This window comes from Camelus dromedarius, chromosome 11, assembly GCF_036321535.1.
Source record: "Camelus dromedarius isolate mCamDro1 chromosome 11, mCamDro1.pat, whole genome shotgun sequence".
Lineage (NCBI taxonomy): Eukaryota > Metazoa > Chordata > Mammalia > Artiodactyla > Camelidae > Camelus > Camelus dromedarius.
In genome coordinates this window covers 51,055,305-51,199,483 of record NC_087446.1, presented here as the reverse complement: position 1 = coordinate 51,199,483, position 144,179 = coordinate 51,055,305, and the positions used below count along the sequence as shown (strand labels likewise).

At 38.0% G+C, this 144,179-nt stretch overlaps 1 protein-coding gene and 1 long non-coding RNA gene across 7 annotated transcripts; one reads left to right on the top strand and one right to left on the bottom strand.

Moving 5' to 3' along the window:
* Positions 1 to 46,061: 46,061 nt before the first annotated feature.
* Positions 46,062 to 81,886, bottom strand: LOC135322386 (uncharacterized). The gene is made up of 3 exons (XR_010382896.1): positions 81,435 to 81,886; positions 56,863 to 57,020; positions 46,062 to 47,158 (listed from the first exon to the last, which is right to left on the bottom strand). It is a non-coding gene; the product is annotated as an uncharacterized LOC135322386 (long non-coding RNA).
* On the top strand, positions 80,878 to 138,351 carry SCAF11 (SR-related CTD associated factor 11). 6 transcript variants are annotated; one of them, XM_031462710.2, is made up of 16 exons: positions 80,878 to 81,130; positions 97,871 to 97,924; positions 104,397 to 104,478; positions 106,670 to 106,827; positions 115,884 to 115,961; positions 118,548 to 118,648; positions 121,103 to 121,164; positions 125,901 to 125,959; positions 126,097 to 126,206; positions 127,148 to 127,249; positions 129,010 to 129,116; positions 129,748 to 132,450; positions 133,194 to 133,543; positions 134,568 to 134,786; positions 135,145 to 135,264; positions 135,529 to 138,351. In XM_031462710.2, exons 3-16 carry the CDS (start codon positions 104,418 to 104,420, stop codon positions 135,673 to 135,675), a joined length of 4,377 nt encoding a protein of 1,458 aa, XP_031318570.2. In that variant the 5' UTR covers positions 80,878 to 81,130; positions 97,871 to 97,924; positions 104,397 to 104,417; the 3' UTR covers positions 135,676 to 138,351. The 6 variants fall into 6 exon arrangements, with proteins under 6 accessions (XP_031318570.2, XP_031318571.2, XP_031318569.2 ...); XM_031462711.2 differs by lacking the exon at positions 97,871 to 97,924 and having other exon boundaries at positions 134,568 to 134,738; XM_031462709.2 differs by lacking the exon at positions 97,871 to 97,924.
* The last annotated feature ends 5,828 nt before the right edge of the window (positions 138,352 to 144,179 follow it).

Here is a 144,179-nt window from a genome sequence, read left to right as displayed (position 1 = left end):
AGTTACTTCAATGTTTTTATCTCTAAAAAGGAGATAATAATAGTACCTAACTCATGGGGTGGTTGTGAGGATTAAATGACTGAGGCAGGTAAAGAGTTCAGAGTTGTGCCTTCCATAAGGTGAGTGGTCAGTAAGTGTTGGCTCTGATTTCTATAACAATTGGTAGGGCGTGTCATTGACAGGGTTCAGGACACACAACCCCAAAATGGGACACCTCCTTGGCATACTGAGTATTTCAAACTGAAGAAGTTTGAGAAAACAGCAGAAGCAAGACGGTCACTCTAAACTCCCGTACCCCGTCCTTCTCCCCCCAAATAAGTCATAAACCCCTCATGTGAGAGGTGCCCTCGCTGTACCTGGAGGAAAGGAGCGTCCTTACCTCTGAAAGCAAAGGGACTCTAAGGAAAAGAACCCTAACAAACAGGTCTTGCCAAGTCTCCCCAGTTCACTATACTTAACCCCTACTCTTTGACCTATCACATTTCTCCATGACTGTCCACTCTTCATCAAAGCCAGTACTTTTGTTTGTTTGGGGGGGGGGGGGTAATTAGGTTTACTTATTTATTTATTCTTAGAGGAGGTACTGGGGATTGAACCCAGAACCCTGTGTATGCTAAGCATGTGCTCTACCCCTTGAGCTATTCCCTCCCATCTTGAGCCCAGTATTAAAATACTTAGGTCTGATTGTTTGGGTTTTTTTTCTTCCTGGTCTTCATTTCCTTTTGAAGGCTCCTACATCATGTGAAACTTGTATTAAATAATCTGTATGCTCTTCTCTTGTTAATCTGTCTTTGTCAGTTTAATTTTCGGCCAAGGAGCCCTAAGAGGGTTGAGGAAAACTTTTTCCTCCCCTACTTCATCTTTCACTACTCTTATACATCGTTTTATGGCTTCTCTGGTTTTTCATTTATTTCAAATGAACCAGAAATAATTCTGTCCACAAAATCTTTAGGATCTCTATTCATATATGCATAGAATGTCTATCTGGAAGAAATCACAACATGCTTGTAACCATGGTTTCCTCTCTAGGAGGAAGTAACTTGGAACTTCACACAACCGATTTTTAACATGTGCATATATTACTTTAAAAAAATTTTTTTAAATCTCTCCTGAGTTGTTTTTAAACATCTTAGTAATCTATAAAAAAAAAAAATCTTAGTATTCTAATTTGAATGGCATTCATATATATTCTAGACGGGTTTTGTGTCCTTAAATAAGAATCTGGGTGCTACTGGGCTAGTGGGCTAGTGTGGCTGAGGAGTGGAAAGCTTCATGAGGGAAGACTTTGAAGGATGAATGCGTGTTCTTCTGATGAAGGAGAGTGGCGAGGACATTCCAGAGGTTGGGAATGGCCTTGCCTGAAGACAAAGCTATATGAGGAAGCACTGCATGTGAGCGGCAGAGCCCCGGGTGTGGGGAATGGCAGGAGAAGGGGGAAGGACTGACTATGGGCAGAGAAGCTGGAGGTGAGTCCTGCGATGTAAGACAGAATGTGATACAGTGAAAAAATACGCTTTTTTTTTCCTCACTCAGGGAATTCCAAGATGGACAGAGGGAAAGGCAGGATCAGGCAGCCAAAACAAGACACAACTGTAATCACTGTGAAGACAAGGACCACATTTGTCACACTCACCACTGTACTCCCAGTTCCTAGGACCTTGCACACAGGGCTCCCCACAAGTATTTGCTGAATAAATGAGCGAATGAATAGAAAGCACATCCAAAACAACAGTAAATATTTTGAGTGGGAAATGAAAGCAAATGATAACTTCAAATGTATTAAGAAGAAATTAATAATATGTGGCAAATAGAAAAAAAATCACAGAATCTGTTGCAATACTCATGATAAATATGTGATGAATAGCTATCGAATCAAAGAATGCACTTAGTGTGGGTCTGAGAGCATCAGGAAAACTACTTTTTTTGAGGGAGACAGACCCCCCCCATCAAGTTTACTTGAAACTAGTGCTTGAAAATGAGTTATTAAAATGACGTCACCACAGTAAGTGAGGTGGGGTGGGAAAGCAAAACTGCAGGGCTTTCAACAAAAGTCAAAGATGCAGAACTGGCCTGAGAGAGATCTGTGGGGCAGCTCATGGTATTCTGTCGCCACTGCCAGGATGGAGATAACGGGTAAATCCGTGAAACGAAGAGGCTGTTGAGTTTGGTGGAAGCAGCTCTGGCGTGGAGTCAGGACACCTGGGCTCCAGTCCCAGCTCTCACACTCACTCGGCAGCCCCTGTTCCCAGCTCCTCCATCTGTAAGTGATCCCTAAGTTCCCTGCCAGCTCTGATAGTCTGTGATTCTAAATCACCAAGAGAAAGGACAGAAGTTCCGCAGGCTGGCAATTTAAGGCTAGAACATCATCCCTTGGCGGTTGCAGTCATTTTAGGAAAGAATCATCCATTTAGTCAACAAGTATTTATCTGTCTCATAAGGCAGCACGCACCATCCAGTGATAGAAAATGAAGGCAGCATAACCTCCACTCACAAGACGCTTACAATTTAGTAGAATAGAGGGAAATGAATATGGAGAAGTAAAAATTCAAGGCAGAGCACCATGGAAAAAATACAAACAAAATGTCACTGAGCATCAGAGAGCAGTTGGGTGAGGCTGCCAGTCAATACAGAGCACAGTATGGAGGCGAGCACGCTGCAGGAAAAAGGATGGCCCTGCCATCCTTTCCATCACCATACCTACCCAGTTTGCAGCAGCATGACCTGTGGAGTTGAGTTTATTCCCAGAGATACAGTCGCTGTCAATGTAGACAGTTCCCAATCGACAGATAGTTGAACTCCAGAAATTCATGCATTAGTTAAGTGCTGGGTATTCAGAATCCACACATCACGGCTTATTGGTGATGAGGCCCTCAGACCGGTCAAGACAGGCCCATTAAAGCCACAAGGTAACTGAGATACAGGATTGGGACTATTTTAACATCATTTAACCCCTTACATTCAACATTGCACAAAATGCAGTTCTGAATTTCAAAAATAGGAACATGTAATTTCAGAACACAATGGGCTTCCCCAAAAGCAGCTCTTAAGGGGATTGTTCCATTTATCTATTTCTGTGGAATATATTGGGGCATGTTGGAATATATATTGGGGTAACAAACTACTCGGAAACATGGTGGCTCAAAACAATGGCCATTTGGTTATATCATAATTTTTCAGTTTTGAACAGATTTGAAAGAGAAACTTTCTCTACTTACAGAGTGCCTCCTTGAAAACTTTTCATTGACAAATGAGATTTTTTTAACTTACATGAGCCATCATAATTGAGATGAGAAGGAAAAAACTATTTTTGAGGGCATTTGGGTGATTCATCTGTTTCTTGTGGTGTTAATGGAGGTTGCCCAGTGGTTAGCTGGCAGATAGTGGATTTGGAGGATCCAAGATGGCTCATTCACACGTCTGGCGCCGAGGCAGGGATGTCTGGAAGGCTGGACCCAGCTGGGACTGTCCACCAGAGCTCCTGCGTGTTGCCACTCCAGCATGGGTCACGGGTGCTGGGACTGCTTACAGGCCTTAGCCTAAGAGGTCGCACACACCGTCTAGACACGGTCACACCCTGTTCTGTTGGTTGAGGAGTCACAAATCTCCCCAGATTCAGGGGAGGGAACACAGATGCTGCCTCTTAATGGAAGGTGGGTCAAATAATTGAGGGCTTGTTTTAAAACTTCCAAAGCAGGGGGGTGGCTATAGCTCCGTGGAAGAGCGCATGCTTAGCACACAACGAGGTCTTGGGTTCCATCCCCAGTACCTCCTCTAAAAAAACAAAACAAAAAAACTTCCAAAGGGATGGAATTGATCAGAGGATAGAGGTATATAAACCAAAGCACAAGGGCAAACTCCTAAGTAAAAGGGTCCCTACAGAGATTTGACTGTAGGAAAAAGAGAAGTTAACCTGACTGAACATTCCTAGCACAAATTTACTCCTATGTGCCAGTCGTTGGTAAAATGTGTTAAAGGAAAACTTAGCCTCAGATCTCTTTTCCATTTTAAAAGATGTACACAATAGCATATTCCTCCAAGTATCCATGACAATTTGAAAATAATTTTACCTAATTTTCAAATAAGGAGTGATCAGGTTAATAACACGACTGAATTAATGTTTCATGGGTCACATTTTCTTTCCACTTGGCAAAACACCAGCTGGGGTTTTTTGTTCACATATTTATGTTTTCTTTCCCTTGAGTACCTCTTTATGACCCTGAAAATAAAGATACATACCATACAATTGTGGGGAAAAAAAACCTTTAAATTGTGCAATCTTAGTCCTTTCCTCTTTACTCTTTTGATCCCATAGATTTATTTCTTACGTTTATCACTGGCCTGAATGCTGAAGTACTCGTCCTGGACAGTGGAACTGTTTTCATGATTAACAATGTCAGCTGCTGTGCAAGTTAATCTACAAAAGGGCAATGCCTTATTTTATACACCAAAGAGGAACAGTGTCTTCATGTTAGAGGTGGGACTAAGGATGGCCCTGTTTAAGAACGTTACTGACATCACGCCCCCTTGGTTTCCATGGGCAATGGCGTGTGCAGTGCATCCTGAATTTATCTATTCAGGACTCAGGTTTTAAAAAGAATTGAGACAAATAAGCGACTGATGGATCCAGTATGAAGGAATCATTGCCGATCTGGAATGGACCTGGGAAAGAAAGGTAGTGAAAACAAGGAGTTGATGCAGGGTTGAGAGTCCTTCCCAGTTTGGGATAGCACAGGGAGCTACTATATTCAATTTCTTGTAATAAGCTATCATGGAAAAGAATCTGAAAATTTGCGTATGTATGTGTGTAACTGAGTTGCTTTGCTGTACACCTGAAATTGACATTGCAAATCAACTACGCTTCAATAAAAAACAAAATTAAAGAAAACAAGAGTCCTTCCCGATTTGGGAATAGACGTTTCATTAGTTGGGAACAGAAGTTTTATTAATATGCATGCCAAATCTTGACTGTGCCAAGCCCCCACTGAGTTCATAAATGAACTCCCTTGTGAGGTCACTTGGGGCCCACAGGAGCTCCCAGGGAAAGTCTTACACACACTTAAGACTCAGTCTGGGTCACCATTTGCACTAGTCTCTATGATGCCATTTCATGCAGTATTTTTGAGGGACCTTAGAAAATGTTCAAAGGTGTAGAACTACATAGACAGGTACCACGGAGAAAGTACATTATGGTTTATTGCTAAATCTGGTGGCTTCTGACAATCCAAGCCACGGAGCCACGGGCCTCAGTCACTCCAAGCTCTGCCTGGTCCCTACCGAGATGCAGATTACTGCTCATTATATTGGCTACTGATGCTAGCCATCTTCACTACGCTCTGACATCGCTGCGATGTCTATCAAAGTGAGGATGATGCACTTTACTCTCTGTTGGCAATAATTTAGACTCCCATTGTAGAGGGTTGCTTGAACTTCAGAACAAGAGGAATTTTAATTCGCAAGCAGAGATCCAGGATGTTGCCAAATACAGCAAGAGTTCAGAGGCCAAGGCCACAGCAGACACGAAGCAACAGCTTCCCTCCATCCCTCAGTCAGTCCTTTTGCTAAGTTCAGCTCATCATACCAGAGCCCACCTTCTTGCAATATGATTTCTATCCTGTCCCCTGACGCACTTCAAACGTGGCCCACATTCCCACACCAAATATGCTAGAATATGTTTGCATTTAATTTTAAGCACACATTCTTCTCCACTCTTTTGTGTGGAGAGAGTAGTTTCTTAGGGAAAGAAATGTTGCTTTGTTTCCCGTTAATGTATCCAAGCTCAATTTCAGCCCAGCTAAGATGACTACTCTGTCCCTAGAATTACCCTTACAGTTCAGTGTCATAACTCCTCCTCCACTTGTCTGTCTCCATGTCTAGACTGTGAGCTGCAATAAGGGAGAAGACTGACCCAAGTCTCTTGGTCACCAGCACCACCTTCTAGCCCAGTACTCAGCATGGTCCTGGGCACATGGCGGGTGTCCATAAAACGTATGTTGAAGAACTGACAAAGCAGAATTCAAAATGATGTCGTGGATCGATAAAATAACAGAAGAGTCTCAATTATTTAAATAACTGTCAACAACCTGCCTTCAATAATAATAACCATTTAAGATTTTCTTCGTAAAGAGACAATGCATCTTATTTAATAAGCTTGCAATAAAAGATGACAATATTAGCTGGAACTCCAAGCACAAGCTCATCAAAATGTTAAGTTTCAATTTGTTCATCTTTGTATCGTCTGTGAAATGTCATTGTTTTATACCTATAATCAGAGCCCTTTCTACAGATGCCTTTTTAAATTTGAAGTGAAGAAGACAGGGAGCCTAAGGAAGATTAAGTTTAAAAAAAGAGGCGTTCAAGGTCTCTGAAGGGGAAGGAACATTAGGGCGTGAAGAGGTATCTAAGATTTTTTTCCTGTAAATGAATGATATGCAAATTTAATGCAAGGACATGCAAACCAGAGTCAATTATTCCTAGTAAACAGCCTATTTTCCCAGCAAGCAGTAATTCCTTTCTTTAATAGGACTATTGTAGCAAAACAACAACAATAGTAATATTAATCTCTGCCAAAAATATAATCAATAATAACACTTTTTTAAAGGGACTAGGGGAATGAGATATTTCCTAAAACAAAATGCATCAAACAAACAGAAGACAAAAATGCATTGATTTTCCTAAGTGATGTGCGGGCTTGAGTTTGTGAACAGGAGAGGCAGTTCACGCCAGAGCTGAGGTGCCCTGGTACTGTTCATTTGGGGCCACATGCACAGGACAACAAGCCTCCTCACAATGGTGTGCCAGTGTTTCCTCACCCGGGCGCAGAGATAGAGCGTAGTGATGACTACGCTCTTCCTGGCCTTCTGCTGGGCCTCCCAACAATGGTACCACTTGGTACCAACACTGAGGCCCTGTGGCACTGAGAAGGGACCACCTCACTTCCTGTGGATGAGAAAATAGTCTGCAGATGTCCACAGGCAAGTCACTCCCAACCTAGACTGGACTTTGACAGGGATTTTAAAGATCCCTGAAGTTAGTCTTTCAAAGAGTACCTTCTGCTTAGACAACAGCCATGCTTCGAAGGACATGGCATTTGGCATTTGACCTGATTGGACCTTTAAGGAAAAGCCAGGAGACACAAAAAACCCTAAAATTATCTTAGGTCCCCCCAAAGAAAACCCAGCACCCAGCACAAGGGATAATGTACCATACTTACAATTATTAAAAAAGATTTGGATTGTGCATTCTGCATTCTTTTAAACATTTCCACATGAAACTGGAAATGTAGACAAAATTTTATGATGCTGTGATTCGACAGAGAAAGAGAGGCTGTCTCCTCCGCAAGGCAGCTGGAGTAACAATCCGGATAGAACTGAGGTCAATTCTTTTAAGCAGCTAGTCAATTCAGAGAAACAATAAGTCATTTCAATAAATGCTTGGACTGTTTATCTCTTTTTCAATGAATTAACTGGTTGCTTGTTGAAAATGCTCAAACGGGTTTGATATTTTAACACTGGTAGATATAAGTCAGACTCTAAACTTTTTGAAAAGGAGAAGGGGACATCAAAACTGTTTGGCATATACATAGGGAGGGGAACAGCTCAGCAGTAGAGCTCATGCTTGTGTGCACAAGGTCCTGGGTTCTATCCCCAGTACATCCATTAAAAAAAAGTTTAAAAAAAGTGTCTAGCATATATTTTACACGCTTCTGTGGCACTTCCCAAAAAAGGGTTTGAAAATTTCCCTACCCTTTCATTTCAACTGTTCAAATCAACTGCATGACAGAGCAAAATGTCTGGTGCTGGGTGATCAGTGTCCCATCTTAGTTAAGTGGTAAGAAAGGGGATTCAAATAAAATATACCGCAGGGCAATCCATTCTCTTCCACAACTCATGCTTCTACCTTGGCCCATTAAGAGCTGCCTCCTTCATTCCCTTTCCTGTCATCACCCCTGCCCAAGGGGAGAGAAGTGGCTTTCCCAGTCCGAGTGATCGGGACCCCTAGGAAGCAGGAACTGAGTGTGCCAGGCACAGCCTCTGTCTGTCTCTTCCTCTCCTCCTCTCAGTCTCTCCGTCGCTCAGAATGGCCTGACCTCAGGACAAACACGTTCTCTGCCCCAACATGCAGGGAGTGATCCGCCCCTGGGAGAGAGACTCACAGCCTGTGATGGTCCAGTCTTGCCGGCAACTGGGTGGGTGACCTCTGCTCAGGAGCAAGGGGTCAGGTCACCCGCTTGGCCACAGAGCTCTGAGGTGCCCTCTAACCAGGTTTGTTAGTAATAACGTCGAGATACCGATCTTCTGTCTTTCCCTTGATTCCAAACTCAGGAGGGGAAAAAGGGGGTGTTATTAACTGCCCCTCCCAGAAAATTCAATACATTTACATTCTAAGGGTCTACTCTAGTAAATATTTTGATTCCTCATTTGACTTTCTAGTTCTGGCACCAGATTAATGGTGAATACAGGAGTGGGAAAGCCTTGAATACCTATCCATAAGTATAGACGTGCTGGTTAACATCCAGCAACCAGCTTTCTGGGAAGAAAGAGCCCTGGTTCATAGTACTTGATCATTTCTGTGTTGTGAATACCACTACCACGGCCGACTTCGAACTGCCAACGTAGGTGATGTCGCAAGGCTCACCATGGGTTCTTTCAAGCGGGGACTAACCGGCTACAGCCCACTGCTCTCTGTAAAGCATGCTGAACTTCCATTGTTTCCTGAAAATTAAATTCCAAGGATTACTGTGCCATTTTTATAAACAAACTATCACTTTATCATCTACTGAAACTAGTAAGTGACTGCATTACGTATCATCCAGCTATCTGTTAAAGAATCACCCATTTTGACACGCAGATCAAATAAAGTCATTAGTTGGATCACCCTTCTTGTCTTTCCCCTATCTTTTCATTTTGCCTTCTCGCTTCTTTCCTCCACAGACCAGACTGCCTTGCTGTCAGCAGTAGCAGCAGAAACAACCCTGTGAAGGACTCTGCACAGCAGCTTGAGAGATGTTGATGACAGTGTTCACAAAAATGAAAAGTCAAGACACATTAAGGGGCATTAATACTTGTGAAATCCCCTAGCCAGGCCTCCTGACGTTTGGAGAGCGTACAGTGTTCTGGAGAGAATGGACTTGCAGGTGAGACAGAGTTGGATGCGATGCTAGCACTCATGGGCACTGGCCCTGCTGCCCTGGAAAGGCGAGTGGCAGCAGGCCTACAACACATTCTCTCTCTTTATTGAGGAAACGCCCCTGGGAAGGAAAGAAAGGAAGATAATCTGGTCAATTTCCTTGCAAGGATGTAATGACAGACCTCCAGGCAAACACACTGCTGCTGTCTGGAATGGGAAAATCCTTATCTATGGAATGCTTTGGGCAGGATAAACCTGATCTGTGTAGGATTGATTATTATGGTAATCAAAGCTGCAATTTACGGATTTATGGAATTTTGTTCCCTAAAGTCATGTAATCTGTGTAGTTATTGGAGTATAAAATGGAGATATTTCATGAAAGAAACAGCTCTCTTCTGCATCAGCGATGTGACTGCACATATCCCTTAGAGACCCTTTTCGTTAGTCAGGGCCAGAACTAGTCCCAAAGCAGCAAGAAATGACCTGGGATCTGTGTTGGTGGGTCCCAGACTTTTCCCCGCTTCGTCTGTGCCCTGATGTTACTTGTATCTGGTGACCTAAAACAGACCACCAGTTATTTCTCCAGCAAAGATGGATTTATTCAGGATTGGCAGAGAACTGTAATTTGAAATCTGCACCCATGGCAAGCCACAGGCAAGTGCCTGCATGGAAGGGGAAAGAGACTGCGTTTCTAGAGGGGAAAAGAAGTTGGGATGGCTGTAGTAAACAAAGAGTCCATGGCTCGTCACTGGCTGAATCTTTGCCAGGAAAGAAAAGGAGTCTTTCTTCTCTTTGGGCTCTGCCATTATTGCAGGGCAGGAGAGCTCCCCCTTCTGGTCTTCCAACTCTATTTAATTGAGGTTTCTGTTCATTAATTATTTTACATTTCCCTCTTTTGATCAAGATCTTGTTTGAAAGCACCACTGATTAAGAGCCAGGTTTCCCAGTTTCAGTGGCTTTTTGTCCCTTGATGCCAGGGAGGACCTTTCCAGGGTGTAATGTCTCATGTTGGGGAGGGACAATGCAGACTGGAAACCTATTGAGATCACATGTGAGTAACAAGAAGGGGTAGGAGGGAGCACTCTCAGGCACTTTTTATCTAAAGTTCACATGTTGCCCAGATCACAGACACTGCAGACCATCTGAAGAATTATGGCATCATCAAAGGTTTGTCAACAAACTCCCAACAGGCCTAGTCTGGACATCTTGGGAAGGCTGTCTCATCAGATGCCGTTGCCTCAATTCTGGGACATCTTTACTTTCACATCACCAGATGATGTGCAAGGTTCAGTCAGGGTTTGGTGCTTTTTTAGGTATGTCACGTGAACCCAAGAGTCTATTTCCTGAAGGTCAGTGGCACTAGGATTGGTTAGAAGTAGCTGAAAAGGACCTTTCCAGCAAGCTTCAGGATAATCTTTCTGGAGGTGTTTTCTGTTGAAACTCCAAAGTATAGGAAGACAGTGTGTGTGTGTGTGTGTGTGTGTGTGTGTGTGTGTGTGTGTGTGTGTGTGTGAGTAGGGAGTTGAGGGGGTATTGGGGCAATCATTTTTGCCTTCATTTTTTAATTAAAATTTTTATTAAGAAAATTGTCACTTCACATGCAGTTGTAAGAAATAATACAGAGAGCTCCTTTGTTGAACCAATTCCACCAATGGTAATATTTTGCAAAACTACAGAATAATATCCCAACCAGTATGATGACACTGATACCACCCACCTATCTTATTCAGATTGGATTTCCCCCAGTTTTATTCGTATTCATGTGTATGTGTGTATTAAGTTCTACACAATCACCTGTATGGGTTTGCATATCCATCATTGCAGTCAGGACAGTGCATAGTTCCAACACCACAAGGATCTCTCACGTCCTTTTATAATCACATCTGTCTCCCTCCCCTGGACCCCAATTTCTACGACCTAGCAATCACTAATCTGTTCTCCATTTGTTAATGTTTCCTTTCATAAATGTTATATAAGTGGATGGCATAGCATGTGACCCTTGGGATTGACTTTTTTGGCTTAGCAGAATTCCCTAGAGATTTATCCAACTTGTTGCATGTATCAAAAGTTCAATCAACAATTCCATGATTCCATTCTGTGCTGCAATTTGTTTAACCAGACACCTGTTAAAGGACATCTGGTTGATTCCAATTTTTAGCTATCACAAAAAAAGTTGCTATGAACATTTGTGTACAGGTTTTTGTGTGAACGTAAGTTTTCATTTTTCTGGGGTAAATGCCCAAGAGTGAGATTGCTAGGTTGAATGGTAATTGCATGTCCAGATTTTTTAGGGAACTTCCCAACTGCTTTCCAGAGTGACTGTATATTTGCATTCCCACCATCAGTGTATGTGTGATCCATATTCTTACTTTTTGATTTCCTTTCAAACTTTGTTTAGCCAAAATGTGCTATCAAAGAATATGAAAATGAATACACACACACACACACACATACACACACACACACATGACTGGGGCATTATGCTGTACATCAGAAATTGACACATTGTAGGTGGGGAGAATATAACTCAAGTGGTAGACGGCATGCTTGGCGTGCACAGGGTCCTGGGTTCAATCCCCAGTACCTTCTTCCAAAAATAAATAAATAAATAAACCAACCTAATTACCTCCCCCCAACAACAACAAAATTTTTAAGAAATTGACACGTTGTAACTGACTATACTTCAATTTAAAAAATAAATTAAATTAAAAAGAAAAAAGATGTGCTATCAGAAGGTAGATGTCTCTTTAATGCCCTTAATTCATGAAGGTTCCTGATCAAATTCTAAAAGCAAGAAGATGAACCAAAGGAAACTGCTACTCTTCTGGATAATAATAATAGTAGCTAGTATTTATTGAGTATGTATACCTGTATGCCAGCTTACTGTATGCCAGGCACTGTGCTAAAGACTTCCTATGTACAAATCCATTTATTACTCACTACAGCTCTATGAGTAGGTCCTATTATCATCCCCATTGGAAGCTGAGGTTTAGAAATAGAAGTGCTTGGTTCATGGTTACACAGCCAGTTAAGTGGCAGAGCTAGGATTTGAACCTAGGGGGGTGTGCCCTCAACCACCAGATTACACTCCCTTCAATATAATAATGAAAGAACCATCTCTGTGTTCCCAGAAGCAGCTGTGCAGGTTACACAGTAGTTAAGAAAATGGTTTTCTTTTTAAATATAATTGTAGATTTTACCATCTCTGGGAATGAAAGCATATTCTTGGGTGTGTGTGTGTGATTCAATAGGTGTGCACTGATTTTTCCTCAAAGGCTGCACACAGCCCAGCTGATGTCCAGTCCCATCCTTTCTCCTCTTCAGAGAGGGAGTCAGAATTAATAAATACAGCAACCCATCCTCATCTGCAACTTAGAGGGGACAACTTTGGTCATATGGGAAAGGAATCAAGAAGAATTCACTCATGATATCTCAAAGAAAGTAGAAAATCTTGGCAAATGTTTTCCATGTTAAGCATGAGCAAGAGGGAAACAAGCAGTACATCGATCACACAAATACACTAGCACAAAAAAAAAATTAAAAGAAGAGAGGATAAGAATAAGGATATAAAAGACAGGTAAAGACCTAGTGTAAAACAATGTATGACAAAAATCGGAACGAATTCCCTGCCAGTGTTTACACTAAAGGAAAACTTAATAAGATCTTAAAGACAAAATGATAAAACAACAGAGATGAAAAGGGAAACAGCTGAGACTACAACTTGAAGACAAAAATGCCACCATGAGAAAACTAATAAATGAGAAAGATCAGAGATCAAATAGGCTGAAAATGGACTTGCAATACTGACAGGGAGGGAAGGCTTGGTCTGGTCACTGCACATTCAGAAAAAGGGATAAAGGATTTGACGACTGGAGAGGAAGGAACAGATGTGAAAGAGAGCAATGATCTTGTACAAGGATAACTGGTGTCTCTGGAGTAGAGAACCCAAAAAATGAAACAGAAAAAGTATTTTTTAAAAGAATATTTCCCTAATATTAACAAAGAAGTCATTTTGGATATGAAACAGGCAGTTGTGCTCCAGGAAAAACTGATACAGAATCACTAAAGCAGATACACAGCCTGGCTACGTGAATTACCTGCGGCGATTAAAAGAGAAGAATCGAGGTAGGAAAAAAAGCAAGTCAGCTACAGGGGAGAGCAAAGCTGGACTGGCTGAGATTCTTTCACAGCAATCCACCCCAGGAGAGAATGGAGTTTTGCCTACAGACGTCTGAGAGGGGGAAGAAGTGTGACTTAAGAATAGCCAGACAGTTTTTGCTATTTGAGAATAAAGGCAAATGAACACATTCTCAAACATGAAAGGCCTTAGGAAATGTAGCCCTTCTTGGAAAAACTACCAGAGACAAAATCCAGCTCTACAAGAGACGAGTGGACACGCTGCGGGGAAAGCATTGGTATTATATCCAGGGTTAAGAGGAGGCAGTGCGTGCAGTGGGTAGTTCAGCTATCAGACCCCTTGAATTTGCATCTAGGCTCTGTTACATCTCATTTTTGTCCTCAGACAGATTATTTAACCTGCCCCAGTAAGATGAAGATGATAATGTTGTCCTGGATATCACCTGAAATAATCTATGTAAAGTTCTTAGCATAGGACCCAGCATCAGATTCTATTATTTAAAAAAATTATAGCTTATCATTATAAAAACATAATCCCTTCAGAATTTTAAGGCTTTTTATAATCTTTTTGTTTCTTAATCTTAGGAACTAATATCTTTATGATAAAGACACTTTTTAAATCCTGAACTCTCTGGAAAGTTAAACAAGAAACTGCTAACACGGTTACCTCTGGGGAAGGACACTGGGTACAGAAGATGGGGGGGAAGGGGGAAGGGTGGAAGGTGGGTTTTCACTGGTTTTTCACCAACATGTAGCTTTTGAAATTTGGACCAGGTGAATATATCACCTATTTTTTTTTTAAAGCAACTAAAATTAAAGAAACATTTACCTAAGATTCCATAATTCTTTCATCTTTTACTCACAATTTCTTTTTCTTCTCTTTAAGTTCAAGTTGAACTAAATTTAATACTTCCATGTAAAATTAGCATGCACAGGATGGTCCCATTTTTGCAAAGTTATTCTGAGCCAGCCATACCTCCATCTGTATACGTGCAAAGAAAGAGGTCTGAAGTGATACTGAATGTTAACAATGATTATTTCCTAGGGGATGAAATTTGGGATATCATTTTCCTTATTTGTATTTTTTTCCAAATTGCTTAATTTTTTAACTAAATATATATCATTTTTAAAAAGTCATTATTCTAAATACATAAAAATTGTTACCAGTTGTGACCTTGGTTGACAAGGAAGAACAAGGGGTTTGTCCACACCTCCCAAGGGACTGGGCACTAAATGTCAAAGGCCACCCTGGAGGGTCCCGCTAATGGCCTGGTTATGTGAGTCTGTGCTCTAACCCTATTTAGCAAATGCGAGGCCAGGGGTTGTGATGCCCCACTGTGCACCTCGCTGGTTGTTTAAGTGGACGGTCGACGCCTGAACTACCCTCCAGCCAAACCGGACGACCTGTCCTCTCCCAGTGTGCCTTTGCTCCTGGCGCTCCAGTCACCTAGAGAGCCGCCTCCCTGACCTTCAACCACATCTTTCCTCCAAAGCCACAGCACAAACCGTGCCTCTCATGTACCTCTCCCTAACCTGTAGACCCGACTTCCCCCAAAGCACATTTTAACAACTATTTATGACAACTCATTCATTCAAAAAATGCTTAATGTACACACTCAGGTGCCTTATGGTATATTTTTGTATAAGTCCTATCCTCTGCCTCAGAACAATTACCTGAGGGCAAGAAGTGTGTCATACTCATTTGGTATTTCTATGGCACCCAGAATAACACCTTTAAAAGAAAAAAGGTCAAAGACTGTTGGATAATTAAATAAAGGGGCACTGTGAGATAATAGGAAGTGTATATATTGGTCTCTGCCCCAGGTGCCTGGCACAGAGCCCCCAAAACCCTTGTTAATTCCTAAGCGAGTGACAAGAACATTAGGAGCATCTTCTGTTCTAAGGCAGTGACTTGGGGTGATGGAGGGGGGACCTCCTGGATGGATGGCTCCTGGATGGGGGCTTGTCACCAGAAAGACCAAGCCGTGATCAGACGCCTGGAATTTTTAGCCCCAAGCCCCTTCCCCTAGAGAGGGAAGAGGGGCTAGAAATTAAATTAATAATTGGTCATGCCTGCATTAAGAAGCCTCCATAATATCCCAATAGTAGGGGGGTTGGAGAGCTTCCAGGTTGGCAAATATATCCACACTGGGAGGGCGAAGCACCCCAACTCCCAGGGGACAGAGCTCAGGGCTCTCCCGGACCTCACACCATGTGTCTCTTCATCTGGAACTGGTAAACGTGTTCCCCTGAGTTCTGTGCACTGCTCTAGCAAACCAACTGAACCTGAGAGTAGGGGATCTGCAGTCAGGTCAGACAGAAGTTACGGGTAACCTGGGGATCTACTGCTCACAACCGGCATCTGAAGTAAGGTGGGAGCAGTCTTGTTGGACTGAGCCCTTAACCTGTGAGATCTGACACCATCTCCAGGCAGATACATGTTAGAATTGAGTTAAACTGTAGGACACCCAGCTGGTGTCACAGAGAATTGCTTGGTGTGGGGAAACCATACCCCACTCCTCCCCATTCAGTGAACAGAAGTCAAGTGTGTTCTGTGTAAGCAGTGAAGGAGACAAAGCTGAGTCCTAACACAAGGGCTCAGTAAGTGCTTGTTGAATTGAGCTGAATACTTTGTCCTTACATATGTTTTGAAGCTTTAAGACAGGCTTTAAAACTCAAGTGATTTACGTGCCTTCAGAATCGAGTTTTTCTAAAGAGCAAATATGCCCCTTTCCCCTAAAAATACTGGTGTGGATCAAAATCCTCACAAAGGGATAAGGTCCATACAGCTAAGTAATAGACTAGTGATCTTTATTCCCATCTGTTTCACTTGAGGAGATACAACAGCAGTCTTAAAAACTGGCAACAGGGAAGACAATTTCACCCTAGTGCCTCCATCCCTAATGCCCAACATCGCTCAGAGAAGACTTTCCAGAACAAGTTCACACTACTCAGGGTTTTCATCTCCTAACTAGACTCTTTAGTCACAAAAAGCTACATTTTTCAAAACCTAAATAAAGCTAATTTGGTACATCCAATGGTGTTATCAGTGATAATGTGAATACAATTTAAAATACAGGAATTACAAATATGAAATAATATATAGAATTAAGGGAATACCTTTATGAAATAATGAAGATTATATATAGAAACTATTTGCCTTTGTTCTAGTCAGGGCTATCTTTCCAAAATAGGGTTTATCGAAAACCCAATTACCCATCTTTTTTTCCCTTAACGGTGAGCAAAAACTAGTGTGCTGCCACCTACTGACAACTGAATGAAAGTGTAGCTCAGAATACATTCAAGGTGTTTTAATTTTTTTAACTGGTAAATCAAAACTTACATTATCTATTTTAAACATAGTCATGGGCACCTACAAGATTCTTAGCGTTAGGGAGATAATTATCTGCAAATTGGTGTAACTGAAAAAGAATATCAGTGGATGAATGCGAATGACACACAGATTAGAAAGCTTAGCTGCGTGCTTCAGTAGGGGGTTGGAGTGATAGATGAATCCTTCCATTAACAAGAAAAAGGGACAAGAAAACATAGGCAGTTCTATACAAGATACACTGGTGGTCCAGTCAGCCCAATGTTACGTCACCGAGGAGTTTGGTGCAGGAGGGAGATGGTCACTTGTGAGGTCAGAGTGTGCTACCCATCCAGCGGAAAGGGCTCTGTCCTCAGACAGCCCTGTTCTCCCCTCAGCGGTTCTCTACATATCATTTACAGGGTGAATGTAAACCCTCCTTGAAGGCATGTTTGCAGCTGGTCTGCTCCTTGGGTGAGCAAATCTTCCCAATCAGCACACAATGAATACGACAAACAGAGGAGAGTTATCTCTCCCCCCTCCCACCCCCACCAAAATAAAATAATTAAATAATACAATAATAAATCAATTAATTTTTAAAAAGAATGAGCTTAGATAATAAGTGGGACCAGGTAATAAAAGACAGTAAAAGGCAGAGGAATTGTCAGTGGGTCAAGTGCCAAAGTTTGGCTTTTAGTTTCTTGTTTAGAATTCAGAGTGATTTTTTTCACATGAACAAGGGCTACAAATTGTGACCTAAACTCATGAATAGCCCTAATATGCACATTCCTCTGTTTATGAGATGACTGGATAGATAGATCCACAATTAATTTTCAAGCATGTCTGTTCTTTCTTGGGGAATTTTAGTTTTTATCAATCTCTCAGCAGAATATTGGAGTAAGTTCAGCTAAGCCCCCAGAACAACTCAGCAATCCTTTATATCAACCTTTGGTCAGTTCCCTTTCCTTCAGTCTTCAGTGACCATTTCAAGTCTCCATCAGTCTCCTTAAAATCCTTGCCACTGTCCCTGGTAGCAAAGGACTTGAACCGTCACTTCCTGATCAAATAAAAACCATCCGTGAATTCCATCAATGTGTCAGCAAGCCCCCCAAAATGTATACATCACCCCTCTTTTAAATTTCTTTTCCTCCCCTTACCTTCTATCCTTGACTCTTTCCCTCCCTGACCCTCCCCTAACTTCCTTTCCTTTCCCTTTTCTTCTCAGTCTGTTCACCCCTACATCATGAGCACCCCCACGTCTATGACTTCAATGACAAGTACACTGATACCTCTTTAAATCTGTATCACCAGGTAAAATTTCTTCACTGAGCTCCAGATTCTTCTCTAAAGCATCAGAAATTTACAGAAATTTCCCTCGGATATACCCTAGAGACATGGCCAAAATGAAACCTGCCGTGTATGGTAGGCAAAATAATGGCCCCTCAAAGATACCTACATCCTAACCCCCAGAAGCTGTGAACATATTAGGTTTTATGAGAAAGGGGAATTAAGGTGGCAGATGGAATTAAGGTTGCTAATCTCCTGACCTTAAACCAGAGAGACTACACGGGATTATCTAGGTGGGCCCAATGTAATCACAAGGGTCCTTAAAGGCAGGAAAAGGGAGGCAGAAGGGAATAGTTAGGAGACAGTGACTAAGGGAAAATGATCAGAAAGATGCAATGCTATTCACTTCGAGGTTGGAAAAAGGGGGGCATATGAACCAAGGAATGTGGGCGGCCCCTAAAAAAACAAACAAACAAAAAGTTTTAATCATTCCAGTAAGGAAGCAGCCAGAGCTCCAACCAACATTAATTTCTTTCACAAGTTTCTTTCCAAACTACCACTGCTATTCCTCCACCATCTATCCAGACCAGATACTTAAGAACTATCTTAGATTCTTCCCTCTCCTTTACCCTTTAAAATATAGTTGATGCTAATTATTTGCAGACTCTGTACTTGCAAATTCGCTTACTTGCTAAAATTTATATATAACCCCAATATTAATACTCATGGCACTTTTGTGTTCATTTGCGAACACGTGCTGAAAAAGGAAAAATTTGAGCCACCCCACGTGCATGGTCCCAGCTGAGGTCAAGCAAGGTGAGGCTCTGTCTTCTTGTTTCGGCTCTCATGATGTAAACAAGTGTCCTTTTTGCTGTCTATTTAGTGCTATATTTTTCTCACTATTTTGCTTTCTGTTGGTGATTTCACTGTTTAAAATGGTCCCCAAGCATAGCCGGAAGTGCTGTCTCATCCTCTGAGTAAAAAATAACTATTATGTGCCCCACAGAAAAAAAAAAATGTCAGATAACTTTTGTTCAGGCATGAGCTATAGTGCTATTGGGCATGAATTCAATGTTCAGGAATCAACAATATATATTCAATAAGGTATCTTAAACAGAAACACACATAAAACAAAGTTATATACTGATCAGTGGATGAAGAGGTTATGACCTGAGGCTTGCAGGAACTCAGTCCTGCATTTCCCCCAGGAACGATGGTTCGGTTTTCACTAATTCAGTAATCACTGTTCCTGGTGATTTAAGTGCTGTAAATAATGAGAAGCGACTGGAATTTATTATCAAGTCTCAAAGGACTATTTGGCAGGGTGACTATAAAAGATTGAGCTTTCTGGAGATTTGGCGCTATTAAGATTTGAAGATTGGGGGAACGGTACAGCTCAGTGGCAGAATGTGTACTTAGAATGCATGAGGTCCTGGGTTCCATCCCCAGTACCTCCATTAAAAAAATAAACAAATCTAATTACATACCCCCCTAAAAAAAATAAACAAAAGGAAAACATCATACTAAGCAAAAAATTATTGTTTTAAAGCTCTGAATATTAATACTAACAGGAATACATCTGACACTGCACTCATGAGATGGTGTGGCTGGCATCACTGTTCTTACCCACCGGACGTCACCTTGGCATCAAGAAGACAGGGAACAAATCTGCTGTATTTACAGTTATGTTCCCAGAATCTATCGTAGAATCTGACACAATAAATATCTGACTGAGTTGTTCACTTATTCATTCAGTAAACATTTATTGAGCCTCTACTGCATGGCAGACTTTACGTTGGACAATGGATCTATACAGTAGTAATAAAGCAGGCACCTTCCCTGTCTTACTTTCTGGTGGGAGAAGACAGACAATAAACAACAACTGAGAAACATAATATGTTAGGTAATCATCTGAAACATAAAAAAAAAAAAACCAGCAGAATAGAAAACACAGGGTTTGGGAAAGGTTGCTAGTTTATATAACTTCGTCAGAAGGCCTCTCTGAGAAGGAACACTTTGAAAAGAAGCCCAGAGGAAGTAAGAGGTGGTCCACATGGATGTCTGAGGAAGGGCTTGAGGCAGGACAGAAGCTGGCACGGCTGTGGGACTGCGAGGAGGTGAGAGTTCCATCGTTCCTCTCTTAAAAGAAAGAAAAATAAAGCTCCTCTTCAAAGAAGAAGGGAAAGTGTATGCCTGGTTCTGTAGCAACACCAAACATCCCCACTTATATTCTTTTGGTGAGAAAGTCCAAGAGTAATATTAAATAAACGTAGCATTTATCATCAAGTAGAATTACCCTGCACCTGAGAGGAGGCATTCCTCCTGGGAGTGAAAGGGAGCAATACCATTGCAGTGATATGAAAAGAAGGTAAAAAGCAGTCTCCTTTTTCTCGTCTTAAGGCCTATGTATCACACAAAATATAACCCCTGGAGGATGTCAACTATTGACGAAAGCCAAGGGTGTGCCTTTAACGTACAACGCTTGAGTTCTGAGCAAGAAGCTGCAACTGCTGTTATCAATAGAACCTTGTTTTCCAGGAAAGCAAAAGTCACAAAGAAAGAATACAAAGAAAAACAGGAAGCAGGTACAAGGTAACCTTCTGGAATGTTTCAGCTTTATTAAACATACATTTCTTTTAAAAAGAAGAGAGAGGTGTACTTCTGGAGTTTCCCATAGCCAATATGATGCATTGTGTTACCATTTCTTATAGTGATCAACCAAATATGCAGCTGAGGAATTACAAACCTGGCCGTTAGAGACTAAGAGATCATATGTCAAAGTATTCATCATTATAATAAACACATAAGTAAGATTTCATTTATTTTTACAGCTCACACTATCATCAAAATTTAAAAGTTAGATCCAAACTGTTAAAAACAAAATCCTGGTGGAAATACAAAACAGTGAGGCTGGAGTATAATCATGTGCCTATAATCTGAATACTGATAAAGCAGTCAGCACTTAACGGTGCTCCTTGGGCCTTCATACATCTCAAAAGAGTAACCCACCAGAGGCCTTCACGTCTGGCACAGAAGGGAAGGAAAACAGTAGCCAACGGACACTGCATTTTTGGAGAGAATGTCATCAGTGCATCTGGCAAGAGCGGTCTATTACAGCCCATTACTCCTGCCTGTGAACAGACGGGTAGGGTCACACACACCGAATTACAGCATCATAGAAATTGTGCATCATAATTAGTAAATGAAATTGAATTTCAAGCCTAGAGCTAGTAGTTGAAAGAATTCAGGTCCAGGTACCATAAAAGTCTCCCCAGGAATTCCACCCAAAGCTTTCGGGTAGAACCACATGGACCAGGCTGATTGCATATCAGCCAATAGCCAAAGGAAATCCATTGCCACACCAAAATATTGCCACCCTGGTACCACTCTGAAAACACTGCTTACTTGAAAGAACTTTAAAAGACCCAGAGACATGCCATTTTATGGAAATAATACTGAGCTGAGACAGACACCAATTCTGGCTCCACATGCAAGTTTTATGGGGAAGAGAGTTGGGCCATTTCTGTTTTGTGTTGGTCTCTTCCTCCCTCTCGCTCTGCCAGAACCCTCTCACATTAACGTTTGCCTCCAGGGTTCACGGCAGCAGCATCTCTGTGGTCTGGCCTATGCACATGAGTAAAAGTCAGTTTGCCATTTGCTAAATTATTTATGAGCTCAGCTGCTGCTTGGATTTTTTTTTATTGAATAATTTTTTAAAATAAATATTTTATAAGTAGCCAGAAGCTATTGGTATTTGATGCGTTTCAGAAAATTAAAGAATAAAATTTAAACCACAGCGTAAAAAGACAAAAGGATCACCGTCTCTTTGTTGATAGAACACTCACACTACACACACAGTGGATGGATTTAGACGTGGTTTAAACAAGCAGCTTATCAAACCATGTTTTCGAATTTAGATAAATTATCCTTTAATAGAGGAATAAAAAATTATAGCACTTCAATCTCCTCTTTGATATTCAGCACTAAGTTGGATTTTTATCTTCTTGGTGCTTTCAGAGTTAGATGCAGATTCTAGGCTTTATTCTGCACCTCAAATTTGCCAGTTTGCATTGCTTTAAAGCCATTGCTCTAGTAGTGATTTTTATCCGTAATAAATTGCCTACTATTTTCCAAATCTCCTGTATTTCACCTAAAATGGAAAGTTTGGATTCCTTTTAAATATGAATTTTGTGCTTATGAGCTGCAACGTGAAAAACACAAAGGCTGAAAACCCAGAGGTTAAATGCCTTTAGAAACCCACTGAAAAACAACAAGAGAGAAGTCAAATAAAACATGGAGATCCCAAGCCTGTATGTCTGGGAGAACAATTGTAGCAGAAATTGAGACAGGAGAAGATTTCACTTAGTGGGAGAGATGAGTTTACTGTCAGGCATGTTGAAAATTATTTGAGATGCTGACAGAGCACTTACATCATGTCCAACAAGTATCTGATCATGTGGGACCACAGCCTTGAACTGTGGAACAAACGAATGAATGAACACAGCAGTCAGATCAAGCCAATATTATATTATCAACAAATAGTGTTACCATTAATACTGCCTTCTTCTATGTCCACTGTTAATACTAGGATCACTTTGTATATCACAAATACTTTCTCTTACCTTGAAAATTAGCCAATAAACCTGCATTCATTTTTACTCTGCGGAGCTGAGCATGTAAAAATCTTTCGGTACAAAATATGATAACAAATCCAAGATATGATTAAGCAAATGCCTTGGATTGCATAACACATCTCTCGTGATGTAAAGTACGTTCAGCTTATGTGAAACTTTAAGCAAAATAGCCAGTATTTAACCTTTAAGCTGACTGTTAACCAAAAAGGCTATTTTCTTCATGTAGATTTCTTCCTGTCAATATTAGTCAGTGTTCCAACCAAAAGTGTTATATGTGTTTATCCAAAATATGGATCCATAATATGTATTTAGATGACCTTTTCAATCAAGAAACAAAAATATCCTATAAATGTTTACTGTTTCCCTGGCCACATTGCATATTAAGAATTGAGTTCCAGGACTGAAGACCCTGATAGAAATTGATTTTGTTCAGCTTTTCCCTGTAAATTGCCTTGCTTCTCCAGGCTGTCACCTTTTTGCTATGCTCTCTTATCTCTAAATCCCCAGCCTGGACCTATTCTTAGATCCCAATTCAACACGGGCCAGAGACAAAGATCAGGGTTGTTAGTGCAAACAACAGAGTCCCTTCTGGTTAGTTTAAACAGAAAAGGAATTTCGTAGAGGAGGAGTCAAAGGGCTGAAGAAATAGATTTGAGGCTGCACTTCCAGGAACAGGGCCCATAACCATGCGGCTGCCACCAGGCACTAAAAGCCAGGAGCTCAACTTCCCTGAAACCGCTTCACTTCAACTGTTGCTACTTTGGTATCAAAAACTCACGTCTGCAACCGCTGCTGCTGCCACACTGGCAAAGTGGGAGGGCCACGCACAAGCCCTCCCTATCACTGCTCATTTCCAAGCCGGTTTCTGTTGGAGTCATCTAACTAATGGAGAACAGGTCATACACGTGCATCCCAGCAATTTATGTCCTTTTTTTTTTTTCATATCTCACTTTTCTTAATTGAAGTATAGTCGGTTGACAATACTGTGTTAATTTCTGGTGTACAGCATAGAGATAGAGATTTAGTTATACATATGTGTATGTGTGTGTGTGTATATATATATATATTCTTTTTCATACTCTTGTTCATTATAGGCTATTACAGGTATTGAATACAGTTCCCTGTGACATACAGAGGACCTTGTCGTTTATGTATTTTATGTATAGTAGTTAGTATCTCCAAATCCTGAACTCCCACTTTATCCCTCCATCCTACTTTATGTTCTGATAGCTGTGTTTACTGAGTCTCCTTTGTTGCTTATGAAAACCCAGTATTCAGGGTCCTAGGATCCCATGAGTCACAGCTGCCCCTGACCCAAGGGCCCAAGTTCCCAGCAATGAGCTTCTGCTTGGGTGTCCTGTTTTCATTCTCTTGTTTCCCTAAATATTGGAGTCCTGACCTTTCCATAAGCCTAGTGCCTGGGGTTCCGCTAACCCACCTTGCCCTGGCCAGTTTTCTTCCTATAGCCCTGAGATGCCTCTGAACCCCGAGGCACGTAGTAAATGTGCAATACATGTTGAATAAAGAAAACATTTCTACCAACAGAAATACCTCCTAGATGACAACTACATATCGTCCCAATTCCTTTCTACTGGGTTTTGTTCAGATATCAGAATCCTGATGCGTCTCACTTTAGAACCACCAATCTGCCGTGTCGCCCACCCAATGCACGTCTCCACCTGTTACCTGCCTGCATTCAACTTTCCTGTCCCCTCAACCAATAGAGATCTGGCTGCAGCAACACCATGTGACATGCCTTTAGACAAATCATTTAATCACAGACCTCGTGTTTCCTCTCTGCAGGGCCAGAGTTGTCCAGACTCTGTGCATGCTTCTTCTAACTTTTATAATTGTACACAGTATTTATATGGGATATTACTAGAAAACAGGATATGCCTTCTTACTTTCCACTTTAATATAGTGTGAGGATCTGTAACAGTCAAACAATATCATATTTTTTAACCGACATACTGAACTTCCTCCAACAAAGGAATGAAGCCAACTACAAAGACCCCTGAGTCACAGCCAGATCTTCATATAAGCCCTAACATCTCTACTTACTGTGTGTCACTGAGCAAGTCATTTAAAATTTCAGAGTTAACTTCCATGTGAAATAAGGATACTAATCCTGTGATATTGTGAGTCATAATAAAATATACTTTGGTCTTTGTCAGTGGTTCCTGGCTCACAGTTTCCAAAAACCCTTGGAATTTCCTGAGCAATGAGAGCAATGGGGGCCTCTTTTGTTATACTATTTGGAATCAATTACCAATGGCCAGTGATTGAATCAATTGTGCCTATGGAATGAAGCCTCTATAAAAACCCAGAAAGGAAAGGGTTTGGAGAGCTTCCAGACTGGTGAACCAGAACATTTCCACATGCCACGGTGCTAAGCCCCAAACTTCAGAGGGAGAGAAGCACCTTTGTCCAGGACCCCGCCCTATGTAATGCCCTGCATAGTAAACCAGTAATCTAATGAGTAAACTGGTTTCCTGGGTTCTGTGAGCCACTCTAACAAATTGATTGAACCCAGGGAAGGGGCTGTAGCAACCTCTGATTGATAGCCAGTCAGTCAGAAGCACAGGTAACAATCCAGACTTGTGATTGGCATCTAAAGTGGAGGGCAGTCTTGTGGCACTGAGCCCCTAACCTGGGAAATCTGATAGATAATGTCAGAATTGACTTGGATTGGAGGACATGCAGACGACGTCTGAGAACTACTCAGAGGTGTCAGGAAAAGAACCCACCACGATGGAATTGGGTGCAGAATTGTCAAGCTCTACCTATCCTGTGCGGCTCAGACAAGACCATTGATGTAAAAATGCTCTACAAACATGAAAAGCATAAAACAAATATAAGCTGATATTATTTATGTTGATATCAAGAGTTTGTAGTCATCCATATTTCTAAAAGTGCTCCCAAATAGGAAATCAGAGAGAAACTAACTTAAAGTTTCTCCTCCTTTTCAGTTCATACACACAATCTTTGTAAAAGGAACTTGCACCATCTACATCGTGAACCTCTTCATGGAAGCTGGGTTACAGAATTGTCACAAAAGAGCAAGGGGGTAGATATGAATCATGCCATGATGGCTATGCACCTGTAGATACGTGTCCGAGACGGAAGCAGAATAACTAAGTTGGTAACAGAATTTTCATTGAATTCTCTTAATTAGCTCACACCAGGGGAGTGAATATAATCCACTCTCCCCATTTCCAGAGGGTTCCAAAGTGTCGGGAGTCTATTTTTATTACATGAACTGCTTTACCATAAACACAGTGTGAAGCATCAATGTTTTATAAAATCTGCATTAATGCACCAACTTATTTAGAAGCCAAGATGAGAATAAGAGCACAGCCTAGAGAGAATTTAATGGGCCCAGCCTGAATGTTTTCGCAGCCAACAGCATTGAACACCTGTTAACAATCATGAAGAAGTTGCAGAGAATGTTGAGCATCTAAGCACTTTGCACCAAATTATCATACTCCAACAGTGTTGATTTATTTTTCTCCTGAGGTTCCCATGGCTAAACTTTCTCAGCAAAGGGTTATCCTTGAAAAACCCATATCTGTCCCTACAAGACTTTCAGAGACATTTAGGATGGGCTAACACTGAAAAGTAACCAGGCTTAATAAATCTAGTTATGAGCTGAGGAAAATTTAATTACATATTTTTTTTAAAAAAAAGCTTTTTCTTGGAAAGAGACACTATAAACAAAGTAAACATAAAATCACAAATTGAGGGGAGACGTCATTTCAACATATATCACTAAAAAAGATGTAATAGTCCTATTATGCAAAGAAATTTTAAATATGGAGAACAAGAGATACATTAACCCTAGAGAAAAATAGGCTGGAACCTAGAAAAAAAATGCAAATGGCTCTTAACCATAGGAAAAATGCAAAGGAAACTTGAGATATAATTTCTTAAATATCCAAAAGTATAACAAGGCAGTCTGTTGGAGACGCTTAAGGAAATAATACACATGACAAAATCTAGAAAATTATACATGAATTTATCCTTTATCCAAGAATCCCACATGTAGGAATCTATCTCAAAGATAACACTAGCAACATTTGAGCAGCTATATGTACAAGAAATTCATTATGAAGTTGCTTGAAATAGAAAAATAGCAGGGAGGGTGTAGCTCAAATGGTAGAGCACATGCTTAGCATGCACGAGGTCCTGGGTTCAATCCCCAGTACCTCCATTGAAAAAGTAAATAAATAAACCTAATTACCCCCCCTGCAAAAAAAAAATTTTTTTAATTTAAAAATAAAAGAAAAATACTGAAAACAACCCTATTGTCCATCAAGAGAGGGCTGATTGAATGTGACTCTTAAAAAACTGTGGTTGAGTGAGTCTCAGGTGCATCAGCGTCACCTGGAGATCTTATTAACACACAAATTGCTGGACCCCAACTCCAGAGTTTCTGATTCAGTAGGTCAGAGGTGGGGCCTGAGAATTTTGCATTTTTACCAAGACTCCAGGTGATGGTGGGTGACGCTACTGGCCCGGGTGCCACACTTTGAGAACCACTGCTTAGTATGCCCACACAATGGGAAACTTTGCAGCTGCAGAAAGGAAGAAAGAGAATCTCTGCATATCACTATGGGGCAATCTTCGGGGTATAGCTTTTAGTGAAAATAAACAAAACAGAAAAATGTGTGCATTGTTTGCAACTCCTTACCTAAGAAAAGAAGCATACAGATATATATGTATTTGCTTGTATTAAGAAAATAGACCATAAAGAATTTTAAATAGTTACATCTACGGGAGAAGAAAACAAGGTGGAGTTAGACGTCTTGGTATAAATCTTGTTTTATAGATTTGACTTTGGAAGAATGTAAATATTTTAATTATAAAGCAAAATGACTTTTCAATAACATCCCTAAAAATAAAAACTAATATGAAACAAATGGACCTTAATGCACATCCAGGTGGTGGCAGAACAATAATTCCAAATGACCTTACAACACAGTTATTTGCACAGCCCTAGCAGGATACGCCTGATGAAAAGATGTGTGAAAAATAAAATACAACAAAATTTCAAACTCTTTTCAGGAGTCATATTATTGGCAAGACTGTAGGAATTGTTATTTAGAGACTATTGTGTATAACACAGAAAATTAATAATTATAGGATATTTTAAATATTTTTAATTCTATCAATCTCAGTGCCATTGATAAACAGGAACCTCGGCGTGGGAAAGGAGACACAGATAAGATAGAATAGTGTATGTGCAAACATAATCTTGAATTTGAACTGCAAATATCAGTATCGACTCATAGTTTATCTTTAAAATAAACACAAATTAAAACACTTCTTAGCTCTTTTTCTAAAAAGGTTACCCAGATTATGATCTCTAAATACCATTTTCCACTAAAAGGAAAAATGGCTGATTTCAGGTCAAAGTCAGGAAATGTACAAGATCTCAGGAAAACCCTCAAAAGCAACTGGGGTCAAGTCCAAAGGATTCAGAGTCAACTTAAAGAGACTCCCATGAGCCAAAGATAAGAGACCTTGAAGCTCAAGAGAATAATAACTGCAATGGATTGAATGACATCAGATATATCTGAATCCATGAGTTCATAATAGTACTGAAAAAGAAGTAAAGAAAAAAAGAAAAAGAGGGCCGTACTGGTCACTAGTAAGTCATGCTAGCAAACCAACTCATTTTTAAAAGCATATAAAGGAGGATTCAAACACTTATCTCACCTTTTCTGTACAAACTGTACTACTGGGTTACCAAGTAGAAGATGAAGGAAGCTCTCTATTTACAGAAGTATTCTGTAATGAAATACAGTCAGAACATCGCCAATCTGCACGCCCTAATGAAACATGGGGTTTGGTAGTAATCAGCAGCAGCTGACACCATCACCAGAACTAGAGATAACCAAGTATTATGCGGCTCCTAACAAAATAACATACTGTAACCCTATAAAGTAGTCTGGCCAAAAAAATTGAACCTGAGCCTAATTAAAACTCTGGCTCCAACAACCAATTTACAGGAAATTCAAAGGAAAAGGGAAAATGTGTAACTACACTCTGGGCATACAATCAGCAAAGCCTACACTGTAGGGAAAGAGAAACAAACTGGGTTCTTCAACACATTGCAAAGTAAAAGAGAAGGCAGAGGTGGAATCTATGCACTAAAAGAGACGCATCTCTTACGACATGTGTCTCAATTACAACGAGAGAAGCTTATTTGAATCCTAATTCAAACAAACTTAAAAAAAGAGAGAGAATTGGAACTCTGATCCCTGATTGGCAATTTGATATTAAAGAATTATTATTAATTTTATGTAGTATTATATTTATGTTTAAATAAAAAGCATCCTTTTCTTTGAGGGCTGAAATATTTATAAATGAAATAACATCGACTGAATGTGTTTCAAAATAATTTGGGAGGGAAAAGTGAGAAGGGTGGCAGTGTGCTAGTAAATGGTCAACAACCAGCTTGGGGGTGGAGTTGAGGGAGAGCTGACTTAGAGCATTTGCATCATCTGCTGATTACCACGGTGTAAATACTCACACCGTGACTGATTTTAGGCTCTCAAGCTCCGTGCAGAGCTTGGATGTGAAGAGATGCTCACGGTCCACCCTCTCCGAGGTCTGAGCTGGAACCAGCGCCCCATCAGGGAAGGTGTACAGGTCACAAGGCTGATCAGAGTTGATAGGTCCTTCATCTCAGTGGGAGGATACGAGCAATTTCATAACCTTATCCTACATGTTTGAAGTTCTCCCATAATAAAACATTTTACGTGAAATGATTAGCTTTCCCTTCCTCAGAAAATATGCAAAATAGATCACATTAGATGCCAAAGTTGATAAGAAATAGGAAATTTTTCAGTTGTTAAGGGCTGTTTTATCCTTAAGTCTGTTCTCAATCATCATCCAAGTTAAGTAAAGGGTTCTTGCTCACTCTTGCTTTTCCTAAATTACAGGGGTGAGAGTGATATGATATTTTTAAAAATATGTGTAGGTATGTATGTATCTGTGCGTTTGTGCGTGTATATAAATATATCTCCAATCCTCCATGTGGCTTGGGAGACCTGACTTTAGAATGTACCTGATTTAGGCAATGATGATTACAGACTACCTTCACAAGTATTTCACTACAAACTACAAAGAAACAAAGCTTCCCAGATAAAAATAACTTTGGGGCTATCTCCTTACGATATTCTTCCCAACTGAAATAATGAAGAAAAGATATCAAAGTAGAGGCTCCTGCTATACTGGGGACATACTGAATGACACATAGCGTTATTGACACATAACGGTTCCTTTTTTCATCTCAAAAAAAAAGTCTCAAAAAACCCTATGATGTTTTATATTAAATTTCGCAATTTGAAATCTAGACTTTTAATCACAAATATAATAATGATGACATTTACTTAACATGTACCATACGCCAGAAAACGGGGCTAGGCACTTTAACGAGCTCACTAACAATCCCTTCAACCACACGAAGCGGCAGGTACCATCATTATCCCCATTTTACAGATTAGGAAACAGAGACAGAGAGGTTAAAGTTATACTACTAGTAAAGGGAAGAGCCAGGATTTGAACCCACATAGCTTGGCTCCCAAAGCTCTGGACCCAGCATTCAGCCAGAGAGATGAGCCTCACTTAAGTCATCAATTCACCATGAGGCCGCTTGGAGCAGAGTGGAAAACACATCTGAGCAGAGGATGGACTCTGCCTCAAAATGGCTGTGTCGTTCTGAGCAAGTTACTAAATCACTCTGAGTTTCAACTTCCCATCTATGAAATGCAGATCTCTAAGGTATTCATGATCATTTTGATGAGTGATTTTATTAGCACACGTTTAGTCAGTTTCCAAGAGTCTCACACACTTTCCCAACTTTGTCTATAATGAAATACGTCTGAAGTTTATAGAACCAGATACCTCAGAGGCCTCTCCTGCAGTCTAGACCCTGCATTTGCTGGACTTTATTTTCCTACTATTTCCCCTCAAGTTGTTCCTATACTCAATTTCAATCCAGTATCTCTAACGCTTATTTTTTAAACTGCTATCCAAACAAATGGGAAGAAAGCATTGCCTTTGGAAAAGTTACGTCCGGTTTTCTCATTTCACTTACATACAGCCATTATTTACAAGTTACAGTGCTTTTGTCATTCAGTTAATATTTTAACTTCTAGTTCCTAGTTTTCCCCATTTTACAAAGTTGATAGGCATCAGCTTGAACTCATTTGAATGAGAGAGTTTGGATGCAAAGAGAAACTGTCACCAGGAGTTTATTTCAAAAGTCCTGCCTGCCATTACCCAATAGCCTCTTCAACATCACCAGATATTCTTAATAAAGCCTATGTTTCAGAATACATTACACCACATAATTTATGCTGAAGTTTACAATCCAAAGGGCAGCTTTTTATTTTCTGCTGCAATTTTTAGCTTCCCTGGGTCTCTATTCCCATCGTTCTTTTTCCTTTACATTCAAACACTCTTCTGAAATGGACCTAATGCAACATTTTATATTGCTATTCCATCACCCACTCTATTAACCAAGATATTAAACATGGGGTGAGCAATCCCACTCAAACCCCATTTGGAGTTTCACATATTATTATTACCACAACCTCTTTATCTATAAACCCTCAGCCAGTTTTCATTGAATCATTCCATTTTGAGATTGCTCATGTTTAAGTCTAATTTGAATTATTTAAAACCGTATGAGGAACTGGCAAATGATTTGATAATGTTCAAATATAATTGTCATCCCATAAGGGAATGATTTTATAATTCTATCAAAACTGCAATTGGTTTTGTCGGAAGCAATTTGTTTTATAGAACCCATTGCTTACTTCAAATTACAGTTCCCTTAGCCTTTGGACATTTGCATTTTCTTTTAATGTTTCTGACATTATGTGATGGTGCTGAGGTTAGATAAAACAAATTTATGGCCATCCTTCTATATTTACATATGATGGCTCACTGCTCTATGGGTAAGAACAGCTGAGAGACTGAAGGTGATCTGCAGCATCTGAGTATTGTACACAGAGGATATTTATCAAATATTCTCCTGTGTTTGGTTTTGCTCTAAAGTCTGCATGGAATTTATGCTGGACTTGAGCCACCCAAGTCTCCAATTACAGCATCCCAACCTAATCTGCCGACTCCTAACAGCAATCCACTAAGGCTCCATTACCCACACTGGTATTTTACCCCAGGCCACTTGCTTTCAGATTTCGGGGGCATCTTGTTGTCAATCATTACTGCTATTGTTACATTTCATTGTCATTATAATCACTATCATCAGGCAACACATCCTGAACTTTACATACGCTAGACTGGCACATATTACAGAGAAGGCTGATTTTCTGATCTTGAAAGAAGATGAAATGGCTATGTATATTTCTTTTATCATTAACCTTGTTTTACTGATACCTATCATTTATTATTATGTGCTAGAGGCCTTATTAAGCAATTTATAAGCATTACTTTATTTAATCCTCAAGGTAGGAATTTTTATCTGTACTTAACAGATGATAAATTGAAATTCAACGAAGGGAGGTAATTTGCTCAAGCTCACAGAGAAATGCGTTGATGGAGTCACACTTTAGTTCTTGTGGGTGAAGGATATGTAGGGATGGAGGGATTTCAGGCAACAAGGGGACAGAAGGAGATGGAATCTATGTCACATTTATAGACATTGTATATAAAGTATGCAGATTGGAAAGTCTCCTAAGTGGATTGATGGAAAGAGAGCAAGAAGGGAAACAGGAAAGAGTAACATTGTTATAGAGGTCTTCATTTCATTAATACAAAATATCCTCCTTGGTTTCATTTAATATTTTTCACCTTGAATTCTAATGTATCTTAATTTGATGCAACAGTTACACCGAATGAGCTGAAATTAATAGGATACAGTTATAAAGCAAATGCATTCTTCCCCACCACTCCTTACTAAACTTGCTCCATCAAACAATCCAGTCTCTGCCCTTGGATGAAATCTTTATCGGGTCCCATAGTTCTTTGGATCACTCTTAGATAATATACAAATCGTCTTCTTGTTTGGACATATAGAGGACCAGTCCAGTGTGATACTGAGAACTGTAAGGTCCATTTTACCCAGTTTCCTCCGTATGCTGGCTCGGGTCTGCTCCAGTCCTGGTAGTCTGCAACAGGGCAGAGGAATGTGGTCTACTTCTTTCTCCTCTACACACCTCCTTCCTCCAGAGCTGGGAGGAGTATCAGCTACAAATACCATTGTGATCTGGATGTTCCAATCTGACTCTGTCTCTTGAGCAATTTTGTGGGTTTCTCAGTGATTCCCCCAGTGGAAACATCCCACTGTTGATCCCTCGATACTAGCTAGCTGCTTTCTGCTCCTTTCTCAGCCCCAGGCTCCAATGGATCACCGTTAAATTGGGTACCATCATCCCTCTGGGCAGTCCTTTGGGGGCAGAGTCCTCTTCTAAACTTCAGACTAGCTCATCCATCCCACCCTCACCCCATGTGGTTTATTTTTGGTCCGCAAGAAACATGCACATTGCCCTAAGCAGCCCCGCCTCTCACTCATGTGCTTCCTCAAGCCAGTCTAGCCCCAGCTTCTCAGACAGCCCCTATGCTCCCCTAATTCTAGAGGCTCCAATTAAACTCTCTAAATGCAGCCCTCCACAACACCTAACATCTCTCTCCAAAACACATCTTTCATTCCCTCTGCTCCTTTGGAGGCTGGGGAAACAGTCCTACCATTTCTTAGCATGTCCTGTTTGGAGAGTCTGGTTTCTTGCTTTAGATTGTGGTGTCCTTGGTACCCACTGCATTGTGTTTAGCTTTGGGGCTCTCAACCACAACCGAGACACAGAAGCCACTTAACATCCTCTCACATCTGCACTGTTGGTCCTGCCTTCTCTGTGTTAGTATTTGCCAGTGTAGCTTTTCCCACCCTTTTACTTTCAGCTCCCCTGTGTCATTCTGTTTTGCATGTGTCTATTACAGACAGTCAGTTGAATTTTTAACTGAATATATAAGTCTTTGTATTTTAATTTGGTACATTTAACTCATTCATTGTGATGTTAAATTCATTTCTGACATCTAATCTTTTCTGTTTTCCATGCTTTCTGGTTGTTTCTTTATTCCATCTCCCATCTCTTATTTATTTATTTATTTATTTATTTATTTATTTATGGCTTTGGATGAGTTAATTGAGTTTTCTGGGTTTGTTTTTTTTTTCTCAAATGGTTTGAAAATTGTATAGTTTACTTCTGTTAATGGTTTCTCTTATTAACATACATATTAAAATGTTTTTTCTAGCAATATCTAGCACTAATCGGAATCTATATCCCCTGAACAATACAAGGACCATAACAGAATTTTACTGCTCTCTGCATCCGACCAGTTCTCCCTCTCATCACCCACATGGATTTAAATCTCCTTGGATTGTAACTACAGATTGTTGTTAATTTTTTTTTTTAACAACCTACACCAGTTTCTAGGCTATCAGGCCAATTTTATAATGTTATTTCCCTGAACAGACTTTTGAGCAAATGACCATCTTCCTCTAGACTCTGCATACTTTCTCCACAAACTTGTCTTTGAAAGCAAATTGGGACAGTCCCTACTGGGAGAGGCAGCGAGGGGAGCGGGGAACACCCCTGTGGCGGAGCCTCGGCCCCTGGCCTGGATCTCCACGGCCCCTTTGGAAGGAACATTTTTAAACCTCCCCTTGTTTCCTGACCTGCTCTGATCTGAACATGGTCCTGACCACCCCTCTATCCAGGCCTCTATGCAGTTACCCAATTCTTACTCTTTATTTTACTTCCTAGCATTTAAAAAACAAAAACATATTTAGTGACTTCGGCATGGGATCCGGGAAGGCGGGGAGTCTGCCTGTTCCACCTGCGGTCATGAAGCAGTTCTCGCCCCAGCCCAGTTTCCTGAGGCGCCAGCCTCCATCACTGTCCTCAGACAAAGGGGGACATCACTTGGTTGCCCGCTAAGGCTCTGGGTTTTCTGAGATCCCGCTTGTCTTTCTCCAGGTAGTCAGGCAGAGCAACAGCCTTAAGGTCTATTGCTTTTGCTTCTCATCTGGCTAATGACTCTCCAGGCCTGAGGAAGCGACTCTTCAGGCTCCCCAACCTCAGGCCGTGGCACCCTCTAGTGGCCATTGGCGGGCTTGCACTGTCAGCACTGAGTCCTAGACGTTTGCCTCCCAGCTGTTCTCAGACGCCTCACCTGCCAGCGGTAGCAATCCAACTGCAGGAGCAAGGATGGGAACTGAAAAGAACTCGGCACACACTGCTGCCATCGCCTCCAACATGGTCCCCTCTCCCGCTACCATTCTTCCTGAAGAAATTTACAGACAGCTTGGAGACACTCTAATCACCCTCTTTCGGAAGTGCTTATCTATGGTTTTCAGGGAAGGCAAGAAGGTTGTCTCCTGGTTCTCCAAGTTGAAAGGGTACCTGAGGTCAGCAGTGCTTCTCTCTGCTAGCAGACAGCCAGAAAACCTCTCTAGCTCCTTCTTTAAAAAAAATAATAAGCCAAGTTTTTGTTTTTTTAATGGAGGTACTGGGGATGGAACCCAGGACCTCATAAGCACGTACTCTACCGTTGAGCTATACCTGCCCGCGCCCCGGCTTCTCTGCAGCACTAAGCTGCAGGTTCGGCGTCCCTACCTAGTGGTACGACCCCTGACACTGCCTGCAGACTTTGCCAGGAATCTATCAGTGAACTCCACCTGCAGGAGAGGCACCTCACCTAAAAGCTGAAAGGGAACAATTCCGTCATGAAGTTCTGATTCTCACAAGGACTTCAGGCAGGCTGGATGAGAGGAGGTAATACATATTGCCAATAGCTCGGGCTGGCCCTCCCTCCAAAGGACCCAACTCTGACCCTCACCCTGTGCTCCGGCCACGTGCAGTGGTTCCACCTTCTCGTGGCACGGTGGTTAATGGGGGGCTGTCTTCTCACTAGGTAATTAGAGGCTCAGAGATGTTGGGCACCTCACGTGCCACAGACTACCCCACTGCAGAGGAATAGTAAAATGGGTGACAGAGGACACCGTCATGGGGAGAGGAGGTGCTGCCCTCCCCACCCTATGGTCCTTGGCCCTGCTTCACTCAAAGTCCACAATCAGTGATCTCCTAGGACAGGGGCTAGCAAAGTATGGCCCATGGGTCAAATCCGGTCTGCCAGATGGTTTTATGCAACCCACGAAAAAGGATGCCTTTTACATTTTTAAATGGCTGCGGCGAAAATCAAAAGAAGAATAACATTTCATGACATGCCAAAGTGATACAAAATAAAAACTTCCATGTGCATGAATAAGGCTCTATTGGAACATGGCCGTACTCACTCCTTTATAGACTGCCCGTGGCTGCTTTCACACCACAACAGCAGAGCTGAACAGTTGCAGCAGACACCATATGGCCCACAAAGCTGAAAATATTTACTATTTGGCCCTTTACAGAAGAAAGCTTGCTGCCTTCTCTCCTAGAAGATCTATGTCTTCTAGTCCATTGCAGACTTCATGGACCCAGTTGGATGGGGTAAAAAATGTGTACTGGAGCCTTGCAGGGAATGAAGGTGACTTCACATCATGAAGCCCCTAACTGAAGACTTTGGATTTAATCCAGTGGGCCATAGGGAATCTTAAAGTCAGTGCTAAGATCAAAGCAGTACCTTCTGGAGACTTAACATGGCAGTCGTGGGTAGGAAGGATTGAATGAGATAATTCTGAGCTAGAGAGACTGGTGGTGAGGAATAACAACTGAGGGCTTGAAGTAAGAAGAGTCAGAAAGAGGAAGGAGTGGCTACTAGCGGCATGTTAGGGACAGTGACAGAGAGCAGCAGACAGGCTGTGGTCAAAGAAGCAAACACAAACATGCCGAGGCCATCAGTAGACTGTAGTAATGAGACACCAAGCGCCTGTGTCCACAGGACCAGGGACCTTCCCAAGGGTAATCTGGGTTTGCCAACTGGTATCATTCTTAACCAGGTAGTCCTGCAGGTAGATTTACTTTTGCTTTCCAACAGCATCTTTAAAATACAACATAGCACCTGAAAGATTATGGACATGGAACACAGAAGATAAGCAGCTTGAGACTGATGGGCATCACTGCACAAATTCATGGGTAGAACTATGGCTGGGGAATTCTGAAAGCTAGTAAGTCTTTTCCTAATCCCTCTAAAGTAATAACTTCTGCCCAGATACCCCTGGGCTCCTTGCCATATACTTTCATTAGATTGAAATTAACTGGCATGATCAGAGTTATTAAGGAGAGGAAATCATCATAATTTCCAAAGAAAAGTAAGCTCCATAATTGTTCCTACAAAGTTATAACAGAAGATAAGCTATAATTGCAGCCCTGAAAAGTTCCATGAGCAAATCTCATTTACTACAGGGAAGGGTAAAATCATGAAATTAATATTTTTTTTTAAAAGGAAGCACATTGCAATATGAAAATCACTTTCTCATATTACTTGAACTTACACAAAGTACTAATTACACCATTCAGAATTCATCCTCAGTTTGTAAATGTACTAAAAAATGTAAGGTCCAAATTAAACTTTGAGTTGTAAGACTTCAGTGACGTGAACTGCAGAGGAAAGGACAGTTGATTTTTGTCTTTCACATTTCCATTGTAGGGTGGAGAAATTTATTCGACAAGAATGAGTTATTAGTAGCATAGATCATCATAACAGGCACAGATGGGATTTGTAAAATAGCGATTCGTTGCTGTTAAACAGTTACAGAGCACAGATTTGAAGGTAAGTCCCTAAAATTTTGTGTGCGCTTAATTTTCTTTTATCACCTGCAATTTCTTACACTACTCTTAGTTTACCAACTTACTAATACAGAACTTACTCTCTCAAAATACTTTTCAAAATGATGTTATATCTAAGAGTCTATAAGACAGAAAGATTTTCTGAGATCTTAGCCAGAAAACGCCACTGATGCTCATAGTTATGTCCAAGGCTATAGCAGAAGCAGTCACCAGAATCAGATGATGACTTTCAGAACACCTGTCCTACAAAAATGTGAACTACTCCAAGTGACCTTTAAAAATCATTATTTAAAAAGTGATTCTTTTTTTTTAATTGAAGTACAGTCAGTTACAATCTGTCGATCTCCAGTGTAGAGCACAATGTTTCAGTCATGTATATACATACATGTATTCATTTTCATATTCTTTTTCATTAAAGGTTATTACAAGATATTGAATATAGTTCCCTATACTATACAGAAGAAATTTTTTAATGTATTTTTATATATACATTATATATATATATATATATGTGGCTAACATTTACAAATCTCAAATTCCCAAATTTATCCCTTCCCACCGCCTTTCCCCCAGTAACCATAAAATTGTTTACTATGTCTGCAAGTCTGTTTCTGTTTTGTAGATGAGTTCATTAGTGTCCTCTTAAAAAGTGATTCTTCACGCAAAACATAAACACTTCAGATCTGTATACAGAAATTACATACTGAAAGAGATAAAGAAGGAAAGAAATTTAAAAATAGGAAAGATATATGAATAAAAGTCAAAAACAGAGGGAACACTGGCCCATTTTTTATGTTCTTTGTGTCCTGGTCTCTCCAGCACTCAATGATTCACAACAATTCTCCTTCCTCACAAAAGACTGTCAATGAAGCTACCAGAATTATAAAAATTATGAAAGGAAAAATCTCACTGGGAAGACAAACCTACTGTAAATGTAGTAGATCAACCACCTATAAAGCTAGTAGGAAGATTAAAAAAACAAAAGTATTAAAATCATCTATATTCACAAGTAATTAAGGAATACGAAAAACAAAAAGATGTAAGATATGATGTCAAAAATTAAATGTGCGGGGGGGAGTAAAAACGCAGGGCTGTTAGAATGTGTTTGAACTTAAGAGATCATCAACTTAAAATAATCATATATATATGTATGTAGGTTGTTATTTATGAACTGCATGGTAACCACAAACCAGAAACCTACAGTGGATACACACACACAAAAGAAAAATCTTTTACACAGTGAAAGAAACCGTCAACAAAATGAAAAGTCAGCCTACTGAATGAGAGAAGATATTTGCAAACAATGTATCTGATAAGGGGTTAGTATGCAGAATACACAAAGAACTCACAGAACTCAAGTCAAGAAAATAAAAAAGTCCTATTAAAAAATGGGCAAAAGGCCTAAATAGACATTTTTCCAAAGAGGACATAGAGATGGCCAACAGACACTTGAAAAGATGCTAATTAGCATCACTAATCATCAGGGAAATGCAAATCAGAACCACAATGAGATACCATCTCACACCTGTCAGAATGACAATCAACAAAAGGACAACAAATCACAAGGGTTGGTGATGATTTGGAGAGAAGAGAGCCCTCATGCACTATTGGTTGGATTGTAAATTGATGCTGCCATTATGGTAAACAGTATGAACTCTCCTCAAAAATATTATAAATATTGCCTTTAGAATAAAAAAACAGCAATAATAAAGCTAATAGTCACAGCAAAAAAAAAAAAAAATTAAAAATAGAACTGCCATATGACCCAGCAATTTCACTTCTGGGTATTTCCTCAAAGAAAACAAAAACACTAATTCCAAAAGATACGTGCACTCTAATGTTCATCGCAGCATTAATTACAATAGCCAAGATAAGGAAGCAATCTAAGTGTCCATCATTAGATGAGTGGATAAAGAAGATGTGGTGTAGACATAGAATGGAATATTATTGAGCCATAAAATAAATGAAATCTTGCCATTTGCCACATGGATGCCATCCAACATGGGTGGACCTAGAGGGTAGTATGCAAAGTTAAATAAGTCAGACAGAGAAAAACACCACATGATCTCACTTACATGTATAATCTATAATAAAAAAAAAAGTAAAATGAGAGCAGACTCATAAATACAGAGAACAAACAGGTGGTTGCCAGAAGGGGGTGGGTACGTGAAATAGGTGAAGGGGATTAAGAGGTACAAACCTTCAGTTATACAATAAGTCAGTCACAGGGATGTAATATACAGCGAAAGGAATATGGTCAATAACATTGAAATAGCTTTGTATGGGGCAGATACATCCTAAACTTACTGTAGTGATCATTTTATAATGTATGCACACGTCAAGTCATTATGTAATACATCTGAAACTAACACAATATCATCCATCAACTATATTTCAGGTTTTTTTTAATGTAATATTTTCTTTGGAGAAAATCAGATAAAGTAATTAAACAAGAAGTGCCAAGATAATCTATGGAAATTTGAGAGTACTTAGAAGAGCATTTTACCCAGAGTATCATTTCAGAACAATGTAATACACTTAAACAGAACAAATTAATATAGCACAAAGGTTAAGTGATCATATTTTGGGGTAAGAGGGTTTTATTCTGAATTCTGCAACTTCCTCATTTACTTGAATGAGTGACTCTAAGCTTCATACTCATCAACTGTAATACAGGAATGACATTATAATGTATTATATTTACATGTCACATGTAAATATATAATATATATTAATGCTGCCTTATAAGATTGCTTAGAATAACTGAAGTAGAGCAATAATGCTTAGCATGGTGTTTTGCATACAATAAGTACACAGTAAATGTGAATTATTATTAGCTTCCCTTTTCTAACAACCTCATCTTCTATAGAGTAATGAAGAAGCAACTTGTTACTTTTGCGTGATAACAAGGTTTTGCCTTTAATTTTAGTAAGGACTACAATTTTAGTGTCTCCTATACGCCAGGTGCCTTATATCCTGTATCTCATTTAATCCTCAAAGGACTCCTCTGAATATGTGTTACCATTCACACTTTATAAGTTAGGACCCTAAACTAGAGATGTTAAGTAACCTTTCCAGAATTGCACAGATTGTAACTGTTAAACCTGGAATCAAATCCAGATACGTCTGACTTCATAGCCCACATTCTACAGCAGAGATAGGAAATAGATTTTAATCAAATTTCAAGTTAAGAACACAAAAAATCTACTGGGTCATGTCAAAAGGACTTTGGATCCCACCTGAAAAGGCCAAAGATGAGGCAACTGGAGCATCAGAAACAATAATGACTACCATAGCTGAAAAACAGAAAATGTATTAAAATTCCTAAGTTTATGAATTTAATCTAAAGAAAGTTCATTTGACATTTCTGGAGGTTGCTAGGACACAACGTCATCATTTTGAAAACTGGTGAATAAAAGGAAAGAATCAAGCTCTTATCTTGCTTTTCCAGTATCAATTATCCAGGTGAGATATGCAAACATCTGACCAATTGTAAAGGCCCTAAAAGGCACACACCTGCCACATTCAAGAAACAGCAAGGGGGAGGGTATAGCTCAGTGATAGAGTGTATGCCTAGCATGCATGAGGTCCTGGGTTCAATTCCCAGTACCTCCACTAAAAATAAATAAATAAACCTAATTACCTCCCCATCCCACCCCCGCCAAAAAAAAAAAAATAAATGAAAGAAACAGCAGGGATGCCACGTAGATGGATCCCAGTCCCAGGGGGGGAGAGTAACCTGAGATGAGGTCAGAAGGGGAAATGGGGTCAGAGTCAGTGTACAGAGTTTGCTAAGCTATTATAAGGGTAAACCGGAAGCCACTGCAGGACTTTGAACAAAGAGGTACGCATTCTGACTTCTGGTTAATAGAGTCACTCTGATTGCTGTGTTGAGATTACACTGATGGGGGAAACAAGAGGAAAATCTGGGGGGGGGGGTGCAATTAGGAGGTTATATAATAATCCTATGTGAGATGATGGTGGCTTGAACCAAGACGGTAGCAGGGAAAGAGGTGAGAAACGGTTGAATTTTGAGATTTATCTTAAAGTTAGACCTGACAGGAGTTGCTGATGGACTGGGTGTGGGGAAGGGGAGCAAGAGGAAAGACAAGGATGAGTCCAGGGCTTTAGTTCTGAGTAAATGAAGCATGGCTTGCCTTCAACTGAAACGGAGGAGACCAAGGACGAGCAGGTGTGGGCAGAAGGCGGGGCGAGGAAGAACAGGAGCTCAATTTCGATGTTACGTTTGTGAAGCGTATTATACATTCAAGTGAAGTGACAAGTAGACGCCTGCATTTATGAGGCCTGGAGTTCAGGCGAGTTGTTTGGGCTGGAGATACACAGCCAAGAATTTGTCTCATAAAGAAGGGAGTGTCAGCTGTATCAAGTCCTGCTGACAGGCCGAGAAAGATGAGGGAGAACTGACCATTGGATTAAGCAACTTGGAGGCCGCCGATGACCCTGACAAGGAAACCTTCATTGGCATGGTGAAGGTGAGAGTGCGGTTGGAGAGAGTTCATGAGGAAACAGGAGGAGAGAAATTCATGAGAGTCAAGTGATTTCTTTTGCAGTTTGCTGAAAACAGAAGGAAAGAAATGAGACGGTAGCTGGAGGGGAAGGTGGGATCCAAACAGGGTGGGTTGGCTGGTTGGTTGGCTGGTTGGCTGGTTGGCTTGGTCCCTTGGTTTGGTTTGATTTAGGGTTGTTTGTTTTTAAGATTGGAGGAATAATAGCATGTTTGTACCTTCATGAGAAAGATACAGTAGAGAAGGAAAAATCATCACTGCAGGAGAGGGGGAGAGGAAAGTTGCTGGAGTGATGTCCCTGAGCAGGTGACACTGGTTGGAAAAGCTGGCTTTGCCAGAAACACGGACAGTTTAGCCATGGAACCGGGGAGAAGGAAATGTATCTGACACAGATGCAGGTAAGAGCCTAAATGTGGTGGTGTCGATTGCTGAGGGTGGATGCATAAAAGGAAGAAGGTAAAAGCTTCCAGATCCCCCAGCAACTGCAGATTTCCCCAAAGCAGTATCATTGTTCTGAAAAGCACCCCTGTCCTAGAGCCAGAAATCTGCTCTCAGCTTTAGGCTCTCTCTGGCCCTGGCATCCACGGGGTCAGGGATACATGGCCACCTGGAGCTTGTGCCCGTGGCACCCTCCCCACTCCAGACCACCCTCCAGGCACTTAGACTCCAGAATTCTCTTTGCCTAAACAAGCCATCTTTCAGAGTCTGTATATGCCTCTTCCCCTTGTCTGTCCTGCTGAGAGCAGAGTTGAGCCCTCCCACCCATCCCCTGTTCCCCAAGGTGTGCACCTAGAAGCCTAAGGGGTGGCCGCTGGGTTGTGTGGAAGAAAGGAGCTCAGGCAAGTGAGCTAGGGGGTCCATACACACACATGCCACCCCCTTGAGGTGCAGAGCAGAGCTGCAGGGTCCCCACTTGTGCACTTTGTAGAGGGACAGTTCTACTGAAATGAAGAGCTCGTTACTCTTGATCAGGAAGATGGTAAAATCTAGTGGTTTCAGTCACCCGTGAGAACCAAGGGTGCTATTCTGCAGAGACCCCATTCTGCAGCAAAGAGTGGCAGTGAAGTGGAAAGACCATGTTATTTCTAAAACCAAAGTCTGAGCCACCTGACTTCTATTCCCCGCTGAAAAGTGGTAGGATGAAGGAGAAAGATCCTGGGAGACTTTGCTGTGAAGCCCATCAACCTCTGGAAAATCAGAAACTGAGATGACATGGCCCCCGGGGGAAAGGAAAGATCAGATTTAGAGAGAAGATGTTGGCAAAAACAACTCTAGGAATAGGGTTGCCAGCTAAAAATACAGTATGCAATAGTTGTGATATTCTTATATTAAGAAGTTATTTGTTGTTTATCTGAAATACAAATCTAACTGGTCATCCTGTATTTTTATTTGGTGCATGTAGCAATCCTACCCGGGAGAGGCATCAAAAGCAACTCTGGCTAATTCCTCTACATCTTACCCTACCCACCCCCATCTCTCCTACATTAGCCAGCAAATATGAGTAACAGAAAGGCAGGCAGGAAGAAGTGAAGGAGGGGGAGAGAGACAGAAGAGGTAGGGAAGACAAGGGGGAAAGAAAAGAAGGAAAGCTAAGGGAAGAAACAAGAGAGACAGAAAGAGAAATACAAAGAAAGACAGAGGCATGTAACTAAAACACAACACCAAAAAAAAAAAAAATCCAGGGAAACAGATTTTTTAAAAGTTAAAGAAATAGTTTCAGAGAAATTACAAGCATGACCTTACATTAAAAAGAGCCGAGAAAAGAAGAAAAATAATTCAAAGAAGAGCTGATAAGCCAACAGAAGGAGCTTCAAAATAAAGTGAGCCAAGAAAGCTTAGGAAAGAAATGAAAGAAAAATTAAAATGTCACAGAGATAAAAAGCCACATTAGAAGGCATAAAAATAAAATAAACAAAATTTAAACACAGTTCTAGGGGAAGGATGCATGAGGAAATAAAACAGAACGAATCACAGGGATAGTTCGTGTGAGCATGTTATGAATAGTAGACACGGCAGATACAAAATAGCCATTATTTGTGTTTCCAAGGATGAAAGCAAACAACTGAAATTTGTGTTTAAATCTAGTAACAACAATAATTATAATAATAGATACTATTCATTTGAGCGCTTGCACTGCTCTAAGCATATTGAGGATAACCTCATTTAATCCTCATATCAATCCTGGTAGGTATTATTATCTGCTCCATTTTAAAGATGAGGAAATTGAAGCAGAGAGAAGTTAAGTAACTTCCTTAAAGTCACACAGTAGTAGTAGAGCCAGGATTTAAAACTAGACAGCCTGATTTAACAATCTTTACACTTAACCACTCAAAACATTTCTAAAATTAGGGAAGTCTTGAAATTGCAGATCTAGAAAGCATTTCTTATCTCTGGAAAAATTGATTCAGTGTAAGTAACACTAGTTCATCTCTTAATATAGAGACTAAAATTTAAGGATAAAGAACGATGGGGCATCCACGTGGGAAAAGCAAGTCATATAGATGAGGGAAAAAATCAATTTGGCCTCAGATTTTACCATAATTAAACCTAAGGCTGTGTGGTAGTGCTGCAGTCTGTAAGGGTCTGAAAGGCAGGAAGTGGAATACGAAAAGCTTATAATAACAGGCTGTGTTGTTCTCGAAGTATGAAGGTAATAAATATTTTCAGCATGGAAGATTTCAGGAACTTTAGAACCAGTTAGCTTGCATCGTTCTCCTGCTGTAGACCACTCAAGACTGTGGTTCAAGTCCAAGCTCTATGGTCAGCCTTTACGCATTCCTTCACAATCCCTTTTCTACCTACTTTTTCAGTCTTATCTGGGGCCATGTTTTTCAGAGCCCTTACTCTGCTAAAACATCACACTCGGTTCTAAAGCTTCCTTCACTATTTTCAACTCAATAGATACTCACCAGACACCTCTGATGCTGCAGACTCTGTGCGAGGCACGGGGATACAGCAATCCTGTAACCAAGCAGGACACTATGGGGCTTTCCCAGGACAGGCCCCCCACCCACCCATGTCCTCTGCCTGCCTCTTATTTGTAGAAAAACTGTAGTTTCCTAGGCCTCCCCTGAGGCACAAAAGCCTAGCTCAAGAATTCATGATTGAAAGGATGTGAACATGTAGTGACAAAAAGAGTGGTTTGGCCAGGACAACTGGTAAGAATTTAAACAGTAAATCAGCCATATGACAGTTAAAGAATCTTTAGTTCCTCCCCGAAGTACCTGGGTAACAGTACCTGTTGTACATTTCCTAAGTTGTTTTACAGATGCTAAAACCCCCACCAGATGGAAGAAGTTAACTACTTGATGACCATAAGCACAGGAACCTGAGGACTGATAAGGTTAACCCTGGTGACACCGCCCTGTTACCTTACCATCAACCAATCAGAGAATTGTGCACCAGCTGATCACACACCCCGTGACTCTCTTTCCTCACCTTGCCTTTAAAAATGCTTCCCTGAAACCCGTCGGGAAGTTCAGGTCTTTGAGCACAAGGCACCTGTTCTCCTTGCACAGCCCCTGCGATAAATCTTTCTCTGCTCCAAACTCTGACATTTTGGGTTGTTTGGCCTCACTGTGCACCAGGCACAAACTTGGGTTCGACAGCAGTCCTGTCCTTTGGCGGTTTATAATCAAGTGGGGGAAGTCAGATTAAACAAGGAATTGCAAGTAGGATGAATGCCACAGATGGAGAAGTAGTGTGCTGTCTGGGGTGCCAGGGAAGGCCTTCCTGCAAAATCGGCATTTCCACTGAAGGATGAAGTAGATTTAACTGGTCCAACAGGGTAAAGATGGAGTTTGGGGCTAGAAGAGAACTGCAAGCAGAAGGAAAAGACCCAGAGGTGAGAGAGGGTATTATATCTATGAGGAACTAAAAAAAAAAAAAAAAAAAAAAATCCAATTTGGCTAGTATGCAGCAATCAAGGGAAGAGAGGCATGAGGTGTGCAGAGGAAGCAAAGGAGAGCAGACCAGCTATATCGATAAGTCACGTGAACATCTTTTTATGGGTGTCTATGGCCACAGCTGTTTCCTGTTTGTCTTAGGTAAGAGTTATTAATAACAAAGACGACTGTGACTGCCGAGGGCAGAGCTCTACGCCCAGAGCACCGCACCATGGGGGTCTCCTCCGCCTTGGTGGGCACAGTCTCGTACGCAGACAGCCTGAAGACCTCACCTCCCTGCACCACCCGCTAACACATCCTTATGTGATAAGTAAGTCCTGCATCTTTTTGAAAAATAAACTTTCCATTTTAGAAGAGTTTAAACTTACAGAACAGTGGCAAAAATAGAACAAGAATTTCCGCATATCTCCCACACACTTTCCCCTTTTGTTCACATCTTACATTAGCACAGTACACTTGTCACAACTACAAAATCAATATTGATACACTATTATTATCCTGGTTTCCTTAGTTTTTACCTAATGTCCTTTTGTGTTTGCTCCAGGATCCCGTCCACAAGATCATACTACATTTAGGCATCACGTCTCCTTAGGCTCCTCAGACTTCCATGTTTTTAGTGACCTTCACAGTTTTGAGGGGTACTGGTGTTTTGTAGAATGTTCCTCAATTTGGGGTTTGTCTGATGTTTTTCTCATGATTGGCCTGGAGTTTATGCACTTTGGGAGAGAAAGACTACAGAGGGAAAGTACCATTCTCATCACATCATATCAAGGGAACATGCCATCATTGTGTTTGTGTTGAACTTGATCACCTGGCTAAGGTGGTGTTTGTCAGATTTCTCCACCGAGAAGTTCCTCTTCTCTTCCTCCTTTGCACACTGCGTTCTTTGCCAGGAAGTCACTATGCACAACCCACACTTAAAGGGTGGGGAGATACTCTCCACCTCCTTGAGAGCAAAGTACATATACAGATAATTTGGAATGCTCTTGCCCAAAAAATTTATAATTCTCTTATTTACTTTTTTTTTATTGAAGTACAGTCAGTTACAATGTGTCAATTTCTTGTGTACAGCACAATGTCCCAGTCATGCATACACACATATTCTTATTTATTGAGTCATTTATTTATATCAGTATAGACTCGTAGACATTTGTTTTATAATTTGGGTTATAATCCAATACTAATTTATGTGTCTTGTGGCTAAAATTGTTCCAGCGTAGCCGTTGGGAGCTCTTTCATTTGGCTTTGTCATACCTCATTGTTGCGGTTTTCATTTCTTTGAGCACTTTCTTACTTTCTGGAACTACAAAATGCTACCGGATTATCATGTGTGTTCCTTGTCCCAGCTCTAGAATAAGCCATTTCTCCAAGGAGCCCTGGTTCCTTCTGTTGAAGAATGGTATTAGAAACCAAGATCTGAGTGTCAGGTGTATTCACTGTTACTGGGCTGTCATAGCTTCTAGGCTCTCTTGATCTGGCAGAGAAAGGAAATACACATATCTATGAATATTTCTTTAAGTATCCATCTGTATCTATATTAAGCTAAACATGAATTCATACTGACGTTTCTAAATCTAATCCTTGACCACATATAGATCATTCCAGCTTTTGCCTCTTTTCTTATCCATACCTCCTATTCCAGCAGTCAGAAATGAATAGCACTGTCTTCTCTTCATTCACTTAATTCCAGCATACATTTTTAGTGATTTCAGAATTGCTAACTCATACCTCCATGAAAAACAACTTCACCAACTAGAGTACAGTTCCGTTTGCCTTTAGTCTTAGTTTCCACTCATTTCCAAAGTTAATTGGGTCAGCACATCCCCTATCCCACTCCCTGAAATAGTTACATTCTTTTCTCACAGTTTTCATTCCATCCTGAGATTCCCCAACCTCCTGAATGATTTTTAAAATTTGCTACCTTAAGGTTCACTCTTTGTGTTGTAAAGTTCTATGGGTTTTAACAAATACATAATGCCATGTATTCATTATTACAGTGCCATACAGAATACTTACCTACCATAAAAAAAAATCCTGTTTCAACTATTGAACTCTCCCTCCTTCAAAATTGATCTGTTTACCATCTATATAGGTTTGTCTTTTCCAGAATGTCACACAAATGGAATCATATAATATGTAGCCTTTTCAAACTAGCTTCTTTTTCTTAGTAACATACATTTGAGGTCACTCATGTTTTTGCATGGTTGATAGCTCGTTCTTTTTCATGGCTGAATAGTATTTCATTGTATGGATAAACCACAATTTGTTTATGCATTCAGCTATTGAAGGATACTGATTGCTCCCAGTTTTTGTCAATTATGAATAAACTTGCTACCAACATTTGCATGCAAGTTTTTGTGTAGACATAATTTTTAAATTAATTTGATAAATACTTAGGGACACAATTGCTGAAACATATGGTAAGGCTATGTTTAGCTTTGCTAACTCTAATCATTATTATTTCCTTCTGCTTGCTTGGGGTTTAGTTTTTTTCCTCTTATCTTCTTGTCTAGTTCCTTCAGGGGGAAGTCTAGGTTATTAATTTGAGATCTTCCTCTTTTATAAATATAGTTGTTTATAGCTATAAATATTCCTCTTAGCACTGCTTTTGCTGCAATTCATAAATTCAGGTAAGTTGTGGTTTCTTTTTTTCCCCCAGATTTACTGAGGTATAATTGATGTATAACATTATGCAAGTTTAAGACAAGTTTAAGATTTGATACACTTATATGTTGAAAAATTATTACCAGCACAGTGTTAGCTAACACCTCCATCACATCACATAACTACTATTTATTTCTGTGATAAAAAAAAATTTAGGATTTACTCTCTTAGCAACTTGCAAGTATATAATACAGTATTATTAACCATAATCACCCCAGAACTTATTCATCTTATAAATGGAAGTTTGCACACTTTGACCATGTCCCCATTTCTCCCACTCCCAGCATCCAGTAACTGTTATGTTTTCATTTTTATTTGTTTCAAGATTATTTAATTTCAATTTGTTTCACTTTCATTTGTTTTAATTTTAATTTGTTTCAAGGTATTTTCCAATTCCTCTTGTGATTTCTTCTTGGACCACTGGTTAAGAGTATGTTTGTTTAATTTCCACATATTTGTGAATTATCCAGATTCCTTCATATATTGTGTGCCCATTAATATATTAATGTTTTATGCATTTGTCTTTTAAATCATGTAGAGAAAAAGAGGAGTTACACACCCAAAATATATTAATACAAGCTTTATATTTATTTGTGTGGTTTTCTTTACAAATGTTCTTTATTTCTTCATGTGAACTTGAAGTACTGTTTACTTTTCAGCCAGGACTCCCTTTAACATTTCTTATAGAGCAGGTCTGTTAGCTCTCTGAGTTTTTCTAGGAATGTCTTAATTTCTGCATCTTTGAAGGACAGATTTGCTGGACACAGAATTCTTGGTCATTTTAGACTACTGCAACTATCATAACAAAAAACCACAGCCTGTGTAGCTTGAACAACAGAGATTTACTTTTCTCACAGTTCTGGAAGCTGGAAATCCAAGATCAAAGCATCAGTCATGTCAGTTTCTGGTGAGGTCTTCCTCCTTGGTTTGCAGATGGCGCCTTCTTCCTGTGTCATGAAGGCCTTTTCTCTGTGCATGCCTGCCCTAAGAGAGATCTCTGGCATCTTTATCAGATCAGAGACACACCGTTATAATTTTATCTTTTCACTAAACTTAAGCTTTTTGTTCTTTACTAAGGCTTGTTGCAAGCTTTTGTTTAGATTCCACATTCAGCTAGAAAAATTTCTTCTGACAGTTTTTGCCAGCTTATTCATGGCTTTTGTAGAGGGATGGACTTTTGGAGTTATCTACTCTGCCATTTCACTGAGAACTCTTTTTCCCATTTTAAAATTGGTCTGTTTTCTTATTTTTGAGTTTTAAGAGTTCTGTGTATATTTTGAATACAAGCATTTTATTTGCTATGTGATTTGCAAATACTTTCTCCCAGTGACTAGTCTTTTAATTCCTTTAACAGTGTCTCTTGCAAAGCAAAAAAAACATAGAATTTTAATAAAGCCCAACATCCATTTTTTTTTCTTTCATGGATCATGCTTTGGGTGTTGTATTGCAAACCTCATCACCAAACTCAAAATCACATAGATTGTTTCGTATGTTTTTATGTACAAGCTTTATAGTTTTGCCTTTTTTTCTTTAGGTCTATGATTTGCTTTGAGTTAATTTTTGTGCAGGGTGTAAGGTCTGCGTCTATGTTTATTTTTTTGCATACGGATGTCCAGTTGTTCCAGCAACATTTGTTGAAAAGACTGTTCTTTCTCCATTGAACTGCCTTTGTACCTTTGTCAAAAATCAGTTGTCACTCTATTTCTGAGTTCTCTATTCTGTTTCATTGACCTACATGTCTATTATTTTGCCAATACTAAGTACTCGATCACTGCAGCTTTAGAGTAAGGTTTGAAATGGGGCAGTGTGAGTCCTCCAATGGCATTCTTCTTTTTCAGTTTTGTGTTGGCTATTCTCTGTTCAGATCTGTATTTTTGACTTTATCTTTTCCAAACACCATAACAGAACAACTGCTAAGGATGGTGAACTTTAAAGTACATAATACTAGGTACATTATATATAGGTTTGAGGAAGAGGTTTAAGAAAGGGGAATAAAGGTGTTCCAAGGGTCCCTTGCTAGGCAACCATGAAAAACACAGGAAGATTTGTTGAAAAGACAGAAGGAAGGGCAGAAATTTTATAAGGTTTGCTCTCCAAACCACTGTGGCAAATGAAGAGTTATTAACATTACCATCCCAGATCCCTAGGTTTTATACATGATTACCAGTCAAAAGATTTGGTTAGGTCAGTGTTTGAAATTGTGAATCTACTCACCATAAACAAAACCTCTTATAATGCTAAAGATCTAATTTTACTAGAATTAATACACAACATCTTCCAAGTAAGCCTATCCTTTTAAAAAATAGAATAACTAAAAGTGTTGAGATTTTGATCAAAAATAAAGTCTGTGACAAAGATCACCTAAGAGATAGTCTGTCACATTCTATACAAGTTTTTCCAATTGGGAAATTTAAATAGGAGCTTGTTGCTAAGATGAACAAGTGTCCTATACTTAGTCCTGACGTCTTGGGGAAAACTGAGTAAATCTGAGGAAAAGAATGGTCATGACAGAAGATTCTTCTAAAGGACGGTAAGAGCTTCTTCAGCTTAAGGGGCAATTCAAGGCTGCCACATAATTAATGTTCTTGCTTCCAGATTAGTCAAACTACTCAGAATGATGGATTTTCCAAACAAGTAAGAAAACTCAGGGAATTTTATTTTTATCACCATTTAAAAAGAACCATGCTCATTTCTTCCTTTGAGTGGCATAAATTTTAGTGTCTTCTCCTTAGTACTAAATGTTTCAAAATCTTCAGGAAATGTTAAGTGTTAGAACTAAAACAATATGATATTTAAATAACCAGTGGGGATTCCACTTGAAAAAATTTGGTCTCTATTTAGGGGAAACCATCTATCCGATATCTTCCACAGCAGACAATATGGCAAAGTAGCACTTTAAGAGTCAATTATCTAACATCTCATTTCCTTGTTCCTCCAAAACACAGGAACTCTTCCTTATAGGCTTTATAATGAGAACTTTTCTGTTGGATGCTATTAAAATTTCCTTTGTGTGCTTTAATTCGGGAGAAACGGTGCTAATGTTGGTGGTCTCTAAATTAGGGTTGCGTTTATTTTCAAATTAGTCTTTAATATAGACTAATACAAAACTCATTTTTAAAGTAGCATATTGTGACTTATGGGTAATAAAATACTGGCTTGCTTTTACCCCTTTTGACACTATCGTAAGCCAACCTGACTCTTACTTTATCCCCTTATCAGCTGAGGATATGTCATTTTACCAGAGGTTCTTTTACTTATTTGCCTCATTCACTCATTGAGAACAACTTTAGGCTAAGGGAAAAAAAAAAAAAAAAAAACAAACTCTGCTGCTTCTTACTAACAGTAACAAGAGTAGAAAGGGCTTATGTGTCAAGATATTGAGTAAGTATTAAAATAATGTTGCCAAATTTCACTTGGCAGCACAAATTACATCACACTTTTGTCAAGGCCCAAATTTTACTTCCTAGTTACTGCCTAGTGATGGTGGAGAGTTTCTGATCTCTTGCAAAGTAACCCCACCCCCAGTATTCCTAGGATGTCTCACTTGTCCTAAACTCCTACCATATTTATTCTATTAGACTACAAAAAAAGAAAGAAAAGAAAAGAAAGAAAGAAAGAACCCACAACCCTCTCCTACCGCTCTACCTAACAAAGTAATCAATCCTTTGCTGACGACTGCGGCTGCCCTGGTGGAGCCCTGGTGAGAACCTAACACCGTCACATGCTGCTCCTCTGCATTTCATAGTCCCTCCTACAGCTTTGCCAGGTGCAGCACTTTTCCAGAGACAACCACATTTAGCGCTCACAGCACCCAAGCTGCACTGTTGTCCATAGCGAGGATGGGCAGATGGTTCTCTCAGATCTCTGACCTACTCTGAGTGCAGTGTTGAAGTGTTTGGGACCCAGTGTGTTAAAGATTTTAGTAATGTTGAAGTGTTTGGGACCCAGTGTGTTAAAGATTTTAGTAAAACAGCTCTTACCATTTTTACTTAAAGCTATTTAATTTTGGTTTGGGTCTCCCTAGGGGAGAAATGTCCAGGGGGCTAGACCCAAGGCAGACTGAGTAATAATCACTGAGCTATACTCAGAAACCTTAATCCACCAGCAGAAAATATGGCCTTATCGCAAGCTGAGAATCTCTATGCTCAATTAAAGGGAAGAAATGACAAACTGTTTTTTCTTACTAAATATGTGGAGGAATAATGTTTAAATGGAATACTGAATTGAAGTGTATAGAGGGATAATATTTGAATTCTAAACTATTTTAATTTTTATTCAACAATTCTTTGTTACTCTTTCAGTTTTTTCATCATTAAAATGACATCACTGAACTTCCGGTTTCCAGTCCAACATACAAGGAGCTTGGAAGTCACCAATCCACTCTGACAAGTAAAAAGCTGAACAAATTGAAAAATCAAAAAAATCTTCATAGATCTGTCCAAGAAGTGAGGTCACAGGGCAAACCACTGTTTCCCAAATTAGACAGACACGCAGACAAATACAAAGAGTCACAACTTACTGGAGTAGAAACCCACAAGCAGAAACCTCAGTGGCAACTATGGCCAGGGTAGGAAAACCAAAACTATCATTGATGAATTTCTGGAAGCTCATTGTGGACAATTCTGATAGTTAAAAACTCCAGGGAGACCCCGCCACAGAGGAGGACCCAATACTTCGATGAGTTTTAACTGTAGGAGCCTTACCAGTTTCTCACAGTGACTATGGTTGGGGTAGCGGGGTGAGGGTGGGGGGAATACCTTTATGCTTCCAACAGGGGAAAAGGAAAAGGAACCTTTTTGAAATATGCCAGAGCATTCTGTTCTTAACAATGCCCAACCTCAAGAGAAATTCTTTCAGCAGAGCATAAACTATTGGAGTTTTAAAAGAACCTAACCGACATGGGGGAAAGGAAATACCCAACTCGAGCCCACTCTGGCCATAACGTCCCACCTAAGGAGGAAGTGGGAGGGCTGGGAAGCCCTCGTGAAGTTCAGGGGCAGCTCGCTGACAGGCTGAGACCTCGTTGTTAGCACTACAGAACACTCGCCCTCTCCCCATAATTTACCATCATGTTACTAGAGACCTATTTAAAGCAGCTACTTTCACCCAGTATGTCTTAGTCCACTGGGGCCACTATAACAAAAATACTATAAACTGGGTGGCTTATAAACAACAAAAATTTATTTTTCAGAGTTCTGGAGGCTGGGAAGTCCAAGATCAAGGTGCCAGTAGATTCAGTATCTGGTGAGGGCCCGCTCCCTGATTCACAAATATCCATCTTCTGGCTGTGTCCTCACATGGCAAAAGGGGCAAGGGAGTTCTCTGGGGCCTCTTTTATAAGGACCCTAGTCCCATTTATAAGGGCTCCACCTTCATGATCTAATTACCTCCAAAGACTCTACCTCCAAACACCATCACATTGATTTCAACATTTGGCAGAGGGGGAAGGATTTTGAATTTTAGGGGGACACAAACATGCAGTCTGTAGCACAGACTGAATCATGAATGGCTGTCAAGAAAAAAAAAATTACAAGTCATTCTAAAAGTTTGAAAAGAGAGCACTCATCAGACCCAGACTTAGATGTGGCAAGATATTAGAATTATCTGACAAGGAATTTGAAACAACTATAATTAATGTGCTGAAGGCTCTAGTATAAAACAGACAGCATACAAGAACAGGTGGGCAACATAGAGCAGAGAGATGGAAATTCTAGGAAAGAATCAAAAAGAAATGCCAGAGGTCAAAAACACTATAATAGGAATGAAGATACAACTCAGGAAAGAAAAGCTGAGTTTGAGGATATCTCAATAGAAACTTCCAAAACTGAAAAACAAAGAGAAGAAGAAAGAAGAAAGAAGAAAGAAGAAAAGAAGAAGAAGAATTAGAAGAAGAAGAATTAGAAGAATTAGAAGAATTAGAAGAAGAATTAGAAGAAGAAGAAGAAGAAGAAGAAGAATTAGAAGAAGAAGAAGAAGAAGAAGAAGAAGAAGAAGAAGAAGAAGAAGAAGAAGAAGAAGAAGAAGAAGAAGAAGAAGAAGAAGAAGAAGAAGAAGAAGAAGAAGAAGAAGAAGAAGAAGAAGAAGAAGAAGAAGGAAGAAGAAGAAAGAAGAAGAAGAAGAAGAAGAGGAAGGAGAAGAGGAAGGAGAAGAAAGAAGAAGGAGAAGAAAGAAGAAGAAGAAAGAAGGAGAAGGAGGAGGAGGAGAAGGAGAAGAAGAAGAAGAAGGAGGAGAAGAAGGAGAAGGAGAAGAAGAAAGAAGAAGAAGAGAGAAGGAGGAGGAGGAGAAGGAGGAGAAGGAGAAGAAGAAGGAGGAGAAGAAAGAGAAGAAGAAGAAGGAGGAGGAGGAGGAGGAGGAGGAGAAGAAGGAGAAGAAAGAAGAAGAAGAGAGAAGGAGGAGGAGGAGAAGGAGGAGAAGGAGAAGAAGAAGGAGGAGAAGAAGGAGAAGAAAGAGAAGAAGAAGAAGGAGGAGAAGAAGGAGAAGAAAGAGAAGAAGAAGAAGAAGAAGAAGAAGAAGAAGAAGAAGAAGAAGAAGAAGAAGAAGAAGAAGAAGAAGAAGAAGAAGAAGAAGAAGAAGAAGAAGAAGAAGAAGAAGAAGAAGAAGAAGAAGAAGAAGAAGAAGAAGAAGAAGAAGAAGAAGAAGAAGAAGAAGAAGAAGAAGAAGAAGAAGAGAAGAAGAAGAAGAAGAGGAAGAAGAAGAGGAAGAAGAAACTAGAAAGAATAGAATATCCAAGAACTACGAGATAACTACAGTTAATCTTTGAACAATGCTGACCCCCTGTGCAGTCAAAAATCCACATATAACTTTACAGTTGGCCCTTTGTGTCTGCAGATTCAACCAACTGCACATGGTGTAGTACCACAGCATGGATTTATTGGAAAAAAAAAAAAAAAACAAGTAGAAGCAGACTCACATAGTTCAAACCTGCGTTGTTCAAGGATCAACTGTACTGTGAAATAATAGAAAATACATATTGGTCTCTGCCCCTAGTTCCTGGCATGAAGCTCCTAAAACCCTCGTAATTTCCTAAGAGATAAGAATATTGAGCGTCTTTTCTTCTATTATTTGGTCTTTGACCCCAGTCACAGACATAGAGCTCCTAAATCTACTGGAATTCCTGGGTAATAGGGGCATCTTTTGTTCTGATGGAGCAGCTCATGGCGGGCTCCTAAAAAGCTTCAGAATAGGAGCTGGTCACCAGAACATCAGGTCGTGATTAGAAGCTGGAACTTTCCACCCCAGCCATATCCTCAGGAAAGGGGAGAGGAACTGGAGACTGACTTAATGACTGATCATGCTTACATGATAAAGCCTCCATTAAAAAAATCCCAAAAGTACATGGTTCAGGGAGCTTCTGGGTTGGTGAACACATCCATGTGCCAGGATGTGCACCTCAGTTCTATGGGGACAGAAGTTCTTGCCCTCGGGATCCTTCAGGACCTCACTCTGTTTATCCCTTTATCTGACTGCTCATCTGTACCCTTTCTCATACCCTTTCTCACATCCTTTTCATAAGTGTTTCCCCGAGCTCGGTGAGCTGTTCTAGCAAATGGTGAAACCTGAGGAGGGGGGCATGGAAACCTCCAATTTATGGCTGGTTGGTCAGAAGAAAGAGTGACAACCTGAGACTTGCAACTGAGGTCTGAGGTAGAGAGGGCAGTCTTCTGGGACCAAGCCCTTAACCTGCGGGGTCTGAACCAACTCCAGTTAGTGTCAGAATTAAAGTGAATTGTAAGACACCAAGCTGGTATTTCAGAGTATTGCTTGGTGTATGGGAAAGTAACCTCACATATCTGGTTTCAGCTCTTAAGTGTGGTATTAGGGTGAGAGTAAGGAAAACCAGGGAATGTTACTTCCTAGATAACTAACAAAGCTGTAATATACATGTAATGGGAATACAAGAAAGGAAAGAAAGAAGGAAGGGATGGAGGGAGGGATAGAGGGAGGGGGATGGAGGGGGAAAAGAAAGGGAGGGAGGGAGGAAGAGGACGAAGAGGAAGAAGGGGGAAGAAAAAAAGGAAAAGAAGAAATATATGAAGGAATAATGACCGAGAATTTCCCCCAAATTAATATCAGACACCAAACCACAGATCCAGGAAGCTCAGAGAACACTAAGCACATTATGCAAGAAATAAAAAGCAAAAAACCAAACAAACCACAAAGATATCTAGGCATATTATATTTAAACTGTAGAAATCAAAGATAAAGAAAAAAATCTTGAAAGGAGCCAGAGGGTAATAACACCTTACCTATAAAGGAGTAAAGATAAGAATTATACCCAACTTCTTCTCAGAAATCATGCAAGACAGTGGGAAGTCTTCTTAAAGTCAAAACAACAATAACAAAAAGAGCTAAATGGCTGAATAAGGTGTCTCTAATTTGCATCCCCCTCAACAACACTTTGGCATCCATCCACAGATGAAAGTGTTCTTGTGGGAACTGTGGGATCCAGCACCATATGCCAAGGGACCCAGAAGGAGTCTCACCACCAGTGTATTGAGTGATAGGCATACAGACCTCAGTCCTGGCTGTGGACCCTGCAGTGGCTCATAAACCAGGTCCAGTCCCTCTTGGCTATGCTCTGAAAGTCCCTGGAGAACACTGTGTTAGGCAACCACACAGAGATGAGAGAGATTTGTGGAAGTCTAGGAGTCCAGCAGAGAAGTTCCAGCACACTGTTGGAGCAAAAAAAAAAAAAAAAAGTTTGGACACATTAGGGAGGGTAAGAGGAACAGTTGATTTACTCATGTCACCCCTTCTCCATGGCAGCACAGCTTAATGTCAAAAGAGAACTTCTCTGCCCATGATTTCTCTTCCAGGAGAAAGTCAGAGTGTATGAGTAAGTGCCCAGCTTCCTCAAGATGCAGACAAAGAGGTCCGTTTCTCTTTCATTCTATCCAGAATACTGCACAAAAGGCTGGTGGGTAGATGCTGGGGAAGTAGCATATAGGACTCTTGGAGGGTTTTAAAGGGATGTGGATCCTACCAATAGAACCATGGACTCCATCAGGAAACCCACCTATGAGCCACTAGGGTACCTCATTCACAGATCACCTCAACTGTGTCCAGATACCCCAGCATTCCACCCACTTCACCCTGACACACTCCCATCCTGTGGCTGGCTCTTTGTGTGTACTCTCACTGGCAGTGAGACCAAGCTGTGGCAGATGGCTTGTGAGTATACACAGAAAGCCAGACTCAATCGATAGCCCAAGGAGAAACCACAAGCTTGAGCTTTAGCATGACCCTTTGGAAAGCAAAGGGAGGCCGTCAGCACTTGGCCTGGTGCATTGCAGGATCGAGAGAAGACATGCAAGCTTAGAGATTCTGCCATAAGAAGGAGCAAGAAGGTGGAGCAGAGGTATCCACAGAAGGTCTGAAAAAGTCTCAGAATCTCTAGCAGGACTGACAGAAGTTATTTCTCTCTCAAAGCCAATCAGTAAAGACTGAGGGATATGTATGAAGACAGTAACACAAGACTTCAAGAAACATGAAAAAAAATCGAGGAAACAAGACCCTACCAAAGTGTCACAATAATCTTCTAGTAACCAACCCCAAAGACATGGAGATCTGTGATTTACTTGATAAAGAATTCAAAACAGCTGTTTTAAGGAAGTTCAATGAGCTACAAGGAAGCAAAGAAAGACAATTTAATGAAATTGGGAAAAGAATACATGAACAAAATAACAAGTTTAACAAAGAGACTGACACTGTTTAAAAAAAAAAAAAAAAAAAAACACCAAACAGAAATTCTAGAGCTAGAGAATACAATGAACAAGATGAAAAATGTAACAGAGAACATCAACAGCAGAATGAATAAAGCAGAAGAAAGTGTTTGTGTATTAGAAGACAGGACCTTTGATATTATCCAGTCAGAAGTAAAGAAAAAAGAATGAACAAGAATGAGTAACTCTTATGTGACCTATGGGATACCACCAGAAAAAAAAAAATCTGCAAATTATTAAGAGTCCTACAAAATGAAGAGAAGGGGAAGGGAATAGATAACTTATTTAAAGAAATAATGGCTGAGAACTTTCCAAATTTGGGGAGAGATTTGGACACCCAAGTTCATGAAGCTCATAGGTCCCCAAAACAAACTCAAAGAGACATTCTTCAAGACACATTATAATAAAACTGTCAAAAATCAAAGAAAAAAAGAGAATCTTAAAAACATTAAGAAAAAAGAAGTGTGTAACTTACAATGGAACCCCCAGAAGGCTATCAGCAGATTTCTCAGCAGAAATCTTACAGGTTCAGGAGGGAGTGAGATGATACAGTCAAAATGCTAAAGAAAAAAACTGCCAACCAAGAATATTCTATTGGCAAAGTTGCCCTTCAGTAATGAAGGAGAGAGAATGTTTCCCCAGATCAAAAAAAAAAAAAAAAAAAAAAAAAAAAGCTAAGGAAGTTCATCACCACTAGACCTTGTAAGAAATGCTAAAAGGAGTTTTTCAAGCTGAAATAAAAGGACTTCAGTTAGTACCATGAGACCATATGACAATATACATCACTGATAATGGTGAAGATATAGTCAAATTAGAAAACTTTAATATTGTAATATCTGTTGACCACTGAACTCTAGTATAAAGTTTAAATGGAAAAATATTAAAATATATATAGCGACAGTACTTTGTTAATGATGCACAACACAAAAGGAGGTAGATTGTGAATCAGAAACATAAAAGGGAGAAGAGTTAAAGGGTAGATTTCTTTTTACCGTGATCAAAGTTAAGCTATAAGTATAAGATACACTTTAAGGTATATAGCATCATATATATGATGTTTTATGTAACTCTCCCATAAATTTTGGTATCTTGTGTTTCCATTTTTGTTTGTTTCAAGCTTTTTAATTAATTACTGTAAAGCTACAGTAATCAGAACAATGTAATATCGGTGAAAGAATATACAAATCAATAAATTGAACAGAATAGAGAGCCCAGAAGTAGACCCACATAAATATAGCCAATTGATCTCTGACAAAGGAATAAAGACAATACAATGCAGTATAGATGAGTCTCTTCAATAAATGGTACTAGAACAACTGAACATCCACATTAAGGGGTTAACACCTAAACATATCCACAGCTCATACAAGTCAACATCAAAAAAACAAACAACCTGATTTTAAAATGGACAGAGGGTCTGAATAGACATGTTTCTAAAGAAGACACATAGATGGCCAACAGGCACACGGAAAGATGCTCAAGATCACTAATCATCAGAGAAATGCAAATCAGAACTACAACGGGATGATTACCTCACACCTCTCAGAATGACTACTATCAAAAAGACAACAAATAACAAGTGTTGGTGAGGATGTAGAGAAAATGGAATCCTCCTGCACTGTTGGTGAGAATATACATTAGTGTAGCCACTATGGAAAACATTATGGAGTTTCCTCAGAAAAATTATAAATAGAACTACCATATGCTCTACCACTGTATACCTATCAGAATGGCCGAAGTCCAGAACAGTACCAATACCAAATGGTGGCAAGGATGCAGAGGAACAGGAGTTCTCATTATTGTTGGTGGAATGCAAAATGGTACAGCCACTTCAGAGGACAGTTTAGTAATTTCTTAAAAACTAAACATATGCTTACAATTCAGCAATCACACTCCTTGCTATTTACCCAAAGGTAAGTCTGGGGATCTCTGTGTGTACACACACTCACACACACACACACACACACACACACACACCACACATATATATACATACAATGAATGTTCTGGTATTGTGTTTAAACAGCCTGACATATATAGATCTCTCAGGCGAAAGTCTCTTATTTCTGGAAAAGAGCTGAAGTTTATATGATTAAAAAAAAAGATTTATAGGTACTATTACTGTATATAAAATAGATAAACAAGGTCCTACTATATAGCACAGCACAATATCTTGTAATAGCCTATAATAAAAATAATATGAAAAGGAATACATGTGTATAACTGAATCACCATGCTGTACACCAGAAACTAACACAACATTGTAAACCATCTATACTTCAATTTAACAAAGATTAAATAAGTTATAAAGATCTCAACTAATGTCAAATTTAGGAAAATTTATTCATCTGGTTATTTAAGTGACATGATTAGATAGGCATTAGATAAGATAAACTTATAATTTGTAGCTAAATATTCCATAAATGGTCATAAAATCATCCGCATTTTTAAAAAATCCAGTCCTGTTATTTTTAGTTTCCTATTTGGTTACGGAACCACACCCAGTTGACACTAATGACCCACCACACAAGGAAAAAGAGATCAGTTACACAAAGCTTTAGTTTTGTCATAAAAAAAAGTGCTTCATCAGTTGTTTTAATAATGGGAAATTCTCTTCTGTGTTTTTTCTCTGATTATTTATAAAGCTCTCAGGAAATTCTCTTTTCATGAGGAAGACACTAAACACTTTCCAACAGTAGTGACTCTAACCCTCCATAGAAAGAGACCCCAGTCTTCTCTTAATCTAGAAGGATCCTAGAGCCAGTGTTAAAGCTGCTGTTTCTTTTTCTCTGCTAATGCAGACTGGGGCTGGGGTCTGAGGTGGCAAGAACTGACAGGAAATGTCTTTGCTAACTTCAAGACATTATCTTCCCATGTTCTATGTGGTTACTCAAAAATCTAGAATTTTGAAGTTATTAAAAATTTGTTTTTGGAGGAAAATTGGAAAGTTGAGAGAAGGGTGTGGCACAAGGCATTTCACATTTTGGAGTATAAGGTGGTTTAGCCTGAGGTCAGACCACAGTTGTGGCAATGTTCAGGACTCAAATAATCTGTAGTCTTTCTGGCCTTCAAAACCAAAATACAGAGTTCAGGGCAACCTGAGTTATTAGAAGGTGAGAGTGAAATCCAAGAACACAGAGAACCAAGGTGAGATACCTAATTTCTGTATCTAAAATATAACTGAGTTTCTGGGAAGGGGGAATAATTCAGTGGGAGAGTGCATGCTTGGCATGCACAAGGTCCTAGGTTCAATCCCAGGTACCTCCATTTAAATCAATCAATCAATCAATCAATCAATCAATCCTAATTACCACCCCCCCAAAAACAAAAAATAAAATTAAATTAAATACAGCCAAGTTTCTAGCGCTGGACTATGAGCACAGTGCAAATAGTTTAGGTATAAAAGAACTAAGCTGAGATTTGGCCTGTCATGAAAAGATAGAGTTTGCTTTTAATCCAACTGAGTAAATTGCATGCTCATCTAAAAAGATCAGCACCCTTTGGAACGTTATAACAGAATGCAAAATCTCCACAACATAAAATTCATGACCTTCAAGATACAATCCAAAATGATAAAGCATATGAAGACTCATGAAAATGTGATTTATTTTCCAGAGCAAAGACAATGAACGGAGGCCAAACTAAAGATGCCTCAGATGTTGATAATTGTAGATTTAAGCCAAATAATCTGTAGTCTTTCTGGCTTGACCAGAAAATACAGAGTTCAGGACAACCTGAGTTATTAGACGGCGAGAGTGAAATCCTAGAAAACAGAGAACCAAGGAAGGATGCTATTATAACTATGTTTAATGAAGGTAAGAACAATATGCTGTATGAAATTGAAAACAGACTCACAAGAGAAATAAACATTAGAGTAAAGGACCAAATGGAAATCCTAGAATTGAAACATACAGTATCTGCAACAAAAATTCACTGGATGGTCTTAACAGCAGAATGGTGATAATGAAGGCAAAATAAAAATGTAGATAAAAGATAACTAAGAGAAGCAATCTCCAGCAGATTTTCACTACAAGAAATGCTGAAGGAAGTTTTTTACACTGAAGAGAAATGACACTGGTGGGAATCTTGCATTTTGGGGAAGGAATGAAGATCATTAGAAATGGTAAATATCTGAATAAGTGTAAAGGGCCATTTTCCTCTTAACTTCTTTAAAATACATTGGATAATTTAAAGCAAAAATTACAATATTTTCTTATGGAATTTTTATATATGTAAATGTGATACATATGACAACTATAGCCAAAAGGACAGTAAGGAATGGGAAAATGGAATAATACAATTGCAAAATTTTTCCATTTTATGTGAAGTAACACATATTAATTCAAGATAGACTTTAGAAAAATTAAATGTATATATTGTAATCCTTAGAGCAACCACTAAAAAAAAAAAAGGGAAAAGGTTAACTAAAAAACTAGATAAAATAAAATCTAGATAAATTTTTTCAAACATTGAATAAATTAAAATGCAATTTTAAAAAAATATTCAAATAATCCAAAGTAAGTCAAGGAAGGAAAAAGAGAAGAACCCAAATCAGAGAGGACAAACAGTAAACAAAGTACTAAGTCCAACTATTTCAAGATTTGCACTGAATGTCAACAGACTAAACAATTTAATTAAAAAACAAAGATTGCCAGAATAGGTTTTTTTAAAGGAAGATCCAACTATATGGTCTCTACAAGAAATACTTCAAATATAATATACAGAAGAGCTGAAAGTTAATGATCAAGAAAATCCCCATAAAAATCCAACATGACAATAATAAGGCTAAGAAAGACAGAATAGCCATATGAATATATTGAGTAGATTCAAACAGACTATCTCCAGAGACAAAAGGGAGCATTTCATACTGATAAGGAACCAATTCACAGGAAGACATAACAATCATAACTGTACACCATCCAGTAACTGAGCTTCAATTTTGTGAAGCAAAATCGACAGAATTAAAGAAAGAAAAAGACAATTCTGTAAATATATTTGGAGATATTAATACCTCTCTTTTACCAATTTGTGGAACAACTAGGCAAAGTATCAGTAGGAACATGGATGGCCAGAAGAACATAGTCCACTATCTTGATCTAACTGACGTTTATAGAACACTACACTCAGTAACTGCAGAATAGATATTCTTTCCAAGTGCACCTGGTATATTTTATCATACTTGGTCATGAAACAAGTTTCAATAAATGCAAATTGATTGATATCATACAAATTAGGTTCTTGGAACACAGTAAAATTAAATTGGGAATCAATAATAAGATGTATTTTTTTAAGAAAACTGCAAATATCTGGAAATTAAATAACACACTTACAAATAATAATGGGCCAAAGAGAAATGACAAAGGAAATCAGAAAATACTTAGCATTGAGTAAAAATGAAAACATGGTATGTCAAAATTTGTAAGATGCAGCTAAACCAGTGCTTAGAGTGAAGCTTATAGCTTTAAACGTTTATATTAGAGAAGATTCTAAAATTAGCGATCTAAGCTTTTCATCTTAAAAAGTTTTTTAAAAAAGAGCAAATAAAATCTAAAATAGAAAGAAGGAAATAATAATGATAAGAGTAGAAATCAACAAAATACAAAACAAACAACAGGGAAAATTGAGAGGCAAATGCTGATTATTTGAAAAGATCAGGTAAATCAACAACCCCCTAGCTAGACTGATCAAGATAACACAAGAGCACAGATTCCTAACATCAGGCATGAAAGAAGGATCCTCCAGCACAGACTTTACAGATATTAAAAGGAAAATAAAAGAACATTCTTGACAACATTATGCCAGAATTTCAACAACTTAGATGAAATGGACAGATTCCTTGAGAAATCCAACTTATGAAATTTTATATAAGACAAAAAGAAATTATATCTGTTATTTAAAAACGTCCTTCAAAGGAAATGTCAGGCTCATGAATTCACTGGTGAATTCTGTAAAACATTTAAGGAAGAAGTAATGCTAATGTTATACAAACTTTTCAGAAATTAGAGAATAAGGGAACACTTCTCAACTCATCCTCTGAGGCCAGGATTCCCAAAAACAAAATCTGACAAAGGCAGTATTAAATAAAATAGAAGCAGCTTTCATTTTAAAGGAGCTCTAAGTAAATCTTTCTTTACACAAATATTTACCCCCAAACTGTCTGTAGACTCACATTTACATACCTGTAGGCTCACACTTTTCTATCTAGATTGTCTTACTAGAGACACAGCTGTATGAAGGTATATTTTGGAAACCTAGAGGTTTTTAATTAAATTAACAGCTTTTTAGTTTCTTTCTTTATTAAACCCTTTACACAGCTTTATTTTTATTTCAATAATCTTTGTTTTGTTTTTATACAACCACAAATCCTTTTTCAAGTATGTGAAATATAAACAACAAAGACATAATTGAAATATTCTAGTAGACGGAGAGAAAAATCAATAATTAATAAAATTGTGAAACATCCTCATAGGAATATTGTAGTAACTCAATTCATGTCAGTCAAATGGCATGGCAAGTTTCATGACATTATAATAACATAAAAAGGAAAAACAAAATGTATAAACATTTGAATTGTAACTATGTGCCACGTACATTATATGAAGAAATACTGAAAGAAAACATGCATAAAAGAAAAACTTATAATATGAGTGGGATGATAATTGCTTATTATAGAGTTGCTTTACTGTTGTTGAATGTTCATCACAGTTATTGGAAAGGAAAAAATTAAGAACAAATTTATTTATTTATTTATTATCACTATTTTTATTGAAAAACACAGGTATATTCTGAAGAGGCAAGTTCTGAAGCTGGTTCTTGGATGCTTTAGAGCTTAATCAAACTAAAGAGTTTATTTACAATTTTTTTATTGATCTAGGAAGTATCAAGACTAAATTGGTTTGAAACCAAATTTAGCTAAGATTCAATCTGGAAAATAATCGATTATTGTTTGTCTGTTTACTAACAGATCTTTTGGGGAATGACTTCATCTCACAGATTTTAGTTTTATTATTTTAAAAAATAAATCTATAATAGAAAGCAGAAATCAGGGAAACTCATTTGTGAATTCAGAAGAAATGCAGATCTATGTCTATTGAGTGTTAATATTCTGCTGGTTTGAGAGGTATGCAAATATACTTGTTACAAATAACAAGATGTAAGAATTCCTTACCTATTCTGATAAATGGTAAAAAAAATTAATAATAATTTATGTAGCTGGCAAAAGTATTGTTGTTAGCTGAATATGAGTGTATAAATAAGTTTTACATGTCAAATATCATTTTAAGAAAGAATTCAGTAGGGGGAGGGTATAGCTGAGTGGTAGAACACGTACCTAGCATGTACAAGGTCCTGGGTTCAATCTCCAGTACCTCCATCAACATAAATAGATACCTAATTACCTCCCCCAAAACAAACAAGAAAAGAATATGGTAGCTTTTTTGAATACCCTGTCTTCTGTTGGTTGTAACTATTATAGAGCAGCTCTAGGGTAATGAGACTTAAAAGAACGGGCTGGTTTATTAAACTGATGCAAATTTTCCCATATGTTTTAATAAAGGAATTTCTCAAGGGTGAGCATACATTTGTCTAATAAATCCCATTGTGTCTTTTGGATTATCAGTGTTTGAAAGAGTATTTTCTCCCTATTTCCTAAGAGAGCTTCTGGAAGACAGAATTTTTAAAGGGTAAAAAAAACTCACTTAACATTAAATTAAAAATTTTAATTAAACAAAATACCACTATTTAGGACTGCTTTGAGGAGGACTGCCATCTTTTCTGTAGTCTATTTCTAGCTTTAGTTAGTTGTATGAACATGGGCGAGTTATTTTATCAATTTTATCATCAGTTTCTTAATTTTTAATGAATTACAGATGGAGAAGAAAAAAAGACAGGTAAACATTTATATAATCTTGGGGCCAAAGGCAGTGGGAGAAGCTTTTCTAAGCATGGCACAAAATCTAGAAGTCATAAAGGAAAAGCTTGAAAGGTTTTATTTTCTAAAATCCACAATCCAAATTTCCACTTGGTAAAACAAACAGAACTTCATTATAAACAATGACAAATGGCAAATAACAACCCATGTAAATTATTTGCAGCATATATGATCATATACTAATATGCCCTGTATATAAACAGCTTGAAAAAATTGACAAAATAACAAGAAACAGATAAATATTCCAATAGGAAAAATAAGTAAAATCACAGGTAATTTTCAAAAGAAGAGATGTTAGTATCCAATTTAAAAAAAAGAAAGAAAGAAAGAACCGAACAAATCCAAGTTTTTTCTAAGTGTGACATCTTTGTTACTTGTCAGATTGATTATGGCAAAGCAACGTGAAATATGTAATGTGGTGGAATGAAACAAAATATGTGGCTAGTTTGTTTTAAGGAAAGAGCTCTTTATTTTCAAAAAGATGTCCGTAACATATTTGGGATTGGCAAGAGAAAAGAGAATTAGAATGGGGGGAGGGTGTAGCTCAGTGGTAGAGTGTGTGCTTAGGATGCCTGAGGTCCTGGGTTCAATCCCAGGTACCATTAAACAAATAAATAAAAATAAACCTAATTGCCCCCTTCCCCCAAAATAAAATGAAATAAAAAAGAATTAGATAAGTCACTACTTAGGAAATAAACAGGAATTTGGGGATAGGGTGGGGAGAAGAAAAAATAAAGAGAATGAAGTAAAGCCCCTTATGGAAGGCTGAAGTTTGTACTGGGAGAAATGATCAAGGTTTTTTTTTTTAAAAGGAAGTCAAATATTCAGTTTTAAATGATTTCCTGTATGGTTCTTTGATGTAATCTCTGACATCATCTCTGGAATTTGTAGTGTAAGTCAAGTAATATTAATGCCTTGTCTTTATCTGATAAGGATATTAGTTGCCATTAATAAAAGTGGACTCTGGCTGAGTTAAGCAAAAAGGGATTTATTAAAAGGATATTGGGCAGCTTATTGAAGCATTAGGAGGGCTAGAGAGCTAGGTCTGGAACTGAGCAGCTGGGAAAAACACCCAAATCACGCCTCAAACCTGGATCTGGCAGGGAAACACTTACCACTCTGTGTGTGTGAGTGTGTGAGTGTGAGTGTTTTGCAGGGGAGAGGAGGGGTAGTTTTACCCTACTTTTGGTGTCATTAGATCCCAAATTATACACAAACTAAGGTGTGTCTGATTGATCATATGCCCTTGACCTAGCATCTAGGGAGGCTAAAGTAGTTAACTGTTTTAATTCATACAGTGAGCAATGGACTTTCTCCCTTACCAAGACTCACCAGAAGTTCAGATTCCAGGTACCAGGTAAGTGAGCAATGATCACCACAGTGGTATCTGGAGAAAGATCAAGAGGTAGCTGTGCCAGGGAGGGAGGGTATAGCTCAGTGGCAGAGTGTGTGCACAAGGTCCTGGGTTCAACCCCCAGTACCTCCATTATAAACAAACAAACAAACAAACAAACCTAATTACATTCCCCTGCAAAAAAAAAAAAAAAAAAAAAAACCTAAAAATAAAATAAATAAATAAAATTTAAAAAGAGAAGTAGCCATGCGCCATATTTGGGCTAATAGCTAGACACTGATAATCAATTGCAAAATACAGAGGTGAACTAAACCAAACTACATATATAAAAACAATTGTACACCATAACCAAGTTGAATTTATCCTAGAAATGCAAGGTAGTTAATATCAGAAAAATCAGTTTATGTAATACACCAGAATCACTAGAATAAAGGACAAAAACAGCATGATCATCTCAACAATGCAGAAAGAGCATTTGACAAAATCCAACATCCCTTCACGATGAAAACATTCAACTAATTAGGAATAGAAAGGGACTTCCTCAACCTGATAAAGGGCTTCTATGAAAACCCATGGTTTTCTTTCATCATACCTAATGATGAAAGACTGAACACTTTCTCCCTAAGATCAAAAACAAGACAGCAATGTCTGCCCTCACCGCTTTTGTTCAACATTGTGCTGGAGATTCTAGCAAGGGCAAATAGGCAGCAAGAAATAAAAGGCATCCTGATTGGAAAGGGAGAAGTAAAACTATTTCTATTTGTGGATGACACAATCTTATATGTAGAAAATCCTAATGAATCCGCTAAAAAACTATTAGAATTAATAAATGTGGTTCAGTAAGGTTGCAGGACATAAGATCAATCCACAAAAAATCAACTGTATTTATATACACTTGGAATGAGCAATCTGAAATGAAAGTAAGAAAACAATACCGTTTGCAATAGCATCAGAAAGAGTAAAAGGAATAAATTTAGTCCTCAAAATCACAGAACCTATACACTGGAAACAAGAAAGCATTATTGAAAGAAATTAAAGAACACCTAAATAAACGGAAAGGCATCCTGTGTGCTGGATTAGAGAACAATAGCGTTAAGACAGCAATGCTCCCCAAACTGATCTCTAGAGTCAACTTGATCACTATCAAAATTCCAGCTGCCTTTCCTACACAAATTGACAAGCTAATCCTAAAATTCCTAAGAAAATTCAGGGGACCCAGAATAGCTGAAACAATCTTGAAAAAGAACAAAATTGAAGGACCCATACTTCCCAACTTCAAAACTTACTGCAAAGTTACAGTAATCAAGACATAAGACCAACTGGTATAAGGGTAGCCACATAGATAAATGGAATAGAATTGAGAGACTAGAAATAAACTTTCACATTTACAGTCAATTGATTTTTGACAAGGATGCGTGACAATTTAATGAAGAAAGTGTTTTCAGCAAATGATGTTGGGACAACTGGATATCTACATGCCAAAAATTGAAGTTGCATAAACACAAAATTTATGCATATATACATACAAAAATTTATGGATCAAAGACCTAAATATATGAGCTAAAACTATTAAACTCTTAGAGGAAAACACAGGCATAAATCTTTGTGACCTTGGATTAGGCAATGGCCTTTTTAGATATGACACCAAAGCACAAGCAACAAAAGAAAAAAATAGATAAGTTGGACACCATAGAAATTAAAAACACTTGTGCTTCAAAGGACACCGTCCAGAAAGTGAAAATAACCCATAGAATGGGAGAGTAGATTTGCAAAGCATGTATCAGATGTGGGGCTTGTATCTACAATATATAAAGAATTGTTACAACTCAGTAATTAGAAGACAAATAGCCCAATTAAAAATGGGCAAATGATCTGAATAGACACTTCTCCAAAGCAGATATACAGAAGACCAATAAAGACATGGAAAGATGTTCAACATTGTTAGCTATCAGGGAAAGGCAAATTCAAACCATAAGAAGATACAAATTCACACTCATTAGAACGGCTACAATCAAAAACACAGAAAAATTACAAGTGTTGAGCGTGTGGAGAAATTGGAGCCCTTACACACTACTGATGGGAATGTAAAATGGTGCAGCTTCTTTGGAAAAAAAGTTTGGCAGTTTATCAAAAGGTCAAACATAGTTACCATATAACTCATCAATTTTACTCCTAGGAATAAACCCAAGGGAAATAAAAACATATGCCACACAAAAACTTGCACATGAATATTCATAACAGCATCATTCCTAATATCCAAATAATACCCAAATATCCAAAAAGTGGATACCAACCAAAGGGCTATCAATTGATGAATAGATAAATACAATGTTGTCTATCCATACAACAAAATATTATTCAACAATAAAAAGATATGAACAAATAATACTTTAAAAAGTGAAATATTGCTACATGCTACAACATGAATGAATTTTGAAAACATTATGCTAACCGAAAGAAGTCAGTCACAAAAAATCTACATATTTTATGATTCCATTTATACAAAATGTCCAGAATAGGCAACTTCACAGAGACAGATTAGTGGTTGCCTAAGGCTAGAGGATTGGAGTGGGGGATGGGGAATGACTGCCAATGGGGATGGGATTTGGGGCAGGAAGGTGAGGAAAACCGTGTTCTAAAATTGACTGTGGTGGGGAGGGTATAGTTCAGTGGTAGAGCGTGTGCATAGCAAGCAGGAGGTCCTGGGTTCGATCCCCAGTGCCTCCATTAAAATAAACAAACAAACAAACCTAATTACCTGCCCCCCCTCCACAAAAACTTGTACAATTGACTGTGGTGATGGTTGCATAACTTTTTGTATATACCCTCAAACCACTGTATTGCACACTTTAAATGGGTGAATTGTATGGTGGTGAAGTATATTTAAATATAGGTGTTATTTAAAAAAAAAGAAGAAGAGAAAGAGAAATCAACTGAAGTCAGAAATTAAATCTAGAAGTGACCAGGAATAAAGTACATTCCTAGGACTTTCCAAATATGGGAGGGACTCTAGATTTATCCCAGGACATAAAATACAAATTTTGAGAAAAATTTATCTACCTCTTATGAGAAGAGGTACCTCCATAGACATCAGGACTACATCACTGTTGATGAGTATATGAGAGAACTGGTGCCCTCATGCCCTGTTGGTATATGGGTAAATTGGTGCAGTGTGTCAAAATTTTAAACATGCATCTGATACACATTACTATACATAAAATATATAAACAATAAGGACCTAATGTATAGCACAGGGAACTATATTCAATTTCTTGTAATGAGCCATAATGGAAAAGAAACTGAAAAAAAATGTATGTTTTTATATGCATAACTGAATCGCTTTGCTTTCCACCTGAAACTAACAGTGTAACTTGACTACACTTCAATAAAAAATAAGAATGAAAATAAATAGATAATATTTCAAAAATGAAGTATCAAATGAAAAAAACTTAAATATGCATATCCTTTGACACAGCAAAGGATTAATGCATGAAGACACTCATCAGAGTATGTTTTGTAATATTGAAAATTGGAAATACTTTGTCCATCTACAGGCAAAGCTTCTCAACCCTAGCCAACTCAGTCCCCTTCATGCAGTAAGTATTTTATAACATTCCCTTTACAGTCCTGAAACGGAAGTCATGGATACTTACAATAAAATATACCTAACTGCACTATAAAAGAGAAATAAAAGGAAAGCAATTTGTAACAAAATAATATGTATTTCAATATGTAAATACTCTAGACACAAAATATACTCTAGAGGGCAGTACCACCCAGTTAACTCATTACCTCTAGCAAACTGGTTACATAATTTATGACCCAGCCAAACACAGGAATGATGTAGATGTAGACACACTGACATAATTGATGAATCAAAAAGCAGGTTATAAAACAGCAATTATATAGGTAGTTTTACTTACGTAAGTACATATAAAAAGGTCTAAAAAGAGGCTTATCAGGATGTTGATGTTTTGACAGTTGTTGTCCGTAATGATGAGATTTGTAAAGATTTTTTTTTTGTCCTTATGTATTTGTACATTTGAGATTACTTGTCTATGTAAACATTTAAGTTTATGGCAAGCCCCAAGAGAGAGAATAACAACACAGATTCCTAGGGTTATAGAGTGAGGTCACAGCGTTTGCAGTGGAGATTTATAGACCTTTCGTAGAATAGTTCCTGGCTTTTCCCAGACAGTGGCCAAAGAAGGCGGAGGGGCAGGTCCTGGTACTTGCATAGCTGAAGCCATCTCCTGGTCTCCGGGCGATCATTGTGGCCACGTAGTTACTGCCAGGCAGGAAGGTGATAGTCATGCGCTGGGAGGGCATCCACGTTTCTGGCAATTTCTACAGAAGCAAGTTGCAGTATCTGTTCTTCTTCCACAAATACATGAACACCAACTTGTCCTGAGAGCCCTACCACGTCCGGGCCCCTGGAAGCTTCTGTTGGCAGAACCTTGCAAAGCATTTTGCTATTCAAGACCAAGTGAGGCCTAGCCACCCTGGACTGCCCGAAAGTATTTGATGGAATCTAGCCCTTGTCCCCACTGCCCCGCTGCTGCCCTAGCTCATAAGAAGAGAAACAGGATGGTGGTTTTTACTTCCCTCAAGGTTGTGTGTCTGAAGCATACTCAGAAGTTTGCCGATCTGGGACGCTTGGCTCCCAAGTCTTCACAGAAGTACAAGTGATGACAGCCATCGCAGAGGAGAGGAAGGAGAAGCCAAGATCAGAAAGAAACAGCAGCTGAAAACAAGCTGAGAAGAATCTACGGACAATTGTACAAAGACAAAGAGATCCTCAAGACCCATGGATTCCTGGTCTGAGTCCAACAGAGATTTTTTGTTTCTCATGCTTGGCCTGGTCTTCCATTCTTCCATCAAAGCCCCAAGGTGTGGGGGACCTAAAGGCAGCAGTTTCAGTGTCTAAGTGTATCTGTTCATTTACTTTGTGTGGAAAGTATAGAAACTGGCAGATGTCTGCTTGGTCTGGATCTGGAGGGAGAAAGACAAGGAGGAGGGATAAAGAGGTCTGGGAAAAGAGGCATGTGGATGAGTCTATAAAAATGCACATGATATGTGAAGATCTTTGGTTCACATATTTATGCCCAACAGGGAGCATCAGTCACAGAAGAGGCACTAAACAACCACAAGAAACAATGATTTGTCCAGATGACATTGGCCAGGCTTTGCCACTGGCTACTAGTGTTAGTCCAACAGGTGTGTGATAAGAATGGGGCAGGAATGGAGGTTATACATGGGTCATGGGCTCCCACTTACCAAGGCCATTGTCAAATATCCAACCTTCCAGCAACAGAGACCAATGCTTGGCTCCCAAAATGGCACCAACCCTTTAGAGAAATCTACCAGCTGCTTGGTGGCCAGTTGGACCCATTCCCTACACTGGACCCATTTCCTCCTGGAAGTGGTATCAATCTATCTTGACTGAAATTTAAACATTCCAACCTAGACCTCTTGCCTGAAGGTTCTTAGCCAGATCTGCTGACCTGGGTGTCAGTGCAGCAGTGGGCGCATGACCATGGGCTCCACTGACCCTTTCATATACTGTACCACCTAAACAAACTGCTAGACTGATCGAGGACTGGAATGGCCCGTAAAAAAATCAGCTGAGGTGCCAGCTTGCAAAGAATACCTTCCAGGACTCAAGGTACACTCTAAATTGACATTCATTACATGGTACAGGGTCCCCAAAAGGGGGAATACATGGGTCCATGAGCTGAAAGGTGGAGGTGGGAGTACCTCTGTACTATGGTTCCTAGTGATCCATTTGGAGAATTTTTAGTCTTCTTTCTCCAGAGGTTAGTGGTTTTGGCCTCTAGAGGGGAAATGCTCCCACTAAGGGACACAGGAAGAGCTCCAGTAAACCCCAGTCACTTCAGGCTCCTCATTCCAAGAAACCAGCAGGCACAGATAACTGGCCTTGACCTTCATTAGGCAGGCAATAGGGATAAGAAAGAATATGTTTGCTACTCAGGTAATCCATCTGTGTCTTGGTTTTCACTTGCCTAATTTAGAAGGTACGTGGACAGGTACAACAGCTGCAACTAGAAAAGGACCTGGTGATGAAGGTCTTGGGCCCCTTAGTGAAGAAGGTCTGGGTCACTGCACTAAGTAAGCTGCCTAGACCAGCAGAGTGAGAGGAATCTACAAAGATTAACAGTGGAAGTTGATCAGCCTCAGTTGTGGCCCCAAGAGCAGCTTCAAAGGCTGTAGTTAATCCCATCAACTCTTTTCTAGCAAATTTCTCCAGGAGTAGAGCCACAACAGAATTTTTGAAGAGCTGCTCCTAGAATTTATGATATATAAATGGATGAACCGCCGTGAATATCATGATGCAGAGATCTCCCTATCCAGGACCGAAACAGTCACTCCGCCAGCTGCTGGTAGTGTCAGAGGCTGATAGCTTTCAATGGAATCCTTCTCCAGAATGTGCCCTTGGCTCAAGAGAGCCACCTTACCTTTCTGGGTTTAGTCAAAATGATTGATCATTGAGGTGGCATAAAGTCTTCAGAGCTCCCTGTAGGAATGGCTGAGGTCTTTGTTAGATTACATCACAAGTCTACTTCTTCCTCTGCCCAAGCCTGCTTCCTTTACTCTCTCCACAGGTGGAGCCTCAGAGCACTCCCCAGTGACGTTTCTGTGCCCTAATCTCCATCCCAAAGTGTATTTCCTAAGGAACACAATCTATGGTAGGTTCCCTTCCCTGTGCATCTTATAACCAATAGGGCCTTTTGCATTGTAAGTTTTAAGATAAATCAAGAAATAACGAAGGGGATTTGTTGGCTCATGTGACTGGGTAGGTGTCAGGATTAATTTGATGTCAGGGATCCAGTTTTACTCCATTTCTTTCCTGTGCCCTCCCCAGAAGCAGCATTATTCATTCTAAAGCTAGCTTTGCTCACAAGCACCGTAGCTGCAGTAATTCCGGGGCTTATATTCTCAGCTCTCCCCAACCAAATGGCAAGCCAGCAGGCTTTTATTAGCTTTATTTGAAGAACATGGAAAAGAGTCACCAGCTTTTCAAATTTCCCTGACACAAATTGGCCAAAGTCAGGGTTTTGTCAACTACTCACTGTGACAAGAGGGATGGGAATACCTTGAATGGCTTAAACAACCAGAGTTGGTTGCTGGAATGAACTTAATCCTTGCCTTCTACCACCACAAGGATGCTACACCAGGGGGAGGCATGGAAGAGATGTTATGGAGACAAACTCTGTTGGTTTGCTAGGACTGCCATAACAAACTACCACAGACTGGGTGCTAAAACAGGGGGAATCTATTCTCTCACAGCTCTGAAGGCTAGAAGCCTGAGATGAAGGTGTTAGCAGCGCTGGTTCTCCGGAAGCCTCTCTCCTTGGCTTGCAGATGGTCATCTTCTGCCTTCACATAGTCTTCCTCTATGTGCACCCATCTTGTTACAAGGACACCAGTCATACCGGATTAGGGCCTGCCCTAAAGATCTTATTCAAACTCAATCACCTCTTTAAAGACCTTATCTCCAAATATTACATTCTGAGTTACTGGGTATTAGGACTTAAATACATGAGCTTTTTTTGGGGGGTGGGGAGAGCAGGCATAATTCAGGCCATAACACAAATTCAACATCTAGCAACAATTACATATTGAAATTATGTTCATCTGCTTGGTGGTTGTGCTAAATTGCAAGTTCTTTAAGGGCAAGGACAGTATCTTATTTATCTTTATATCACTAGTGCCTAGCACAGAGCCTGGTACACACTGCGCAGTCAATACAGGATAATAAGTGCTTGTTGAAGACTGTAGAGAGTTCATTGCACTTGGCACGTATGAGGTCACCAGTGACGTTTTCTAGGAGTTTCAATGGAATGATGGCAACATGAGCCTAACTGCAGTGGATTTAAGAGTGAAAGGTCAGATTTAACAGTATAAAAATTTAAACCTTCTTATGACAAAAGCCACCATGAGCAACGCTAAAAGATGATTGTGAAAAAATAGTACATACAGGTACGGACCACCAAGAGTTAAGAGCTCTAGCTAACCTAAAAGGGATCCTATAAAAACATCAGAAAAATTGAAGACCAACAACTTAATATAAAATATGCAAAGGCTCTGAACACCCCAAAAATACATGAAAAGAAGTCCAATCCCACTGGTAGTCAGGGAAACACTAATTTAAAATAACAGTGAGACAGCATTTAATGCATATTCCACTGACAAAATTTAAGTGTCACACTTTAGTCCATCAAGAGACGAAGAAAGAGACATTCTTTTTACCTTTGAGTGGTGTGTGAACTATAATAATTCTAGATATAATCTGGCAATGTGTCACTCAAGACACTTTTGGTTCCAAGTAACAACCCAACTCAAATCCTCACTCCAAACGTAATTTATAGAGTCACATAATTGAAAATCTAGTCATAGCTGGATCAAATTGACCTAAATGTCATCACTACAATCTAGTTTCTTTCTAGGTCTCAGTTCTGCCTTCCTCTGAGTGGAAGTCATTTCCAGTAAAGGTCCCTCTTCATGAAGAGAGCTTATAGTCTTATAGCAACAAGTCCAGCAGAGAAGAAAAGCTCTTGATCTAATTCTTATTGGCCTGAATTGAGTCATGTGTCCATCACTGAACTATACAGCACTATAACTAGTGGGATATTACACCATCATTCACCAAATAGAAGCCAGAGGAGGAGTCAACACCATTTGTAACCCCACAGATTAAGAGAGGACTAATTCATCTAAAGAAAACCAAGGTGCTGTTACCAGAAAAAGAGGAGAGGGATGCTGGGTGGTAGAAAAACAAACAAACAAACAAAAACCCCTTTACTGGTATTATCTATTAAAATAAAAAATGTACATATCTTTTGCCTCAGTAATCACACTTTAAGGATTCGACGCTATAGAAAAGTTGCACAATTTCAAAAGAAATATATATAAGGTTACTGACTCCAGCATTGTTTATTGTTTAATTTTTAAACATTTTATTTATTTATTATTGTATTATTTATCATTTTATTTTGGGGGGAGAATTAGTCTTATTTATTTTTTCAGAAAGTACTGGGGATTGAACCCAGGACCTCGTACATGCTAAGCATGTGCTCTACCACTTGAGCTACACCCTCCTCCCTACCAGCATTATTTATAATGGCACAAAGTCTGGACCAATCTCATTATCTATCAATAAAGGAACGGCTTCAAAAATATAGTACATTAATATTATACAATATTGTGCAGCTAATTAAGAAATGAGCTAGATGAGAGTATGTATGATAAAGTGTTGAATGAAAAAAAAGGAGGTTGCAGAAAAAAACATATGGTGTGATTCATTATTTGTAAAAATAAAAATCAAAACCTCTATATGTATGTGTTTCTATAACCACTGGGAAAAGTATAGAGAGAAACATCCATCTTTTAACATTGGTTTTATCCAGGATTGGGATGGGGGGATGACAGACTTTATATACTTCTGTGCTGTTTGAAGTGTTAAAATGAATGTTTATTACCTTTTAAAAAAAAGTGAATAGAAAGTGAAATGAGGAAGTGTCTTAAAATGTAAACTATTTTTAGATTTGGAAAAAAGAGATAAATTGCTTTACAGTAAAGAAGAGATTGAAAATGTTGCAGACAGAGTAACCCATGGAGCAGGCCCTGAGGGGATCTGTTTCAGAGCAGGGTAACAAATGTCCCAGGGCTGTGATGGCTTCACTGTTCCGCAGGGAAGTACAAACAGACAACCAGAGTAGTTCACACAATTTAGCTTTTTGATATTGCAAATAATTTTCTTTTAGGAAATCATGATGATTAAGAGATGGGAGGACTTTAAAAATGCATACTGTTATTCGTTAGGATTGAAGAGTTAGCAGCCCTCTGTCAGTTCTCAAACTGTTAGAAATGGTAATGGTCTGAACATGCCAAAGTCTCGAAAAACTAGACCGACAGCAACAGCAGAAAGCGAAGCCTTAATGGAGAGAGGAGATCGTTCTTCCTCTGTGGGAGAGAAAAACAGGTGGGTGTGGATATAGACAGTTATGGACAGACTTTATAGGTATCGGCAAAGAAGATGTGATAGCATCTTCTGCTGGGTTCAAGGCTGAGGGGCTCAGCAGGAGTGACTGTGAGGCTGAGACTGAGGGGAGGGGTAAACATGTGGAGGAGGTGCTGTGGGGGATGGGAGACTGCCCTGCGAGAAACTCAGGTCTCCACATTTGGAATAATATCTGACTATTTTGCTCAGATTTGCTCTTTTATGAAACTGTCCTTGGTCCTTGTATTCTCTCCCTCGTTGTATCACATAATTCTTTAAACAGAGTCTTCAGTGACTGTTTTTTTTAGTCATCCTTTATCATTCTTTACAATGCTGCAAACTCGAGATCATTGTTCCTTCAAGTATCCCAAACACATTTTCCCCATCCAGCACTTTGTTTTTATTCCTTTTATGAAATTTATATTCTTGCTTAGTTTTTGTACTTGTCTTATTTGTACCCACTAAACTGTCTCTGACACACTGTTCATTTATCTATAACCACCTCACAGCATCTCCCAGATACTAGACACCCAATTGATTGTGGCTGAAATAAACTTAATTCCACACAGAAAACAACTGGACCATAATCAGTATTATCCTGATTAAAATCCCTTCAGTTGTGACAACAGGAATAAACCACTGACCGTTTTTTAAAAAGCTCCTATAAACTAAATGTGCTTTTTTCTTTTCTTACAAAGAGAATGTATATTTGGCCATGTTTTGCTTCTAAGAGTTTTAAACTGTACACCCTTTGAATCCATACACTTCTGCTCTATAAATGCCACAGAGATCATTAAACTAAAAACTTCCTCTGTAATAGATGTGGAAACTGAGGGCCAGAAAAATTAGGTGATTTGTTCCAAACTGCAGAGATCTTAAGTGACAGAGTATATATTAGAACCATGTTTCCCACTTAAACAAGTATCTTTATACTGTGATTACCCCTTTTGATCTGATTATTATTTTGTATTCAATAATAGTTAAATTAATAATAGCTGTTATCTCTGATAAAGCTCTGTTAAAATCAATACACTGACTACCGGTCATTTCTAAAGATGTCAATATAAGTTTCTGTTGCTGAGTGACAGGTTTGATATTTTAAGTGCTGGGAAAGTGCAACATGCCAATTGGACATTCAGTTCAAGGTTGTTTTATAATGCATATCATTTTGTGGTTATAATAAAATCTAAAATTTTGACTGTGAAGGTATATCAATCTTTACTTCTACATCTTATAGTTCATCTTTTATTTATTGAAAACTCAAGATCTCTTTATTATATTGTAAATAAAAATATTGAAACAGTAGAATAATAAATCTCTATCATACAAACATTATTAGGAGAATACTTCTGTGCAGAGATATACATGGTCTTTTCCCTGGGGAGGCAAGAGATGGCCGATTACAAACCACCATTCTCTTTTCTATTTGCACATGAAAGTAGAAACCACCAGCTCATTAGCACTAAGAGTGTTTTTCTCTTAAAACATGCTCCCATAATACTTAAGGGGTGCCAGTGAATACACATATCAAAAGATTTGTATTCAGTTTTGCTGAAATGGTGTACTGTTAATGTTAATTTAAAAACTATAGTTTTCTATTTAGCAAATGTTATCATTTGACCTTTGATTAAATTTTAATATCTCTCCCCCGGAAACAAGAGATTTTTACATAAATTTTTATGTAAAAGAATAATATTGCACCAAAAGTCTCTATCTGGAGTTAGACTCCTAGAGATTGGATTCTCTAGGATGAGGACGTGGGTAAGTATGTAACAAAGCTACACTCTCACTGTATTCACTTGAATGTCTTGTAGCACCGCTTGTTGATCTGGTTATACCACACAACTCTTGAAACAGTTTTCAGTGGCTGTCTTAGTCATCCTTTATCACATTCTTTACAATGTACTGCTATCAACTCCTCTAGATCATTGTTCCTTCAAATATCCCAAACACGGTAGACTCCATCTAAATTCCCAAAGCTCATATCACAGACTATACCTTGTAAAACTCTAAAGACTTTTAAATAGAAAGACAAGGCTGCCATTTATATATTCCTTCAGCAACTGTTTACCGGGTCCTTACTGAGTGACAGGCACTGTGCCAGGAGCTGTTGTTAGTGAAGTGTTTAAAGACACTGTCCCAGTGCTCACAGTGCGTGACAGGCAGAGCAGACCAAACATGATGCATAGGATGAGGGTGGCAGAGAAGCGAGGATGGGCTAAGGCGACCAGTTCACTCTGGGAGAGTGCCGCAGAGGGGTGTCCGGTCGGCGGGGTCCCGAGAAAGTGGGGAGGAAAGTCACTCTAGGCTGGGCTCAGCGTGACGCGACAGCGCAGCGCGCACATAAAGGGAGGAAGGGTGCAGACGACACGAAAAGATGCGAGCGGCACGGACGGAGGTGACTGAGGCCTGGGGGAGCCAAGCAGGCGGGGAGACCCGAAGGCAGAGCCTCATCACACGGAGCTGTTAGCTGGACAAGCATGCGCGCGGGGTGGGGGGACTGCAAGGGCCCCCTGGTAAAGAGGGGTGGACACAGAGGGCAGGTAGAGCAACCCGGAGCTTAAAGAAATTGTTCGGAAAAGGAACTATGAGGTTAAATTCAGGGACTTTTAAAAAAAAAAGTTTGAAAGGTATTTCTGAGATAAAACAAAAGATTTGACGACCCGCCGGGAAGGAATGGCATACACGTCCTGTACCGCAGGCTCCGACAAATTAATGAATCATCGCAGGTCACTAGCTAACCACCAAGGGGGTTAAATTAAACGGCCCAAGTTTAACTTTCTGTTGTGGGAATTAAGACACGGGGATACGTCTAGGCTTGCTGAGTCACGTGGGAAACCTCTCCCCTGGGCATTTTCTCAACGCCCACCCAGCGGGAAGACGTGGGCTTACAAGTTAGGGCCACTTTCAGCCTCCTCGCAGGATGCAGCTCAGGTGGGCAACGCTCATGGGTGAAAACTCAATCCACCGCCAAACCACGTATTAACACTCTTATCAATAGCAGATTACCATAAAGATAGGATAGCAAATGTCGTGCAACCCCCCTCACGTCCAGGTCCCCAATAGCCTCCATCGTCTTTGGCGGCTTAGCGGGTACCGCCGCCAAAGCAGGGCCCACTCCAGCGCTCCACGCACGGCGCATGCGCAAGACCCGCTGCGTGGGAGGAGAGCCGGGCTGGGAGGATGTTTCCCAGCAGCCCGCGCCCCTCGCTGGCATTCTCCCTCCCGCTCCCAGGCCGCGTGACCGTGACTCCGCCCGCCAGGTTCCTCTGTTTCAAGCGGTGGTTTGCCAGCGCCCCCCTGCGGTCCGGTTGAGCGCTGCGACCTGGCACGCAGGGCCAAAGCGAGCGAGCCGGGAAAGTGCGGCGGCTCCCGCCGCCGCCCGCGTCACCGTAGCGCGCCGACCTGTGGCGGCGCGGCGGAGCGGAGAGGAGAGGAGCGGAGCGGGAGGGAGGGGGAAGGAGACGCGCGGGGCGGGGAGGGGGGAGGGAGGGAGGAGGCCAGACAAGGCGGGGGGAGGGGGAGCAGCGGTGGCGCAAGCCGCGCGGAGCAGCGCAGCCCGGGTCCGCTCCCTACTCCGCCGCCGCCACCCGCCCCAGCCAGCGGAGCCGGCGCCCCAGCGGCCCCCGGAGCACCTCAAAGCCGACGCGGGAGTCCATGTTGGGGAACTTGGCGGCGGCGTGACGGGGACCTAGGGACCTGCAGTGGGGCCGCCGCCGCCGCCGCCGGAGCAAGCGCCTCGACCTCGGCCTGAGGTAAACACGGGCCGACCCGGGGGTGGACGGGCGCAGGCAGCTGTCGAGGAGGGCCGGGGGTCACGGGCTGGCGCAGAGCGGAGGAGCGGGCCCGGGGCGACGCGAGGGCGGACAAAGTTTCGGAATCCCGCGCGGCCCAGGCGGCGTCCTGCGCTCGGAGGAAAGTTGGAGCTGCCTCTCGAGGCGGGGGAAGCCGCGGCGGCGAGGGCCCCCCTTCCCACTCGCCACCCCCGGGGGGAGGCCCCGCTCCGGTCGCCGCCGCCCGGCTGTCGGCACCCCGTCCCATTTCCTCCTTGTGGCCTACCCGCCTCCGCCGGCCGAGCCTGTCCCTGCCCGGCTGTCCTGGGGGAGTGGGTCGAGGCGTGAGTCTCCGCGACCGATTCGTACATCCCCTCCCCGCGGTGGAAACGTGTCCTGCTGGGCTTCCGGGCGCTCCCGACCCCCGCGGCCGCTTTACTTGGGAGACTTTGCTTTTGTCAACAGCGTCCGAGCCCGCTCGTGAAACCAAACTTTACTGCGCCGTGACCTCTCCGAGTGCGCGACCGGGGGAGAGCCGGCGCTCCGGGGTATCCGCCTTACCCCATCCCCTGAATTTCAAACTCTTCTCCCACCGCCAGTTTTCAAATCGATTTCCTGGGCTGACAACAAAAGGGCCAGGAGATCTCAATTTAGCTCCAGCAGTCGCCCCTGCTCAGACACTAGGAATCTTGAACCATTAAAGACATGTCTTACAGATGGCTGGCGGTCTTGCTACCCCCCCACCCCCCGCCCTTTGAAAGATTGTTCTAAAAGTAAGCGCCTCATTTAGAGTAGTTGATTCAAACATTCAGATTGGAATGTGGAACTTTAACATACCCTCAAAGTGTTTTCTGTATCCTTAAAGTGTTACTGTGACATACAGTGTCTCCGAGTTGAGCATTTTTCATTCATTTTGAATTACACTTTAACGTCTTTATCATACTACCAGTGAATTAAGGTTTTTAGGCGAAACTGAACCATAAGTTTTTAATATAATGCTTTGGCCAGTAGATGCTGTTCTTAAATTTTCCCAATTTGGGAAATTCACTGAATATTGGAAAAGGAACGTTTAATAGATGTATTTTATCATTTTAAAAGAAAAACTAATTCATACATATGACCACTTACCTCAGTAGCAGAATATTGAAGTACATTTTTTTTTGAAGTATAGTCTTAAATAACTGATGGTTTTTGTGTTTTACTGTATTAAACTTTTTATATGTAATGAAGTCTCTTTCCAGACCATTGCTTTCTGTTTCCTGTTTCTTTGGCAGTTGGCTTAATCGTCTCACTTTTTTACTGTTGGCTAAGAGCTGCAGTAAAAAAAATTGTGGGACTTTTGTTTTTGCTGTTGTTTTAACTTACTGGGCAGAAGAAATGAAAATTTGAAATTGTCTTTGGGTTTTTTTGGTTTTGTTGTTTTATACTATTCTATCAAGATAATCTGAATTTATTTTATATTTTGTTTATGCAATATGAAGGGTTTGTTTTTTTTTAATTAGCGTGTCTTCTTGTAACAGCACTTTTTTGCTCTAACTTTTGGTGCTTGCAAGTATACTAATGATTCAGTTTTACATTCGGATAGTGACCTTTTTGCCTGAGAATTTGAGTATATCTTAAGATTTTGGTGGGGTAAGATGTGGATGTTTCCTTACTTTAAGTGCACACCTGCTATAAAGAGATTCTTCAGTATGTTAAGGGGGCAGAAAACTGTGGAAGAAAATGGAAAATTGTTCCTAAATGTGCTGCCTGAAACATGTCATGGAGACATTTTTAAGGGGAATTTCTTTGTATGCCTTTATGTGGGAATCGGTCCACAGTTTAAGATTGAAACTCTTCAAGGGTCACTTAGCTTCTGCATAATCCTTTGGACACTAACCAATGCTTAGGCAGCTTTCTTGAAAAGTTGTGCTGTTAATCAGCAGAGATAAGATGGGTCAATACTCTAGTTACATGGTGTTGATTCATCATCAATAGCATCTTTTAGTAATAAGACAGCACAGTATTATCCATTTATATACCTAATACTGAACTTTAAAAAAAAAAAGATACATCAGTGAGAAATAGTTGTAAAATCTAAGTAAAGAGAGTGGCAGGCATAAAAGTAAGGGAGTCAGCCCTAGAATAATTTAAACTGTAACTTCCTTTTAGCAAGCTCTGCCATCATTTACTGTTGTCTTTTAGTGATGTAAATTAGGTCTTGACTTACCTTGCCCAGTGAAATAAAAATTCTTAATTATATTCCCTGTCCCAAAGAATAAGTTAATAGCCTTGCACCTTATCTTGCATCTGAGTGGTGGTAACTGTTCATAGCACTGAGTAGAGCGCAGAGTTAAAATACGCTGTATCATTTTATTGCTGTTCCCAAGACTCATCTCTGCATTGTTGTGGTCCTCTCTTCTCTCTTTTTAAAGTTGTAACTTTGTAATTCCTAGTACTTAAACACATAAAAGTTAAGTGTAAAAATGTGAAAACAGCGCCATCATCTCTCACTTACAAAATAGCTCCCTAAAAAGTCTCACTATGACCTTTGTTCACCTATGTCTTTAACATTCACCAGCCAGAGTGATCCTGATAAAGTATCCCTGATCATGTCACTTCTCTTCTCAAATGGCTTCCCTTCTCAGTTATGGTAAAGTCCGTAGTCCTTATTATGGTCTACCAGGCATTTAGTGTTTTGAATCTCTTCTCCTCTGTCTTCATTACCTCACTCTTAACTCACTCCTCTGCTCTGCTACTGAGGTTTTCTCTGACTACTCTGTGTAAGATAGGCCCTCCTCCCATATTTCTTTGCCCTTTTAAGCCAGATTTTTCTCTATAGCACGTACCACTTTCCACGATACTGTATAATTTACTAACTTAAGTTTATTGTATTTTTTCTTCACTTTAATGCAATTTCTGTGAGAACAGGGTTTGTCAATTTGGGTCCCTGTTTCTGTTCCCAAACACAGAACAATGGTACCAAATAAGGACCAAGGTACTTTGGATTATGACATAGTGGGATTGAAAAAGCTTTGGGGCTTTCAGGTGGAGATGTCTATAGGCAATTAGGTATATGGTTCTAAAATCCAGAGGAGAGGTATGGGCTGGAAAAAGAAAAATGGAGTCACTTATATAGGTAATTGAAACTTTAGGTGGAATTGCTTAGGAAAGGGAATATAACCTGGAAAAAAGAAATGCTAAAATGGAATCACAGTGGCCTCTAACATTAAAAAAAAAAGGTTTGTTGGAGGCATATGAGCTCCCAAAGAATACTGAGAAGGTTGTAAAAGTAGGAGCTGAGTGTGGTATTTCAGAAATCAAAGGAAAGAGTATTTCAAGGGGAGAGTAGCTAATAGGGTCAGGTGTTGATAAAAGTTGAATAAGGTGAGAGTGAAAATGTAACAACATGGAGCTCATTGGCCTTTTGAACAAACAGGGTAGTAAGCTCATTTTCAAACTGATGCTTCTATAATTGCTTATCCAGATTTAAAAGTACTGAGACCAAAGATTAAGAAATTATCCACTCACATTACAGGAGAGACCTAATGTTTATCAAATATTTACTATATGCCAAATATTCTATTCTGTTCTAGACATTTTGCATGAATTTTCATTTGATCTTTTCAGCAGCTTTGCAGGGTTGGATGTATTAATCCATTTTACGAGAAAGGACTTTGAGGCTCTGGAGAAGTTAAGAAGTCAAATGACTTGCTAAAGGGCACTTGCTAAGAATTTATATACCCAAGTCCATCTGACTCTTTGGCCTTCAGTTTGTCTTTTACAATATCTGTTGGTCTCCCAAATTCTGCATCAATGTTGTCTAGTAGTAGACCTTCCTGTGATGATGAAGATAGTGGCTGTTGAACACTTGAAATATGGTCAGTGTGATGGAGGAACAGAATAGTGGTTACTGTATTGGACAGTGCAGTTACAGACCAAAAGAATCCCATAAATAATAAAGCAGAGTCATAAGAAGAGGTGGAAGCACATATTCATCATTTGAAAGGAGTACTGTTTTGCTTATATGCTAATTTTAGATACTGTAAATGAATATTGTAGGTAATTTTCTTCTTTTTTCTTTTTTTTCCTTACAATCTCAGACTTTCAGAAAAGTTCCAGTGCAATGCAAAGAACTCCCCCCCCCCACCTCCCCGAACCATTCGGGAATAAGTTGCAGGTGCATTCTCATCATCCCAAACAGGGACAAGGACTTTCTGTTATGTAAACAACATTAAAACTGGAAATTGAAATAGCTTTATCACTGCCATCTAACCCCTAAACCTCATCCAAATTTTGCTAGTTTTCACAGTAATTTCCTTTTTAGCAAAGTGATCCAGTTCAGAATTCTGTGTTGCATTCGTTTAATTATAATGTCTTTTTAAACTCCTTCAACCTAGAACACTTCCTCAATCTTTTATTGACTTTCATGACCTCGACACTTTAAAAGATTATAGGTTAGTTTTGTTGTAAAATGTCTCTCGATCTGGATTTTTTCCTGATATTTCCTTGTGGTTGGATTCAGATGGTGCATTTTTTGGTAGGAGTATCACAGTGTGGTGGTGTGCTCTCACTGCATCCTGTCAGATGGCATAGAGTTTCTGTTTGTCCCGTTACTGGTGATGGGCACTTTGATCACTTAATTAAGGTGATCCTAAGCTTCTTTACTGTAAAGTTTTTGTTTGTTTGTTTGTTTTGGGGTTTTGGGTTTTTTGTTTGTTTGTTTGTTTTACTTCTTGATAATTAATAAGTGCTTTGTGGGGAAGTATTTTGAGAATATATTTAGCCCACTCCTTATTAAACTTGCTATTTGTTGATTGTCAAATTGTCCCAGCTTTGGCCACTGAAGGCCTCTTCAAGCTACTTTCTGTATTCTTTTGACTTGATTTGATCACTTCCTTACTTTTTGACACAAGAAAATGTTCCAGGCTCACCTTAAACTTTCCTTGCCACAGCCTTGGAATCAGCCATTTCTCCAAGGAGTGACTTCTTTTAGTGGAGGAATGTATTTAGAAAACAAGATTTGAGCACTGTATTTATATCTATATATAGAAAACCATGAGTTGGTACCAGTTTCTCCAATTTCAATACACAGTGTTTGTTTTTGTTTTCTCCTTTTCCAAATGTATAACTCTCTTCTCTTATAAGGAGTAACCTAGCTCCCATTATCTTTAGTGTATTTTCTTATATGATCAATCCCCAGTATGTAGCCAGTTTCCCACTGCTACTCCTCTTCTGTCCCTTGTGTTGCATAACATTTTCACTCTGCTTCGGCTCTGACACATTGTGCCAGGATGTGTTCCTTACTCCAGGCTTCTCATATACCTCATGCTGAGGATCCTGCCATTCTGCTTGAGTTCCAGTACCTCACTCTGGGCTCCCTCACCATCCTTCATATGCACACCTTGCTCACGCACTTGGGCTCCAACACATCCAGGCAGAACAGCAGACTTTTTTTTTTTTTAAAGGTTATACTTACTTGTGTCTACAAAAGATTATTACACCCAAATATTTTAGTGAAAATTAGTGATCAGATACGTTCCCACCTTGTTATTTAAACCCTCTTGAGAATCTCACATCTCTATTAGTGATAAGACTAATCTTCCTCCTTAGTTTTCCTTTTACCCTGGAGTTCTCAGATGTACTTTTAGTGGAGTCTTTTTCATGTAATTTTAACAGTAAGATGAAGATCAGTTCAGTTTTTTTTGTACGTAGGCTTTGGAGTCAATCAGACCTGGCTTTGAATGCTGATTGTCCCATATACTGATTGTCACCTTTTCTAGGTGTCCCAGTTTCCTCACCTATTTTAATTTTCAAGTAATACTTATTTAAGTCCAGTGGTAATAGCAGCTAACTCTATCTTTCATACCCTTAGTTAGCTATGTTTAGTGAGTGATTTTCAAGCCTTGTTAGCAGTGTTCTAGTATTCAGTTTTGGTGTTGTTTTAATTTTTAGAATGTACTGTGGTATGGTATTTTGAGGATGAAATATGCAAAGGTGGGCCAGCGTATGTAGCTCATTGCTTGATATAAAGTAGGCATTCTCTCTGCCTGTAATCCTGTGCTCCAGGTTTGTTGATATCTGTGTCCATTAGGTCTGGGGATGAAACATGGCCTTTGCTCTTGGGGAGCTTAGTCCTGATCAGGCCTTTATTGCTCCCCAGTGTTGTTTCTGTTTTTTTCCTAGCTTGTTTTCCATAACTTCCTCACTTTCCCCGCTTTCTGCTACTGCATTATCTCCAAAACTCCCAATTTAAACATTTCAGAAACTACTCTCAAAATAGATGAGTGGGAGAGAGGTGGACTTTTCCTCAGTGATTCTCTACTTTTTACAAAACACAATTTAAGCCTTACCTTGGACTTTAACTTTATGTTTCTTTATATTCTGGCCCATAATTATGTCTTTGCCCTTATCTCCTGTCCTAAATGAATTCTTTCTTAGTCCTGAAAAGTGACATGTACCTCACGGTTGGCATTTAGCATATGCTATTTTGTTGTTCATCTTTTGTATCCTATTTTTCCAGCTCTACTTTTTACACCAGGAAGGAGTATAATATCTTGATCTGTCTTTGTATTCCAATGCCAGGCCCAGTATCCTAACCACAATAGTATTTCAGCAGCTTAAAGTAAACAAAAACAGAAATATAAACATTAAAGACAGCAGCCACAGCAACACTGCTTTGAAAATTCTCTGGGGTCAGTGAAACAGCTTACAAATTATGCGCGATGTGTTAACCTAAATATACTTGTAACGCTAGTTTGTATGCCTGGATGGCATGTCAAGAAAATTGTTCCTTTAAACTGCTGTTCTAACAGGGAATAAAATATTAATAACTTAAAAATTTTGTAAGCTATCATTCACCCAAAAACCTTCAGATAGCACAGCCTTAATGAATTAGGCCACACAGTTACTTAGACATCAACATGAGTAATATGAGGAAATGCATGAAACAGAAAATATCTTTATTGTTTCGAAACCGCTACGGAACTAGATCAAACTGAAACTGACCATGAAGCAGAAATAAATTCAAACATTTAAAAGAAGTTTATAATACATTTCATATTAATACAGTCACTCCAAGTTTCTTTGATTATTATTTGCATGACATTTTTTCCTTACTTTTATTTTTACCTATCTATGTCTTTCTATTTAAAGTGAGTTTCTCGTCTACTCTAAACAGAAAAGAAGCAGGATGCTGCAAAAATGAGAAACTCATAACTGGAAAGGTGATAACTACCATGAATTACAAATAGAATAAACACAAAATTGTAAAAGAAGACATCTAAATCATTAAGAGTGGAAGAGGGAAGCAAGGAAAGCCACTGTGGAGAACAGTGTGGAGATTCCTCAAGAGACTAGGAACAGACTTACCATATGACCCAGGAATCCCGCTCCTAGGCATATATCCAGAAGGAACCCTACTTCAAAATGACACCTGCACCCCAGTGTTCATAGCAGCACTATTTACAATAGCCAAGACATGGAAACAGCCTAAATGTCCATCAACAGATGACTGGATAAAGAAGATGTGGTATATTTATACAATGGAATACTATTCAGCCACAAAAACCGACAACATCACGCCATTTGCAGCAACATGGATGTTCCTAGAGAATGTCATTCTAAGTGAAGTAAGCCAGAAAGAGAAACAAAAATACCATATGAGATCACTCATAGGTGGAATCTATAAATAAATAAATAAATAAATAAATAAATAAATAAATAAATAAATAAATAAATAAAAAAAACAAGACAGAAACAGACTCATAGGCGTAGAACACAAACTTGTGGTTGCCAGGGGGGAGGGGGGTGGGAAGGGACAGACTGGGATTTTAAAATGTAGAATAGATAAACAAGATTATACTGTATAGCACAGGGAAATATATACAAGATCTTGTGGTAGCTCACAGCGAAAAAAAAGTGACAATGAATATATGTATGTTCATGTATAACTGAAAAATTGTGCTCTACACTGGAATTTGACACAACATTGTGAAATGACTATTACTCAATAAAAAATGTTAAAAAAATAAAAATAAAGTGAGTTTCTCGAAGGCAGCATGTAAGTTAGTCTTTTTTTAAAAATCCAATTTGACAATCTTTTAATTGGTATGTGTAGATTATTTGCATTTAATATAATTATTGGTATGATATGCTCCTTTATTTCCCATTTACTGCCTTTTTTGGATTGTGTGAATGTATTATAGTATTCTACTTTAAATATCTATTGCCTTTTTTTGGCTATATCTCTGCATATTATTTTTAGTGATTGCTTTAGGTCTGCTCTTGACAACTTGAAAGCATGCAGTAAATGTAAAATATATAGCAGATTTCAAAGACTTACTACCACAAAAAGAATGTAGAATGTCTCATTTAATAAATTTTTTATTGATTTCATGTTGAAATGTTAATATTTGAATTTACAGGGTTAATAAAATATATTAAAGTGGCTTTATTTGTTTTAACTGTTAAAATATGGCTATTAAAAAGTTTAAATTTGCATATATAGCTCACATTATGTTTCTATTAGACACTGTTGCTCTAGGGATTATGATATGTATGCCAAAAGATTCACAGTCTACTTAGAATTAATATTTACCACTTGAAGTAAATGTCGAAGCCCTGCAATTCCCCCAGTGACCTTTATCTTATGGTTGTCACATGTATTACACATACACACGCAGTGAAAACCCCATCAGACAATTGATTGCTTTCAGTAATCATACATCTTTTATTAAAGGACTTAGGAGAAAAAAAATAGTTTCCTATATTCCTAAATATTTATTATTATTTTTGTTGTTTTTCTTTGTTAATGAAATTTCAAGTTTCGTATCATTTCTCTTCATTCTGAAGAACTTGCTTTAGCCTGTCTTTTAAAGTAGCCCTGCTGGTGATAAATTCTTTGTTTCTCTTAACTGAAATGTCTTTTCATTTCTGATGAATTTCTTCACTGGAGATAGAATTCTGGGTTAACAATTTTTTTCTAAAGATGTCCTGCCATCCTCTTGGGTTCCATTGTTTCTGGTGAGAAGTTTACAGTAATTTGAATCATTTGTTCTACCTGTGTGTTGTATATCTCTACCTACTTTAAAATTTTTTTCCTTTATCTTTGCTTTTCTGCAATTGATTATGATTTGTCTGGGTATGTTTATCTTTCTTTTGAGTTAATCCTATTTGAGGTACACTGAACTTTGTGAATTTTTAAATTTGTGCCTTTCACCAAGTTAGGGAGGTTTTTGGACATTATTTCTTGAAATATTTTTTTCTGTACCAATCTCTTTCTCCTTTTCCTGGACATGAATAGAACTTTGAATGTTGTTCTTAGGACCCTGAGACCCTTCATTTTCTTCCAGGCTTTTATTTCTCTGTTCTTCAAATTAGATCATTTCTATTGATGTATCTTCACATTCACGGACTTACTCCTTTGCATTTCCATTCTGTTGTTGAGACCTTATTTCAGGCATTGAATTATTCTGTTCTAAAATTTCTGTTTTCTTTCTTTCTTTCTTTCTTTCTTTCTTTCTTTCTTTCTTTCTTTCTTTCTTTCTTTCTTTCTTTCTTTCTTTCTTCCTTCCTTCCTTCCTTCCTTCCTTCCTTCCTTCCTTCCTTTCTTTTCTTTTATTTCTTTAGTTACTCTTTATCTGCTAAGAACCTCCTTCTTCTGATTCATTTCAGAATTGTTACTTTTTTTTCCCATGCAGCATAGCTTATTTATATAGTTAGTTTAAAACCATGCCTGACAAATGTGCTGAGTAAATATTACCTATAGTTGTTAAACATATACATAAATCATTCATTCAGAGCTGTTTATTTGACACTCATTTGAAGGCATGGTGCTGGATCCTGAAATATAGTAAAGCAGGTAACAGCTTAACAGTTTTGAAGTCACTTGAGTCATTAAGAGTGTTACCAGTTCTCGTTGTTTGAATATTTTTACTATCTAGTGACTTGAGTTAGTATTTGTTTTATTTTCTGGCAAAGGGCAAATGAGTTCCAATCCTCCTGCTTACCACTGGCTTGTGACCTTGGACAAGTTCCTTAACTTCACTGTATGTAAAATGAAGATATCTTCGTCACAAAATACTGTTAAGAGTTAAATGAGATAACTTACAATATATCAGAAAGTAATAGCTAGAAACAGTGTGAAAAGCATACCCAAAAGTCCAGTTTTAGGGACATTTGAAGCATTTGAAATAAGATTACATTTAGGAGAAAATACCTGTATTTGCCTGTGCCTGATGCTAGTATGGAGGAGTGGGAGATTTTTGCTTTTTTTAAAAATAAGATTTCATAGTACGTAATAACATATTTCTAGGTTAGAATAGTAGTGTATCATAGGAGTAGGGTTGTGAAATGCTTCTTTATATGTGAAAAAGTCATTTGAGAACGCATTGATTATATACTTATGTAGCATCATAAAGTTGTATTTATCTCAGAGATAGCTGCCAAGGGATGAATGTAATAAATTCAGATGATAGTTATAGCTAGAGTAAAGAGAGAGTGGATGTCCTGTGTACTACACAAAGCAGTTCCCACCCCCACCCCTCCATATTAGTTTTGCTATAACAACTTGTACCAGAATGGAAATGACGTTTCTTGAGGAACCGGTCAAGGAATGACATTTAGCATCTGTACAAAAAAGAGACTAATTTCTAGAGTTGAAATTATAATAATATAAGGTTTTCAAAAATCTTTTTAACCAGAACAGAGCAGTGTTTCAGAAGCAGTGTTTGAACACTGCCCTTTTTCCCCCTACTGCTATAGATGAAATCCATTTCCATTCCTTTATAACAAGCATTTGTGTGTGGTAATTTATTGTCAGTAATTTCTCTTCTTTAATTCTTAGGATTTGTTTGTTTATTTGCAAATGTTTTTTTGTGCTTTACATAATTTTCCCATCTCCTTTTTTGGGAGATAGTTAGACAGGGATTACCGTTTCAATTCAGGAGACTCTCTGAGCTAGATTAAGGGTTAAATTAAAGAAATAGTTTACAGTTTTCCTGTTTTGGATTAGAAGAAAAGTATAAAAAGACACTAGTTCTTTGCTTCCATACTTCTTTCCAGGACCCCTTTTCCTCTTGGTTATTCTGCTCGCCAGATATGAGGGTACATTGTTATTGATCCCAAGGGCTCCTATAGTCCTTTTGGGAGGTTTGTTGTGAGGTGAATCTCTTAACACCTCACTGTTCTTTTTCCTTTTTTGTCTCTAATAAGCATGAGGCCTAATCTTCTAAATGTAAATTCTGCTTTTCAAGATTTGTAATTCTTGCCTCCAACAGACCTGTGATACATGTTGAGGGATGACTGATGGAAAGAAATAAAAAATGTAAAGAGCTTTAGTCATTTAAATTAGTAATGTAAATGAGGATGAGGAAATGGGAGTGAGAATCTCAAGGACAAATGAAGATTACATAATCACCTCCTCCTTCTGTTCCCTCCTTCATACCTTAAGCAGAGGTGGGATTTATTAGAGAAGAATTGCATAAATATATATTGAAATATTGGAGGACATATAATATGCTACTGTTCTACTGTTTCATTTAGAGAAAATAGTGAAAGCTTGTATATATTATGATAGCATTCCAAACGCTTTATGGTTAAGCTATCCAGGTACTTAGAAGGCACTCACTTTTCTTTTTTTTAATACACATTGCATTGTAGGTATATTCTTCTCATAGAGTGGACAACTATCATGTAAGAGTGTAACTCAGCTGGGAGCCAATTGTAATTCCTATCTTCCCCCATACAATGAAAGATCTGCTAGCTCTGTCCCATCACTAGGGTCTTGGAATTGATCTGTTTCTACAACTCTGTCTTAGGATTTAGTGGGGTTGGGAAGTTGTGTCTCTTGCTTTTTAATCTCTGTGTCTCCCCACTCAATAGATATGTGTTGTCTGTCATACTTTCCAGTGCTATAGAAGTGCAGGAACCCTCAGATACCTCTCAAGCCAAATGTGGCGATGTAATTTGGGTGGTCTTTATGTGTTGGTGATAAAGATCCATTGGAAAGACTGAGTATGAAATTGTCAGTGAAAGACTCTCTTTGTTGAAAAAGCTAATTTATATTCTAGCCTGAAATCGCTCTCACATGTTTTACTTTTAAAAACATTTTAACACTTAGTAACATATTGTAAAATTGACCTTTTTTGGATATGTAGTTCTGTGAATTTTAATACACATATAGATTTGTTTCAGCACCACCAGAGTCAACATTCAGAATGGCTCTATCACACTCAGAAAACTCCCTTGTGCTATCTTTATAGTGAAACCTTCCTCTAACCCAGGCAGCCATTGATAATGGTTCTTTGTCACTACAGTTTTGACCTTTTGAGAACGTCATATTGAATGCAGTTAGGTAGTATGTAATCTTCTGAGACTAGCTTCTTTCACTCAATATATTGCCTTTAAGATTCACCTAAGTTGTTGAGTGCAACACCAGTTTATTTCATTTTGTGACTGAGTAGTATTCCATAGTATGGATGAATATACCATAGTTTATTTACTTTGATGAAATCAGTTTGTTTTTTCTTGTACCGTCTTTGTCTGGTTTTGGTATCGGTAATAATGCTAGACTTATAAAATGAATTGATGAAATGAAATGAAATGAATAATCTTCCAAACTCTGAAAGATTAAGCACTGAGTAAAATTCACTAGGAAAATTGTCTGGGTCTGGAGATTTCTTTTTTGGAAGACTTTTAACTACAAATTCATCATATTCAGATTTTTCCTTTGTAATTTTTAGCAATTTGACTGTGATGTGTCCAGGTATGAATTTCACTGGAATTCTCCTGTTTGGATTTGTGAGTTCCTTGAATATAGGGGTTTATGTCTTTCATTAAATTTGGGAAGTTTCCAGCCATTATTTCTTCTTGTCTCCTTTTCCTTTCCTTTCTTTTTTTCCCCCACTGCACTCATTTTCCTCTCCTTGAGTTCTTGACATGGACATTAAGGCTTTGCACAGTTCCTGAGGCACTAATGATTCTTTTCCCCAATGTTTTTCTCTGTGCTGTTTGGATTGGGTAATTTTTAAAATTTTCTTAATTTTTTTAATTAAGCATATGTGATTTACAATGTTATGTTAGTTTCTGGTATACAGCAAAGTGATTTGGTTGTATATGTATATATATTCTTTTTCATATTTTTGAGTATAGATTATTACAGGATACTGAATATAGTTCCCTGTGCTATACAAGAGGACCATGTTGTTTATCTGTTTTATGTATAGTCATTTGTATCTGCTCATCCCAAACTCCTGATTTATCCCTCCCCCACTCCCTTTCCCCTTTGGTAGCCATAAGTTTGTTTTCTATGCCTGTGAGTCTGTTTCTGTTTTGTAAATTCATTTGTATCATACTTTAGATTCCACGTATAAGTGATACCATGTAATATTTGTCTTTCTCTTTCTGGCTTGCTTCACTTAGTATGACAATCTCCAGGTCCATCTATGTTGCTGCAGATGGCTTTATTTCATTCTTTTTTATGGCTGAGTGGTATTATGTTGTACATAATATACCACATAGTTTTAATTCAGTCATCTGTTGATGGACATTTAGGTTGCTTCCATGTCTTGGCTATTGTAAATAATGCTGCTATGAACATTGGGGTGCATGTATCTTTAAATAGTTTTCTTCAGATATATAGCCAGGAATGGGATTGCTGGATCATATGGCAAGTCTATTTTTAGTTTTTTTAAGGAACCTCTATACTGTTTTCCATAGTGGCTGCACCAATTTACATTCCAGATTGGGTAATTTCTATTGATACATCTTCAAGAATTTCCATTCTGCTATTGAGTCTGTCTAGTGTATTTTCTATTTCAGTTACTGCATTTTTCAGTTCTAAAATTTCCATTTGGCCACTCTTTATGGCTTCTCTTTCTTTGCTCTGATTTTCTAGCTTTCCATTTGTTTCAAGAGTATTTATTTGCTTTTACTTGTTGAAACATTTTTATACCTGCTTTATTTAAATCATTGTCAGGCAATTCACCCAGTGTTCTAATATCTGTGTCATCTTGTTGGTTTATGTTGATTGTCTTTTCCCATTAGCATTTGAAGATTTTCCAGTTCTCTCTATGCCAAGTAATTTTGGATTGTGTTTTGGACATGTTGGACAACTTACAGGTTACTGTGTCAAGCTCTTTCATCTTTATTATGTCCATGGTATTCTCTAGGTCCCTGGGGGTCCCTTTTCTGTTTTCTAGCTAGAAAGCTCAGTCTTTGTTTATTCCACTGTAGTATGTACTTTCCACAATTGCATCTGGAGCCAAGTGACAGGAAGACAGGAGAAAAAAATCAATGAGATTAGCCCACAGTTCCTTCAGTCCATGAGGATGATCCCTTTCCCTCCGAGTATTAGGCTTCTGCTGGCCTGCTGCTGCCACTGTTGCAGCCATCCCTGCCCCAGGGTTCCCTGGCAACTGGGGCACGGGGAATGAAGAGCAGTAAGGAAAATAGAGGTTTCCCTCACCTGAGTTGTTAGGAGACCTTTCCCCACTGCCTGGGCAGAGCTAGAGGGCTTTCCCTAGAATTCTCTCTCTCTCTCTCTCTTTCAAATGTCAAGCTTCATCAGGCCCAGGCTGGGGACAGAACTGAATGGGAAAAAATTGTAACTCACTACCAGATTACATACCAGATCCTGGGCTCTTCCCTAATCTACCTGTTATTATTTACCTTTTAATTTTCAGTTAGCTGTTCACTTATTCTGTCTAGGTTTTTTAGTTTCATTCAGTGAGATTAACAAGGTAGAATGTGCTTATTCCATTTTACGCAGAACAGAAACTCCTCAGTTTCACTTATTACCTGTTTTAGAATGTAATGACAGCTTGAATCTCTTTTGTATTTTAAACATGGTGTGTATATCCTGTCATTTTTTTCCAACATATATGTCATCTTGCTGTGTATAACAGTGCAAGCCCTGTTGAGGAGATGATGCTTCATTAAACGTAGAAGGAAATAGGAACATTAATTTTTCTTTTAGATTAAAGCATTGTTTTCATGAACTCTAATTTTCCAAAATTATATTACATTTGAAAAACTGTTTTCCTGTTTTCAATTTAATCTGTTTTCTGCCTGAGGATTTCTGGCTTGCTTTTCACTTAGGAAATATTTTGGGGTTTATTCATGTTAACCTTTTTAAAATGACTTATTTCAATAATTAGGTTATTGGTATGAGATAACATTTCATATTAGTGGACTCTTTTGGGACTCACTTGTTGCAGACACTGTGCAAGAATTTTGGAGATGTTCTGAAGTATATCTTCACTTCCTGGATATACTTTCAATCTTAGAAGATTGAAAGTCTTCTAAGTTTTATATCCATTTCAGTTTTACTGTTGGTTGGTATTTATAAAGTTGGGGTGAAATTGAAACCATTGGCAGAAATGAAAATTTTGTTGCTGTTCCTATAAATAGATATTCTTATTTGTTGTTTCTCCATTGAATTTCTTTCTGATTAAGACTTCTGTTTTTAACATAAAAAATATGATACTGAAAAATTTGTAACTATTGTGGTTACGAATATAGAGAAAAATAGGTGCACTGATGGGACAAACATTTTATTTATTAAAGACCTATAAGTTATTTTTTTGTAATTCATGGTGTTCAGTTAGATATTAATATACTCAAGTAATTGTGTGAAAATGTACTATTTTATAAAATTCAAGGAAAGAGAAAAGGTACTTCTTTTTACCTCTTTGTTCAAATATTGTCTGAAAAGCTTTTTCTGAGGATGTACCTTTATTGTGTGGGGTCAGGCACAGTGTATCTTTTATGTTTGCTTAATGGTCATTTCTATATAGGAAGTGTAAAATGGCCAGGAAATCTACTTACGTGTGTGCTCTTATTTGCATGTATCCTTCCTTTGTTTTGAAAATCAAAATCCTCACTATCATGTTAAAATTCACAATTCCATTTCTGAGTCCTTTAAAGATGGAAATGCAATAATGGTACAGAATAGTTAGGGGGCACAGTTAGAAAAATACATTTTAAATCCTTCGGTCTCAGTTGGGAAGCCTTTTTTTACGAAGGCGTATGCTGCAAGGACTTGCTGATCGTGGTGTGCATCTACGACACCACATGCTTACCTCCGTCACAGCACCTGCTGTCCTCTGTTGTAGTTGTTGGGTTTTGTTTTTCTCAGGTGCATCAGTGCTTAAGGCCTAGTGGTGCCTCAAAAATAGGGAGCACTGACTAAACGTTTAACTTAACTAACTGGCTGTAGACATGGGGAGTCTGGTGTGGAGCCTGTTGAAAAAAAGAGAAAAGCGGTTACTGATTAAGAATACTTAAGATATAGAGTTCAGAAAGTAATTTAAATACTAGTAGTTGTTGAGTTTCTGGGCTGTTTAAATATCTTCTTGTATATCTTTTTCTAAATTGCCTTCTTAGGTGATAAGACTAATCTATTTATTTGTTGGGGTTCATATTTTTCTAATTCTCCATTGCTTTATTTTCAGTTGTTTTCTTCCTGTGTGCTGAAATGTGATTTCTTGTGCTTCTCTCTCACTGAACAAGATGTTTTCATTATTGTTTGCTTTCAGAACCTGTGTGTGTCTTCATATTTGCAGGTATACAGTCACTCTGTCAAAGTGTCTTATATTCTAAATAAATCACACACACCTTGGAGGGTCCTCTGTGATAAATAGTTCTCTATACTTTACTATTCTCATTTTTTCTAAACTTAAGTAAGAGAGCAGCTGGGTGAGAGAAGTGAGATAGGACTAATTTTCATAATTCCCTCTCCAGAATAGTTTGATGGCAAACCGATTACTTGACTGCTCAACCTGAAGAATCTTAAGGGTAAGAAGCCTTGTGAATATTTGTATACGTATTAAAAACTTTAATGACACTTTTAAGTACCACCTAGGAAATTGTGGTTGTAGCTTTCCTTAAACATGACCTCTTGTTTTTGCTAGAGTTGCCATATGTTATGTATAGCATGTAGTGTTTTTATCTATACAAAGTAGAAAATATACCTATATAAAGTAGAAAATAAGATGCAAAAATCCTAGGGCTGTTTTCTTTTTGAGTCCTAGATTTTGTATCTTGCGTCAACATTTTTATTTCCAGATAAACAGGAATCTTGATGAATTTTATCAGTATAGAATAAAGAACTTATTTATTCTTGTATAAGATCTACTTGAACTGTTTGACAATTTAAATTTTGTAAACTATTCATACTGTTTTTTCTATATGTGATTATTCTTTGAAATACAGGAGTTTTAAAATTTTGTTTTTTTAATAATGAAAATCTATGAGTAATGAGAGTCATACAGATTTATTAATCTTGAATCCTGTGATATACCTGGAATCCATTTAGGGTGGGGAGGTATTCATGTGTGTGTGCACACGCGCACCCACGCTGATTGTTGAGTACTTTTCTGTGCTAGTCTGGGTGCTGAAAACTTTAAGTGGATTATGTAGTTATTTAATCCTTATAATGACTGAAATGGTTACCACTACTCCATTTTATAGATGGGGAAACAAGCTTGAAGAATTTGTCACATGACTAGTTAAGTGGCCAACTAGTGATATTTGAACCCAGTTCTTTTCTAAAACCTGTGCTAAAGGGATCTTCCTGTCTATACTAAAGAGTGTTAGAATTAAAGCTCCAGCACCAAACATACCAGTGAAGGCTATTCTAAACAAAAACTTGTCGAAATAATTCATTTGCAGCAAAGTCTGCTTACAAAGTCTGATAAAATTGTTATATTGTGGAAATCAGGAAGGAAAAAAATTTTTGCGAGCATTCTGAATGAGATTTAAAAAATTAGCAGTGACACAGAAGCAGGAGTCAGTTGATTATGTAGCAAAGAAACTGGAAGGGAAATAACCATCAAGCTGAAGGAGTTAATTGCCTTAACCTCACTCTGAAGTGCAAATATCCATGATCGTTTAAGCCAGATTGATAAAATAAATGTAGATAAATCAACAAAATCACATAGCCTTCAGGGGAACTTTAAGGAAACTCGAGGACAGCATTGCAGAACCATTGACTCAGCTATCTAGTAAGTAGCTGTCGTGCCATAGTACAGGTTGAATACAAATGTACATGGATGCCTATACTTAAGAAAGCTTGAGGGGCTCTCTGCAGTGAGAGACTGAGCCACATATCCAAAATAGGCAGGCAGTCTTCTATGGTCTTTAATAAGATTGACAAGCTTTTTCTGAAAAAGGCCAGATTGTAATTATCAAAGGGCTTTGCGAAGTATATGATTTTTGTGGTAATTATCCAGCTTTGCCATTGTAGTGCAAAAGCAGCCATAGAGGAATGACCATGGCTGTTCCTCAAAAAAACTTTATTTACAGAAACACTCAGCCAGTTTTTCGACCACTGGCCTATAATAGTGGAGAGTGTCCCTCTCTAGACATCAATAGGAAGTAGCCTTGTCTGTGGTTTCTCCTGGGGAAAATGAAAATTACATTCTTAGAGGGAGTATCAGATTTTTGAGCAGTTAATTGGTAGGCATTTAATGATTTTATTTAAGATGGGGATTGGGATGGAAGATCCTGCATTCATAGTAATGGTAAACATTTGAATACTTGTTATTGCTAGACAGTCATAAACACATTTTCCTGATACCAGTGCCCAAGTCATGAATCACTGAAGTACACCAAAGTACCCTATTGAATGCTCTCTCTTTTTTAAATTGAATTTTTTGCACAGAGGGTTGATTGGGGACTAGTTTATCTTGCTTGGATAGAGGATTAGAAATAAAGGATAAAGAGAAGTAGACTATCTGAGAGAGGTCCTGAGAGTTGCTGGATTCTTGAAGACCTTAGCCATATGAATCAATATAGTATTTAGCACCTTCTTGAAGTGTACTTTGTCCTTGGCTTGAATATGTGCAGCATAGCTCTTTCCCTGGTATCCCTTTCATTCAACCCTGGCTCTCGTTTATCTTATCAGTGCCCTTCTGTGATGTAGTCTGTAATGGCAGGATTGAGTTTGGAAGTGAGGGAACTAGAGTTCAACTTCCTCGTGGCCATTCATATGTCCCTCTTCTTTTTTCTTTGTACCAGAAGGATCTGATTGTACCCTTTTGACAAAATATTAGTAGACTTGATCAATTCAGTTGTTATTCTGAAATACTGATTTGTATTTTTTTTGTCTTGTGTTTACCTTTCTCTTCCAGTTTTGTCTAGGGAAAACAAACTGGGCAAGCAACAATTTTATTACTCTTCCCAATTGCTCTGTTCTTACTAGCAGTAATAGTAATGATGATAACAGCCATTTATTGCATGGCTTTGGAGCTAGGATTTGAATCTCAGTCTGTTGAATTCTAATATTCGTAGTCTTAACTAGGATTTCGACATCTTTAGGTACCGTGGGCTTGCATGAAGGACAGTAAAAGGAAGCAAGCAGAGGGAGTTTTGATGTGAACTGGAAAGGAAAGGTGATCTGTTTTGTAGTACGTGGAAGGAAACAGACTTTGGAAGAGAAAAAGATGAAGAGAAAGGAAGAAGGATAGGAATTTTAAACAGCCAGCCAAGGCTAAAAAGTTAGTTTCTATTCCCAGGAACCTCTGGCCCCTTCTCTGATTCCTTGAAGCTTGAAGGGCCCTAGCAGTTACTGCAGTAGAAGATACATTGTTAGCATCCCAGGTATAACTTGAAACAGTTTTCTTTCATGGAGAGTGGTGGTTACGTCCGAGAGCTGTGCTGTCTAGTAGAGTATACTAACCAGTTGACACATTGGACTGCTTTTAAATCAATTAAAATTTAAATAAAAATTAAGGTCGTCACTCCCACTAGCCACATTTCAAGTGCTTGATAGAGCAATTCCGTATTGGGCAACACTATTCTAGAGAACTGAACTGTCTTATACAGTACTGTTACTTGAGTGCACTGTAATGCTGGCTTAGGACTTTTCCATGTATTCCAGGGTTGGTGAAGGAAAATGAGTTTTGAATTCCTGAAAACTGGTTGGTGCCAATGCTTTTTTTCACTCCAGAATCAAAGTTGATGGCTTTTATGATAAATACAATTTTTATATTGGGTCGTTCTTCCCAAACTCCTTTATGTATGTATTCAGAATAGTATTTCTGACACACAAGGAACAGTATATAATGAAGTAGAAAAGGGCAGCCTGGAAGATAGAAGTACTTCAAGATAAGATAGGAGTAAGAAACTTAAAAAGATATCTTAACCTGGAAAGGTAGAGAGCCTGGGAAGAGACAGTAAAGATTGAAATTTGTAAATTAAAATCATCTGAAAAGTAAACAACTTACCTAAACTCTAGAATGAATGTGTATTCTTTTAAATTTGAAGTAAACTAAAATTAAAAGAAATTTTGATTTGACTTTAAGATAATTAACTTAAACAATTTATTAGTACAACCAATAAGTAATCTAGGTCGAATATGACTTATGATTATACAGTCATAAGTAGTTAACATTGTGAAATTGAATTATATCTAACTTTTCAGGTAACCATAAGGAAGGATAGTCCGGCCCACCTACAGCTTACCTCTTAGGTCTTTTATTGACCACAAATTACTGGCTAGAACCAGGAGTCTGTATTGTATTCCGGTTCTTCTATTACTGGAAATTCGCAGCAAAATTAGTATTAAAAACCCTGGAGTTTTAGATTTAAAATTTGAGTCCAGGCAGATAAAACAGGTAAACATGAACAAGTTATGAATTTATAAGTTGTTGAACTGAAACTTGTGACTTTTATCTAGTGAAGTGCTAAGACCCTTTCATTTTGAATGGTAAAGTGGCATAATTGTTTTTAGGTATGGAAACAGTTAATACATGATATAGTCAAGAAGAAGCACACACTTCTAAAAATTAGAAACACTTAAAATAGTTTTTTAAGTGGATTTCTAATATATAAGAAAATGCAGTCTGTAACTTGATTGAGGTCTCTTAGTTTCTCAGTGATAAACTGTTATTACCTACTTCATTGCATGAGTTAAAATAGAGAAGACAGTATTTATTGTGAAATATTAATTATAAATTATACTTGACACATTAATATATAAATACAAGCTTAATATTTATTCTTCAGGGAGGAAATGTGAAAATAGCATAGATTTAGACTATCCAATAGGACATAAATTATTCAGCTACATAAAGGGATGGTTATATTACATCTTCTGAGAACTTACTAGGCTTTTAAATGTTGTGTTAATTTTGAAGTTGACATTTTATTACATGGAATTAACTCCAATTTAAATACTTTTTTATTCTCAGATTCTTAGGATAATTGGGGAAATGGTATGGTACAAATGTCCCCAAATAAAGAATTGCACTCAGTTAATAGCTCATGCGGGAGCATAACATGACTGAAATCAGGTGGCTTGGGAAATTGTCTAAAGCAGTGTCTCTCAGGCCTAACTGTGCATGGGAGTCTTGTACAGATCTTGATAAAATGCAGATTCTTGCTCACTAGTCTAGGGTGGGGCCTGTGGTATCTTGCTTTTGTAGCAAGTTCCCAAGTGATATTGATACTGCCCTTCTGAGTAAATACTGAGAAGAATAGTAACCTATGACTATCTGAATATTTTAAAGTAATCTTCTATTCTCAGCAATTCCATGGTTCTAGTTGCTCGAGTCAATACTTCAGAATTATCCTGGACTCTTGCTCTCTCACACTTACCCCATACTCAGTCTGTCAGCAAGTCCTGATGGCTGCATTTTGAAAACTCTGCTGGAACCTGAGCACTTTTCATCACCCTTGCTACTACTCTAGTAAAGCCACTGTCATCCCCCCTCTAGATTACTGCGGTAGTCTCCCTGCTGGCCTCTGCTTTTCCCTTTGCTGCCTCTGCTTAAAACCCACTCTTGGTCCATCTCACTCAAAGAAGCCAGCGTATCTACTTTAGCCTATAAGGTGTTACATGATACCTAAATAGCACTGGAACTAAAACAGATGTTGCAAATGTAGACTGAGTGGGAATTTTTGTTTTTGACATTCTGCTTTAATTATGGCAGACTATAATTGAATCAATTAAAAAAAAAGTTACTCCAGTCCTGACTCATTTTGAATTTTTAACCTACTAAAACCTTTAAATCATTCTTGTATGTGTTAGTTTCTTATTTCCTGCTTGGATTTTGAACCAAAACATGGACCTTTGCATTTCTCCTTATTTAACCTGCTAGAGAATTTTCCTAGGCAATATGTACCTTTAATGTGGAAACTAGCATGTGTACATTATTTAACAAAGTAATAGAAAAATCACTTCGTGTACACATGGAAGAATCATAGTGGATGAAATTGGGGGTCTCTTTTGCCTAGATAGTCGAAAATATATTTGAATAGTTCATTGCTGTCACTTGTCTTCCATCAATTCAAGAAGGAATTCTAGGAGTTGATTTAAAAAAATAATTTTACCTCATAAATTTGTTCCCCTTTACTAACAAACTTTCTTTCCTCTGTTTCTCATTTTGCCTCTTGTAATAGTCATTTTCCTAGTCTTCTAGGCCAGAATAATCTTTTACTCCTTCCCCATATTTATTTAGTCACCAGATCTCAGAAATTCTTCAGCTCTTTAATTTCTTTCTTTTCTATTCACTTTACAACCAATTACTTTAGCTATGCAAACATCTCTGCTTCTACTCTCCCTACCATAATCCATTCTGTGCTTTGTGGGCAGATCATTCTTTTAAAAGGTCCATTTGCATCACTTTTATCATGTCAGTCTTCTTTAGAGGAATCTGTAAGATTGAATCTAAACTTCTCAGTCAATCATTCGTGATCCATCTGTAATTTAGCCCTACTTGATTTGTATTGCTCTTGTTACCCTCTCTGTAATCTTTCAGATGAATTTCTTGGCTTACATCCCATCCTTCCTCAGTACATACACAAAGTTGCACAATCCCCCACTTAACTCTTCTTCTTTGTCAGATTGGCTGCCATTTTATTCCTTCATACTGTGTTGCTCCTTAAATGCACTAAGCTCCTTAACACACATAACCTATGATATTCAATGAAAACTCCAGTCCAAATTGCCCTCTTTTCTCTAAGCTCCGATTGTGTTTATGTCTGTACCACAAAGTTTATCATTAGTCTTTGTTGCTTAATACTTTATAAGTTTCACAATCAGTAAGACTGTGTGCTTGGTGGCAAGGAGCATGAAGAGTACTGGATTCTCCGAAAAATGTACTGGTTTGGCCTGTATTGTGTTCTTTTACGTGTAAAGTACTTCTTACAGCTCAAGTTTTTTTTTATTTTTTTAACATATATATGTACACACTTACATATATGTGTATATATATTACTGGGAAAAGGCAAATATAAAAATTCTCTATTATAATTCATCCTATAGGAAACCATTTTTCAAGGAGAAATGAAGAAGAAAACTCTATATACCCTAAATGTGGGAGATGAGGAGTATGAAGATATGGAAGGTAACTTCATTTTTATAAAGCTTGTGTATTGAAAGCAAAATTTAGTGTTTCCAAACTGTTTGTGTACATTTCAGAATAACACAAGGAGTTTTTTTGTATTTGCATATTTTTTGTTCTTGAAATCTGAAATAAGCTTCCTGAATAAGAAATGCACACTTTTTTGCACCCCCTCTTCTCATGTCTTATGTTCAATCTGTCCAGGTTTTTAATTTGTTGAGCTCTTTTCTTCTTACATTTTTGCTCCCTTCTGATTAGGAATGACGTATTTTTTCTGTTTTTATTGTTACTGTCCTCTGTTTTTTCTTCATCTCTTTTCTTCTTCCTGAAAAAAATCTTAAGTTCCTTTAGTGAAAGTCTATTGGTAGTAAACTCTTAAGTTTTTGTAATTTTTTTCTCTTCAAAACTATTTAAAGATAGATAAATAATTCTGGATTGATTTTTTTTTTTTTTTTTTTTGGTCTCTTAGCTTTGAAGATATTATTTAGTCATTTTCTGGTTTTCTTATTTGCTGTCAAGAAATGTGTTTTTAGCCTAATTGTCATTCCCTTGTAGATGATCTATCTTTTCCCTCTTTCTGCTTTTAAGATCTTATTTTCATCTTTGATGTTGTACAGTTTTGCTGCATTTTTTCTAGACATGGATTACTTTCATTTCTCCTGTTTAGCATGCCTTCTCGGTTGGATCATGTTTTTTGTTTGTTTTTGTTTGTTTATCGTTTCCCAGCCATTACTGTTTTAACTATTTCCTCCCCTTTATTCTCTTCTTCTGGACTTCAATTAATATGTTAGATTTGGTTCTGACCTCATTTCCCAAACTGTCTTTCACAGGTTACATTTCCTTCTCTGTCTCTTAAAGTCTAGATAACTTCTTCAAGTCTTTCTTCCAGTTAATAAACATTCTTTTCTTCTAGGTCTAATCTGCTGTTAAGTCATTCTGTGTAGTGTTTGAAAGTTCTGATATTTGAAGCCAGTGGATGTCTAAATAAATTAATAATAAATAAATATAACATATAAAATATAAATATAAAAGTAAATCTAAACACATTCTTGTTTCTGCTGATTCTTACTCAAGGCAACGTATTTTCTCTGGTAGTGTTTGATGACAAGTTCATATTTGATTGGTTTAATCTGTGACTCCTGAGGAAGAGCCTAAATTAGGGATGCTTTCCTCCAGAGGATTTGTATGTATTTGCTTTTTTCTGAACCCATGCTGAGACCATGTTAGCCCCATTTGAGGGTCTTGGCTTGATATTGGAATCTCCCAGGATCAGTTCCCCTGCCTGGGTTGGTCCCAAAGGTTAAGTCTCCAGGTATGAGCGCTAGTATGAACACGTACTCCCAGGGTGATCCCACCTTTTTCATTTGCTTGGTATATGTACTGTGCACATTTCAGCTGACCATTTCTTAATTTTTGTTTAATTTTATGTTGAATCTCGGAGTTTCTTTTACTTGAGCCAGCAATGCATACTTTTTTATGTGTTGGTTACATTGCTAGTAGGTGTTTATATTAGTACAAACCCCAAGGGGTATAATTTGGCAGTATCTACTCAGATTACAAATTCACTTACACATTGATCTAGCAATTCCATTTTTAGGATTTTATCCTACAGATATACTATTAAAATGTGATATGAAAAGTTTTTCATTGCAGCATTGTTACAGCCAAAGGTTGAAAACAAGTGGATGTCCCATCCATAGGTTGAAACAATAACAAAAAAAAATGCAGAAGGAGGTTTATGTGAAGAAGGTTTGAAAGAATATATATTTATGTGAAGAAGGAGGTTTGAAAGAATCTATATAGGGATTTGCTTGTCTATGCATTAAAAAAGCCTTTGGAAGAACAGAACAAAGTTAACAGTTGTTGCTTGTTGAATTGAGTGGAGCTGAATGGATGGGGGTAGATTTGAGTGGGAGATTTATCACTGTAACTTTTTTTTACTTTTAAATATTTGAACCATGTGACTATTAATTATTTTTAAATTAAATTCATGAAAAATTCTTTCTACTCTTCCATTAAAAATATAAATTAGTAAATGTTGGGGGTGTTGTGCTGCTCAAGTCGAATGTTTCTTATGGTATATCTAAGATCTAATTACTTTGAACCTTTTGAAGTATCTAGTCCATGATACTGCCACAAACATGCCATTTGGTCTGGAGAACTTGAAAGTGTATATGGCTTCTTTACTTTATAGGTGAAGAAAACAAAGATAATACTGCTACCACTTGTCTGTTGTACAGTGAAGCTGACAGATGTCCAATATGTCTCAGTTGTCTGTTAGAGAAGGAAATTGGTTTTCCAGAAAGCTGTACTCATGTATTCTGCTTGACCTGTATTCTTACATGGGCAGAGGTGAGTATGAGAATAAGTATTAAATATTACAGTATTTTAGTTCCCTAGCATTTTGTTCCACCTGAAGAGTTGAGACTGCCTTTCACAAATTATTTCACAGTAATGTTTTTTCCCCCACTTGGGACAGATGTCCCTGTATTGCTCAAATTTTGTCAGTTTATTTCCTTCTAAAATTTTTATATTCAGCTTTTTGTCTTTTATAAAAAAGAAATTTTAAATGTGTATCTTTTTTTTGTTAATCTTAGTAACTTTATGGAAGTAACAGATTAAGTATTTTTTCCTGGTGGAAATGCAGTATTTCATCTTTAGTGTACTTGACCCTTTTGAGGTGATACCTGTTTAATGCTAATAATAACACCTTCTCTCTGCTTTGTGTTTTTTATTTTTCAGAGAATTTTTACGTAGATTATTTCATTTCTTCTATATATCAGCCTTGGGGGATAACCAGAACAGATGTAATAGTGTTCTTCCATTTTACAGATGAGGAAACTTGGATTTTGTGTTCTGTAACTTGGCCAAGGTCTCATAGCTTAACAGGCAGAAGTAAATTTACAACTGCATTTTCTAATTCCTGTTTTTAATTTATTATGAACTAATTTCAGAGTTAGAGATTATCGAGGTTCTTCATAGACAGTAAATGATTAAGACACAGGACAATCTGGGACTTCTGATGTATTACGTTGATTCAGTTCAGGCCAAGCTGTACACTGAATACTCGTCATGAGCCCAATTGCTGTGAATTGTGAAATAAAACTTTAATTGTTGTATTGATCATGCTGTATTTTTTGAGCTAATAATTTGTCAGTGTGTAAAAATTAGTAAAGGAGACAAATCTTAAAAATATTTTTAACATTAGCAACATTCAAATTGATGCCTTTTAAGCACATTGGAATTAAACACTTATTACATAATTGGGGTTTTCAAAATTCTTTGTTTTACATATTTCATTAATAATGTGGAAAGGAGAACGTAACTATATACTGACTCTATGGCCAAGTTCTGGGAGCGGGGAAAAGGATTTGCTATACCAATTGAATTCATAATAGTATACTTGGAAACAGTTCTAATTATAGATTAAAGTCTAAACTGGTCTTTGGCAAGAAGGGACAAAGGGTAGGTGAAAAAGTATTTTGAGTTTAATTATTTAATGTAATTGTAAATCTCTGTGTTTTTAGGAGTATCAACTAGTGAAATAAGAATGCCTATTTTTCTTTGCCACCCAATTAATGATTTCTTCTGTGTTGAATGTACTGCACCATGGTTTGTTTTGTGATTAAATATTTTAAAAATAGAAGAGATTTTGCTTCCAATAGAGAAGCAGTATTACTGGATGGGTAGAAGTCTTCAATTCAGTGCTTCTTCTAAGATTGTATTTGGTCACCATATAATTGTGAGTTTTAGCAACTGTAATTTGAGTATATGTTTTTGTCTATGAAGAATAGAATTTATAAAATAGATTTGATTCTCCAGCCTTCGTTACACTCTCCATGCATCTTTGATACAGCCATAAGCTTTATCATGGTGTACAAGTTCAGGTTTCTCTAGGGTATGTATCTAGAAGTGGTACTACTAGGTTGTAGACTGTGTACGTATTCAACTACTAGACAGTGCTGAACTTGTCTGTTTTTTAAGTCTTGTTGAATATTTTTAAGTTGAAAATACTTGATAACATACATAGTATTGTGGTCAGCACTTTTCTTACATGTACTATTTTCCTTCTTTGTGTTACTTTTTGGGATATAAACATTTTGTTGAAGCCAGATTGCTTGTAAAAGGAGTACTTACCTGCTGTACAAACATAAACTGTGATGGGCAGTGAGGGAGTTGTGGTATTCTTTAAGCAAAGGTAGTGAACCTCAAAAGCAAAGAGTAGACAGAGTATTCTGAATTATTTCTTTGTCCCAAATCAGGATAGCAGAAATCAGTTAAAGTTGAGAAGTAACAAGAGCACAATCTCCTAATAAAATGTTCATCATAAATAATAAATGAATACTGGTTAATGAAATCACTTAGGCTTTGAACTAAATGTTCAGTTTGAATCTTTTATTGGCATGATAAAAAATCAGATATGTCTTGAAGTATATAAGCACTCTAACAAGTAGAAGCAGATTTCATGTCCACTAGTATTTTTATTCATGGCCATTAGGTATTAAGATTTTCCTCTCATTTTCTTCAGTCTCTTTCTATTTTTAAAAAAGAGACATGTAATATACTTAGGATTTCAGAGTTAGAAATAGTTGTCTATATTCAGACTCTGCTAACCGGCCAGGCCCTGTGCAAAGGCTTTCTTATGTATTCTTTCATTTAAATCACTGTGTTAATGTTTATTTGATATTCAAAGCAAGGATCCTGAACTTGAATTTGTTTCTAATTACTTCAAGGGATGACCTGAAATTAAAATAACTTTTAAAAGTTGATCCATAGTTTAAAATTTTAGTAATGTTCACTTCTATACTAGGAAGGATGAAATCAAAAGTGAAATTTACAGTGGTTTGAAATCTACATAGTAAGAAAAAAGTACAAAATGTATTCAGGATCACCTTCCTAGTCTGTGTGTCTTTTAGAAAATCAGGTGAGCTATCTGAGATTTATACTCAAGGTTCACTAAAATATGATTCAGAATAGATATCAAGAGCCAAGAAGAGGGACTTACTTTCACCCTCATATTTTAGGCTTTGAAGAACTTCTCTGTAAGAGATGAGTAAAGTTAAAGTATGTAATAGTCTAGTGTATTTATTTTGGACACAGTCTTGAAATTTCTCATGTTCTTAAAGTATCTATATCCAGAGTCATAATTAGTTTCAATCTCTTGAAGCTCTAAAATTTTGGTTCTGTGGTTACTTACGATAAAAACCATCTAAGGACTTTAAAGTGATTAAGTAGCTGAATTTAGTCTCTAGATATTTCGTAGAATCTACTTTACCTAGGGCAGAAAGATTCAGGATATTTAATGTGTCCATTCTGACTATATTTAGTTTCAAGGATCTCATAGTAAGCCTGTTGGTTTATAAAATAAAAATGATTATGTAGAAATAGGATATTGATCTAAACAAAAACACTAATTGACACGTACGGAAAGTTATTCTTGTTAATTTAAAGCATTAACATTAGAACTGAGAATCTGGAACTAAATACACTAAAGTTTATCAGCCATTTAGAAAGGTACTTATTTTATCCATACTGTGGGCAAAAATATATTCTGAACGTATTGAGAGTGTTTAGTTTACACATAAGTTTAATCTTGAGTGTTTGAGTTTGCACATTTTAAAGTAGATAATTATGTAAAGGCGAAGAAAATAAGATTTATTACTTGACATGTTGCCAAGAGGTAGTTAAAATTTTGACCCTTATACAGCTAAAGCTTGAGGACTTGGAAACACTTCATGTTCGAAGTAGTTCGGAGTTTTTGCTCTGTTTAAAGGGACCTGTGATATATGTGATTAGGAGGTTCCTTATTGCCACGGGGGTTCTTTTCTCTTTTAGGTATGTTAATATTTCCCTTATCTTGTAGGTAATTTTTAATGTGATTAACTTCCCCACTGTAAGCAAATTATCCTCCCTCAACGTATTTCTCTCAGTCCCCCATTTTATATCAAATGCTGACAGCTTCAGTTTGATACAGTAAGGTTAACGAAATCAAAATCGGACAGTTGGCAAAGGGGTGTTTTCTCTCATGAGGCTAGAAATGAAGAGTCTTACTGTGGTGATGTACAGTTCTTGAAGAACTCAGACAGCAGTGTTCAGTGCAGACAGGCGAGGAATGTATTTTTAAATTAATAATACATACCAAAAAAATCAAAATATGACTAGTTGACTTATTTCTTGAATACTAATGTGTTTTATATACAGATACTCCTTTATGCAGTGAGTAGAAATTTATACATCATTCTGGTGATTCCATTGCTGTTCAGTAACTTAATTCAGCAAAGTATTATTGCCTGGACTTTCCCAACAATTTTTCCTAAAATTTTAGTTTTTCCTTATTGCTGAAGTAAACCAAACCTCCCTGTTATGTGGTGCTCTGTGAACAATAATTTCAGCTTATTTGGGAGCACTACTATTAGTCCTTATCTTTGTAATTTGTAAAGCATTGTCAAATACGTTAATTTAATTAATTATTACAACCTGTGTGGTAGGTGATTCAGGGGTTTCTGTCTTCATCCTTAAAGTGAGTTAGAGAGCTTGCTAGTTCTGACTCCTCCAGAACTTGAATTTGTGACTAATTATTCCAGATCCCCAGTTGTTTTCACCCTGTGGATTAATCCTTTGGTAAAACCTTTGATAGAGCAAAGAATATTTTCATACTGTGAATATTACCTAAGGCATATTTGTAATAGATTTTCATTTAATATTCTTTTTTTTTTTTTTTTTTTACCAGTTGGGTAAATTAATGTATATTTCTTTTTGGCCTAGTTTTAAATGTCAGAATTTGTAAAATGATTTGTATAGACAGTTTATGGGATTTTCTGTTTTTATGCTAGAAAAAGAGAGTCTTAACTATCAAAAGTTAAAAGAAAAGGAAGATGATAAAGTAATTCTATCCAACTGTTGCAGTGTATCTTTAAAAGCATGAAAGCATTCCCTTTGAGTAGTTAGATAAATGCTTTCTTGCTGTTAGTTCTATCACCGACAGCCATTTGTCCTGTAGGGATACATCCCTGAAAGCTGTTATAAGGAATCATAGTTTGACTAATGTGGATTGACAAGTACTATCTTGGAAGAACTGGTTAAATGTGATAGTGTACATGTAGGCCGACCGCAGGTGAGCACTTTCTTCAGAGGTACAGGCTAGGTACCTTGGGAGCATCGACGAGAAAGGATAGGTCCTGGTGAATAGCTTTAAAACAAGCACCAGCCTCTAGTGGTATGCATTCCTAAATTTTGAATTGCAGTTTTATATAATGTGTTCACTTGTTAGAGAGAGAGATGTTCTAGAGATTCCCGTGAACAGACAAACCTACCTAAAGCATAGATGCTGAGCTTTAGTCTGTAAGCGCTTACTTTAACACTTCCTTTCTCTCTCTAGGAGGGGCTATCGGTAGGCAGCCTTTGTGATTGAGGATAGAGCAGCAGCAGGAAGCAAGAAATATTAGAAATCAAGAATCCTGAATTCCCAAATAAGGAAGGTTTCCTGTTCTTACATTTAAATGTGGGTTTGTCTGAGCTGGGAATTTACAACGCTCCAGAACACTAGGGTATGTTTTACTGACATCACTAGGAAGACTATTTTTTTCTATGAAAACTGCCTCCTTAATTTATATAACCTTGTGTAACCTTAGCGCAGAGCATTCACAGTGAAATACATGCTCTGTTTTAAATACACATTACATTGTAAAGTAGTGATCAAATTCTGTTAATTTTGTAGCTGTATCACAAAGTTGAATGATGATATTGGATTACTTCGGTTATGATACTAATTAAATTAGATACTTTAAAAATTATTGAAATGAAAGTCATTGTTGCTTTAAATAGATGAGTAATTGATGGGTATTGTTGTATGTAAGGAAACAAAATGGTGAATAACCAAGAGGTATTTATTTTTGTTGTATACAAGGAAAATAAAATTTAGGATAATTTTCTTCAAAACTAAAAGTACATTTTTAAGCAGAATTAAGTATATTTGTTAAAGTTTTTCAACTTTACTTTTAAATGTGAATTTTTAAGACCACACAACTTAAAAGCTAAATTAATTATTTTAGTGACACAAACTCTGCAAACTAAGATTAAAATACATACCTTTGAGATTTTCTTAGTGGATATTTGCTGGACTATAAGGGTGAAGAATCCTTAGGAATGCCTTAAAATTAGGCCAATGCAAACCATTTTTAAAAACCTACTTGTTAAAACTTTTCTATTAAAGCTGTTTGATCATCATGTGATATATAATTTTATTCTTTAGTACCTATTAATAATGGTGTCCTTGAACTTTGGCATGTGCTCATGTAAAGTAGCCTTATGTTTTTCTTCCAGTATATACATTAACGAAAAAAATTAAAGATCCATTTAATTGTTAAAATCTGTTTTGATTTCTTTTTCATTAAATTCTTCTTTAGTCACTATAAATTTATTGAAGTATGCTGTGAAGGCTTAACTCAGGATAATTGAATTTCTTTTCCATTTCCCCTTTGAAATCCTCTGCTAAACTGTTCTAAGGTCAGAAATGGATATCATTTCTTAATAGCCATAGCAAAATTATTTTGTCTACAGGTAGCTTGTTTTCTGACCTAGGCTTTTTTAACTGGGGAGGATAACTTGGCTTTAAGAAATTTTTCTGATGGCTAAGCCTAAGCCAAAGAAAATCTGTTAACTTATTTTCTAGTGTTAACTGGATTATCTTTGGGAGATAAAAGTATATACGGATTATCATAATATATAGCAGTGGTTTTTCAACTACAACTTTTTCCCCCCTGTTTTCTTTTTGTTTTTGAAATAGCAGTGGAACCCTTTCCTCAGATGAAACCTAAGACAAATCCATGCTTAAGGAAAAAAGAACAAAAGCAAAATCTTACTCAGAACCCTATTATCTGAAACAGATCAAAATGGAATGGCTCAGGTTAAAAACTCTGTCAGTTTGAAGATGGTAAAGAAAGGAGTGCCATTTAGCTGATGTCAGCAGAGGAGATTTAATAAAGAAGAAGATGAGATTGTGTAATTTAGAAGTTTTTGAAAGATTCAGTGCATCTGATATAGAATAAATTTTTTGAACACAGTGGCTTTCTTTGGATCTTAGTAAGTGTTACAACTCGAAATAGATATAATAACATGAAATACTTTAATTTCCATATGTGTCATGAACTTTGAAAATTCCAACAAAAAGTCATTAAGAACTCACGTCTCTCACATGTATGTATACATCTTATTGTGAGTTATCTTTTTGTTAGTGAACCAAGCTATTTTACTTTTAGTGCAGTGAAGCCAGTTGATGTGTGGAAGAGTTTACACAATACTTAGCATATGCCATTAATTCCTATAATTAAGCTTCAGATTCTTACTGTCTACAGTTTCACAAATGAGATAACTAAGACAAAGAAAGGCTATGTAATTTGCTCAAGGTTATATACAAGGACAAGTTATGAAAATAGACAGTAAATCCAGAGTCCTTATACATCTATCAATAGTTTTTTTAAAAAACATTGAAGGAAACAAATTTTATTATTGTTTTATCTTTTTAAAGAATGTTTATCTAAATTTACCTTTAAAATAGGAATAAAAATATATTTTAAAACTTTGGTAAATAAATACATGAAAGTTTCCATTTTTTGAATTCTTTTGAATTATAAATGTTGTGTTCATACAACCTCTAGTCTAAGAAATTTCATGTGGTAAATGTTAATGTAAACAATCACATAGTTATGTCGAGTTGTTTGAACTAGAATTGCTATTTGCAAGGCATTAAAAAGATGTGGACAGCTTTGTTGCTACTTGTAGCAAAGCTTCTTAAGGTCAGGTTTTCTGTAGGGAAAGTAACAGCATCCTAAATCCATAGTACTTGGAAGTAAGCTGAGCTGGCTTCTGCCAGTCTGAAACGATAATATAGTAAGGTCACATTTTCTAATTCAGATATGGTGTAAAGCATTTTTATCAAGGCCTACCTACTTAGGAAAAGAAAAATCACTTTGTAGCAGAGTAGTAAAAAGTAGCTCAATTTGTATTTTGGCTGCTCCCAAAATGACTCACAGGCATTGTGAAAATGTATTATATGATCAAAGGACCACACATAGTCTGTTCTACCTGTCCTGCCATAAGCATATCTTGATATGTGCCAGAGTCCAGAAAGCCAAAAATCACATTTTTTCAATAGAGAATATAAGATAATTTATCAAAATTCCATTATTGTCTTGTTTTTAGATTATTTCTGTTAAATTATTAGAATCCTGTTTTACTTTTATAACCATAGGTATTAAAACATCACCTTTTGGTATGTTCTTCATAGGCTACAGAACTAACCTAGTGGACAACATATTCTACTTAAATTACTTAAGTAATATGAACCTGTTCCTGTACAAACATTTAATAGTATTATCCGAGAAACTCTTAATTATAGTTGATGCACGTTACTTGTGAGAGTACAGGTAATACATTTATATCAAGATAAAGTTGATTTAGAGTCACAGAGTGACCAAAGAACAATTTTTCTTAATCTGGAAAGTAAGTCTCTGATTCAGTTTGAAAAAGGTCAGCAACCTAATAAAAAAGTTAGGCAAAGGCATGAATAGACAGTTTAAAGAAAATGAACTTCGAAGAGCCCTTAAATATGAAAATATTTTCAACCTTACTCATATAAAGGAAATGTAAATTAAAACTTATGACATACCATGCTGTTAGGAATGGGGTAACTATGAAATAGTAATATAAACCAACCTAAGGTATATAATTAAGAGTAAAAACAAGATTCAGTTCAGCAACTGAATTAATTATACTGTATTTTATATTTAAAGATAGACGTATGCATAAGCACTGAGTATCTCCAAAAGGATATGTAAAAAACTACTTCTGGAGGGGGTACCTACATGGCTCAGGGAGCAGTGGAGGAATCCTTCCTTTTCTTTGTATCTAAAACTTTTTTTATTGCTGGTGCAATTGCATATCCAAAATAATCTGAGGGGATAATATTAAGTCATAGAACAAAAATCTGTAAGAGACCTGTCCAAGCCATTCCTTTTACAGCTCAGGGTCACCCAGGTGCTCACAGAGCTTGTGATTCCAGCCCAGCTTTCCTTTCATTATGCCTGTAGGTCTCAGCGGTGCAGCAGGTCTTAATAGGTATTATATTGATAACAAAGATCTTATCTCTGTTGCTCACTCTGTATTCTACTGATTTAGCAGACAGTAAGTGCTCAGGAAATGTTTGAATTTTAAAAATTAAGATATTTATTACTCTGTGGCATGACACAGGTGGAAAGTCTTTCACCTTTATCTTTGAAAGAAGAAAAAAATTACTTCTCTGTTGTTTCATGTTCCGGTGAAAAACTTACTGTAAATGTGTTTGTTATGGTTTCATTTTGATCTAGTCTAAAGAAACACTTGTAAAGTTATAATTTGTAATCATTTTTCAGACACTGGCTTCATGTCCTATTGACCGAAAACCTTTCCAGTCAGTGTTTAAATTCAGTGCTTTGGAAGGCTGTGTTAAGGTAAGGCTGAGATTTTATTTTGCAAAATGAACTGTCTAAACATAGTTGAGATGATTTGGCTTTAGTAGATTTCCGATTTAAATATTATTTGTGAATTGTTCAACTTTACGCTTAATGCATTTCATTTCCGTTGAAAAAATGTTTGAATGAAATATTAGATCCAAAGACCAACCCCCACAAAAACTTAAGTTCAGAGTATCTGAAAATTATGTTTTCATGAGAAACATACAATGTTGAAAATTAAACAAAAAAAATTAAATATATTGGTGTCTTTGTTCTTAAATGCTGCTGCTTTAAGGAAAGTGAGTTAAATTGGAGAAGAGTAAGGGGGTTTGTGGAGATCTTGAGAGGGACTTTGTCATAGAGTTTCAAGGTTGGCATGGGCAGATGACTTCTCTTTTGTTAAGTACGTTTATTGTAATACTTAATCCTAGTCACATCCTTGAGATGCACACATCACACTGATGTTACCTTCATTATGAACCATGATTATGATTTGTATTCACATTTATTTTTGGCTCACAAATAAAAGAAGGAAAAAGAAATACGAGCATATTCCTGAGTTAATGAATAAAAGGTGAAAAGAGAAAAAAGAATAAGTAGTTAAGTAAAATGTATGAGGAAGAGATTTCTTGATGTATCACTAACAAGGCAGGAATGATACACAGCTAAAAATGAGAATCCTAAATGCATGCATATATGATACCACTGATGGGAAAAACAGTCTTCCCAAGCGGCTCCAACAGCTTGGTTGCCGTCTTTGAGTAGGAAGGGATATGGAAGCAACATGCAATGATTTAAGTATTAGATGTCCTTCATGTAGATGTTTATAAATTTGTATTGATATGTTTTTTCCGGATAAGCCTCCATGACATAAGGTACAAACAAGACTACAATTCAAATAAAATGACATATGTAAAAGATTTTGCCTGTTATAATTGTATAACTCTGGACATCTATGCATACTAGGCTATATGTTGGAGAAAAGATAAAATATTATATGTGTGTGTGGTATTAAAATTAAAGCATGGCTTCTCTGAAAGGCATGTTGTCGATTTTCCAAACTATATTTATTATGTTTCTGAGGATTCATCAGCATGAACTAGCTTCCAAAGATATTTTCCTGTAAAATTTTGTTTCTGTTGTTTCATGTGAGTTTTGTTCTGTTGCTTGGAATAAAAGTTTATGTTTCATTTAATAGCGTTTGTATGTTACTTAAATTAAAAGTTGGGGCAGTGTTAACCTAATTTTGTCAAACTTAAAAGGTATTTCTTACGTGGTATTATCCACATACTCTTAATATCTTCCTTTAACCTTTTACTTCTTTTGAATCTTTATTATCCTTTTCCCTTTACAGTTAAACTTGAAGACATCTATAGTTTCTTGTATTTTCAACCACTTGTTGGACATCTCTATCTAGAATATCAAAGCAATCCAAACATTAACAAACCCGAACTCATCTCATTCCCGGCCGTTTCCCCCATCCCCAGTTATTAATGGTACCACAATCCCAGTTACACAGATCAGAAACATCTGGGGTTTTCTGTTTTTTTCTCCCCCTTATCTTTGTGTATTTCTTCTGCACAATGTCTTAAGTTTGTTCCTTCTTCATTCTTCTGCTGTTACCTCTTTGCAGGCCCTCATGCTGTCATCTAGACCAGTTTTGCCAATAGAAATATACTACAAACCACTCTGTAGTATAGTATTTTTAGTAACCACATTAAAAGAGCAAAAGGAAACAATTAAAATGAATTATTTTATTTAATCCAACATGTCTGATGTATTATTTCAACATGTAATATTTTAGAAGAATTATTATTACAAGATTTTATCTTTTGTTGCTTTTGTTGAAATCCAGTGTGTATTTTATATTTACAAGTACATCTCAATTTAAACGAGCCACATTTCACAGGCTTAATAGTATGTGGCTAGTGACTATTGTCTCATGCAGTATAGATCCACACTGTTAAAAGAACTTTCTTCCAGTTTCCTGGCTTTTATAGTCTCTCCTTATCACTGCCAAAGAAAACAGGTTTGATCATCTCATTCACTTACTTTTAAAACTCCACTTATTTTCTGATTCCTATAGAATTATTTTATTATTCAAGACCCTTTACAGTCTGGTCCTAATACATTACATCAGCTTCCTATCCTGTTAATTTTTTCTTCTCCATCTGCATTGGCTTCTCACTGTTTCTTATACCTGTGTTCCCTCCATTTTTTCCTTAGACAAATTCCTACTAATTCTTTAAGACCAACTCATAAATCATCTGCTCATTAAAGTTTTCTCTGATATCCTCAGATAAAGTTAATCTCTCAGTTCTACATGTATACAAAGATTTGTGCTTTACATTTCTCTTAATCTGTTTAGATGCCTTTCTCTTACTGTTTTATTTCCCCAGACCTTAGCACACTTACTAAGTTTATAGTTTAGCATGCTTTAATTAATAAGCATATGTATTTGGGCTACACTTTCATTCAGACAATTTTCTTTCCTTAATTTTTTTCTCCTTTCAAGGGAGAATGTATCGATTATCATTTGTGATGCTAAATTATTCTAACTAGATGATTTTGCTTTTCTCACAGGTTCAAGTAAAGAGACAGTCGAGAGAAACAAAAGACAGGAAAAATGAAAGCTCTTTTAAGAAACAGCTCTCCTGTCAGGAAAATTCTAAAAGCTGTATGAGGTTAGTGATGAACTTTAGAAGTAGAATCCAACTGTGTAGAATCAGAAGATACCTAGTGAAAAACAAAAAAAAAAAAGTACTTTAAAAAAAAACGATGTGAGGCTTAAATGTATTTAATTACTTCTTTAAAGCACACACTTGATAATTTCAGGAAGGACCAGCTGAAATCTGAGACTATAATTTGACCTCTATCGTTGATGAATTATTTAATTTTGTCCTAATTTGTTTTAGATTGATAGTTTTATAAAATAAAAATGGTACAGTAGTATAAAATTTCTGTAAAATTTTCTGAATGCTTATTCATTTTTGTACATATCACAAACTAATACGGTTATATAAGCTTTGGTGCACAGCCTGCATTTTGAGTAACTGTTCTAGTATTTATGGACACAAAGTAGAAAGTAATGATATAGCACAACACTCTTCATGAGACAGCTGTAACTGAAACTAATTATCTTTCTCATTTGCTTATTTGTGTTGTAGCAGGTGCTTGCTACCTTCTATAACAAATGTTTATGTTTAAAATTTTTTTAAACATGTTTTTATTTGGTTTTTTAACTGCTATTATTAAAACGTAATTGCCTAGAAATACTTTATAGTCAAGTTTAACAGGTATTAACATATATTTGGATTGAGTTAGTAGTATACTGGAAATTAATTTATAATTAATACTTAAAATAACTTGTTATAGTACATTTAAAATTTAAGCCCTTTCTGATCTGAAATATGTTTAGAGCTGTCCAAAAGTTGTATTCTTTTTTATTTTATTGTTTTACTTTTTTAATTGAAGTGCAGTCAGTTACAGTGTGTCAATTTCTGGTGTATAGTACAATGTCCAGTCATGCATATACATACATATATTCGTTTATATACTCTTTTTCATTAAAGGTTATTACATGATATTGAATATAATTCCCTGTACTATACAGAAGAAACTTGTTTTTTAATCTATTTTTATATATAGTGGCTAACATTTGCAAATCTCAAACTCCTAAATTTATCCCTTCCCACCCCCTTTCCCTGGTAACCATGAGATTGTTTACTATGTCTGTGAGTCTGTTTCTGTTTTGTAGATGAGTTCATAGTGTCCTTTTTTTTTTTTCTTTTTCTTTTATTTTTTTTTTAGATTCCACATTTGAGTGATATCCTATGGTATTTTTCTTTCTCTTTCTGGCTTACTTCACTTAGAATAACAATCTCTAGGTCGATCTATGTTGCTGCAAATGGCTTTTTTTTCTTTTTTATGGCTGAGAAGTATCCAATTGTATAACTATACCAAAAGTTGTATTCTTAAGTTAATATTTTGTCAAATTTATAATTAAAATCTATTATTCATTAGTACATTTCATCAGAGTACTTATTTCTTAAGAGAGTAAATTTATTAGTTACCAAAACAATTGACAGTAGTCCTTGAGATTTATTGAATCATGCCACTAATTTATAACAATGTAGCTCTTTAGATCTTAACTTCTGGGAAGTTATGGACTTCCTTGAGAATCTGAAGAAAGCTATAGACAACTTCTGTCTGAAAAACATGTCATAAAACATACTTAGAAACAAAACTTAGTAGATGTTAAGGGATTCACTCAGTTCAAGAGCCCACTCATAAAGCCAAGTTAATAACTACAGTAGAGCAATTTTTATTTAGTTTCTTTTAACTATATCTGCATTAGCTTTGATTCTTACATTTATATTTACATAGTAAATAGCACATTTCCCTCAGGTGTAATGAGGAAATATCTTTCCCTAGTAGCTTCAGTCTTGATTCAGCTCCTGTTCCCTGGCTATGACAATGTCATAGACAAGTATTTTTGTGCTTTTTCAGAAATACCCAATTCCCTTGGCTTTTGCTGAGAGTGCAGTGGCCACCTGCAACAGGGTCATCCAGTAGGTCCAACGGAGCTGAGACTGTCCACAGGCTTAACTGTTTTTCTCAAGGATTTGTACTAGAGGGGTGGTGTAGGGAAATAACAGATGCAACATAATAATTTGTTCTTCCCCACCAAGTCAGACCCTTAATAATTCCTCCCATGAAGGAAAATCTGTCAGCTATTAGATATTTGCCATACGTTCTTTTGGGGGTCTTTTGGATGGTTTTAGAATTCCTCTCATTCAGTCTTATGTCTATCAGGCATATGCGTCATTTCTCCAGCATTCAGAAGATAATCCATTTGGTGTTGCCTCTCCCTTTCAAAGCCATAAAACTCCTGTCTTTCTGAGACTTTCCACCAGTTCCAGAGACAGGGATTGCGGTACTGTTGCCTGTTGGTAGTGAGTCTCCATTGCAGTCATTGGAGTAGAGAGTGGCAGCTACGTGGGGAGTCCAACTAATTATGCTTTCTTTGCTAAAATTTAAAACTCAGTGCATAATAGCTTTCATTTTAGTGGGCAGTGGATTGAAAGTCAATGAGCAAAGTGACAGTTTTCTCTTATTTCATCTCTTGTTGTTTACAGAAAAAAAGTCATAAGAGAAGATCTGTTAAGTGCAAAACTTTATGACTTGAAGATGATGTGTAGTAAGTGACTTTTTATTTATGTGTTCTGCCTTTTTTGTTTCTTATTTTAATGCTTGAGCCAAAGTTCTTACTATTTTGGCTTAGAAAATAGTCGTGCACAGAACTCTACTGAGCTCTACATGTTATATTCAGTCCTACATAAACTGCTTTCATGGAGTCATTTATACTGTTCCCTGCCCTTTTTTTTTTATGCTCACCTTGGAGGGAGAGAAGGGGAGAGTGGGTGTGAGTGTGTGCATGAATACTGGGAAGGAAAAGGAGAAAGACGTGTTTTCCAGTTACTTGGTAGTTAGCAACCTACGTCGTGGTCTTACTCCACTCATTAGTGCAGAAGTCCTTAGCGGAAATAAGATAAAATACCTCGTGGGCCAATAACTGTAAGCAGTAACGAGGGAAGTCTGTGACAGTGAGAAGTTAATTCACAGTTCCAGAGGTAGTTGTGGCTTGGCTTTTAGCCACACTTTTAATTTGAAACTTTATTTGGAAATAAAGCATCTCTTATGTATTTATCTTATATGAGCTGTTAAATATGCCTGTCTTTTGTTGTTGTTTAGCATATGGTTCTCTAATACAGGAAAGCTTTGCAGCAGGACCTGAGAAAAATGGCACTGTAGTGCTTTGGGACTCCTCCTTGGAGCTCAGGCTGTTTATTCTTGTTCCAAAGAACAACTTACTATGAGCCATTTGCAGGCAGGGAGAGGTGAGCATTTATTTTCCAGGCTAGGTTGCAATAAATTTCTATTTATAGATAGAATTAATGAATTCATTGTTCTTAAAAATACATAATAATCAACTTCACTTTTTATATATTGTGAATACCAAGTTTGGTTGTTGTTTGTTTTTTTTTTTTAATTTTAATTAATAAGATCTCTCAGGTTTATAGATGTACCAGACTTACAGATTAATAAATGTCTCTCTTTGATAATTTAGTAGAGTGAAACTGTTTTAAAAGGCATTTATAATGATTAGATAAGCACTCTTCTTTAATTAAAGAACTTCAGATATCAGAACTTACTTGTTTTTCTATGTCAGTGCTGTAGATTAGCATTTCCCGCCCCTCTTTTGTTTTTTTTTGGTAACTCTAGGATCTGATATGAAATTTAGTACTGAGGAAGAGTAAACGATGTTACAGGTTTTCTCTAGATAATTTGGCCTGCTCTCACTATGAGAATCCTAGTTTTAAGACTATTGTAATTTTCTTTAAGTACATATCTCCTGCCTGGACTGACTTTTAGAGAGGAACATAAGCAAATCTTAAACCTGTCACGCTTCAGTCTAGTGAAGGCCATCAATAAGAGTATGATTCATTTGGATTTGAGAGTTTGTTTTATTATTCAGAATATGAAATACTAAACAAGTTTTTAGTGGACGTCCTAAGTCAGTTTAGTATTGAACAGCTAATTTTTTTCCTTCCAATTTATTGAGGTAAAATTGACATACAGCACTATATGTTCAAAGTGCACAGCATAATGATTTGACTTACATACATCACAAAGTGATTACCACAGTGAGTTTAGTGACCATCCATCATCTCATATAGATACAACATTAAAGAAATAGAAAAACATTTTTTTGCTTATGATGAGAACTCTTAGGGTTTACTCTCAACAACTTTCATGTATAATGCACAACAGTGTTAATTATATTTATCATGTACATTACATCTGTATTAATGAGTGAAGAGCTTCTAGAGAGAGAATATAGACCATGTATAAAATATCCTTAGAGATAAGAGAAGGGATATTTCATCAGTGAAATAAGAAAAGACTAAGAAAGCTTTTGGAAATTAAAAATATTATTGCAGAAATTTTAAAAACTGAACAGGAATAGAAGATGAGCTGAGAAATCTCAGAAAGTGGGGCAGAAGTCAAAGAGATAATAGGATATTAGTCCATGAGGTCCAGTACTGAATACTGAAATCTCAGAAAAGAACAACAAACGGCAAAAAGTTAACAAGAAAAGTACAAAAAAAAAAAAAAAAAAAAAACTTCCCAGAATAATAAAGTATCCAGATAAAGGAATTAACTTAATACCTAGTAAATGAAGAAAGAACTACATATACTAAGTGCATCATAAAATTCTAGAACTCTGCAGATAAGATTTGAAGAGCTTCTAGAGAGAGAAGATAGACCATGTATAAAAGAATGTTCTGAACAACAATAGGTGGAGTAGTGGAGCCCTCCCTTGGAAGTTCTGGGGAAAATAATTACTAACCTAGAAAATTTTATTCCTTACTAAACCATCAATCAGGTGTTAGAGCAGAATAAAGACATTCTCAAATACATAAGAGCTCAGAAATACATTCTCATGCATCCTTTCTCATGATTATACTGGAGGATATGTATGCTTCACTGAATGAGAAAATAAGCAAAGGAATGATGTGAGGTTCAGAAAATGAGTTCCAACCCAGGAAGAAGATACAGGGGATTCTCAAGAGGATAGAACAGCCCCAGAATGGCAGCTGAACAGTAGCTTTTAGAGAGTTTCCCATTTAGATTGGAGCAGGACAAAGGAAAAGTATTTCCAAGAGAGTAGGGAGCAAACTTGATGAACGAGTGTATGTATGTGAGTGTATTAAGAGGACGTGTATACTTTTGTGGCAGTTAGCTAAATCAGTGATAGATAATATATGGAAAAAAGGAAAAAAGAAAACAAAGCACGTATTAACCCTAGGAAAAGCAAGAAGTTGTGCAAGAAAAGTAATCTAATTCATGATATGGTTCAGCTGTGAGTCATGTTTTTATAGTCAGAGTAATGTAATATTGCTTACATCCTGTTGACACATCAAAAGAACATTAGGGTGGAGGAGCAAGGGAGGTAGGCAGGGCAGTGGTATAAGAAACAAGTCTTTATCTTCTATAGTGAAAAAAATATAGGAAAACATCTGAAGCAAAAAATCGAGATAGAGTAGAATAAGCTTCCTTAGAAATAAAGAGGTAAATACTAGAGGACACGGCTGAAGGATTTGATGGGTGGTTTGGTGGAGCTGAAATCAAGAGTGGGGATTTCCGTGGCTTTTCTTTACAAGTCTAGAAGTGCTGTTTGACTTCTTAATGTACATGCATTACTTTGATAAAAATTAAATGAAAAGGCATATCACCGCTGTCCAAAGGATAGTTTAGGAGAGTGAACTTGTGAAGTGGTCTCCAGGAAACCGCGGTTTAGACGAATCCACCATTGGAACTGCTCAGATATTACCTGAGAGTTACCCAGAAATATGTGAAATAGCTTTTGAACTAGGTTTTCATACTTAGCATTGGCCAGAAAACTAACAGTTCTTCTCAGAGAGCATTTCATGTAGTGGTTGCTTCCTGACATAGGCTTCCAAGTGAAGGAATGCTGTGTAAACAGTACACACTCATTATAGCAGTATTGAGTGAATGGCACAACCCAGCACCCTCGGGGCATAAAAAACACTGTAGCTACAACACAGCAATTCTCGGTCTCGCTGCAGGAAATGGCTATTTCTAGGAATGTGGCAGTACCTAGCACACATTTTTATTCCTGGCTTCTTTAAGCACTTTTAAAAAATCAGTACCAACTTTGAAGTATACATTGAAGGGTAAGAATATAAGTTCCTGGAACTAAGCCAGCACCCCTCTCCCCAGTGTCAATTGACAGTTGTTACAACAGTTCTGGGTGGGACATGTGTGAAGGCTGGATAATAGCATGAAACTAAACAGCTGTTGTATGGGAACTTAAAAGGAAATTAGTGAGCTGTTAAGTAGAAAATAGGCTATTTCCCACTGGACGGACAGAAGAAACCCCGAAGACTTACGATCTTGCAATAGCAGGAAACAGGCCTCCCAGTTAGGCAGGTTGATGTATTCTGAACAAAGCTAGTAGGGCCTTTGTGAAACCAGCAGGGCTGTAGGTCGGAAGACCCGTCGTCACTTGCACTGTAGACTTTTCCCAGAGATGGGAGGAAAGAGCAGTGGCAGTGCCAGCAGCGTTCACCGCAGGCAGCAAGTGTGTTGATAGATGACGGGTAGCGGTGACCGTTAACACGGGCTTGATGGTAAAGAACTAAGAGGAGGGCTCTATAAAGATGTTAACACAATTTTTGTGGTTAGCAGAAACTGTTCATCCTTTATCTTCTTAACCTAGAAATAAATTTTCAGATGGGACAGGTAAGCCAAAAAAGTGCTGTAAGCAAGACAGCCCAAAACACTGCTGTTAACAGGGAGCTGTTTTAATCAATGCTTCTACTTTTCCTAATTCTATAACGTTTGAGGAGGAGGGGAGGGTACTTTTAGTTGGTGACAATCCTTAAATGGTAATTTATAATTGACAAGGGCTGATGGCCCCTGTTCCCCTCGTCAGCTCCTGCTTGGGGTGAGTCAACAATACCCGTTGTTTAGGTCATGGCTGGAAAGGATATATTAAGTGCATTATTGATATTAAGTAATTTGTCTTTTATATTCTTTTTGATACAGGGTGGTTTAAGTTTGCACAAGGCACCAGAAAATATTGACTAGAACTTTAATACGTAGGTTCTGAGCGTAGCAGTTTTACTTGCTTTGCTAGTTTTCTCTACTGTGGCCTCTTACTTCCCTTGTTTCTGTGGCTCAACAAGATAAAACTAGCATTTGGAAAATTATATAAATGCAAGTACTATTATTTTAAATGCAACTTTTCTACATTTTTTAACTTTTTGTCAATATACCAGTATCGGTACTGGTTTACAATCTTTTAAAATAAAAATTAAGGCAAGATATTTTTGTGTCTTTGTACAGGAATCTCTAAAAACAGTGAAATGGGAGGAAAGAAAAATGCAGTAATAAAGACGAATAAGGTTTGTTGAAATAAAGAAAAATATGATTGTTCAGTACATGACTCTAGTGCCTCAGGTATATCAAAATACTTAAATGTTACCTGCCTGTTACGGAGGGTTTGGTTCGCTGTTTCACTAGCCTCTTTTTACTTTTCTAGCCTCGAAGATCAAATCAGTGTACAGATCGGTGCTTCAGGAATGTTTTCTCCAATCTCTTTTCTTCTAGTAGTCACACTGGAGAATCTTCTCTTAACTGTACAGCTTACTGGTTAGTATTTTCTACTTTTAACTTGTGCGTTTTATTTGTTAATTATTATATTTTTTCCTAGATATTTAAACTTGGCTCAACAAACTGTGAAAGCCCACCTTGTTTTTCATTTTTGTTTATTTTGGAAAATAAGCAAAGAAAAACCTGTTGTTTTGTGCCTCTCTCTCAGGCAATGACTGCTTATGCTAGTGGGCTTCGTTTTCATTAATAATAAAGTTGTTGTGCACAAGTTTTTTATGTGACAGAGAAGTAGGCTAATTGTTAAATGATGGGGATGGTAAAGCAGAACCTGTTCAGAGTAGATACAGTCATCTTTGAGTCCATAGTGACTGGCATAGAGATACTAATCTAAGTAGATATTTATGGAATTTGAAGATTAAGTTGGGGTTTTAAAATCACATGGAGTTGGTTGAATGAGCAGGACAGATTAAGACTGTGATTTAATTTTAGGGGTTGGCAAGTTACCAAAGAAAACAGTTACATCTGAGTAGCTTTTTGAAAAGCTGAACCATACCCATTTTTAGTTACAGTAATAACCATGCCTTCCTTTGTCTTCTTCTTTTGCATTATGCTTAGTTTCAGATGGCAAACCATCACACCTAGGATTTCTGCGGGAACTTTGGTTCATGGGACAGCAATGGTGTTGCTTTGTTCTCTCAATAATAAGCGTTAGTCTGAACTGACTTTTGGAAATTCTGTCACTTAAGATAGAAATTCAAGTGTTATTTTTATGAATCAGATAAATGCAGTTTTGATTTGTAATATAAAAATTTTAGTTACTTTAGGGATGAGTTCATGTTGAAAGTGTTTAAATTAAAAACTTTTTTATGTGATTTATAATGCTAGATAAGAAAACTTCCAGTATTCATGATGTAACCCAAATTGTTACTCAGCACTTAAATTTTTGGAATTCTGATGAGGGTCTAAAATTTATCTTTTAGTACAGAATTTATAGAAGTCAATGAAATCGGTGCATTGATTAGGCAGAAGAGAGAGGAACTGGAATTGTCGTGGTTTCCTGATGCGTCACCTGGAGTTGGAAGGTAAAAGGTTGCTGAAGTGTTTTCGTGCCCGCGTGCGTGCAAGGGGTCCTTAATAGTGAAGGGCAGAGGTGTCGTGTTCAGTGGTCATGTTTCTAAGCACGTTTTGTTCAAATTAAACTTTGGTGTTTCCAATGCTTAATGAAAAGCCCTTATTTAAAGAACCCCTTGAAAAGTAAAGAATCTTTTCTTTATTGTTTAATAAATGTAGATATTTGATTCATTTAAAAGGGAGAGCACCTAAATGATAAGACTCATTATTAGTAATAGCTTTCAGATCTTTCATCCTTCCTCTTTTTTTTTTCGTCCATTCCCACCTTCCCTGTGTGCTGTTAGCTGGAGCACTGCTTTTATCATAACACGTACCCTCTCCAAAATGTTCTTGAAATGTTTGATCAAGTCCGTGGTCTGCCCTGGAATTCATGATTTCCTATACTGTAGCTTTTTTCTTAGTTTAAGTCCTAAAGCTGTTACTTAGCACATTGCTAGGTACATGATGCATGTTTAAATCAAGCTGCTATGTAAAGATCAAGGTCCTTGCCAGAATTTTATATTCATCCCTACAACATACTGAAACTTTTATATATCACTGTAATACAGTTTTGCATAGGGTCTTCACCCTCTAGGAATGACAGTGAAAATAAGTAAGTAAAACTAGAAAGTCCCAGATACGTATACTGTGAAATCTTTTCTTAGAGTTACACGTTTTTGTACACGTGCAGTTGCACATTGTTCTTCAAGCTTCTTTCCTCCTACTCCAGAATCTCACCTTGGACTGGATGAGATAGTCTTTTGTTAGGAGAACTGAACTGAGCAAATATGAATCAAAGAAAGAAGCAGCTGAGCGTGGATTAGGTGTGAGTGCAGAAACGCTGGGGTCTTAGGAAGTCCGTAGGGACACTGGGAACTTTGACGAGCCCTCATCCTGAGATTGAGGGCTTTTAGTAGTAGAATCAGGTGTGTTTTTCTCCTTTTAAAAAATGTATTTATTTTGATATTTTTGGCCCTGATCTATGTTATAAAACATAGAGAAACCTATCCAAAAATGTGATACCATCTGTGATACGCTGTGCTTCAAAATCCCAGTGATACAGTTTTACTCTCAGTTTTGTTGAGTGTTTATTTACGTATGGACTGACTCCCCTTCGACTTCACTGATTTCTATAAAACCTTGATTTGATTAACTTGACTAAATTATCTCTTTGGTTGCCTGGAAATAGAGTAGGGTGCAAGGTCCTGAAGGTGCTTTCTGGGGTGGTGGAAATGTTCTGTATCTTGTTTGGGTTGTGGTTATACAGGTATGTACATTGGTCAGAAGTCATCACACTGTGCACTTAAAATCTGTTTCATTTGGGTATTTTATTTATCTGTACTTTTTAGTATCCAAATTAATATTTTTTAGAATGGTGGAAAAAAAGAAAAGCTAAAAAGATTCTTGACAAAATACTGCATTAACTTATTTAAATGAGAAACAATTATTATACATTAAGTCACCCTTGCTCTCCCTTTGCTATTAATTTATTGAAAAACATGCTTTTAAGAGGTTTTTTTGTTTGTTTTTGTATTTTGCAGCCAATTGGTAGCTACTTTTGAACAATGAGTAACCTTGGATGTACATTCTTAGCTGTTTGGCAAAAAATAATTTAAGTACTTTATATTTTAATGTTACTAACCTGATTTAGAAAATTAATACTTTTAAGTTGATGGTTTTATTTTTTAAACCATTTAAACAGAAATGTCTTTATTTTGTTTTGATTTTTCAGAATTGGTTTTATACCCTGGAATATTGGAACAGAAGTCCTTCCTCTCATCTCTTCTGTGTTGCCAAGAACTATTTTCCCAACAAGTACCATATCTTTAGAAAACTTTGGTAAAGCTTTTGAAATTTTTTCTAGTTTTAAAAATATTAGCTTCTTTCAGTCTCATAAAAAGTATGTGTTGATGACTTAGAAAAGCCGTAAACTAAGGTATAGGTAGTAAGTCCTAGATATTTCTGTAAATATTTGTATAGTAACCTGGTTTTAAAATTGTTCCAACTAGAAAATTACAACTTCACATCTTTGAGGAACTGATTAGAAGTCCCCCTTCTGTTTAGGGCTTCAGTGTCTAAACCACAGATCTTTAAAAGTAACATACATTAGTTATAAACAAATAACTTGAGTCTTTACTATCTGTAGCTTGTTGTCTCTTGCTTTTGCCCAGGTAATAGCAATTCATAAAGCAAATGGCAGTTACCAGACCAAACATGTTTTCTTTTTTTTTTCCCCTGTAAAATTGTCCATATGGATTCAAATCTTGTGGTAACTCATTTCATTAGCATTAAGAAGATATTACTCAGATGTTAGTAGCTATGCATTTATTTGTAATTTGATTCACAAGCATATTTTGTTTCACCCTGTTATAGATGTCTGTTTTATGCTAAAATAAGCTGAAGCCGAACTATTACCATTTATTGAAACATGCACTTACTTTTTACTTCTTTTTGAAACATGTGTTCTTAGGCACTTCTTGTCAGGGGTGTGCATTAGCACACACACAAGAAGGGGAAGAGAAGAAGCAGACTTCCGGTACCTCAAACACCAGAGGCTCAAGACGGAAACCTGCAGCAACAGCTCCTACGAGGAGATCGACACGTAGCACGAGAGCTGAACCAGTCAGTCAGTCTCAGAGATCCCCAGTATCAAATAGTTCTGGGTGTGATCCCCCAGATGACAGTAATCCCTCTGTAAGTGTTTCCTCTTCAGCCGGGTCAGAAAAGCAAACAAGACAGGCTCCCAAACGGAAGTCCGTAAGAAGAGGGAGAAAACTACCTTTACTGAAAAAGAAACCTCGGAGCTCTGTACCTCCCCCTGAAAAATCATCTTCCAGTGATTCAGCAGATGAGGAAGTAGCAGGATCTGACGTACCACCTGTGTTAGAGACAGAGCACCAGTCTGACGGAGAAAGCAGTAACACTGTGCAGATGAATGTAGAAAATGAGCCTGCTGATGGCTTGAGAAGTTGCAGTGAGCCATTAGAAGGAAGTGCGGAATGTCCTGAGACCCAAGGTACAGAGGAAAGAGGGGAATCTTCATATTCTGAGTCTGGTACCCAGGATCCTCCCGTGCTCACTGGACAGGAAGAGGAAGATCAAAAAGTTGAGAATACAGGTATAAAGGCTAATGTTCTATGTCTGGAAAGTGAGATTTCTAAAAATATTTCTGAAAAAGGGGGTGATCCATCGGAAAATCAAGACCAAATAGCTGGACCTTCAGAATCAGAGGTAAAAGCGGATACGTGTACAGATCCCCCTCCAAGTGATTCTACGTATTCAGGGTCTGAAACTGAGGGACACCAGCCTAGATCGAGCCTGGGTGAGCTACCTGAGAATGCACAGGCAGTGGTCAGTGAAGAAAAAGTTGTGGAGCGTCCTGTCGTAGAAATTATTGATCCTAAAGATTCCACAGTAAAAACAGAACAGCTTGTTGACAGCCCCAAATCGGAATCTTCTGAGGGTGGAATTACACACACGGTGGACAGAGAACCTGCTGGAAGCTCTGAGGTTCATCTGCTGGCGCATGTGGAAGATGAAGGTGCAGAAACAACTGCAGCGTGCGGTACTTCAGGGAATGAAATTTCCAACAGTATTCAAGACTCTGAAAATAATTTATTAAAAAATAATCTTAACACCAAATTAGACAAGTCTTTAGAAGAAATGACTGAATCTCTGGTTGAACATCCCAGATCTACAGAATTGCCTAAAACACACGTTGAACAGATTCAGAAGCGTTTTGGTGAGGACAATAATGAAATGATACCTATGGAATGTGATTCATTTTGCAGTGACCAGAATGAATCTGAAATTGAGCCATCTGTAACTGCTGATGCTAAACAGTGGAATGAAAAGTCTGTAGAACACAGTTTCCCAAAGAATAGGTCGTCTTCTGATCCTGCAAATGAAAAGGTTGAAACTGTATCTCAACCGTCTGAAAGCCCTTTAGATACGATAGATAAAGTCAGAAAGCCTCGTACTAGAAGATCGAGATTTCATTCTCCATCTACAACATGGTCTCCCAGCAAAGACACTGCACGAGAAAAGAAGCGGTCTCAGTCTCCATCTCCCAAACGAGAAACTGGAAAAGACAGCAGGAAGTCTCGATCACCATCTCCCAAGAAGGAACCTGCAAGAGGACGGAGAAAATCTCGTTCTCAGTCTCCAAAAAAGGACAGTGCGAGAGAGAGGAGGCGATCTCAGTCTCGATCTCCAAAAAGAGAGAGCACCAGGGAAGGCAAAAGGTCTGAATCACTCTCCCCCAAAAGAGACACCTCTAGAGAGAACAGAAGATCTCAGTCAAGAGTGAAGGATTCCTCCCCAAGAGAAAAATCCAGGTCCCGGAGCAGAGAAAGAGAAAGTGACAGAGATGGGCCAAGGAGAGATCGAGACCGAGAAAGGAGAACCAGAAGGTGGTCTCGGTCCAGATCACGTTCTCGGTCACCCTCGAGATCTAGAACAAAAAGTAAGAGTTCATCATTTGGTAGAAATGACAGAGACAGTTATTCTCCTCGATGGAAGGAAAGATGGTCAAATGATGGTTGGAGATGTCCACGAGGAAATGATCGATACAGAAAGAATGACCCAGAGAAACAGAATGAAAATACAAGAAAAGAAAAAAATGACATCAGTTCAGATGCTGATGATTCAAATTCTGCTGACAAACGTAGAAATGACTGTCCCAGTTGGGTAACAGAAAAAATAAATTCTGGGCCTGATCCGAGGACCAGAAATCCAGAAAAGTTAAAAGAGTCTCATTGGGAAGAAAACAGAAGTGAAAATTCAGGGAATTCTTGGAATAAAAACTTTGGTTCGGGTTGGATGTCTAACCGTGGTAGAGGGAACCGCGGCAGAGGCACGTACAGAGGTGGCTTTGCCTACACAGATCAGAATGAAAACAGGTGGCAGAACCGAAAACCCCTCTCAGGGAATTCAAATAGTTCAGGGAATGACTCTTTCAAGTTTGCGGAACAGCAGCCCTATAAACGGAAAAGTGAGCAAGAGTTCTCATTTGATACACCGGCCGATAGATCCGGGTGGACATCTGCGTCTAGTTGGGCCGTGAGAAAGACTCTGCCAGCAGATGTACAGAACTATTACTCACGGCGAGGGAGGAATTCTTCAGGTCCGCAGTCTGGATGGATGAGACAAGAAGAGGAAACAACCGAGCAGGGTAACATACTGTGTTTATTTATCAACACTGTTTTATTCGAGGAGAGATTATAAATTGACTACCCTATTTGTATGAGTTGAAATGATCCCTATTTATAGTTTCATGTTAAACTGAACACCAGTTATTTACAAGTCATGTTGTGTTATGTAAATAAACTTTCTCTTTTTCACCCCACCTCTGCCCCAAACCTTGCCAAAGACCTAAGTATTTTAAATACAGTTTGCTCCAGTAGAAGAATCTGGGATACACCTGTGCAGGACTTAAATTCTACTTCATTTATTTCAGATGTGTACACTTGAATTTCTTTTGATCATTGTTCTCCTATAAATAAGTCACTTTGCTAAAAAAGATTTTCTTTCCTTGACTCAAGAACTTTGCAAGAAAAAAGCTGTTGAAGATTTTTAAAGTGATTAACCTTCTAATTTAGTAATCTAATTAAATTTTATAGGATTATTTCTTTTCCTAGTAAGTTTCTCGAGCTATTGATTCTTTGCTAATGTTTAACGATGTTATAATCCGAAGTTACTCTTAAAAATAATTTTAGTTGAATGTTTTCTTTTAGTTCGAAAATTAGCCCACATTATTTAGGAATGAAAGAAGTAAACTGAGTAATTGGATATTGGCTTGGGTGTTCTGAGTCTGTTAATTGCTATTCAATTTACTATCATCAGTGGTTCTTTGCTTCTCTGTCCAAAGAAATTTGTAACATGATTTTTTTCATAAGCCTTTTTTTCTTTTGATAGATTCTAACCTAAAAGACCAAACAAACCAACAAGGTGATGGTTCTCAGCTACCTATAAATATGATGCAACCACAAATGAATGTAATGCAGCAACAGATGAATGCACAACAACACCAGCCTATGAATATCTTCCCATATCCAGTGGGTGTTCATGCCCCTCTGATGAACATCCAGCGCAGTCCATTCAGCATTCACCCTCAGCTACCCTTGCATCTGCACACGGGAGTGCCTCTCATGCAGGTAGCTGCTCCTACCAGTGTATCTCAGGGACTACCACCACCGCCACCCCCTCCCCCACCATCCCAGCAAGTCGGCTACATTGCTTCACAGCCAGATGGAAAGCAGCTGCAGGTATGTTTTTAGCAACTCAAGTTTCACCAACATAGCTGTTGTAAAACCTTTAGCTGTTCAGGACAGATGTTCTAGAAAGGGCTTCCTGGCATTTATACACAATGGCTTATTTGATTAGGTTTGCTTCATAACCCCTCTTTCAGTGTCCTTCCCCAAACCTCCCACCCCCAAATAAGAAAATGAGCTGAATGCATGTTATCAAATCTAAGCTACATATATTGCTATTAACAGATATCCAGTTTTTTTGTTGTTATTTTTGTTTTTTTCTGGTTGGATCAAGAAGACCAAAATTATGAGCCAAACTAGAATTGAGTGGTGGATGCTTTAAAAAATTTTCCCAGATTTTTAGACTTTTTAGGGGGTGGGAACTTATGATTAAATACTGTGATAAAGCTTGTATTGTGCTGCTCGGACAAACACCAGATAAAGCTGGTCATTACCCGTTACTGTCTGTGCTTCGTTTTTACCAACTTGCCATGCTAAAAAGGAAGAAGTGCCTCTGAGGCATACAGAAAATCTGATTAATATTTGTGAACATTGTGTTTGCTGATAGTTTCATGTCTACATCTCAGAAATTGTAGGAATCCTGGCAGCAAGATACAGTTGGAACAGCAGGGGAACTGGGGAGCTTACATCTTTTTTTGAAATCAGCACACTGCAAGCCATTTCCCTTCGCTGTCTTATTTTCCTCCATCTTTAAAGTGGGGCACTTACTTTCAAGAGTCTTGTAGGAAGATACCACTATTTAAATGTTGCTCTTCTTCCTGTTGTTTTTAGTATTACTATCAGAACATTACAATACATATGTAATTTAAAAGTCATCAATGATATATTTAAATGGGGCTCTGGTTAAGAATGTTACTCATTTTTCTTCAGAGTCCTTTAGACATAAATGACCTGAAATATGCATTTCTCTTATTGAATTGCTTTGATTTTTTCTTTTTAATGTTATTTCTAATAGGTGACTAAAAGACTTCTATTGAGTGCAAGTAATTCATTAATTCATGATAACTCTCTAAAACAGGGTATTCCTAGTGCTCCTCATGTAAGTAATAACATGAGTACACCAGTCTTGCCTGCTCCGACAGCAGCCCCCGGAAATGCGGGAACAGTTCAGGGACCAAGTTCTGGTAATACTTCGTCATCAAGTCACAGCAAAGCTTCTAATGCTGCTGTAAAATTGGCAGAAAGCAAAGTAAGTGTTACAGTGGAAGCCAGCGCAGATAGCTCGAAGACAGACAAGGCAAGTTCAAAGTTGAGAGCAACCTACATAATTCTGTATATGATAAAGATGAAAAATAACTTTCTATGTGTAAGTGGTGAAGGGAATTTATTGTTGGTAGTCTTAAATTCCAATATTATTTAAAGGATTCTGTCTAAATATGTTGGTGCCCATGGAGTTACTGGTAATATTTCATAATTATTTTTATAAATGTTTGATATGTATTAGTAAAGAACTATTTTGTATTTATGACACTAACATTTTTAATGATTTCTTACAATAATGTAAATGTGCAATGTTTTCAGTTTTATATTTTTAAAGAAATTTTTTTTTAAGTATGTGATTGGGCAAATAATAATTATCATTTTCCTCTTATCAGAAATTGCAAATTCAAGAAAAGGCAGCACAGGAGGTAAAACTGGCCATTAAGCCATTTTATCAAAATAAAGATATCACCAAGGAGGAGTATAAAGAGATTGTACGGAAAGCAGTAGATAAAGTAAGTCCCAGCTTTAGTGGAGTTATGTACGTATTATTCTGAACCATCCCTTTTAATAAAGGAATGCTTAATTAAGTCTAAATAAAATGGAGGTAGCTTCTACTAATTCTTGTCTGGGTTTTTACCTTTTGAATAAGTTCATATGCGATATGAAACTTGTAAAAACGTCTGGTTATCTCTTTGGGGTTTGTTTTTTACAAAGCTTTCTACTTGCTTTAATCCCTTTACATATGAAAAAAAAAAACCCTCCTTTTTTTTTTATAGGTCTGTCATAGTAAGAGTGGAGAAGTAAATTCTACTAAAGTGGCCAATCTGGTTAAAGCCTATGTAGATAAATACAAGTATTCACGGAAAGGAAGCCAGAAGAAGACTCTGGAAGAACCTGTGTCCACAGATAAGAACCTGGGCTGAAGTGGGGAGCACTCAGAGGACACTGTCAGGACACCTGCCAAGTGCAATTCAACATGGACCTGCAACTGAAGATCATACGTAACTGTGATTGAAATCTGGTTTTGATAAAATTATTTTTTTTAATGTAGGATATAATGTTTTGTTCTAAATAAATACAGTTCTGCACCGCAACTTCTATATCTTTTCCTCTCCCCTCCACCCTCCTGCAAAATAAAAGCAAATTCAAGGGGAAGTAGAGAGGTGAGAGGAATGTGTGTTTTTACCTGGACTGTGTTACGTTGTGGATGCTGGAAGATGTACAGCGTTCTGACTGAGCAGTGAAGTGCATGGATCAGGAACTTCTGGTGCACTCACTGGCTTTGGAAGAGATGTGTATAATACATTTATTCTGTCAGGCTAAAAATAAAGTGATCTTTATGATTTTTTCTCTATAGAAAGATAAATAATTATTACCATGAAAGATATTTCTAATACAGAACATACCAATTGCAGGGTTCCTAATATGTATTTTTAAAGCACACCTCTGAATAAATTGCTTAGATAGAAAATAAATTATCACATGGGTAAAATTCAGTGTTCAGAACTTCAGAACACTGTTCACCTATTGTATCACCAAATAAAGGTTATGCTGCTTGTTTTTCTTTTGTGCCTTTTTTTCCCCCAGTTGAGATGAAGCAATTTGATTTGCTAGATTTACAACGTTGGCAGTCTAAGCTCTGTTGAATTTAGAAAACCTGTTTGGAAAAGGTGTTGATTTTGTAAAAATTATGTTCTTCCATAATACCTTCCGCACATCAGAGATGGTAAATTATTTGTGCCAGGCGGAGAATTGCTGTTAAGTAGCGATCCTCCCTTCCTTGGGACTAAGGTAGAATTACGACATCTGCTTCAGTGGCTTCCAGGTTGTTGCTCACCTGTCCAGTCACGGATGAAATTCTTTTCGCACTTGAGACATCTCCAAATGCTTTACAATGAATAGTGTTAATTTGGTGGCCATGTGGTGGCCATTAACCGTGTTGCAAAATTGTAGACATTAAATACCTGCGTTTTGGGGAAGGAGAGGAATTAAACAATGGAATGGTTAGGCTTTCAGGGACGAGTGGTTTGGTGGTTTTTTTTAAGTACTAGAATATGTTAGTTTTTATTGAAGGTAAGTTTAAAATGTTATAGCCTCAGTATTTTAATTGGTATCTTGGAAGAAAAATGAGTTATCTCCATGATAAATTGTGTTTCATTCCGGTAACAGATTTCAGTAGATACCAAATAACTGGTAAAGCTATTCCGGTAAGATGTTAATGGCTCAAAGATAGATACATGCCTCGGTGAGGCGGACTGACCCTATACTAGCGAAGTAGGGAGAGCAGTGTTCTGTAGGACTGTGCTTTTACGAAGGGAAGATGCTCTGTTTCTCAATTTTATGTGTATACTACTTTCCTGGTGCTAGCTTTGATAGGCGAATTTTGAAGTGTTGGCCCCAATAATGATTGTGCTAATTCATAATCTTTATTAGATTATGAGTGTAATCCCAAAAAGTGTTAGAAATATTTCCAGGCAGTTTTTGATCTTTATTCTGCATTTCTGGGCATTTGTAATATGGTATTCTACTGATTTATATATATTTTTAATTAAAGTTTGTGTTTAGATTATGATGGGGAAAGAATTTTGGAAGTATATTTCTTCTAATAAAATATTAAGACAGTGTTTTAATATCAGCACACCCCTCCTCATTTGTTTCAGTTTGAAACTCTAGAAACAGTTGTGTGAACTTTGAGTCGATTTTGAGTTAAAGCTGATTCACACTTGGAAAATTTTGTAGCAAATTGCCCAAGTTGACTAATCACACAATACATGATTTTTGTACATTTTCTTTCAGTGACATTTGGGAGTTGGGTGACAGTTTAAAATTTGCTTTATACATTTAGCTTGTGCAAACGTATTTTAAAGTTTTGAAGAAAAACTGGGTGGCGTGGTCAGGAGTTAAAAGTCTCACATCTTTGGTAGCAATCTCATGCATTAATTCCACCTTTTTTCAATAACAGGTGTGTACTCCATATCTGATTGGGGTACTGGTTAGACCGACTGCATTTGAAACAGCTAATAAAGAATGTTACTGGACTAGAATCAAACTTATAACACTTTGAAGTATTTAAGAATATTAGAAAGTGCATGCTTTATGTTAAAAAAAATAACATTGCTTTTTAATATTCCCCATTCTTGCTTTTTTCAGAAATTTACATTAATTTTTGCATGTGCACAGACATAAGAACATTTTGTGGGATTACAGATTTATTATTTATGAAGATTCAGTATTAACTTGATCTTTGAAACCTTGATCCCTTTAACTTACTAGTCACATTGACTGATGTTTTAGGCTATAGTGATGCCTAGAATTTTGAGACTAAAATTAGTTACTTGTTATTTTAACATTCCAAGACTGTAGTGATTTTTTCTTCCTGGTAATTACCACATTTTTCCCATTATCTTCCTTCAAATGGCCACAGTGTGTACTGCTTGAATGTTCCATCTAAAAGATGGAGCTTCAGAGGAACAGTGGTTGCCCCGTGGTCCACGAGACGTTGTTTGTGGTATGAGGACGGAGTGCTGTCTACTGAAACCATACTCTTAAACAGATATGTCATCTGTACTATTTTCTAATAAATTCTTTTGATAAGTGAAGCAGTGTCTTTAACATTTTATTATTAAGATTCCTGGGAAATGGTGACTTTTACCTCACAACTCTTTTTAAACATGTGTTGCAGTGTGTCTTGGATTTGTACCAAAGTAGCTACTAGCGTAGTTACATCAATGTGCACATTGTAAGGCAAGCTTAGAGCTGGCTATAAGCATGTATTTTAATGGTGTTTTTTCATAATTACATAATCATTGAGGAAATTAGAAAAACTTAGTAAATTTAAAAATGTGTAAGAGGGAAGAAAAACAAAAGGAGAAAAATCACCTGTAATCCTATCATGTAAAGGTAACTTAACACTGAACACTGCACATAACTTGTAACTTTTCACTTAATGATGTATGGAGATGTTTCCATTTTAATAAAATTATTTGGCAGCATGACCTTTAATAGCTATATAATACTTTATTACACAGATACGCCATTACCCGAAACAGTCCTCTAATGTTGGATATTAAGTTGTTTTTGCTAATATAAATAGGAAATTAGTAATATGTAAATTGTGGTAAATGACTGATGTAAGCATCTTTATACATAAATTGTGCCCATCTTCAGATTATTTCCTGGGGATTGTTTCCTAGAAGTAGAATATCTTAATTAGTTTTTACTTCCCAGTAAAATTTTTTAAGATGTGATTATATACATACCTGAAGTATAATTTTTAAAAATTCAATTATACTTAGTGTAAAACTTACTTTCCTAAGATGATTTTTGTATGCAGAGAGAACCATCAGAAAGTTCTGTTTGTTTTTCCCAAACTCTTCAGTGCACTTACAAGAAAGCTTTTTAAGTCTCTGGGAAAATAGCAGGTTTCACAGAGCTTTTCCCCCAGCACGTGAATTACATTCTGTAACGTGTTCTGCATCTCTAGTCCCCTTAATAAACTGAACACATACTCTATTTTATAAGGGCTACATCGTTGTCCTCTGTTGATGGACATGTAAGTTATGTGCAAGTTATGGCTATCAGAAACTGTTTTTATGAACACCCTGTGTGACTTATCTCTGAATCTTTGTGTATCCAAGGTTACACTGAATTTCAGGAAATAGACATTTTTATTTTGGACAGATGTTGCCAAATTGCTCTCTGAGAGGAATGTACTGACTTACAGTCCCTCCACGGTGCCTGAGCTTACAGGTTACCTTTAGTTCCACCTTTAATGTCGTGACTGAGAATCTAAGATTGTTCTTGTTTTTAGGATCTTAATGAACATTGATTTCATCAAACTGCACACTTACTATGTGTCAGGAGTTCTGGATTCTTCACATATTCCCAGGTTTAATCGTACCACAGCTTTCTAAAATAATGTAATAGTATATTAAGTTTGTACTACATGCCAGGCACTCTGTCAGACATGTGTTACCTTATTTGATCTATGAAACTAATTCTAATTAGTTCTAATCTTTGTTCTACTGATGAGGAAACTGAGACGCATAAAGCATGAACTGTTTACCTAGTTACACGGCTACGGAGAGACAGGCGGGGCTCGCACCGAGGATCGGTCCTGCCAGCGTCCGAGCTTGACTTGGGGTGATGTGTACTCCCTGATGTGCCCCCACATGTCCCACGTGGGAGTGATGCTGAAGTAGAGGGAGGAGCGTGGCGGGAGCACAGAGGAGGACACAGCTGCCTGGGCTGCGGTGTCTGTCCTGTGTCTAAACGAGGCCTCCTCTTGGTGCCTCTCTGCTGGCGCCCCATATATCCCACTGGGAGGTACTGAACCTTTCTTTAACCATCTCTCATGACTCCTTTGCTGTTCTTGTCGCATCTCCATTTTCTCAAGCAGGTGCTGTTTCCCCTCCATCAAGTCTTCCTTTGCAATAAAATCCAACTTCGTTAGTTCCCAGCGCTGTTGCCATCTGACCTCTGGTAACGGCCTGTACCCACCAGCTCATCTGAGACGGCACAGACTGACCTTCCAACAGCGCGGCTGTGGGCACGGTCCCCACCGTCCACTCACCACGCAGCGCCGCCGGCGTGTGTGCCGACTAGGGGCGCGGGAGCAGGACCGCGCGGCTGGCGCCGCCGGGAGCGTGGGGGCGGGGCGGGCTGTGCGCGCGCATCGCTGCTGGGAGCGGCGGAGGGCGGCCGGGGCTCCGGGAAGCTGCCGTGGGACCTGAGATGGTCCCCGGGAGAGGGACCTCTAAACCGAGAGCCAAAAGGTGAGCAAGAACTAGGCAGAGAAAGGCGGATCTGGCAGGGGGAATGCAAAGAGGTCTGTAGCCAGAGAACATGGCAACTGTAAGCCTAGAATGTCTGAATGAAGATTAGAGGAGGGTATTTAAGGCACTAGTACCAAAAAAAAAAAAAAAAGCTTTTGAAAGCTCTTAAGCAGGAGGTGTTTGGCATTGATGAAATATGCATTTAAAAGATTTCTCAGAGTCTTTCAATGGCTCAATAAAAGTAGTTAATAAACATTAAACACTATAAGGGTTCAACCTTACAGTTAAACAATGTTATGAATTTCTTTTATCAAACTGAAAACATGTTTTAATTCTGGCAAGAGTACAGCTCAACCCTAGTACTAGAGGGAAGGCATCTGTACAGATTTTCTCAACGGCAGTTTGAAAGTCAGTATAAAGACCCTTAAAAGGGCCACATACTCCCCATAATCACATAAATACACTGGCCCACGTGGTCCTTCCTGGTATCTAATAGTGGCAAGTTGGAGGAGGCTGGTAAATACTTCAGTCATGTGAAGATAGTTTGCAGTTCTTTCAAATGTTTTCAGGGGAAAAAACAGAACATTAAATGGAGAAAAAGAGGGCAAGATAATATTTCAACTTCATTTTTTAAAAAAAGCAAAGAATATTTTTAAAAATAAGCTTTTTCTGAGGAGCAGAGGATTTTTCTTTTTCTTTGTGCTATTCTTTGACTTCCAAGTTCCCTACTTGACCAAGAGCTATATGATCAGAAAAAAAGACATTTTTAAGAAACTGCTTGGGGAGAGAGGGTCGGGGAAGGCGCTGGAGACTTTGCTCTGGGCTTGCGAGCTGCCAGCTTCCCACTTGAACCCGCCTACGGTCTCAGCGTGAGAACCTGGCTGTGACAGATTCTTGACGGCTCCGCAGGGAGGAGCGCAGCCCCCTCTGGGGGCTGATGGGTGCCAGTCTGTAAGTAACATCCGCTGGCTTTACAGGCTGAGACACCGTTAGTCATAGGCAAGTGGACCTCTGAAACCATGGCTAGCTTGAGCATACTGCCCCCGATCCTGGAGCACTAGCGAAAGTAACTCACTGTGGTGGAGAGCAGGGGTCTTGGCTTTAAAGCTTACAAACTAGGCCCAACTTTGTGACCTTGATCATGTTTCTTCTCTGAGCCAGAGTGGCCCCTAAAAGGGGCAACTACCTCCCTACCTTGAGTGAGACAATAAATATGAATGTCGAACTTTCCTATTTACTTGGAGAACTTCTGCCCTTATGATCCGAACTGGTTTTCCCACCATCTCCTCTTGGATAATAATGGAAATACAACTTACTTGTCCAATGGTTTGCAAAACAGCTGCATATTTAGGGTGGCAGATAGAGCTTGAAAAATGGCAGGACCCAGGCTCACCCCAGACCAATTTAATCAGTCTGAGTTGGGATAGTTTAAAGCCTCCCCAGGTGGAGGTGACTGTGCAGCCAAGAAGCAAACCACTGTGTGACTTTTTCAGGTCCCTGCAGATCACAGCGCTTCTGTTAGGGCAACATGATTAATTCGATCACAGCTTGTCTGAAACTGTTAGCTTCGGCCCCTGCTCTCAGAAGCAGCAGCAGCACCTGAGAGTTTGCCAGTCTGTACCCACCTTTTCTGTTCTTTTTTTAAAGATGACATGATGAGGTTTACAGAAACTTTAAAGAAGCAACCAATTATTAGAAAAAAGTGAAATTAGCAACAAGGACCTACTGTCTAGCACAGGAAACTATATTCAGCTTCTGGTGATGAGCCATAATGGAAAATACGTGTATGTATGTATGTAAATGTGCAACTGAATTGCCTTGTTGTACACCTGAAACTAACGCAAGTCAACTCCACTTCAATAAAAAATAATTTTTTAAAAACGTTCCCACACAAGTCTGTAAAAAAAAAAGTAAGTTTAGAAAATTTCCTGATTAGAGCCCAACATAGAGAAATCAGCTATATTTCTACATATTAATAACTGAAAAATTAAATTTGAAAAAAATTTATAATAGCACCAGAAAGACCAAATACATGGAATAAATCTAGTGAAAGATGCCGAGGACCACTCTAGTGAACATGACCTGTGTTACTGAGAGAAAGTAAAGAAAACCTTACTAGATGCAGGGATGCACTGTGTTCAATATGATGACACTGTTAGGTTCAAATTCTCCTCCACCTCATTTTCAAGCTCTAATCTACCACGTTCTCTGGAGTTTAGATCCCGCCAAGTAGAGACGAGATCTGGGGCATTCCTGGGGTGCTCACACGGCTCCGGGGTGCAGTCAGCCTGCCCTAGGACTGCATGTCAGGAAGGTCAGGCTGTGCATGCTTCATTCAGCAGATTTTCATTTACACACTTGCCTAATTGAATTACAGACACTTCTAAAATTATCACTGTAACACGGCTTCACCATCATTTCCAGAAGCCTTTTTCTTTGACGCTGTATTCAAAGCTGATGGTATGTCCCCCTCAGCTCTAGCAAGTAGTTTTGATTTCCCGTCACAGCAGCGGTGGCCAACAGTGAGTGCTTCTGACGGACGCTGTGCTGATATTAGATTTACTTCCCCCAACTTTCCTAACAACCCTGACGGTAGTCCTGTTATGAACCTCATTTTACACCTGAAGACATGAGGATGAGGTCAAGTTACTGACCCAAGATCACTCAGCCGGTTAGTGGGAGTCAGACCTCACAGACAGGCCGGAGTCCACAGCCTCTGCCCACAGCCTCACAGACCTGCGTCTGGGCTCATCACGAGGTCTGCCCAGCAGACGTGCCCCAACCCTTACTCCTCCTCACTCAACCCACCTCGGCAGCTGGGCCCGGAAGCGGCTCGCCCATGTTTCTCTTTCCATTGCCCCCCGTCCCCCGCCCAGGACCGTCTCATACTTACTCATCTAGTCCACTCTTAACAGCCACCTGGTCACCCCAGCTAGTCTCAGTTCATCCTTCAGACTCCAATTAATTACTTAATTCAACTAATACTAATTGAATTCTTGACCTGAGCAATGTCATTCCCGTAAGCCATATTTGCCAACAAACTTTTTTTTACAAGCAGAACTTCTTCAAAGTCTTAAAACAACTAAAACAAGTGGGACTGGGTCTTCACCAGGCTGTGGTGAAGGCAGCACACCTGCCAAGCCATCCTCCTGCCCATGCCCCCAACTCAGCTTCCTTTGAGGCATCTCTTGATAGACCAAAAATGGTCTGTATTTGTATCCAAGATTTGCAAACTCTTGTGGATTGCTCTGTGGCAGTACCTTACCAGACGACTGCATACAATTCCACAGCCAAATAAATGCTCAACAGAAATGCATGTCCAGGTGCACTAAGAATTAAGGATAAGAATTTTCATAGCATCATTTGAAATAGTCCCAAACTGGAAACAACCTAAATGCCATCAATGTTGGAATACTATTCAGCAATGAAAATGAAGCTATTCTGGCTACTTGCAACAATACAGATGAATCTTACAATCAAGTTGAATGAAAGATGACAAATGAATATGATCCACTATTATATCTCTGCATTAAAAATTAGACAAAATTATATCATAGCATTTAGTGATTGAAAAAACTTTAAAGAAAAGGGATTGTTTGGGGGTAGGATAAATTAGGAGTTTGGGATTAACATATACACTCTATTACATATAA

Coding starts and splice junctions, on each gene's coding strand:
- SCAF11 (XM_031462709.2), top strand. CDS start 104,418: ATGAAGAAGAAAACTCTATATACCCTAAATGTGGGAGATGAGGAGTAT. Junction 121,165..125,900: donor TGACTTGAAGATGATGTGTA/GTAAGTGACTTT, acceptor GTCTTTGTACAG/GAATCTCTAAAAACAGTGAA. Junction 134,787..135,144: donor ATAGCTCGAAGACAGACAAG/GCAAGTTCAAAG, acceptor TCCTCTTATCAG/AAATTGCAAATTCAAGAAAA.